The sequence below is a fragment of the Phyllobates terribilis genome, unplaced genomic scaffold (genome assembly GCF_046119375.1).
Source record: "Phyllobates terribilis strain yellow unplaced genomic scaffold, ASM4611937v1 Scaffold_3__8_contigs__length_932513732, whole genome shotgun sequence".
In the NCBI taxonomy this organism is placed as follows: Eukaryota; Metazoa; Chordata; class Amphibia; order Anura; family Dendrobatidae; genus Phyllobates; species Phyllobates terribilis.
Genome location: NW_027362763.1, coordinates 668339924 through 668484102, shown reverse-complemented (window position 1 = coordinate 668484102; position 144179 = coordinate 668339924). Strand labels below are relative to the sequence as shown.

Sequence of the window (144179 nt, the reverse complement as noted above, 5' to 3'; positions counted from 1 at the left end):
ATATTATTGGAGGCAGCAGAATGTATGGGCTCCTGTCAGGTATATATTATTGGAGGCAGCAGAATGTATGGGCTCCTGTCAGGTATATATTATTGGAGGCAGGAGAATGTATGGGCTCCTGTCAGGTATATATTATTGGAGGCAGCAGAATGTATGGGCTCCTGTCAGATATATATTATTGGAGGCAGCAGAATGTATGGGCTCCTGTCAGGTATATATTATTGGAGGCAGCAGAATGTATGGGCTCCTGTCAGGTATATATTATTGGAGGCAGGAGAATCTATGGGCTCCTGTCAGGTATATATTATTGGAGGCAGGAGAATGTATGGGCTCCTGTCAGGTATATATTATTGGAGGCTGCAGAATCTATGGGCTCCTGTCAGGTATATATTATTGGAGGTAGGAAAATGTATGGGCTCCTGTCAGGTATATATTATTGGAGGCAGCAGAATGTATGGGCTCCTGTCAGGTATATATTATTGGAGGCAGGAGAATGTATGGGCTCCTGTCAGGTATATATTATTGGAGGCAGCAGAATGTATGGGCTCCTGTCAGGTATATATTGTTTGAGGCAGGAGAATGTATGGGCTCTTGTCAGGTATATATTATTGGAGGCAGCAGAATGTATGGGCTCCTGTCAGGTATATATTATTGGAGGTAGGAGAATGTATGGGCTCCTGTCAGGTATATATTATTGGAGGCTGCAGAATCTATGGGCTCCTGTCAGGTATATATTATTGGAGGCAGGAGAATGTATGGGCGCCTGTCAGTTATATATTATTGGAGGCAGCAGAATGTATGGGCTCCTGTCAGGTATATATTATTGGAGGCAGCAGAATGTATGGGCTCCTGTCAGGTATATATTATTGGAGGCAGCAGAATCTATGGGCTCCTGTCAGGTATATATTATTGGACCAGCAGAATGTATGGGCTCCTGTCAGGTATATATTATTGGAGGCAGGAGAATGTATGGACTCCTGTCAGGTATATATTATTGGAAGCTGGAGAATGTATGGGCTCCTGTCAGGTATATATTATTGGAGGCAGCAGAATCTATGGGCTCCTGTCAGGTATATATTATTGGAGGCAGCAGAATCTATGGGCTCCTGTCAGGTATATATTATTGGAGGCAACAGAATCTATGGGCTCCTGTCAGATATATATTATTGGAGGCAGCAGAATCTATGGGCTCCTGTCAGGTATATATTATTGGAGGCAGCAGAATGTATGTGCTCCTGTCAGTTATATATTATTGGAGGCAGCAGAATGTATGGGCTCCTGTCAGGTATATATTATTGGAGGCAGGAAAATGTATGGGCTCCTGTCAGTTATATATTATTGGAGGCAGCAGAATGTATGGGCTCCTGTCAGGTATATATTATTGGAGGCAGCAGAATGTATGGGCTCCTGTCAGGTATATATTATTGGAGGCAGCAGAATCTATGGGCTCCTGTCAGGTATATATTATTGGACCAGCAGAATGTATGGGCTCCTGTCAGGTATATATTATTGGAGGCAGGAGAATGTATGGACTCCTGTCAGGTATATATTATTGGAGGCAGCAGAATGTATGGGCTCCTGTCAGGTATATATTATTGGAGGCAGCAGAATGTATGGGCTCCTGTCAGGTATATATTATTGGAGGCAGCAGAATGTATGGGCTCCTGTCAGGTATATATTATTGGAGGCAGGAGAATCTATGGGTTCCTGTCAGGTATATATTATTGGAGGCAGCAGAATATTCTATGGGCTCCTGTCAGGTATATAGTATTGGAGGCAGCAGAATGTATGGGCTCCTGTCAGGTATATATTATTGGAGGCAGCAGAATGTATGGGCTCCTGTCGGTTATATATTATTGGAGGCAGCAGAATGTATGGGCTCCTGTCAGGTATATCTTATTGGAGGCAGCAGAATCTATGGGCTCCTGTCAGGTATATATTATTGGAGGCAGCAGAATCTATGGGCTCCTGTCAGGTATATATTACTGGACCAGCAGAATGTATGGGCTCCTGTCAGGTATATAGTATTGGAGGCAGGAGAATGTATGGGCTCCTGTCAGGTATATAGTATTGGAGGCTGGAGAATGTATGGGCTCCTGTCAGGTATATATTATTGGAGGCAACAGAATGTATGGGCTCCTGTCAGGTATATATTATTGGAGGCAGCAGAATCTATGGGCTCCTGTCAGGTATATATTATTGGAGGCAGCAGAATGTATGTGCTCCTGTCAGGTATATATTATTGTAGGCAACAGAATATATGGGCTCCTGTCAGGTATATATTATTGGAGGCAGGAGAATGTACGGGCTCCTGTCAGATATATATTATTGGAGGCAGCAGAATGTATGGGCTCCTGTCAGGTATATATTATTGGAGGCAGCAGAATGTATGGGCTCCTGTCAGGTATATATTATTGGAGGCAGGAGAATGTATGGGCTCCTGTCAGGTATATATTATTGGAGGCAGCAGAATGTATGGGCTCCTGTCAGATATATATTATTGGAGGCAGCAGAATGTATGGGCTCCTGTCAGGTATATATTATTGGAGGCAGCAGAATGTATGGGCTCCTGTCAGGTATATATTATTGGAGGCAGGAGAATCTATGGGCTCCTGTCAGGTATATATTATTGGAGGCAGGAGAATGTATGGGCTCCTGTCAGGTATATATTATTGGAGGCTGCAGAATCTATGGGCTCCTGTCAGGTATATATTATTGGAGGTAGGAAAATGTATGGGCTCCTGTCAGGTATATATTATTGGAGGCAGCAGAATGTATGGGCTCCTGTCAGGTATATATTATTGGAGGCAGCAGAATGTATGGGCTCCTGTCAGGTATATATTATTGGAGGCAGCAGAATGTATGGGCTCCTGTCAGGTATATATTGTTTGAGGCAGGAGAATGTATGGGCTCTTGTCAGGTATATATTATTGGAGGCAGCAGAATGTATGGGCTCCTGTCAGGTATATATTATTGGAGGTAGGAGAATGTATGGGCTCCTGTCAGGTATATATTATTGGAGGCTGCAGAATCTATGGGCTCCTGTCAGGTATATATTATTGGAGGCAGGAGAATGTATGGGCGCCTGTCAGTTATATATTATTGGAGGCAGCAGAATGTATGGGCTCCTGTCAGGTATATATTATTGGAGGCAGCAGAATGTATGGGCTCCTGTCAGGTATATATTATTGGAGGCAGCAGAATCTATGGGCTCCTGTCAGGTATATATTATTGGACCAGCAGAATGTATGGGCTCCTGTCAGGTATATATTATTGGAGGCAGGAGAATGTATGGACTCCTGTCAGGTATATATTATTGGAAGCTGGAGAATGTATGGGCTCCTGTCAGGTATATATTATTGGAGGCAGCAGAATCTATGGGCTCCTGTCAGGTATATATTATTGGAGGCAGCAGAATCTATGGGCTCCTGTCAGGTATATATTATTGGAGGCAACAGAATCTATGGGCTCCTGTCAGATATATATTATTGGAGGCAGCAGAATCTATGGGCTCCTGTCAGGTATATATTATTGGAGGCAGCAGAATGTATGTGCTCCTGTCAGTTATATATTATTGGAGGCAGCAGAATGTATGGGCTCCTGTCAGGTATATATTATTGTAGGCAGGAAAATGTATGGGCTCCTGTCAGTTATATATTATTGGAGGCAGCAGAATGTATGGGCTCCTGTCAGGTATATATTATTGGAGGCAGCAGAATGTATGGGCTCCTGTCAGGTATATATTATTGGAGGCAGCAGAATCTATGGGCTCCTGTCAGGTATATATTATTGGACCAGCAGAATGTATGGGCTCCTGTCAGGTATATATTATTGGAGGCAGGAGAATGTATGGACTCCTGTCAGGTATATATTATTGGAGGCGGCAGAATCTATGGGCTCCTGTCAGGTATATATTATTGGAGGCAGCAGAATCTATGGGCTCCTGTCAGGTATATTTTATAGGAGGCAGCAGAATGTATGGGATCCTGTCAGGTATGTATTATTGGAGGCAGCAGAATCTATGGGCTCCTGTCAGGTATATATTATTGGAGGCAGGAGAATGTATGGGCTCCTGTCAGGTATATATTATTGGAGGCAGGAGAATGTATGGGCTCCTGTCAGGTATATATTATTGGAGGCAGCAGAATGTATGGGCTCCTGTCAGGTATATATTATTGGAGGCAGGAGAATGTATGGGCTCCTGTCAGGTATATATTATTGGAGGCAGCAGAATGTATGGGTCCTGTCAGGCATATATTATTGGAGGCAGCAGAATGTATGGGCTCCTGTCAGATATATATTACTAGATGGTGGCCCGATTCTAACGCATCGGGTATTCTAGAATAGGTATGCGGCCGACCGGGTGCAATCAGCAGAGCTGTGTTTAAATTTGGGGCCAAAGTCGCTGATTGGTCGCGTTCGGCAACCGCGACCAATCAGCAAAGCGGTGTTTAAATTTGGCGGCAATATCGATGATTAGTCGCGACCAATCAGCGAACCGTGTTAGTGAGGACTGGAGAGCGTGTTTAAATTTGGCACCAAAATCGCTGATTAGTCGCGACCAATCAGCAGAGCGGTGTTTAAATTTGGCGCCAATACTGCTGACTGGAAGAGGCCGCCGACCGCGACCAATCAGCAGAGCGATGCAGAGCGGGGTTTAAATTTGGCGCCAAAATCGCTGATTGGTCGCCGGCCGCGACCAATCAGCAGAGCTGTGTTTAAATTTGGCCCATAAAGCGCAGATTGGTCGTGGCCGGTGGTTGCGACCAATCCACAGAGTGAGGTTTACATTTGGCGCCAATACTGTTGATTGGTCACGGCCGACAACCGCGACCAATCAGCAGAGCGATGTTTAAATTTGGCGCCAATCTCGCTGATTGTTCGCGGCTGGCGGCCACGAACAATCAGCAGAGCGTTGTTTAAATTTGGCGCCAATCTCGCTGATTGGACGCGTCCGGCGTCCGCGTCCAATCAGCACAGCAGTGTTTAAATGTGGCGGCAAGATCGGTGATTGGTCGCGGACGCTATTTAAATGTGGCGCCCAAATCGGTGATTGGTTGCGGGCAGCGGCCGCGACCAATCAGCAGAGCGGTGTTTAACTTTAGCGCCAAGATCACTGATTGGTCGGGTGTTGAGAGCGCTACCAATCAGCGAATCGTATTAGTGAGGAGAGGGGAGCGGAATCGTATTAGTGAGGACCGGGGAGCGCCGCTGCCTGTGCAGCTACTTCCGCTGCGAGAACCCGGGACATGAGCGGGCGCTCGGAGCAGAAGTATCCCGACTCGCAGCGCCGCTCCCCGGTCCTCCCTTCACACCCTAGCCGCTGATGTCCCCAAAGTATCCGCATGGTGTTACAAAGGTCCGGACATTTGTGTTAAAAATCGCTGATTGGTCGCTGGCGCTGCTCGCGACCAATCACCGATTTGGGCGCCAAATTTAAATATCAGCCGCGACCAATCACCGATCTTGGCTCCACATTTAAATACCGCTGTGCTGATTGGTCGCCGACGTTGGGCGCGACCAATCACCGATTTTGGCGCCACATTTAAATTTAAATAGTGGCCGCGACCAATTGGATGTCAGCGCCGCTCCCCGGTCCTCCCTTCACACCCTAGCCGCATGGATGTCAGCGCCGCTGCCTGTGCGGATAGTTCCGCTGCAAGACCCCGGGACATGAGCGGGTGCTCGCAGCAGAAGTATCCCGACCCGCAGCGCCGCTCCCCGGTCCTCCCTTCACACCCTAGCCGCATGGATGTCAGCGCCGCTGCCTGTGCGGATACTTCCGCTGCGAGAACCCGGGACATGAGCGGGCGCTGTCAGCAGAAGTGTCCCGACCCGCAGCGCCGCTCCCCGGTCCTCCCGTCACACCCTAGCCGCTAATGTCCCCACAGTATCCGCATGGTGTTACAAAGATCCGGACATTTGTGTTAAAAATCGCTGATTGGTCGCTGGCGCTGGCCGCGACCAATCACCGATTTGGGCGCCAAATTTAAATATCGGCCGCGACCAATCACCGATCTTGGCTCCACATTTAAATACCGCTGTGCTGATTGGTCGCCGACGCTGGGCGCGACCAATCACTGATTTTGGCGCCACATTTAAATAGCGTCCGCGACCAATCCGCACAGCGGTGTTTAAATGTGGAGCCAAGATCGGTGATTGGTCGCGGCCGATATTTGAATGTGGCGCCCAAATCGGTGATTGGTCGCGGGCAGCGTCCGCGACCAATCAGCACCGTAGTGTTTAACTTTTGCGGCAAGATCCGTGATTGGTCGTGGGCCAAGACCGCGACCAATCACCGATTTGTGCGGCACTTTTAAATAGCGTCCGCGACCAATTGGATGTCAGCGCCTTTCCCCGGTCCTCCCTTCACACTCTAGCCGCTGATGTCCCCACAGTATCCGCATGGTGTTACAAAGGTCCGGACATTTGTGTTAAAAATCGCTGATTGGTCGCTGGCGCTGCCCGCGACCCATTACCGATTTTGGCGCCAAATTTAAATATCGGCCGCGACCAATCACCGATCTTGGCTCCACATTTAAACACCACTGTGCTGATTGGTCGCGGCCGATATTTAAATTTGGCGCCCAAATAGGTGATTGGTCGCGGGCAGCGCCGGCGACCAATCAGCGATTTTTAACACAAATTTCCGGACCTTTGTAACACCATGCGGATACTGTGGGGACATCAGCGGCTAGGGTGTGAAGGGAAGACCGGGGAGCGGCGCTGCGGGTCGGGATACTTCTGCTCCGAGTGCCCGCTCATGTCCCGGGTTCTTGCAGCGGAAGTATCCGCACAGGCAGCGGCGCTGACATCCAATTGGTCGCGGACGCTATTTAAAATTGCCGCACAAATCGGTGATTGGTCGCTGTCTTGGCCTGCGACCAATGACTGATCTTGGCGCCAAAGTTAAACACTATTGTGCTGATTGGTCGCGGACGCTGACCGCGACCAATCACCGATTTGGGCGCCAAATTTAAATATCGGCCGCGACCAATCACCGATTTGGGCGCCAAATTTAAATATCGGCCGCGACCAATCACCGATCTTGGCTCCACATTTAAACACCGCTGTGGTGATTGGTCGCGGCCGATATTTAAATTTGGCGCCCAAATCGGTGATTGGTCGCGGGCAGCGTCGGCGACCAATCAGCACAGCGGTGTTTAAGTTTTGGGCTAAGATCAGTGATTGGTCGGGTCCGAAGACCGCGACCAATCATCGAATCGTCTTGGTGAGGACTGGGGAGCGGCGCTGCCTGTGCGGGTGCTTACGCTGCGAGAACCCGGGACATGAGCGGGTGCTCGCAGCAGAAGTATCCCGACCCGCAGCGCCGCTCCCCGGTCCTCCCTTCCGCATGGAGGTCAGCGGCGCCGGCGGTCCTTCCGCTGCTACCGGCCAGGAGATGAGCGCCTCGCGAAGCTCATCTCCCGGCTGCATCTCCGTCCCGCAGATGGGTCCGGCGGTCGGGTTCCGTCTGCTGTTGCTGGCCGGGAGATGAGCGCCTCGTGGTGCTCATCTCCCGGCTGCATCGCCGCTCAGCTCCGTCCCGCAGATGAGCCGCTAACGGCCGCCATCTTTTTTCAGAAATCCCGCGGCGCTGATTGGCCGCTGCCGGACCAATGAGCGATGCGGGATTTCCTGGATAGACAGACAGACAGACAGATGGGATAAGACGATTATATATATAGATTGGAGGCAGCAGAATGTATGGGCTCCTGTCAGGTATATATTATTGGACCAGCAGAATGTATGGGCTCCTGTCAGATATATATGATTGGAGGCAGGAGAATGTATGGGCTCCTGTCAGGTATATATTGGAGGCAGCAGAATGTATGGGCTCCTGTCAGATATATATTATTGGAGGCAGCAGAATGTATGGGCTCCTGTCAGGTATATATTATTGGAGGCAGGAGAATGTATGGGCTCTTGTCAGGTATATATTATTGGAGGCAGGAGAATGTATGGGCTCCTGTCAGGTATATATTATTGGAGGCAGGAGAATCTATGGGTTCCTGTCAGGTATATATTATTGGAGGCAGCAGAATGTATGGGCTCCTGTCAGGTATATATTATTGGAGGAAGGAGAATGTATGGGCTCCTGTCAGGTATATATTATTGGAGGCAGTAGAATGTATAGGCTCCTGTCAGGTATATATTATTGGAGCCAGCAGAATGTATGGGCTCCTGTCAGGTATATATTATTGGACCAGCAGAATGTATGGGCTCCTGTCAGATATATATGATTGGAGGCAGGAGAATGTATGGGCTCCTGTCAGGTATATATTATTGGAGGCAGTAGAATGTATAGGCTCCTGTCAGGTATATATTATTGGAGCCAGCAGAATCTATGGGCTCCTGTCAGGTATATATTATTGGACCAGCAGAATGTATGGGCTCCTGTCAGATATATATGATTGGAGGCAGGAGAATGTATGGGCTCCTGTCAGGTATATATTATTGGAGGCAGCAGAATGTATGGGCTCCTGTCAGGTATATATTATTGCAGGCAGCAGAATGTATGGGCTCCTGTCAGGTATATATTATTGGACCAGCAGAATGTATGGGCTCCTGTCAGGTATATATTATTGGAGGCAGGAGAATGTATGGGCTCCTGTCAGGTATATAGTATTGGAGGCAGGAGAATGTATGCGCTCCTGTCAGGTATATATTATTGGAAGCAGCAGAATCTATGGGCTCCGGTCAGGTATACAGTCATGGCCAAAAGTTTTGAGAATGACACCAAAATTATATTTTCCCATGATCTGCTGGCCTCTCGTTTTTATTAGTGTTTGTCTGATGTTTATATCACATACAGAAATATAATTGCAATCATATTATGAGGACCAATAGGTTATATTGACAGTTAGAATGAGTTAATGCAGCAAGTCAATATTTGCAGTGTTGCCCCTTCTTCTTCAAGACCTCTGTAATTCTCCCTGGCATGCTCTCAATCAACTTTTGGACCAAATCCTGACTGATAGCAGTCCATTCTTGCATAATCAATGCTTGCATTTTGCCAGAATTTGTTGGTTTTTGTTTGTCCACCCGACTCTTGATGATTGACCACAAGTTCTCAATGGGATTAAGATCTGGGGAGTTTCCAGGCCATGGACCCAAAATCTCTATGTTTTGTTCCATGAGCCATTTAGTTATCACCTTTGCTTTATGGCAAGGTGCTCCATCATGCTGGAAAAGGCATTGTTGGGCGCCAAACTGCTCTTGGATGGTTGGGAGAAGTTGCTCTTGGAGGACATTCTGGTACCATTCTTTATTCATGGCTGTGTTTTTAAGCAAGACTGTGAGTGAGCCGATTCCCTTGGCTGAGAAGCTACCCCACACATGAATGGTTTCAGGATGCTTTACAGTTGGCATGAGACAAGACTGGTGGTAGCGCTCACCTCTTCTTCTCCGAATAAGCGGTTTTCCAGATGTCCCAAACAATCGAAAAGGGGATTCATCAGAGAAAATGACTTTGCCCCAGTCCTCAGCAGTCCACTCCCAGTACCTTTTGCAGAATATCAGTCGGTCCCTGATGTTTTTTCTGGAGAGAAGTGGCTTCTTTGCTGCCCTCCTTGAAACCAGCCCTTGCTCAAAGAGTCTCCGCCTCACAGTGCGTGCAGAAGCACTCACACCAGCCTGCTGCCATTCCTGAGCAAGCTCGGCACTGCTGGTAGTCCCAACCCGCAGCTGAAACAGTTTTAAGATACGGACCTGGCGCTTGCTGGTCTTTCTTGGGCGCCCTGGAGCCTTTTTGACAACAATGGAAGCTCTCTCCTTGAAGTTCTTGATGATGCGATAGATTGTTGACTGAGGTGCAATCTTTGTAGCTGCGATACTCTTCCCTGTTAGGCCATTTTTGTGTAGTGCAATGATGGCTGCACATGTTTCTTTAGAGATAACCATGGTTAACTGAAGAGAAACAATGATACCAAGAACCAGCCTCCTTTTAAAGTGTCCAGTGATGTCATTCTTACTTAATCATAACTGATTGATCGCCAGCCCTGTCCTCATCAACACCCACACCTGTGTTAATGGATCAATCACTAAAACAATGTTAGCTGCTCCTTTTAAGGCAGGACTGCAATGATGTTGAAATGTGTTTTGGGGGTTAAAGTTCATTTTCTGGGCAAATATTGACTTTGCAAGTACAGTAATTGCTGTTAAGCTGATCACTCTTTGACATTCAGGAGTATATGGAAATTGCCATTACAAAAAATGAAGCAGTAAACTTTGGAAAAATTACTATTTGTCTCCTTCTCAATACTTTTGGCCATGACTGTATATTATTGGAGGCAGGAGAATGTATGGGCTCCTGTCAGGTATATATTATTGGAGGCAGCAGAATGTATGGGCTCCTGTCAGGTATATATTATTGGAGGCAGGAGAATGTATGGGCTCCTGTCAGGTATATATTATTGGAGGCAGCTGAATCTATGGGCTCCTGTCAGGTATATATTATTGGAGGCAGCAGAATGTATGGACTCCTGTCAGGTATATATTATTGGTGGCAGCAGAATCTATGGGCTCCTGTCAGGTATATATTATTGGAGGCAGGAGAATCTATGGGCTCCTGTCAGGTATATATTATTGGAGGCAGGAGAATGTATGGGCTCCTGTCAGGTATATATTATTGGAGGCAGGAGAATGTATGGGCTCCTGTCAGGTATATATTATTGGAGGCAGCAGAATCTATGGGCTCCTGTCAGGTATATATTATTGGAGTCAGCAGAATCTATGGGCTCCTGTCAGGTATATATTATTGGAGGCAGCAGAATGTATGGGCTCCTGTCAGGTATATATTATTGGAGGCAGCAGAATCTATGGGCTCCTGTCAGGTATATATTATTGGGGGCAGGAGAATGTATGGGCTCCTGTCAGGTATATATTATTGGAGGCAGGAGAATCTATAGGCTCCTGTCAGGTATATATTATTGGAGGCAGGAGAATGTATGGGCTCCTGTCAGGTATATATTATTGGAGGCAGGAGAATGTATGGGCTCCTGTCAGGTATATATTATTGGAGGCAGGAGAATGTATGGGCTCCTGTCAGGTATATATTATTGGAGGCAGGAGAATCTATGGGCTCCTGTCAGGTATATATTATTGGAATCAGCTGAATCTATGGGCTCCTGTCAGGTATATATTATTGGAGGCAGCAGAAAGTATGGGCTCCTGTCAGGTATATATTATTGGAGGCAGCAGAATCTATGGGCTCCTGTCAGGTATATATTATTGGAGGCTGCAGAATATATGGGTTCCTGTCAGGTATATATTATTGGAGGCAGGAGAATGTATGGGCTCCTGTCAGGTATATATTATTGGAGGCAGGAGAATGTATGAGCTCCTGTCAGGTATATATTATTGGAGGCAACAGAATCTATGGGCTCCTGTCAGGTATATATTATTGGAGGCAGCAGAATCTATGGGCTCCTTTCAGGTATATATTATTGGAGCCAGCAGAATCTATGGGCTCCTGTCAATTATATATTATTGGAGGTAGCAGAATCTATGGCCTCCTGTCAGGTATATATTATTGGAGGCAGCAGAATCTATGGGCTCCTGTAAGGTATATATTATTGGAGCCAGCAGAATCTATGGACTCCTGTCAGGTATATATTATTGGAGGCAGGATAATGTATGGGCTCCTATCAGGTATGTATTATTGGAGGCAGCAGAATGTATGGGCTCCTGTCAGGTATATATTATTGGAGGCAGGAGAATGTATGTGCTCCTGTCAGGTATATATTATTGGAGGCAGGAGAATGTATGGGCTCCTGGCAGGTATATATTATTGGAGGCAGCAGATTGTATGGGCTCCTGTCAGGTATATAATATTGGAGGCAGGAGAATGTATGGGCTCCTGTCAGTTATATATTATTGGAGGCAGCAGAATGTATGGGCTCCTGTCAGGTATATAATATTGGAGGCAGGAGAATCTATGGGCTCCTGTCAGGTATATATTATTGGAGGCAGGAGAATGTATGGGCTCCTGTCAGGTATATATTATTGGAGGCAGGAGAATGTATGGGCTCCTGTCAGGTATATATTATTGGAGGCAGGAGAATGTATGGGCTCCTGTCAGATATATATTATTGGAGGCAGGAGAATGTATGGGCTCCTGTCAGGTATATATTATTGGAGGCAGGAGAATGTATGGGCTCCTGTCAGGTATATATTATTGGAGGCAGCAGATTGTATGGGCTCCTGTCAGGTATATATTATTGGAGGCAGCAGAATCTATGGGCTCCTGTCAGGTATATATTATTGGAGGCAACAGAATCTATGGGCTCCTGTCAGGTATATATTATTGGAGGCAGGAGAATCTATGGGCTCCTGTCAGGTATATATTATTGGAGGCAGCAGAATCTATGGGCTCCTGTCAGTTATATATTATTGGAGCTAGCAGAATGTATGGGCTCCTGTCAGGTATATATTATTGGAGGCAGGAGAATGTATGGGCTCCTGTCAGGTATATATTATTGGAGGCAGCAGAATGTATGGGCTCCTGTCAGGTATATATTATTGGAGGCAGCATAATGTATGGGCTCCTGTCAGGTATATATTATTGGAGGCAGCAGATTATATTGGCTCCTGTCAGGTATATATTATTGGAGGCAGCAGAATCTATGTGCTCCTGTCAGGTATATATTATTGGAGGCACCAGAATCTATGGGCTCCTGACAAGTATATATTATTAGAGGCAGCAGAATGTATGGGCTCCTGTCAGGTATATATTATTGGAGCCAGCAGAATCTATTGGCTCTTGTCAGGTATATATTATTGGAGGCAGGAGAATGTATGGGCTCCTGTCAGGTATATATTATTGGAGGCTGGAGAATGTATGGGCTCCTGTCAGGTATATATTATTGGAGGCAGCAGAATGTAAGGGCTCCTGTCAGGTATATATTATTGGAGGCTGGAGAATGTATGGGCTCCTGTCAGGTACATATTATTGGAGGCAGCAGAATGTATGGGCTCCTGTCAGGTATATATTATTGGAGGCAGCAGAATCTATTGGCTCTTGTCAGGTATATATTATTGGAGGCAGGAGAATCTATGGGCTCCTGTCAGTTATATATTATTGGAGGCAGGAGAATGTATGGGCTCCTGTCAGGTATATATTATTGGAGGCAGGAGAATGTATGGGCTCCTGTCAGGTATATATTATTGGAGGCAGCAGATTGTATGGGCTCCTGTCAGGTATATATTATTGGAGGCAGCAGAATGTATGGGCTCCTGTCAGGTATATATTATTGGAGGCAACAGAATCTATGGGCTCCTGTCAGGTATATATTATTGGAGGCAGGAGAATCTATGGGCTCCTGTCAGGTATATATTATTGGAGGCAGCAGAATCTATGGGCTCCTGTCAGTTATATATTATTGGAGCTAGCAGAATGTATGGGCTCCTGTTGGAGGCAGAAGAATGTATGGGCTCCTGTCAGGTATATATTATTGGAGGCAGGAGAATGTATGGACTCCTGTCAGGTATATATTATTGGAGGCAGGAGAATGTATGGGCTCCTGTCAGGTATATATTATTGGAGGTAGCAGAATGTATGGGCTCCTGTCAGGTATATATTATTGGAGGCAGCAGAATGTATGGGCTCCTGTCAGGTATATATTATTGGAGGCAGCAGAATGTATGGGCTCCTGTCAGGTATATATTATTGGAGGCAGCAGAATGTATGGGCTCCTGTCAGGTATATATTATTGGAGGCAGGAGAATGTATGGGCTCCTGTCAGGTATATATTATTGGAGGCAGGAGAATGTATGGTCTCCTGTCAGGTATATATTATTGGGGGCAGGAGAATGTATGGGCTCCAGTCAGGTATATATTATTAGAGGTAGCAGAAACTATGGGCTCCTGTCAGGTATATATTATTGGAGGCAGGAGAATGTATGGGCTCCTGTCGGGTATATATTATTGGAGGCAGGAGAATGTATGGCTCCTGTCAGGTATATATTATTGGAGGCAGCAGAATGTATGGGCTCCTGTCAGGTATATATTATTGGAGGCCACAAAATGTATGGGCTCCTGTCAGGTATATATTATTGGAGGCAGGAGAATGTATGGGCTCCTGTCAGGTATATATTATTGGAGGCAGGAGAATGTATGGGCTCCTGTCAGGTATATATTATTGGAGGCAGGAGAATGTATGGTCTCCTGTCAGGTATATATTATTGGAGGTAGCAGAATGTATGGGCTCCTGTCAGGTATATATTATTGGAGGCAGCAGAATGTATGGGCTCCTGTCAGGTATATATTATTGGAGGCAGCAGAATGTATGGGCTCCTGTCAGGTATATATTATTGGAGGCAGCAGAATCTATGGGCTACTGTCAGGTATATATTATTGGAGGCAGGAGAATGTATGGGCTCCTGTCAGGTATATATTATTGGAGGCAGCAGAATGTATGGGCTCCTGTCAGGTATATATTATTGGAGGCAGCAGAATCTATGGGCTCCTGTCAGGTATATATTATTGGAGCCAGCAGAATCTATGGGCTACTGTCAGGTATATATTATTGGGACCAACAGACGGTATGGGCTCCTGTCAGGTATATATTATTGGAAGCAGCAGAATCTATGGGCTCCTGTCAGGTATATATTATTGGGGGCAGGAGAATGTATGGGCTCCTGTCAGGTATATATTATTGGAGGCAGGAGAATCTATAGGCTCCTGTCAGGTATATATTATTGGAGGCAGGAGAATGTATGGGCTCCTGTCAGGTATATATTATTGGAGGCAGCAGAATCTATGGGCTCCTGTCAGGTATATATTATTGGAGGCAGGAGAATCTATGGGCTCCTGTCAGGTATATATTATTGGAATCAGCTGAATCTATGGGCTCCTGTCAGGTATATATTATTGGAGGCTGCAGAATATATGGGTTCCTGTCAGGTATATATTATTGGAGGCAGGAGAATGTATGGGCTCCTGTCAGGTATATATTATTGGAGGCAGCAGAATGTATGGGCTCCTGTCAGGTATATATTATTGGAGGCAGGAGAATGTATGAGCTCCTGTCAGGTATATATTATTGGAGGCAACAGAATCTATGGGCTCCTGTCAGGTATATATTATTGGAGGCAGCAGAATCTATGGGCTCCTTTCAGGTATATATTATTGGAGCCAGCAGAATCTATGGGCTCCTGTCAATTATATATTATTGGAGGTAGCAGAATCTATGGGCTCCTGTCAGGTATATATTATTGGAGGCAGCAGAATCTATGGGCTCCTGTCAGGTATATATTATTGGAGCCAGCAGAATCTATGGACTCCTGTCAGGTATATATTATTGGAGGCAGGAGAATGTATGGGCTCCTATCAGGTATGTATTATTGGAGGCAGCAGAATGTATGGGCTCCTGTCAGGTATATATTATTGGAGGCAGGAGAATGTATGGGCTCCTGTCAGGTATATATTATTGGAGGCAGCAGATTGTATGGGCTCCTGTCAGGTATATATTATTGGAGGCAGAAGAATCTATGGGCTCCTGTCAGGTATATATTATTGGAGTCAACAGAATCTATGGGCTCCTGTCAGGTATATATTATTGGAGGCAGGAGAATCTATGGGCTCCTGTCAGGTATATATTATTGGAGGCAGCAGAATCTATGGGCTCCTGTCAGTTATATATTATTGGAGCTAGCAGAATGTATGGGCTCCTGTCGGGTATATATTATTGGAGGCTGGAGAATCTATGGGCTCCTGTCAGGTATATATTATTGGAGCCAGCAGAATGTATGTGCTCCGGTCATGTATATATTATTGGAGGCAGTAGAATGTATGTGCTCCGGTCAGGTATATATTATTGGAGGCAGGAGAATGTATGGGCTCCTGTCAGGTATATATTATTGGAGGCAGCAGAATGTATGGGCTCCTGTCAGGTATATATTATTGGATGCAGGAGAATGTATGGGCTCCTGTCGGGTATATATTATTGGAGGCAGCAGAATGTATGGGCTCCTGTCAGGTATATATTATTGGAGGCAGCAGATTGTATGGGCTCCTGTCAGGTATATATTATTGGAGGCAGCAGAATGTATGGGCTACTATCAGGTATATATTATTGGAGGCAGCAGAATCTATGGGCTCATGTCAGTTATATATTATTGGAGGCTGCAGAATGTATGGGCTCCTGTCAGGAATATATTATTGGAGGCAGCAGAATGTATGGGCTCCTGTCAGGTATATATTATTGGAGGCAGCAGAATCTATGGGCTCCTGTCAGTTATATATTATTGGAGGCTGCAGAATGTATGGGCTCCTGTCAGGAATATATTATTGGAGGCAGCAGAATGTATGGGCTCCTGTCAGGTATATATTATTGGAGGCAGCAGAATGTATGGGCTCCTGTCAGGTATATATTATTGGAGGCAACAGAATCTATGGGCTCCTGTCAGATATATATTATTGGAGGCAACAGAATCTATGGGCTCCTGTCAGGTATATATTATTGGAGGCAGGAGAATCTATGGGCTCCTGTCAGGTATATATTATTGGAGGCAGCAGAATCTATGGGCTCCTGTCAGTTATATATTATTGGAGCTAGCAGAATGTATGGGCTCCTGTCGGGTATATATTATTGGAGGCAGGAGAATCTATGGGCTCCTGTCAGGTATATATTATTGGAGCCAGCAGAATGTATGTGCTCCGGTCAGGTATATATTATTGGAGGCAGGAGAATGTATGGGCTCCTGTCAGGTATATATTATTGGAGGCAGCAGAATGTATGGGCTCCTGTCAGGTATATATTATTGGATGCAGGAGAATGTATGGGCTCCTGTCGGGTATATATTATTGGAGGCAGCAGAATGTATGGGCTCCTGTCAGGTATATATTATTGGAGGCAGCAGATTGTATGGGCTCCTGTCAGGTTTATATTATTGGAGGCAGCAGAATCTATGGGCTCCTGTCAGGTATATATTATTGGAGGCAGCAGAATCTATGGGCTCATGTCAGTTATATATTATTGGAGGCTGCAGAATGTATGGGCTCCTGTCAGGAATATATTATTGGAGGCAGCAGAATGTATGGGCTCCTGTCAGGTATATATTATTGGAGGCAGCAGAATCTATGGGCTCCTGTCAGTTATATATTATTGGAGGCTGCAGAATGTATGGGCTCCTGTCAGGAATATATTATTGGAGGCAGCAGAATGTATGGGCTCCTGTCAGGTATATATTATTGGAGGCAGCAGAATGTATGGGCTCCTGTCAGGTATATATTATTGGAGGCAGCAGAATCTATGGGCTCCTGTCAGGTATATATTATTGGAGGCAGGAGAATGTATGGGCTCCTGTCAGGTATATATTATTGGAGGCAGCAGAATCTATGGGCTCCTGTCAGGTATATATTATTGGAGGCAGCAGAATCTATGGGCTCCTGTCAGGTATATATTATTGGAGGCAGGAGAATGTATGGGCTCCTGTCAGGTATATACTATTGGAGGCAGCAGATTGTATGGGCTCCTGTCAGGTATATATTATTGGAGGCAGCAGAATCTATGGGCTCCTGTCAGGTATATATTATTGGAGGCAGGAGAATGTATGGGCTCCTGTCAGGTATATATTATTGGAGGCAGGAGAATGTATGGGCTCCTGTCAGGTATATATTATTGGAGGCAGGAGAATGTATGGGCTCCTGTCAGGTATATATTATTGGAGGCAGCAGAATGTATGGGCTCCTGTCAGGTATATAGTATTGGAGGCAGCAGAATCCATGGGCTCCTGTCAGGTATATATTATTGGAGCCAGCAGAATGTATGGGCTCCTGTCAGATATATATTATTGGAGGCAGCAGAATCTATGGGCTCCTGTCAGGTATATATTATTGGAGGCAGCAGAATGTATGGGCTCCTGTCAGGTATATATTTTTGGAGGTAGGAGAATGTATGGGCTCCTGTCAGGTATATATTATTGGAGGCAGCAGAATGTATGGGCTCCTGTCAGGTATATATTATTGGAGGCAGCAGAATCTATGGGCTCCTGTCAGGTATATATTATTGGAGGTAGCAGAATGTATGGGCTCCTGTCAGGTATATATTATTGGAGGCTGCAGAATCTATGGGCTCCTGTCAGGTATATATTATTTGAGGCTGCAGAATCTATGGGCTCCTGTCAGGTATAAATTATTGGAGGCAGCAGAAAGGACCGCCTTATCTATGACAGCTGTCCACTTAGCAGGGGCTCAGAATCAAATAGCAGACTTCCTGAGCAGAAGGAAGATCTGTCCCACAGAGTGGGAACTGAATATGCAGGTCTTCTTCGATCTTACCTGTTGTTGGGGTACTCCACAGATAGACCTCTTTGCAAACAGAGAAAATGCCAAGGTCAGGATTCTATTCCCTAAATCTGCTAGACAATCCAGAAGGGATAGATGCCCTTTCCCAGCAATGGAACAGAGGTCTGTTATAGGCATTCCCTCCGTTGTCCTTGATACCGAGGGTGCTAGGAAAAGTGCAGGAAGAACATGCGAGAATAATACTAGTAGCACCCTTTTGGCCTAGGAGCAGCTGGTTTCCTCTTTTGGCCAAGATGGTACTGATAGACACTGTCCAGCTTCCTTTGTGGAGGGACCTTCTTCATCAGGGTCCTGTGTTCTACCAAGAAGTAGACAGATTGCATCTTACGGCATGGATTCTGAGAATCAGATCTTGGAAGTCCAGAGGACTTTCTGATCAGGTGATAACAACCCTACAGGCGAGTCGAAAACCGGTGACCTCGGCCATATATAGTAAGATTTGGAAGAAATTTTGCTCAAAATGTGGAAATTCAGCTACTGATGTTTCTAACCCCAATATCCCTAGAATTTTGGATTTATTACAATCTGGGTTTAGCAAAGGGTTAAGACCAAGTACCCTTAGAGGCCAGGTCTCTGCCCTGAGCATATTCTTTGATACGCAATTGGCAGCAAATCCTTGGATAGCTAGGATTTCCAAGGCAGTTCAGAGATTGAGACCCTAGGTTAAGAAATCTGTTCCTCCTTGAGACCTCAATCTTGTACTTAATGCTCTTTGTAAACATCCATGCGAGCTGTCCAAAGACTTAAGGCCCCGTCACACATAACGAGATCGCTAGCGAGATCGTTGATACGTCACGGTTTTTGTGATGCAACAGCGATTTCGCTAGCGATCTCATTATGTCTGACGGGTAGCAACGATCAGGCCCCTGCTGTGAAATCGCTGATCGTTACAAAGCTTCCTGGACCATTCCTGGGTCGTTGCGCTCCCGCTGGGCAGTGTGCATTTCTGTATTTGACACCTTATCAACGACCTCTTTTAACGATTCAGAACCGAGACACGTAGGCATGCATAAATTCGACTTTTCCGCGCCCCTCGTCCCCGATTGGTGGTCGCTACAGCGTTCTCATTTTCCGCTGTGCATAAAGAAGGCAACAGAATAGCGATTCCATCCTTTGTTTCTGACCTCGTGCTGGATTGCAGATCCTAGCAGAATTCTCCGGGCTGTTGATATCCGTTCATTCGGCTGAGTCCTGATTTTGCAGATCGTTGTAGCTTTCTCCGGCTGTGACTGGCCGTACATCTGATCTTGTTCCTGACTGCGTCCTTGTTTTTTCGGATCCCACCAGCGTTTTCTGGCTGTGACTCCATTTTGAAGAAATCAGACATCTTTAGCGAGGTAGGTATTGTTTGGGGTCTCAAATGAGTTTCCATTTTTAATTAATTTATAGGACATCTACCAATTATCTGCTATCATTGCTCTTCAGGGAGGGAGGGCTTGGCTTCTATTTGTGTATATATATATGCTCTTGCGGTCTCGTGCACACACACCCACACAGCACGTTTTCTGACATGCTGTCCTGGCCAACCGCTTCAGAGTTTTTCTGTCATGCTCACTAACGGAATGGAACACGGTTTTCCATGATATTTTGCATGTACAGTTTAAATACTTGCATTATTGTTTTGTTGAAAGTGTTCTCATCTTTTCATTTTATGTTTGCAGTTTGCACATCATGAACGACGGGCAGCGTGCTATTGTGGTTGCTGCATTGCTGGTTGAAGAAGCTCGGCATCAAGATGAGGCACGGGAGCTAGAGAGGCGTTCCAAACGAAAGCGTCGCATGTGGACCAGAGAGTGGCTGCAGAAGAGGTCTGAATTGTCCCACATGCAACTTGTAAGAGAGCTTCAGGAGAACAATCCTCATGATTTCCGCAACTATCTGAGGATGTCAGAGGAATCATTAAAAGTGTTACTGGAAAGAGTTACGCCACGTATTCCACGTATTCAGCGATGCGTGCTGCCATTCCGGCAGATGAAAGATTGGCAATCACGCTGCGATTCCTGGCCACCGGACGCTCATTCCAAGACTTGCATATTTCTGCAGCCATTTCAAGGCCCATGCTCAGCGTTCTAATTCCGGAGACATGTAATGCGATTTTCCACAGTCTACGTAGTTACATACAGTTTCCCAACACGGAGGAGGAATGGAAAAAGATTGCCTCTGATTTTGAGCAGCTGTGGCAGTTCCCTAACTGTGGTGGGGCTTTGGACGGGAAACATGTCCAGATCACTCAACCACCAAATAGCGGATCCTAGTTTTATAATTATAAGGGCTATTTCAGCATCATCCTGATGGCCCTTGTTAATGCCAATTACAAATTTATAAATGTAGATGTTGGCATGAACGGCAGGGTTTCTGATGGTGGTGTTTTAGAGCACACACTTTTTGGAGAGCGATTGCACAACTGTGACCTACACTTGCCTCCCAACTCAGAGACTACAGGTAACCTTAATTTTGTTTTTGTCGGCGATGAAGCCTTCCCACTTCATCCCAATCTTATTAAACCATTCCCCCAAAAAAGTCTTACCCAGGAAAGAATAATTTTCAATTATCATTTGTCAAGGGCACGTCGTGTTGCAGAAAATACCTTCGGTATCATGGCAAACCGCTTCAGAGTTTTTCACACGCCAATTAGCATGAAGCTTAAATCAATAGACTCTGTTGTTTTGGCCTGTTGCACGCTTCACAACTTTCTTCGGCGCCGTCATGCAATTACTTACTGTCCGCCTGGCTTCGTGGACTCTGTGGACCTAGCCAATGGGGAAGTGGAGCTCGGTGAATGGCGTGCAAACGATCCTGCAATTGCAGGCCTTCAACCAGTGGGACATGGCAGAAACACCCATGATGCGAAGACCTGCTGGGCAACTACTGCCAGTATTTTAACGATCCTGGTGCTGTTCCTTGGCAGCTAAGCAAAGTTTTTGCCACCGGTTTGCTGTTCAAAATAGTTACCTACAGGCCAGGTATTCAAAACTGTAGTTTGTCCGTCACACGGATCACATATATGTTTTCTGAAAATTCTGCCATTTCTGGTCTCCATTCTAATTTTTTTTTCAGTGTGTCAGCAAAGTTTTCAACACCGGTTTGCTGTTCAAAATAGTTACCTACAGGCCAGGAATTTAAAACTGGTTTCTCCATCACACGGATTACATATAACTTTGCTCCAAATTCAGCCATTTGTAGTGAGACTGGTAGATATTGTCCTCCATTTAAAATGGGCAAGGTGCGTGGCAAGGGACGGGGAACTGGACGTGATGGTGATGGTGCATGCCGAGGCCGTGGGCAAGCTGAAATTGTGCCACAACAAACACCCACATCTTTTTGCCCGACCTTCTTGTCCCAATTCCTAGGGGACCGCAGCACACCACTATTGAACCCAGAGCAGTGTCAAAGGTTGTTGGTTTGATGGCGGATAATGCTTCCAGTCATTTAGCCACCACCACCCTGTCTTCCACACTGTCAAGTCTCAGTAGCCGTGAGTCTGGACTGCATATTCCTCACCCTGATCCTCCTTCCTCCCACCATGTCTAGTACCCGGAGACAACTGATCCCACACTTGGACACTCTGAAGAGCTGTTCACTTTTCCATTTATAGATTTGGGCCTCTCGCCCGGTCCACTTGAAGCGGGGCAAGAGGAGATTGCATGTAGCGATGCCCAAATATTTTAGCAGCCACGGTCACACGAAGGCGACGGTGGGAAAGTGTCACAAGAGGTGGACGATGATGAGACACGATTGCCAGAAAGTCAGGAGGAGGACCAGGGTGCGGAAGTGGAAGACGAGGTGGTGGATGATATAGTAACTGACCCAATCTGGCAGGAGGAAATGCAGAGTGAGGACAGCAACACACAGGGGGAGGGAGGCAGAGCACCCCAACAGGCAGGAAGAAGCAGTGTGGTGGCCGCAGACAGAAGGCAGGCAACCGTTCCCCGTAACACCAACACGAAGGAAGTTGCCAGTACAACTGTTAGGTCCCTGAGTCTGGTTGTTTTTTAAAGACTCTGCCGATAACCCCAAAAAGGCCATTTGCACCACCTGCCAGGCCACCATTAGCAGGGGTGGCCAAACTAGCAGCCTGACCACCAGCAGCATGATCAGGCACATGGCAGCAAAGTATCCGACTTTGTGGGCCAAACCCCAGGGTCCAGGAACATTGTCTGCGGGTGGCACCATTGCTTCTTCCGCTGTTGTGCATGCAAGCCAATCCCCTGTCCATGGTGCATGCGAAGATGCCTCCTGCCCTGCACCTGTCGTTGCACACTCTCAAGTAGCAGCATCAGGAAGCACGTCCACGTCCTTGTCCCAGCGCAGCGTTCAGTTGTCCATACCCCAGTCCTTGGAATGCAAGCGCAAATACACAGCCAACGCCCCACAGGCCACACTACTAAATTCCCACATTTCACGACTTCTTGCACTCGAAACGTTGCCTTTTAAGCTCGTGGAGACGGAAGCATTCCGCAACCTGATGGCGGCAGCTGTCCTTAGTGGCGGCTGGGGACCGAGTACCATTTCTCCCGGTGTGCCCTCCCCGCATTACACCAGCACGTGTCCCAAAACATTAGCCATGCCCTCAACAACGCAGTTACCGGGAAAGTCCACCTAACCACAGACACGTGGACAAGTGCTTGTGGGCAGGGACGGTACATCTCGCTGACGGCACACTGGGTTAACATAGTGGAAGCTGGGACCCAGTCGGACCTTGGGAGGGAACACGCCCTCCCGACGCCAAGGATTGCGGGCCCCAAGTCAATCAGGGCTTCCCCCACAGTCTACAGCTCCTGCACCTCAGCCTCCTCCTCCTCTACAGCCTCCATTTCCGAAATGACCACATCAGTCACAAGTTGGAAGCACTGCAGCACTGCCTCGGCCAAGCGGCAACAGGCTGTGCTGAAGCTAATATGCTTAGGTGACAAACCGCACAATGCTTTAGAGATATGGATAGCTCTGAAAGAGAAGGCAGATCTGTAGCTCACACCGCTGAACCTACAGCCAAGTATGGTCGTGTGTGACAATGGCCGGAACCTGGTGGCGGCTCTGAGGCAAGGCGAGCTCACAGACGTACTATACCTGGCCCATGTGCTTAACCTCATGGTTCAGCGGTTTCTCAAATTCTTACTGGAGCTGCCGGATCTGCTTGTTAAAGTACGCCGCCTGTGTGCTCATTTTAGAATGTCACCTACAGCTTCCACCGCCGTTGCCGTGTTTCAGCAGCGTTTGCAGCTTCCGGCTCACAGACAGGTGTGTGATGTCCCCACGGGTTGTAACTCTACACTGCAGATGTTGGGAAGGATTTGTGAGGAAGAAGAGGGCAGTTGTTGAGTACCAGCATCAACAAGGCCGTCGGTATTCAGTTCAGACTCCACACATAAGACCTCAGGAGTGGACATGGATGTCAGACATATGTACCATCCTCCAAAACTTTGAGGACTCCACCAAGATGGTGAGCGGCGATGACGTCATAATTAGCATCACCATCCCGCTTCTCTGTCTTCTGAAACGCTCTCTGCTCACAATCAAAGAGGATGCATTGCAGGCGGAGCACGATGAGATGGAGCAAGGAACCATACAGGGTGATTACACACAGCCAAGCCTCATCTCATCCCAATGTGGATTGGGTGACAATAAGGAAGAGGAGGAGGAGGAAGAACAGGAACTAGTTTCACGTGCAATGAACGGTACTACCTGCACAACTGTCATACCGTCTGTTCAGCATGGATGACCAGAGGACAGAGAGGAGGAGGAGGAGAAGAGCATGGTCAGTCATCCTCTTGGTGAGGACACAGAAGTCTTGCTTGTTAGCAGTCTGGCATGCATGGCTGAATTTATGTTATGCTGCCTTTCCCATTACCCTCGCGTTCTCAAAATTTTGTGTGACAGTCATTACTGGTTGGTGACACTTCTAGACCCACTCTACAAGGAGAACGTTATGTCTCTTATTCCTGAGGCGGACAGGGCTACAAAAATGGGGCATTACCAGAAGGCCCTTGTTGCGGAACTATTAAAAAAATTCCCATCTGAAAACTCTGGCGGCAGAGGTCACAGTTTGTTGGACTACCAAGGAGTACAGGCGAGAGAGACACAACTTCAAACCAGCAGAGGCAGGGGAGCAGTGTCAAAGTTCTGTGAGAATTTTCTCAGCCCCTCCCATCGCACAGACCCTGAGGCGCGGGGTACTCTCACAAGGAGTGCAAAGTTTGGGAAGATGCTGAGGGAGTACCTTGCCGACCGTACCAACGTCCTCCGTGATTCCTCTGTGCCTTATAATTATTGGGTATCCAAGCTGGATACGTGGAATGAACTGGCTCTCTACTCCTTGGAGGTCCTGGCCTGCCCTGCCACCAGCGTTTTATCAGAGAGGGTTTTTAGTGCCGCTGGTGGAATTATAACTGATAAGCGCATCCGCCTGTCAACTGAAAATGCTGACAGGCTGACTCTTATAAAAATTAACAAGGGCTGGATTGGGCCAGACTTCTCAACACCACCGAATGATAGCAGTGTAATATAAATTCAATCCAGTGTCTTTTTTTGGGATGTGTATTTCCATGCACCTCTTCACACCCACACATGGATATACGCTTCCTGATTTTGGCTATTTGCTCTTGTCCTCCTCCTTCTCCTCATCCTCCACCACCATATCACCAGGGTGACCGTGGTCCGTGATGCAACACCCACATAATTTTTTAAAGGGTGTTTATGATGCCGGGAAAAAAAAAAATTATTATACAGTATGTTCATGTATACCCCCCAGGGGAAAATGTTTGTCAGCCCATACAATTAGTGCATGGGCATTAGAAGTATAGGAGACCCACTCCTTTCTAATGGGAACATTTTTTATGAGGCCCTCCTCCACGTCTCTTCCAAGGGGCATTGGAGTGCCTCCAAATTTTTGGCAACCCTTGCATTCACTGCATAGGCAAACACAATGGGAGACCCACTTCCTGATAATGGGAACATTGTTTTCAGGAGGCCCTCTGACCTCCACGTCTCTTCCAAGCTGCATTGGAGTTCCTCCAAATTTTTGGCAACCCTTGCATTCACTGCATAGGCAAACACAATGGGAGACCCACTTCCTCATAATGGGAACATTGTTTTCAGGAAGCCCTCTGACCTCCACGTCTCTTCCAAGGGGCATTGGAGTGCCTCCAAATTTTTGGCAACCCTTGCATTCACTGCATAGGCAAACACAATGGGAGACCCACTTCCTAATAATGGGAACATTGTTTTCAGGAGGCCCTCTGACCTCCACGTCTCTTCCAATGGGCATTGTAGTGCCTCCAAATTGTTGGCATCCCTTGCATTCACTGCATAGGCAAACACAATGAGAGACCTACTTCCTAATAATTGGAACATTGTTTTTAGGAGGCCCTCCTCTAAGTCTCTTCAAAGGGGTATTGGGGTGCGTCCAAATTTTGGGCAGCCACTCCCTGCATACGCAATAACAGTATAGGAGACCCACTCTTTAGTAATGGGAACAATAAAACATAGACGGCTGATGGCTCTCTAAGAGTAGTGAGGGCTGACTGCTGGCCCTTTAAGAATAGTAAAGGCTGCCTGATGGCTCTATAAAAATAGGCTTTGTGACTTTCAGAGTCCCTCCTTCATAAATGAAACACGATGTGTCTGATGATATCTCACACAACATATGCCCAGATAAGGTTGTAAAATGTAAAAATGACATTTCCTGGTGAATGCATTTGTCACGGTTGAAAGCAATGTAAAAGTGCAAAAACGCTAAGTATGAACATAGCCCAAGGTGTAGCGGAGTATTTTTGTTTTTGGTTATTTATTTTGCTTTATATACAAGTCATTACCATGGAAAGGATGTTCCTTAACATATTTCCCAGGAAAATCCATTTTGGTTTAGTTTTTGTATGTTTTATTGTGAGTCTGTAAAAGTGGCGTAATACCTCTGACAACGTTGTTGACAGAAGTGACCTGGGAGTCAGAAATGCTTCCAAGGGTCTTCCCCATGCTGCTCCCATGTCATTTGAGCACTGTTCCCATCGATTTGGGCAATTTTTAGGCCCTCTGCCGACCGCTGGGGGGGGTTGCCTGAAAAATGCTCGAGTTTCCCATAGACTTACATTGGGCTCGTTGCTCGGGTCGAGCACCCGAGTATTCCAATGTGCTCGACCCGAGCATCAAGCACCCGAGCATTTTAGTGCTTGCCGATCACTAGTCGTCATGTGTGGTCTGCGGCACGGCAGGCACAGTCTAGTAACGTCCTCACATGTGGTCTGAGGCATGGCAGGCACAATCTAGTAATGTCATCACGTGTGGTCTGAGGCACGGCTGGCACAATCTAGTAATGTCATCACATGTGGTCTGGGGCACGGTGGGCTCAATCTAGCAGCGTCCCCACTTGTGGTCAGGGGCACAGCAGGCACAATCTAGTAACGTCCTCACATGTGGTCTGAGGCACGGCTGGCACCATCTAGTAACGTCATCACGTGTGGTCTGGGGCACGGCAGGCACAATCTAGTAACGTCATCACGTGTGGTCTGGGGCACGGCAGGCACAATCTAGTAACATCATCACGTGTGGTCTGGGGCACGGTGGGCACAATCTAGTAACATCATCACGTGTGGTCTGCGGCACGGCAGGCACAGTCTAGTAACGTCCTCACATGTGGTCTGAGGCATGGCAGGCACAATCTAGTAATGTCATCACGTGTGGTCTGAGGCACGGCTGGCACAATCTAGTAATGTCATCACGTGTGGTCTGGGGTACGGCTGGCACAATCTAGTAACGTCATCACGTGTGGTCTGGGGCACGGCAGGCACAATCTAGTAACGTCATCACGTGTGGTCTGGGGCACGGCAGGCACAATCTAGTAACATCATCACGTGTGGTCTGGGGCACGGTGGGCACAATCTAGTAATGTCATCACGTGTGGTCTGCGGCACGGCCGGCACAATCTGGTAACGTCCTCACGTGTGGTCTGAGGCACGGCAGACACAATCTTGTAACATCATCATGTGTGGTCTAGGGCCCGGCAGGCATAATCTAGTAACGTCCTCACGTGTGGTCTGAGGTACGGCTGGCACAATCTAGTATTGTCATCACGTGTGGTCTGGGGCACAGCAGGCACAATCTAGCAACGTCCTCACATGTGGTCTGATGTACGGCTGGCACAATCTAGTAACGTCCAGTCCTATGGATGTCGCTGGTATTCATATGGCTTCCAACGTCATCCACACAGCCTCTGCCATCACGCTCCTGCGCAGGCACACTTTTCTGACCTGTGTGGGGAAAGGGCAGAGAGAAGTGTGGATGATGTAGGACATGTCATTGACTTGAAAGAAGGAAGGCGATCTAAGGAAGAGGAGGTGCCGGATTAACACTAGCGAAGCCCATTGGACGGGACCGCCCTGTGGGTGAGTCTAATATAAGGGATTTTTTTTTTTTTATGTTATGCAGATCAGCTTGGGGACTTACAGTGAGTACGGAAAGTAAAGTACACTCTGCACCCCATCTTGACTGAAAAAAACAGAAATGTAGAAATTTTTGCAAAAACTAGGTGGTTTCTAGCACTCCAGGACTTTAATTTTCATGTGGAACACAGGCCAGGGAAACTACATAGTAATGCAGATGCCCTGCCCAGACTTCCCTGCTTAGCGAGTTAATGGCATATTTTTCTGACGTTTCCCCTCTCTTTTGGTCATTCAGAATTTCATCAGGGAATTCCTTTAATCAGGACAAGAACAGGAGACCATGATTCACACTGCAATAAGGATATACCACTCACAGGCTCAGGGAATATGCCCCCACACAGCCCCTACATACAATATGAGCCCCCCACACAGCCCCTTACATATAGTAAGAGCCCCCACATAGCTACCTAGATACAGTATGAGCCCCCACATAGCCCTGTACATATATTATGAGCCCACAGACAACCTCCGACATACAGTATGAGCCTATACATAACTCCCTAATATACAGCATGAGCCGCCAACATAGTAACCTACAGTATGAGCTCCCACGTAGCCCCCTAGATACAATATGAGCCCCCACATAACTCTATTTATACAATATAAGCCCACATAGCTCCCTATATACAGTATGAGCCCCCATATAGTCTCCTATGTACAGTATGAGCTCACACATAGCTCCCTATATACAATATGAGCCCTCACATAGCTACCTGGATACAGTATGAACCCCATATAGCCTCCTATATACAATATGAGCCCACACATAGCTCCTTATATGCAGTATGAGCCCTCCACATAGCAACCTATATACAGTAGGAGCCCGCACATAGTCCATATATAGGCACATATCCCATACACATATTAATATATCACATCATTGTCCTCTACCCTACTCTCATCTTTGTCCTCTCCCCACTCACTCACATCATTGTCTCCCCCTCCATCATTGTCCTCTCCCCACTCACTCACATCATTGTCCTCTCTCCTTTCACTCCCATCATTGTCCTCTCCCCACCTCCATCATTGTCTTCTCCCTAGTGTATTGGGAAAAAAAAAAACACTCACCTCTCCGTCCATTCCAAGTTTCTTAATGACACAGGCACGCGCTGCATGCTGATGTCATCTAGCCACACGAGTTTGTGTCACTGAGCAAGCTCCGGGCAGGAACCTGAGGGCTGGATCCTGCAGCAATGCTGCCATTTTCTCTTGTAGGCAGCAGAGCTGCCAGATCGCTCCCTGCCCAGCATGCCGCACATGATGAGGGCAATTTGGTCACGGGCCCACCAGAGCCTCGGGCTCCAAGAAACAAGCCAGATTGCCCTCAATATTAGCCTCCCTTCAAGAGCCCCCTTTTACCTCCGGGTCCCGATGCAGCTGCACTGGCTATATGTCAGCCCTTAGTGTCTATGTTACTGTAAAAGTCAGAAGGCCGGTAAAACCTAGGATTTACCGGTCAATCTGGACATTTACCGAGGCCGTCGGTAAAAGCTCAAAATGAAAAGTAAAATTGGACTTTTACCGGTGAAGTCTTGGTAAATCTTAACATTTCTCAACAGCGTTGGTAAAAGTCAGATGTATTCCATTTAAATGAACGATTTTGGACTTTTACCTGGGCGAATTGGTAAATCTTTACATTTACCAGCATGTGTTGGTAAAAGTAACTACCAGCATGTGTTGGTAAAACTGCGCTTACAACCCTTCTCAGCTACATTTACCAAGAAGCCGTGGTAAATGTGCACATTTACCAACTGCGCTTGGTTAAAGTCAGATGTTCCATCTTCACACCTGATGTTTCTGACTTTTACCACGCTCGACGGTAAATGTTAACATTTACCAAGACTTCACAGGTAAAAGTCCAATTTTACTTTTCATTTTGAGCTTTTACCGACGGCCTCCGTAAATGTCCAGATTGACCGGTAAATCCTAGGTTTTACCGGCCTTCTGACTTTTACAGTAACATCCACACTACTAGGATATGTGCACCACCCACGATGGCGCATAAAACATAATGAGGTCAATTAGGCCATGGGCCCACCGGAGCCTCAGGCGGTAGCCTAGATTGCCCTCATTATAATCTGCCTATTAGGGTGCACATCTGTACCCTGTGCCTCTAAGATTTTCAGGGTCATTGCTTTCAAGTCTTGGCTTCAATTAGCAAAAATAATTTAGATTACCTTCTACTGGGTCTCACTCTGACTTCTTAGTTTGTTGTATGTCACTGATAAAGAGTCTAATCTCTCATTTGGGCCCATAAGACCATCAAATAGACCTAATTTTCATGATCAGATACATTTATGACTACTGATTTACAGCAAGTATCCACGATAATGGCATATACTTGGAAATGTTCCCTGGAAGTTTATACAATTTCTGTACTGTCTTCCATAAATAATCCTGTCTCAGAGTAACGTCTTATAATTTACCTTGGAAGGCAATGTTGTCAGCTCACCCTCTGTGGTAGCAGATGCACGGCAAGGTTCAATCCATAGTGTAATCCGAAGATAGGAGAAGCCAGTATCAACGAATAAAAAACACTAGGGTAAAAAACATATGTCACTGGTCTTTTTTTTGTTGCTGGGAACAGTCAGCCTGCAACAAAAACATGGTAACAGCCCGATAGACTATAACGGGTATGTATGGCAACCATGAAAAACACGTACATATAAAATGGACATCTGAACGAGACCTTAGTGTGAGTTGTTTAACTGTGAAAAAATATTCAAGTTCACATGTTGGGCATTTGCAGATTTGCTGCGTCCAGCATCTAGAGCAGGCTCAGGAGCTGAGCACACTGTGCAAATGCCAACTGCAATATATAACTGGCGTCAAAAGTCTGGGAGATCAAAATATAAAATTAATTAACCAGCTTGGATAACGACGTAATGAGAAAAATAATTAAAATGCCAGAACGCATTTTTAGGGTCACCGCAATAGAGCAAAAAAGTGCAATCTGTGATCAAAACATCCCAAAATGGTATCAATAAAAACAGCAGCTCGCCTCGCAAAAAAACAAAAAGCCCTCACATAACTCCATTGATGGAAAAATGAAAACATTATTGGTCTCAGAAAATGGCGACACAAACTATTTTTCTTTTTTTTTTTTCATGAACTACTGAAATTTTTTCCTCACTTAAATAAAAAAAAAAAAAAAAATACAAGTTTGGTATCGCCGTAACTGAACCTACCTGGGTAACCATGATGTGGGGTCATTTACAAAGAACATCTTAATATTAAAACCCAAAAAAACAATTAAGAGTTTTTTTGCACAATTTCACCGCACTTGGAATTTTATTCCTCTTTTCTAGTACATCACATGGTAAAATAAAATAAATGGCGACATTAAAAAATACAAGAAATGATGATTAGGAAAAGGTTTCTTTATTCACAACATGTTTCATAGCCGTACCGGCGTCTTTATCAAGTGTACAAAACAATTTACAACTTGTAAACTTAGCCTGGCTCCAAAGTATAGTAAATGTAAGGTGTAAAAAAATTTCCTTAAACTCACGTCTCCTCGGCCCCACTGCTCCTCATTATCACTTATCTGGTCCTTGTCACATCTTCACCACCATAAGTGCTGAAATCCCCCTCTCACGCTGGCCTGGGACTTCTGGTTCTGATGAGGGTTCTGCACAAACGTGTGAAAGGTCACATAGTCATGATGTGCAACGTGACCTCATCAGAGCCAAGAGACCCGGGGATTTTTGCACTCATGGGGGCAATGAGAAGATACAACGAGGTCCGGACGGGCGCTGGAGAGAAGTGGAGCAGCCAGAGAGAGGCGAGTGGTAAGGCGAGTATAAGAATTTTTTTTTTTAACCTTCTGATGATGACTTTTCACGATTCAGAAAAATGGCAGCCAGCATTTTGGCGCATGCAGATTTTTTACATTTTTTTTTATAAAATATAAGTAGAATTCAATTTTACTCGAGTATATTTGCTGATCTCTACTAGTACGGGTTAATTATCTCAGTTTCAAAGATTAATACATTATGATTGTTAAGATTATTCTAAATGTTAGCGGTTTTAGTTCTTTTATATATTTTAGCTTAAATATCAAATACCAACCAATAATTGCTTCCAGCCCAGCTGTTGTGACCCCGACGGACGTGACCGTCACTGAATATACACAGCGTCTCTACTGGATACATTTCCTTTATCCACACTAATGGGTTCTGTGTTATCCAGAGAGTAGCTTTTCTTTAATCGGGTGGAGTAGACCATGGCCTCCATTCCTCATTGCTTTTGTGCTTGTTTTTTGTCTAGTTTTGTGTGTTCCTTCTTTTTGTTTGAGGCCAATTCATTATTCTATTTAGGTCTTTTCTGAAGCCTATACGATATCTGCTCGTCTTTTTTTTTTCCACTTTGTGGGTGGAGTTTAGTGATTCCAGATGTTTTTACCCGATTCATTAATTGCTACTTTTTAAAAAGTTGCAAAATCTGCTACAATTTCATCATGTATCCCCCCCCCCCCCCACACACCTGGTGTATTTTTGAGCATGCAAAACTTTTGGCTCAATTTTTGGATCTTTTGAAAAAGTCCCGTGTTTGTTTTACTTTGCACCAAATTCCAGAATTGCATCCACCATTATGATGAATTTGGTGCCAAAAAACGGCAACTAATACCACAAGACAACAAAGGAAAGGGACTTAAAAAAATAGAAATGAAATGATGGATCAGAGACTGAGTCTCTAGTGTAAGGTAATAAAGCCTGCTCAGTCTCTCTCTTATTGTGAAATCAATCTTATTCTTGTTTCCATCCTGAAGTGTGAATGAGGCCAAATGTTGACACCCTTGCTTTCTCTCCTCTTATATCTTCTTTTCAGTTTTCTTCTTTGGTTGAAGTTTACAAGAGATAAAATGGTGGAGATCATCCATCTCCTTTGTTAGAGCAAATCAATGATGCTCCGCTCCTAATTGTAGAGTCACAATTGTAGAGTCTACATGATCGAAATGTCATAAGAGCACAGGTCCTCTTGAGACTCTTGCCTGTACCATTCTTTTTAGAAAGGAATTTTGGAAGGTACGGTAGCTAGGTAGAAGGTGTAGTTAAGCAGCCGATCCCACAGTGAAGCTTCACACATGAAATATTTCTTATAACCTGAACACTATATTGGCTTCTCCTGATTGTGAGTTCTCTGATGTTTAACAAGACTTGTTTTGTGGAAAAAACCTTTCCCACATTCTGAACATAAAAATGGAATCTCGCCTGTGTGAAATTTCTGATGTTTAACAAAATCTGATGTGTAAGCAAAACATTTCCCACATTCTAAACATGAAATTGGCTCCTCCCTCGTGTGAATTTTTACATGTGCCACAAGATCTGATCTAAAACGAAAATATTTCCCACACTGCGGACATGAAAATGGCTTCTCCCCTGTGTGAGGAGAACATCTTTGTTGATGTTGAACTAGACCAGATCTGTGGCTAAAACCTTTCCCACATTCTTGACAGGAGTGTGGCTTCTCCCCTGTGTGAATTCTTAGATGTTCCACAAGACTTGATTTGCTACTAAAACACTTTCCACATTCAGGACATGAAAAGGACTTCTCCCCTCTGTGAGTTATGCGATTATGTTTAACAAGACCAGATTGGTCTCTGAAATATATCCCACATTGAAAACATGGAAATGGCTTCTTCCCTTTCTCCCCTTTGTGGGCCTTCTGATGTGCAATGAGACTTGATCTGTGGCCAAAATATTTCCCACATTCTGAACATGAAAATGGCTTCTCCCCTGTGTGAGTTCTTAGATGTGTCAGAAGGTTTGATTTGTGACTAAAATATTTTCCACATTCAGAACATGAAAATGCCTTCTCCCCTGTGTGAATTTTCTGATGCATAAATAGAACCAATTTCTGTCTAAAATGTTTCCCACAATCTGAACATGAAAACGGCTTCTCTCCTGTGTGAATTCTTGGATATCTCACAAGATTTGATTCATCACTAAAGCATTTTGCACAATCAGGACATGAATACGGCTTCTCCCCCGAGTGATTTTTCTGATGTTTAACAAAACTAGATTTGTGATAAAAAAATTTCCCACATTTGTAACATGAAAACTGCCCTATATCTTTGTGAACTGTCTCAGGTGAAGAAAGATTAGATTTCTTCTTAAAATGTTTTCCATGTGGAAATATCTCCCCCTGCTTGCTTCCTGTTCTATTCATCAGTGTTTTTTTGTGTATAAGCAATTGATGAGATGAAGGTATTTTGTGACCAGCAAAATTTTGGGACAGATTTCTACTGTGATGGACTACGGATACATTTGGAATCACTAAATTAGCTTGTGTGGTATTGTTATCTTCTACTTCAAAATAGGGAGAAAAATGCTGATGTCCACCGGAAGCTCTCGTCTTGTCTTCACCTGGAAAAAGAACAAATATTCACTATCTTTGGAAACAGAAATATATAACATATTGTCACGCCAGGTGTGGGAAAGACTTAGTGCAACACAGAGGGAAGAGGGAAAGGGAGCCCAGACACTAGGGAAAGGGGAGAGTGGTGACCTCCCAGTCTGGTCTAGTGTCACCCTGACTCAACTACCATCCCTATGTTGACTCTTCAGCAATTGCTGCACGCGTGCCTCGCCCTGACTTTCCCTGACGTATGGCTAAGGCTAGGGATGGGAAGAGATGAGCACTAGTCAATCTCCACTAAACTCTATAGACAACAAGGGTAGACAAACAGGGAGGGATTGCTTAGCTTTAGAAGACTCCAAATGTGCACACGGTCTCACGCTCCAGAGAAGACGAAGTACTGCTCTTGCTAAGCCTCAGAAGTAGAAATGAATGTAGACAGCACCTCCCTCTCAGACACATCAGGTATTTATATACCCAGGCCAGAGAGCTAATTAGCCAGAGGGAGGTAGCCGTTGGGTCCTAAAGATAGCCTCTCATCTAAGAAGATGTCTGTAATACCAAACGTAGTGATCTCCTGCAACCAACTGCAGAGCGACTGTCTGTCACCTCTGACATACCCGTGACACACACATATATATATATATATATATATATATATATATATATATTTTTTTTTTTTTTGTTAAAGAATCTCTCTTAGCATTTGTTCCTTAACGCCATGGCCCCACTATCAGTATGTGGTCAGTATTTTTTTTCAGGAGTGGGAGCCAAAACCAGGAGTGGGTGATAAATGCAGAATTGGTGACTTGTTTCCATTATAACTCTTCTCGGATTGTTCCTCACTTGGTTTTGGCTCCCACTACTGAGAAAAAATACGGACAGAATACTGACCAAATACTGAAAGTGGGGCCGTGGCCTAAAAGCAATCTGTCAGCAGTTTTTTGCTATGTAATCTGAGGACAGCATGAGGTAGCAGTTACAACACAGATTTCAGCAATGTGTCAATTATTACATTGTGTGCTGTGGTTTACCTATAGTAAATTATGATAAAATACTGGCCACCACTCTGATCCTCTTATGGACATCATGAGCAATTAATTTGAAACAAATTTGCTGAAATCAGCTATTCAATAACTTCATATTTCGATTTGGTCGAATTGCCTACAATGACCTCTGTCATTTTGCATATTGCGATGTGGAGAAAAAGGATCAAATTACCACGATTGCAGCCCAATTGGCTTTCCCATAATGTTTTGGAGTTACTGCACCCCACAGCACAGCAGAGGGACTATATCAATTGTGTTGATAAAAGCATAATTTGCAGAAAATACAGTGGCATGTAAAAGGTGCAAGCTGAAGGTTTTACAATGGGCCTGACAGTCCCCTGAACTGAACATCATTGAAAATCTATGGCTAGACCTCAAAATAGCAGTGTATGTGTAATGCCGTTATGCACTACTATGCCATAGGTCACACACCATGTGATGTGCGGATGTTACCACTTGGCTATGGCTGGGACAAAAATAAAAAAAAAATAAAGTTTGCGATGCCAGGGTGCACTTAATAAACCTCTATTTCCTGGTGGTGTGATATAATGTGGTGCACTCTATATAGTCCACAAAACAGGGAGGCCAGAGAGGCTGTTGATAAACTTTACTTGTTACACGAATACACAGGTACATCCAGATAAACGATGACAGAACAGAGATTCAATTCCAATGCAGCAATCACAGTTACTTTCCTGTATAGTAATGCAGATACATAAATGGTGCAGTGATGCCCGAGTACCAACTTCTGCTTATATGCACAGTCTTTATCACACAGCTGCCTGCAGCTGGGGCTGAGGTTTCTCATATACAGGAGCTCTGACTTTCCTACCTGTTCCTTTAGTTTTCCTAGGAAAAGTGTACACAAAATGTCTCAGTTTCTCTTGGTGCTAAGCCCAGGACCTGGTCATGTGGTCTAGCATGTGACCTTATGGCCATATATGGAACGAAGGTCTGCTTTGTTAACTCTTTACAACCTCCTGATTGCAGAACATTATAAGTACACCACTTTATGCATATACAGTTGTGCTCAAAAGTTAAAATACCCAGACAGAATTTTTGCTTTCTTGGTCTTGTTTCAGAGAATATGAATGATAACAAAAAAAACTTTTTCTCCACTCATGGTTATTGGTTGGGTGAAGCCATTTATTGTCACACTACTGTGTTTTCTCTTTTTAAATCTTAATGACAACCAAAACATCCAAATGACCCCGATCAAAAGTTCTCATACCCCAGTTCTTAATACCGTGTATTGTCCCCTCTAACATCAATGATAGCTGGAAGTCTTTTGTGGTAGTTGTGGATGATGTTCTTTATTTTCTCAGATGGTAAAGCTGCCCATTCTTCTTGGCAAAAAGCCTCCAGTTCCTGTAAATTCTTGGGCTGTCTAGCATGAACTGCGCGTTTGAGATCTCCCCAGAGTGGCTCAATGATATTGTGGTCAGGAGACTGAGATGGTCACTCCAGAACCTTCACTTTATTCTGCTGTAGCCAATGACAGGTCGACTTGGCCTTGTGTTTTGGATCATTGTCATAATGGAACGTTCAACAACGTCCCATGCGCAGCTCCCGGGCTGAGGAGTGAAAATTGCCTCCAGTATTTGCTGATAATGTGCTGCATTCATCTTTCCTTCAACTTCTACCAAATTTCCTGTGCTTTTGTAGCTCACACATCCCCAAAACATCAGCGATCCACCTCCGCGCTTTACAGTAGGAATGGTGTTCCTTTCATCATAGGCCTTGTTGACCTCTCTCCAATTGTAACGTTTATGGTTGTGGCCAAAAAGTTCAATTTTGGTCTCATCACTCCAAATTACCTTGTTCCAGAAGTTGTGAGGCTTGTCTCTGTGCTGTTTGGCGTATCGTAGGTGAGATACTTTGTGGTATTTGCGCAGTAATTGCTTTCTTCTGGCGACTCGACCATGCAGACCATTTTTATCCAAGTGCCTCCTTATTGTGCATCTTGAAACAGCCACACCGCTAGTTTTCAGAGAGTCCTGAATTTCAGCTGATGTTATTTGTGGGTTTTTCTTTGCATCACGAACAATTTTCCTGGCAGTTGTGACCGAAATTTTTGTTTGTCTTCCTGACTGTGGTTTGGCTTTTACAGAGCCCCTGATTTTCCATTTGTTCATCACAGTTTGAACGCTGCTGACTGGCATTATCAATTCCTTGGATATCTTTTTGTATCCCTTTCCTGTGTTATACAGTTCAACTACCTTTTCCCGTAGATCCATTGACAATTATTTTGCTTTCCCGATGATTCACAATCCACAAACGTCAGTGGTTGGATGAAATATGCAAGAGCCTGCCTGGATCCCAGAAACTCACTCAGCTTTTATGCACACACACTGATTACAAGCAAACAGGTCACAGGTGAGGATGTTACCTTTAGTAGCCATTCAAACCCATTTGTGTCAAATTCTGTGCATGTTATCAGGCCAAAATCACCAGGGTATGTGAACTTTTGATCAGGGTCATTTGGATGTTTTTGGTCGTCATTAAGATTTAAAAAGAGAAAACACAGTAGTTTGACAATAAATGGCTTCACCCAACCAATAACCATGAGTGGAGAAAAACTTTTTTTGTTATCATTCATATTCTCTGAAACAAGACCAAGAAAGGAAAAATTCTGCCGGGGTATGTAAACTTTTGAGCACAACTGTATAAACTACTTCTATGTACTGAATTCTCAAGTACATTATCTGCAAAGGGAAATGTGAACATTGTGCAAGCATAATGAGGTAGCTGCTAGCTCTGCTACATCTTAAAAAGCACATACACAACAACTTTGGGGCATTACACATGCAAGATGACCCAGGAATCTCACAGAACTGGAAGAATTTTCTAAGGAAGAATGAATGAAAATCCTTCAAACAAAAATTGAAAGGCTCTTGTCTGGCTACAAAAAGCGTTTACAAGCTGTGATACTTGCAAAAGGGGGCGCTACTAGGTACTGTAAGTACTGTAGAATTAGCGGTGTTGTGATGTTTAATGCACATCTGTCAGCAGGATTATGCTCGGTAAACCACATACACCGTCAGGTTGGCGCCGTTACACTGATTAAAATGATACCTTTGTTGATGAAATCAGTGCTGTGGTTCTTTTTTAATCTTTATTTTCATTTCTGAGATAAAGATATGCTTGTGCTTCGGGGCGGCCTTTGGGGAGGGGCTTTATCTGGTGCTCTGCTTATCTATTCCACTGTGTGGCTTCTGACAGGTCACTGTGCCTTCAGTGACCTGCCTACTATTTTAAATACTGCCTGTGTAATTGTGGTAGAAATCTAGAAATTGACATGTAGCAAAGTGGCCCCGCTGCCCGCACATGCGCAGTAGTATTTCGTTTGCTGAGAGATGCTACTGCACAAGCGCAGCCGGCAGTGCCATATTGCTGCAGGCAAATTTCTTTTTCCTCCAGCAAAATGGCGCCCGTGCATGCGCAGTGACATCATTCGCTTGCTGATAGATGCAAATGTGCAAGCACTGAGCGGGCGGTGGGGCCATTTTGCTATGTTTATGTTTTGCACTTGGCCGTGGTTTATGCTGCTTCTTATAATAAACCACCAAGTCATTTAAAGAGACAGTGTCCTGTATCTACCTCCGAGTGCCGTAGAGCGAGAGACTGTATCACTATATTTGGTATTTCCGTAATTCTACTGATTGGGAGATTGAGGTTACCAGGTCAGGATTGCTGTACAATGAATGCCATAAAAATGAAAGCCCAAAAAACAATGGCAGAATTTTGTTAGTTTTCACCATTTCACCCGACTTGGAATTTTTTTTTGCAATCTTTCAGCACATTATATGGTAAAGTGAATAGTGTTGTTTAAAACTGCAACTCGTTCTGTAAAAAACAAACCCTCATACTGCTATGTAGTAAAAATCACCAAGTCCTTACTGAGAGTGAAATCTAAAAGTCAAAAAGCAGCCTAATGCCATCATAGCTCCGGAGAGGCCAACAGAAGGCAAGGTGGCACTAATGAGGGAAAATAGCCAACGTGCACCCATTATAACCCGGTCATAAAAGGAAGAAGAACAACCAAATCTCTGTGAGAGCCGAATATACTTATACTCAAGACCTAGGGGAAGAAATACCTCCAGGAAATGGACACATGATGGACAGATAATTAATTCTTGGTCGTGGTCACATTTTTTCTGATCTTCCCATCATTGATCCCAATAATAAAGTAATTTATAGTGAAACAAGATGGAGAAGCTTCTCTTACCAGTCACTGATGCTGATGTGGGAGTTACGAGTCCAATCGTCGTTGCACTAGAAATTTCCTGAAAAATCCAATATTATATACATGAGAAAAAAGAAAAGAAAGAAATTCTAGTTTATCTTATATCCAGGTGAAGGTGAATAATCGCTACAAGTCATGAACCAATGTGTCAAAATGGAGAAGGATCACTCGCTCTTATAATTCTTGCTATTATTATATATTTATGCAATAGCTGCTGTGACAGAAAATGCTGAAAACTTTACTGCTGGCTATGACAAAAAGGTGTCGGGACATGCAGAGCATCGCAGCTATGATAGAAAGATGTCAGGACACGTAGAGTATCGCAGCTATGACAGAAAGATCTCAGGACATGCAGAGCATCGCAGCTATGATAGAAAGATGTCAGGACACGTAGAGTATCGCAGCTATGACAGAAAGATCTCAGGACACGCAGAGCATCGCAGCTATGATAGAAAGATGTCAGGACACGTAGAGATCGCAGCTATGATAGAAAGATGTCGGGACATGCAGAGCATCGCAGCTATGACAGAAAGATCTCAGGACACGTAGAGTATCGCAGCTATGACAGAAAGCTCTCAGGACATGTAGAGCATCGCAGCTATGATAGAAAGGTGTCTATGGTAACGGTATTTGGCAATACCAGTTATCATCCGTGGAGCTGCTACCTCGCAACCTACCAGAATTATAGGATCTACTTTAAACATCCTAGTGTCAGATATCACAGGAACCTTCAGAGGCTTTGTAGACTCCATATCCTGATGGGACAGAGCTGCTTTGGTAACATGGAGCGGAAACTAGAGAATATCAGGCAGGTGGTTTTATTGTTATGTCTGATCAGTGTATATATTTTAAGACTGCCTGGTGTATACTCCATGGCGGCCGGAGATTAGTAGAAGCTTCACTACAACAATCTATAGAAGATTTATAGAAATCTCATCTCATCTACCTGATGATCCCGGGGGACATCTTCCTCCTCCTTTTTTATCCAATTCTGGGAATATAGAGGACTGGGACATCTCTCCGGGGGATTTCTCGGACTGGATCCATCTATAGGAAATAACTGCAGTGTCTGAATACATTGTCTATATGTGATGAGCAGATGATGGGGAATCTAGACGACTCTCAGACCTGTTCTCTCCTCCACAACCCAGGAAGGTCTCCTCTTACCCGGAGATGTGATGGACGGGTGATTCTCCACCATGACGTCCTTGTACAGATCCTTGTGTCCTTCTAGATACTCCCACTCCTCCATGGAGAAATAGACGGTGACGTCCTGACACCTTATAGGAACCTGACACACACAATGACCCGTCATTAGCAGACCCCTCCCCCGGCATTATTGTACAATGTCCCAGCATTCCCGGCAGCGCTCACCTCTCCGCTCAGCAGCTCAGTGATCCTGGTGGTCAGTTCTAGGATCTTCTGCTCATGTATCAGTGAATGAGGTGGAGGCTCGGTGATGTCACTGGGGGTCCTGCTCCGCCCTCCTGACACACGGGGGGTCACACACTCCCCAGACGACGTCTTCACTACTGTGTGATCCTGTGTATGGGGAGACGCCGATCACTACACAGAGGCCGAGAATCCTTCACCTTTCCCGTCATCTCCGGCTTTATTACTAGAGATCAGAGTGATGTGATGTGAAGCTCTCACCTCTCCAGTGATCCAGTAGATTATCTCCAGGGTGAGGTCTAATATCCGAGCCGCCATGTGGTCTCTGTCCTGCTCCATCCTCGGGGGGTCACTGATGGAAAGGACCATCGTCTATTAAAGGGAAAGCGTCCTGAATATCAGGATCTGAGGAAACAAGGAGGAATTGGTGGAAAATCACATCTCAAATTACATCTTAAATTAAGAATAGCAACTAGAAATTCTTGATGGCAAAAACCAAGGTCATACCGACATAGGTCTTATAGTACGTACTAGTGCATATAAGTACAGGCAGCTCCACTGCGCCCCCTATGGTGACATCACTGCCTGCAGCGACACTGAGGGAGACGCTGTATATCACCTATAGAACAACTGCGCTATAAGAAACCAAGAAAACTCCCAGAATTAGATGTGACCTGCTGGTGGGTGCAGGGCGTGTAGTGAAGCCTTGTGATCAGTTACATGTGAATATAGGACCTGCAGTGACATCACATGGTCACATGACAGGAAATGCCACAGCTTTACTCCTCCCCCCATATAACTGGTCACATGTCTATGACATCACACAGGTCCTGTATTCACTAGGATATATGGAGAGATACTTTCCCGTGAGGCGCAGTCTCCTCCTTCTTCACCCCCTGTGCACAGGTGTAATCCAGAGCGGCTCCGCCGATAGACCATATATCTTCCTGTACGAAGCCGACTGATGGTTTCCATAGCTCCAGGAGCCTTCCTGACCTGCCATGTTACATCGATAAATCCATTCACTCTCGGGCAATTTTTCATTTTTTCACTCCTCATGTTCCAAGAGGCAGAACTTTTTAATTTTTCCTTCACCCTAGGCGAATGAAGACTTGTTTTTTTTTCTCCGGAACGAAATATAGTTTTGAATGACACCATTTATTTTACCATATAATGTGCTGAAAAATGGTGAAAAAAATTCAAAGTGCGGTGAAATGGTGAAAAATTTTTTCTAATTCCCCAATTTTGTTGTTTTTTTTGGGGGGGGAGGGGGCTTTTGTTTTGCCGGTGTTGATCGTATGGTGAAAATGACCTGGTGACTGATTCTCCAGCTTTGAGATTTGAAACTGCCGACTTTACAGAAATTGACTAATCCAAGTTATTTTTTTTTCTTTCATTTTTGTAAATTTCATGGTGGCCCAGACTAATTTATATGCCCACTCCATTCTCACTGAAAAAACCCACTTCATCATTCACTAATTGGTCCCTTGTAGGTGCAGTAAAAATGAAGTTTGGGGACCTTGTGCTTCATTCGAGGATAGTGAAAAAGCAAACAATTTGTCAATATTGGAATGTTGATATTTTATATAACACTTAAATTTTTCCACATGGCTATGGCCTGGATATTCTTTGAGATAAAGATTGACATAATAATAATAACGCACAGTATCCGTCCCAAGGCGACTCTAACTTTGACCATCTATTCAAAATTCGGCCAGTCATTGATCACTTCAACAAATTTGCTTCCCCCAAAGGGACATCTGCATAATTGAGTCCCTAATCCATTTGAAGGGGAGGCTTAATTTCTCATAACACTCACCAGTAAGAGGGCCTGGTACGGAATTAAAATATAGAAACTATGCGAGGGTACCTAAGGTCACACTCATAGATTTAGGGTTTACGAAGGCAAAGTCACTGAGATTGAACCCCTGAATCCTGGGAGTAGATGGGAAGAATGTTAGGGATTTGATGCACACAAGACCATACCAGGGTTGCCTCCTCCAGATGGATAACTTCTAAAGCAGCATCCAACTCTTCATGACCAGAGGCACTACAGCATGCAATACTGTGTGCAAAAAAACCCAGAGTGGAATCCCAGATTTGATGCTGGGGTACGATAATAACATGGGGAAGTGATCTCTCTGATCAAGTGCTGAAGCCATACATTGCCATGCAAAAAGCAAAAGTGTGGCACGAAAAGCTTCTGTACAGTGTAGGGTTTTCTACTCACTTCAGCCGCGTTAGAGGTAGTCACAGGACACTGTCTCTTTAAAATGTCCAAGGCAGGTTTATTATGCTGCATAAACCTCACTTTCAGAAGAAAACAAAAGAAAGCCTTGTCCGGCACAGTGTATGAAAAGAGAAAATAAGCAGTCCATCTATATATATAATCGTCTTATCCCGTCTGTCTGTCTTTCTGTCTGTCTGTCTGTCCAGGAAATCCCGCGTCGCTCATTGGTCCGGCAGCGGCCAATGAGCGCCGTGGGATTTCTGAAAAAAGATGGCGGCCGTTAGCGGCTCATCTGCGGGATGGAGCTCAGCGGCGATGCAGCGGGGAGATGACCGGCGCGAGGCGCTCATCTCCCGACCGCCGGCGACGCTGACCTCCATGCGGCTAGGGTGTCAAGGGAGGATCGGGGAGCGCGCCTGCGGGTCGGGATATTTCGGCTGCGAACGCCCGCTCATGTCCCGGGTTCTCGCAGCGGAAGTAGCCGCACAGGCAGCGCCGCTCCCCGGTCCTCACCAATACGATTCCGCTCCCCAGTCCTCAGCAATACGATTCGATGATTGGTCGCGATCTCTCGCCGCTGTGCTGATTGGTCGCGGCCGCTGCCCGCGACCAATCACCGATTTGAGCGCCACATTTAAACACTGCTGTGATGATTGGTCGCGGACGCTGCCCGCGAACAATCACCGATTTGGGCGCCACATTTAAATTGCGCCCGCGACCAATGACCGGTCTTGCAGACACATTTAAATACCGCTGTGCTGATTGGTCGCGGGCGCTATTTAAATGTGGCGCCCAAATCGGTGATTGGTCGCGGGCAGCGTCGGCGATCAATCAGCACAGCGGTGTTTAAATTTTTTTGCAAGATCGGTGATTGGTCGCGGCCGCTATTTAAATGTGGCGCACAAATCGGTGATTGGTCGCGATCTTCAGCCGCGACCAATCACTGATCTTGCCGCAAAAGTTAAACACCGCTGTGCTGATTGGTCGCGGACGCTGCCCGCGACCAATCACCGATTTGGGCGCCACATTTAAACACTGCTGTGCAGATTGGTCGCGGACGCTGCCCGCGACCAATCACCGATTTGGGCGCCACATTTAAATAGCTGACGCGACCAATCACCGATCTTGCAGACACATTTAAACACCGCTGTGCTGATTGGTCGCGGACGCTATTTAAATGTGGCGCCCAAATCAGTGATTGGTCGCGGGCAGCGTCCGCGACCAATCAGCACAGTGGTGTTTAAATGTGGCGCCAAGATCGGTGATTGGTCGCGGCCGATATTTAAATGTGGCGCCCAAATGGGTGATTGGTCGTGGGCAGCACCCGCGACCAATCAGCGATTTTGAACACAAATGTCAGGACCTTAGTAACACCATGCGGCTACTGTCTGGAGATCAGTGGCTAGGGTGTCAAGGGAGGACCGGGGAGCGGCGCTGACATCCATGCGGTTAGGGTGTCAAGGGAGGACCGGGGAGCGGCACTGCGGGTCGGGATACTTCTGCTGCGAGCAGTCGCTCATGTCCCGGCTTCTCGCAGCGGAAGTAGCGGTACAGGCAGCGGCGCTCCCCGGTCCTCACCAATACGATTCGCTGATTGGTCGCCGTCTCCGCACCCGACCAATCAGTGATCTTGGCGCTAAAGTTAAACACCGCTGTGCTGATTGGTCGCGGCCGCTGCCCGCGACCAATCAGCGATTTTGGCGCCACATTTAAACACTGCTGTGCTGATTGGTTGCGGACGCTAGCCACGACCAATCAGCGAGCTTGGCGCCAAATTTAAACGCTCTGTTGATTGGTCGCGGACGCCAGACGCGGCCAATCAGCGAGATTGGCGCCAAATTTAAACAATGCTCTGCTGATTGGTCGTGGACGGCAGCCGCGACCAATCAGCGAGATTGGCGCCAAATTTAAACAACGCTCTGCTGATTGGTCGCGGCCGCCAGCCGACCGCGACCAATCAGCGAGATTGGAGCCTAATTTAAACAGCGCTATGATCTCCCGACAGCAAGTGTGAACGGAGGACCGAGGAGCGGCGCCGCCGGTCGGGATGCTTCTGCTGCGAGCAGCCGTTCATCTCCCAGCTGCTCGCAGCGGAAGTACCCGCACAGGCAGCGCCGCTCCCCGGTCCTCACTAATACGACGCTGGGCGGCAAATTTAAACCCCGCTCTGCTGATTGGTCGCGGTGCCCGGCCCCGACCAATCAGCTATTTTGGTGGCAAATTGAAACACCACTCTGCGACCAATCAGCAGTATTGCCGCCAAATTTAAACCCCGCTCTGCTGATTGGTCGCGACCGCCAGCCGCGACCAATCGGCGATTTTTGCGCAAAATTTAAACAACGCTCTGCTGATTGGTCGCGGACACCAGCCGCGACCAATCAGCGATATTGGCGCCAAATTTAAACAACGTTCTGCTGATTGGTCGCGGACGGCAGACGCGACCAATCAGCGAGATTGGCGCCAAATTTAAACAATGCTCTGCTGACTGGTCGCGGCTTCCAGCCGCGACCAATCAACGATATGGGCGGCAAATTTAAACCCCGCTCTGCTGATTGGTTGCGGTGGCCGGCCGCGACCAATCAGCGATTTTGGTGCCAATTTGAAACACCGCTCTGCTGATTGGTCGCGGTCGCCGGCCGCGACCATTGAGCAGCATTGGCGCCAAATTTAAACCCCGCTCTGCTGATAGGTCGCGACCGCCGGCCGCGACCAATCAGCGATTTTGGTGCCAAATGTAAACCCCGCTCTGCTGATTGGTCGCGGTGGCCGGCCGCGACCAATCAGCAATTTTGGTGACAAATTTAAACAACGCTCTGCTGATTGGTTGCGGTCTCCGGCCGCGAACAATCAGCAATATTGGCGCCAAATTTAAACACCGCTCTGCTGATTGGTCGCGGTCGCCGGCCACGACCAATCAGCAGTACTGGCGCCAAATTTAAACCTTGCTCTGCTGATTAGTCGCAACCACCGGCCATGACCAATCAGCGATATTGGCGCCAAATTTAAACACCGCTTCGCTGATTGGTCGCGGTGGCCGGCCGCGACCAATCAGCGATATTGGCGCCATATTTAAACACCGCTCTGCTCATTGGTCGCGGTTACCGGTCACGAATAACCAGCATTATTGGCGACAAATTTAAACACCGCTCTGCTGATTAGTCGCGGCCGTGACCAATCACCATTATTGGCGCCAAATTTAAATACCGCTCTGCTGATTGGTCGCGACCGCCGGCCTCAACCAATCAGCATTATTGCCGCCAAATTTAAACCCCGCTCTGCTGATTGGTCGCGTTCGCTGGCCGCGACCAATCAGCATTATTGGCGCCAAATTTAAACCCCGCTCTGCTGATTAGTCGCAACCGCCGGCCGTGACCAATCTGCGATATAGGCGCCAAATTTTAACACCGCTTTGCTGATTGGTCGCGGTTGCCGGCCTCGACCAATCAGCGATTTTTGGCGCCAAATTTAAACACCGCTCTGCTGATTGCGCCCGGTCGACCGCATACCTATTCTAGAATACCCGATGCGTTAGAATCAGGCCACCATCTAGTACAATATAACAGGTTCGCCCACTCACCGTCAGTGTCCTTTTGGCACAAACACCCTGGAGGTCTGAATGAGACACTCGGTCTCATTTTTATACGCACACCCTGGGATATGTGAGCAGCCAATCCCTCCCGTCTCTTATGACTGCTCGAAAAAAAACGGCCCTGATATGCCCTATTAACCCTCTCAGCACTATGTGTGCTGGAGCATGCTTTCCTGGTTTCACATCACTGAAGCTGCCAACCTCAGCGACACATATCTCCCCTCAAGGACATGTCCGGCGTCCATCTTACATACCCCTCTATGTCCAAAGCCGGGGGGCCTTCCGCTAATAAACAGTGGACCCTCGATAATGCATCAACATTTGAATGCAGTTTCCCAGGCCTATGCTCTACACGGAAGCTAAAATCCTGAAGGGCTAGGAACCACCTGGTCACTCGAGAATTGTTCCCCTTTTTCTCACTCATCCATCTTAATGGGGCATGGTCTGATACCAGTCTGAACTTCTTGCATAAGAGGTAGTACCTTAGGGTGTCCAGGGCCCACTTGATGGCCAAACATTCCTTCTCCACTATGGAGTGATTTTTCTCACAGGATGTCAGCTTCCGGCTTAAATACATTAAGGGGTGCTCCTCCCCGTTCACCTCTTGTGATGGGACAGCACCCAGTCCAACATTTGACGCGTCCGTCTGGACTACAAACTCTTTTGAGAAATCTGGAGCCACCAGCACTGGCTGTTTACACAGTCTGCCTTTAGTTCCTGGAAAGCAGTCTCCGCTTCTGGAGTCCACTTAGCCATCACCGACTTTGTCCCTTTAAGGAGGTCTGTCAAAGGGGCAGCTACCATGGCGAAGTTGGGGATGAACCGGCGATAGTAGCCCACGATGCCCAGGAATGCTCTGACCTGCTTTTTTGAGAGAGGTTGTGGCCAACCGTTGATAGTGTCAATTTTATTTATTTGGGGCTTGATCGTACCTCTGCCTACAACATAGCCCAAATACTTGGCTTCCTCCATGCCCATGGAACATTTCTTTGGGTTGATTGAAACTCCGACTTACGCAGAGCATCAGATATTGCCTGGACTTTGTTCAGATGGCTTCCCCAATCCTGGCTGTAGATCACGATATCATCCAGGTAGGCTGCTGCGTACTTCTTGTGGGGAGCTAGGATCTGGTCCATGGCTCTGTGGAAGGTAGCTGGAGCTCCCTGCAACTCAAACGGCATCTTGGTGTACTGGAAACACCCATCTGGAGTTGAAAAGGCTGTCTTCTCCTTGGCATCTTGGGCCATAGGAATTTGCCAATACCCTTTTGTGAGGTCAAGGGTGGTAATGTACCTGGCCGGCCCTAGCCTTTCAATTAGTTCATCTACCCTGGGCATTGGGTATGAATCGAACTTAGAGACCGCATTCAGTTTCCTATAGTCGTTGCAAAACCACCATTCTCCATCTGGTTTCGGCACTAGGACTATGGGACTTGACCAGCCACTCTTGGATTCTTCAATGACTCCCAGACTTAACATTTGCTTTACTTCTTTTGAGATTACCTCTCGGCGGGCTTCGGGAATCCGATACGGCTTCAGGTTTACCCGGACATGAGGCTCTTTAAGGACCTCATGCTCTATGATTTGGGTACAGCCTGGTAGTTCGGAAAACAGGTCCCTGTTCCGCTGCAGCAACTCTTGTCACTGTTGCTTTTGGGCATGTGACAGCGATTCTGCCACCTTGACCTCTTCCACATCGGCTTCAGACTTCACCACCAAACATGGAGCTTCCATAGGCTCCCTATCTCGCCATGGCTTGATCAGGTTGATGTGGTACACCTGGTAGTGCTTTCTCCTCTCTGGTTGGTGAATTTTATAATTGACATCGCCAACCTTCTCCACTACTTCATAGGGACCCTGCCACTTGGCCAGGAATTTGCTCTCCACTGTAGGTACCAGCACCAGTACCCTATCTCCAGGGTTGAAATGTCTCACCCTCGCCGACCTATTGTACCTATTGACTGTGCCTCTTGCGCTTTGAGGAGGTGTTCTTTCACAATGGACATTACTTCTGCAATCCTCTCTTGTATTTGTGCCACATGTTCGATTACACTCCTGTAGGGTGTAGACTCAACCTCCCAAGTCTCCTTTGCTATGTTCAGGAGTCCACGATGGTGTCGGCCATACAACAGCTCGAAAGGGGAGAATCCAGTAGAGGCCTGTGGGACTTCTCTCATGGAGAACAGTAGGTACGACAGTAGGCAGTTCCAGTCCCGGCCATCTTTCTCTAAGACCTTCTTCAACATGGCCTTCAAGGTTTTATTGAACCGCTCCACCAAGCCATCTTTCTACGGGTGGTAAACTGAGGTCCTGAGTTGTGTGATTTGCAGGATCTTGCACAACTCCCTCATCATCTTTGACATAAACGGAGTCATTTGGTTTGTTAGAATCTCTTTAGACAACCCCGTCCTGGAAAAGATATGGACCAACTCCCGGGCTATACACTTTGAGGAGGAGTTTTGTAGGGGCATGGCCTCCGAATACCACGTAGCATAGTCCAGTACCACCAGGTTGTACTGATGTCCTCTGGCGGACTTGACCAGGGGTCCCACTAGATCCATTGCAATGCGCTCGAACAGGATCTCAATGACAGGTAGAGGTACTAAAGGGCTACGGAAGTGAGCCACCGGGGAGGTCAGCTGACAGATGGGACACGACCCACAGTAATTCACTATCTCTTGGTGACACTCTGGCCAGTAGAACCTCTGGAGGATCCTTACTTGGGTTTTTTCTACCCCCAGATGTCCACCCAAGACATGTGCATGGGCCATATCTAACACCTTGTGTCTGTACGGCCCTGGCACTAGTAACTGCTCGATTACCTCCACTCTGAGCTTATTGACCCGATATAGTAACTCCCCATTTACGGCAAAGTGCAGATATCGGGTGTCAGCCCCCGGCTCTTGAGCAACACCATTAAGAACCGTTACATTATTAAAAGCCCCTTTTAGAGTTAAGTCCCTGAGCTGGGCGGTTCCAAAGTTTTCCCTGGACACCTCCAGTTCCGGGATGTTAGCCTCCGGGGATGCTGCCTCATCCTCATCCCCAACCAGCACACAAAAGGGAAACCCTTCAGCTGCGGCCTGCGATGAGGTTTCTTCAGGGGTGACTTGGTTGTTGCCCGGACAACCCGGCTTCCTCCCATTCTCCCACAAGTCCCAAAACAGGGCAAAATCCCGCCCTATTATAACCGAATGCAATAGGTCCTTGACTACGCTGACCTCATGGGACTTGGCGCCACAGTTTGTGTCTATGACGACTCGGACTACAGGGTAGTCCTTAGTGTCCCCATGGATACAACGGACGCCGACCTTTTTCCCCGAAACCAGTTGGTGAGGAACTGTGGCTCTCACTAGGGTTTCTAAACTCCCCGAGTCTAACAGAGCAGTTACTTGCATACCATTCACCGACACAAGGCATGCCTGGGGTCCCTCGCCTGATTGAGGGACAGCACTGCAGGCAGGATATGCAAAATATGAGCAATGCCGTCCTACGCTGCAGTCCATTGGTTCAGTTGTCATGGAACACCAGGCGGCTATGTGACCTGGGGTATGACATCTCCAACATACTACGTTATGGGGTGGGACCTTGGGCAGCAACTCAGACCCCTCCTGAGCTCTAGGACGACCCCCCAGGTGTGGCTCTAGCTCCCCTCTTTTGGGTGTCCGCCCCCTTTTGGAAACCCCAGTATGTAGAGGCTACGACCCCTTGTTTCTCCAAGGAACTCTCAACCGCCTGGTACCTTTCCACCAACCCCACCAGGTCATCGGCATTACGGGGATCTCCCTGGGCAACCAGGATTGCACCGACCTCGGAAGGGAGTGTATGAACCTGTCCATGACAACTTTCTCAACCATTTGTGCTGGGGAGGAAGATTCAGGTTCCAACCACTTTTGGACCAGGTGTAGGAGGTCGAACATCTGGGGTGGGGTGGTTTGTCATTGCAATAGGCCCAGTGGTGCACCCGTTGTGCCCTGACAGTCAGAGTCACTCCCAAGCGCGCCAAAATCTCATTTTTCAATTTGGCGTACTCCTTTGCGTCCAGCAAGGCCAGGTCATAATAGGCCTTCTGCAGCTCGCCTGTTAAATATGGCGCCAGCACCTCCGCCCACTGCTCCGGAGGCAATTTCTCCCGTTCCGCCACCCTTTCAAATACAGTCAAGAACGCCTCGATGTCATCACCCGGGGTCATCTTTTACAATGCTCTCCTTACCGTCTTCCTCATGTGAGAATCATCACCTGGAGTAGGGGGTGGGGCGGTTGCCCTGCCACGGATCACCTCGGCCAGTAGCTCCATCTGCTGCTTGTGCTGTAGTTGCTGCTTGTGCTGTAGTTGTTGCATCTGCTGCTGCTGTTGACACTGCTTCTGCTGCACCTTCTGCTGTTGTTGCCATTGGTGCTGTTAGTGCTGCTGGAGGTTAGCCTGCACCAATAGCTTAATCAGCTCCTCCATACTGACAGACGTCCCTGGCTGGCTGGCGGCCTTCATCCAGGACATAAACTGTTTTCTGTAGCAGTCACACTGCCCCTTGAGATTTGTGCCTGCATTCTCCACCAATTGTAGGGTTTCTACTCACTTCAGCCGCGTTAGAGGTAGGCACAGGGCACTGTCTCTTTAAAATGTCCAAGGCTGGTTTATTATGCTGCATAAACCGCACTTTCAGAAGTAAACAAAAGAAAGCCTTGTCCGGCACAGTGTAACAAAACAGAAAATAAACAGTCCATACAATATGGCGGGTTCGCCCGCTCACGGTCAGTGTAGTTTTTGCACAAACACCCTGGAGGTCTCCACATCTCCAGCCACAGACACTGAATGAGAGACACTCGGTCTCATTTTTATACACACACCCTGGGGTGGGGATATGTGAGTGTAATGCACACGCCCGGGCTGAGCGGCGTGTGCGTGTGATTGTAGTGATTCCACTGGACCGTGCCGGAGAGTGAATGCCTGGAGGGGCGTAACTAGGTATTCACCCGATCCGACCAGGGACGCACGACGGCATACGACGCCAGTGCTCCAAGGAGGAACCGAGCAGAGGGACCAGGTGCTACTCCAGGACAGACCCCGGACACGGCTGTTGACCCACACAGGGGAATACAGGAACAGACTGGTAGACTGGCACACAGACTGGTGGGTATAGGCAGGCACGACTGGTATGCAGGCAGGCGGGTATGCAGGCAGGGGGGTACAGGCAAGCACAGCTAGAGTGCAGACAGGGAGGCACTAGCAGGTAGGAACACAGGCGGGATAGGACCCAGTACACACTGGGACTCAGGAACAGAACCACAGATGTGGCGGACAAACACAGCAGAGTGAGGCCGCCCAGAGAGGTGAGCGAGAACAGGGCAGGACGAGGCCGCCTGGAGCGGTGAGCAAGAGTAGAGCAGGACAAGGCCGCCAGGAGCGGTGAGCAAAGGGTCAGAGCTGAGCGAGACTGCCGGAGCAGTGAGCAAGAGTAAAGCAGGACGAGACCGCCTGGAGCGGTGAGCAAGAGTGGAGCAAGACTACCGGAGCAGTGAGCAAAAGGATAAGAGCAGAGCGAGACTGCCGGAGCAGTGAGCAAAAGGATAAGAGCGGAGCAAGGCTGCCGGAGCAGCGAGCAAAGGAGTCAGAGCAGGCTAGAACCGCCGGAGCGGTAAGCAAAGGAGTCAGAGCAGGCTAGAACCGCCGGAGCGGTGAGCAAAGGAGTCAGAGCAGGCTAGAACCGCCGGAGCGGTGCGCAAAGGAGTCAGCAGGCTAGAACCGCCGGAGCGGTGAGCAAAGGAGTCAGAGCAGGCTAGAACCGCCGGAGCGGTGAGCAAAGGAGTCAGAGCAGGCAAGGCTGAGCAGGGGGGACAGGGCTCTGTTCACACGGAACAGACAGGAAGGGAAAGGCAGAGCCAGATACCCACAGGGTACTTGCAGTGAAGTAGCGAGTGGACCACAAACTCACAAACGGGAGTACAGAGACAACAAGCAGGAGTTAGGTACGAGTTCAGACTCTGCAGAAAAAGGAAGGGAACGGACATAGAGGCAAAACAGGTAAAGGATAGGAGAGAGTTCAGACTGGAACTGAGTGTACGGAGGAGACCGACACTGCAGCAGAATACAGGAGCGGGTCTGGGAATACGGCCCCCAGAGAGGCAGGATGAACAGGCAAGGAGCGTGTTCAAACAGGACAGACAAGATACAGGAACGGATCTAGGTAATCAGCCCCTAGAAGGCGGAAGGAACAGGCTAGGAGCGTGTTCAGACAGGCCTGGAAATACAGCCTCCAGGATAGGCAGACAAGAGAACACAGATAGGACTCAGTTCAGACACGGGAACTGATACCACAAGGCAGGAGACAGACAGGACTCAGCTCAGACACGGGAACTGATACCGCAAGGCAGGAGACATAGACAGGACTCAGTTCAGACACGGGAACTGATACCGCAAGGCAGGAGACATAGACAGGACTCAGTTCAGACACGGGAACTGATACCGCAAGGCAGGAGACATAGACAGGACTCAGTTCAGACACGGGAACTGATACCGCAAGGCAGGAGACATAGACAGGACTCAGTTCAGACACGGGAACTGATACCACAAAGCAGGAGACAAAGAACGGGACCTGGCACCTTCAGAGTGAAAGCACACACTGAATGAAACACTATGCTCAGGCAGGTATAGATGGGAGCAGCTGAGCTATATACCAGGTGACAGACAGCAATAGGCTGAGGACGCACAAGGGGTGTGACCCACAGCAAATACAAAAAGCAGGAAGTGATCGGGCGCCGCCCTTAAGCAGCAGAAACAGACACAAACAGGCAGCATGGAGGGAAGCCAGAGAGACATTCTGGACTGGAGATAAAGTGCACGCTCTTGCACAGTGGGAGATGGACCACCATGCAAGGACGCCGCCAGGTATGTTACAGTGAGCAGCCAATCCCTCCCTTCTCTTATGACTGCTCGAAAAAAATGGCCCTGATACGCCCTATTAACCCTCTCAGCACTATGTGTGCTGGAGATTACTTTCCCGGTTTCACATTATTGAAGCTGGCAACCTCAGCGACACATATCTCCCCTCAAAGACATGTCCGGCGGCCATCTTACAACACATACAGATGGCACTGCATAATTTTTATTTGCTATCACGATGTGCAGACTGGTACATTCCTTCAATTTCAGGAGGTAGTAATCAAGGACCACATATTTGGAAATCAGGAAGGGGAGGACCACAGTATTTCTGGAAATGAAGATTCCTATGTTATACCAGGGCAACACTTCACCGTGAATTTCCCCAAACTGTAAGGATATGTCCCGCTGCTCTCTGCGCCTCCAGTCATTTCAGATTTTGTGACAGGGGAGGAACCTGCCCTATATAAACTGGATCTGGGGCAGGGTTAGCAGAGAAAGTTAGAGCCTGGAGTGAAGTTCCAGACACAGGGAAAGCAACAGCTAGGAGCTCTGTAGGGAGCAGGAACTGAGTGCCAGGGACTGGAAGCAGATATTGCTCGTCCTGGCTGAAGACACTACGACCGGACAACGGAGTCCGAGGCTGTGGGGATCTCTAAGTCCAGCAGCAGAAACCAGCCGGCAGGAGATTCCAGGTCCTCTGGCCATAGAAGCCCGGAGGCTCAGTCACGAGCAAGGGACCAGCACCGCCATCGAGGAGCAGAGGCTATCAGAAGGCCCCAAGTCACCAGCCATACGGGTGAGCACCACACGGTATACTCAGGGACGTGGGCTACTTCCACTCGCTTACAGCAAGGTAGCCAGGAAGAGTGCAGACAGACGGGGAGGCCTACAACTCCACCTGGCCAGGGGAACTCCTGCTTGTTCACAGACTGACCAGGCCCCTTATGCTAGCCAGTACTCCCGGGAGGGTCTGCCTTATAATCATCAGTAAAGACCCTGAACTGTACTGCAAAGACTCTGAGTCGTTCCTGCTTCACCCGTGCACCATCACTCCCATCATCCACACTCACTGCCCTGAGGCTATACTCCTCCCGTGGGGAGTTGTCCCATCCTCTGCTGCGCACACAACACCAGCCTCGCAGCGGCGGTACACCCTGACCGCAATCCACAGGTGGCGTAGTCGGACATTAAATCATAAAAACCCTATAAAAGACTGCCACTGGTTTGACCACCCTGAGCCACGGGACCGGGTCGCCACCACGCGGAGACTACAACCCCCAGCATCCCACAAGAGACCCGGCTCCGGGTAACCCACACGCGTGCACACACGGCCCAGGGGGCGCGTCAACTTTTGGCGTAGTCGGCAGGATTGTGACCAACCCGCCACAAACGGGTATTGCGCGCCTGAAAAAGACTGTACACGTACCTTAAAAAGAAGTTTCCCGCCATCCGGAGCCGTTTCTCGCCATCTTTAGTCATCTCCCGCAATCTTCAGTCGTTTCCCGCCGTCTTCAGACGTTTTCCTGTCATAGGACGCCATCTTCAGGACGCCGAGCGGGAAAAAGAGGGGCGTGGACGTCCAAACCGCGTGAGATCTGAAGCCCCGCCCTACGCACCGATGCTGCGCAAGGTCCTGGAAGGAGAGAGAGCGACGCTGATGTCACCGGGACGCGACGCAAGGTCCTCGCCCGGAGCAGCACCAGCGGAGCCGTGGCCTACGAAGGAAGAGCAACAAAAGGTAGGCCACAGTTAACTAGGGTGGCTGAAGATACCAGGAATGGAGGGAGCTCCCACCGCCAGCGCGGCCACTGCCGCAGTAATGCCATTTACAATGCCTTACATCCCCGGAGCGGCCTGGCTGCCTCAATACTCAGGGGAGTCGCATACCCTAAGCGACTTTAAAGAGAAACTGTACAGCCTATTTAAAGTGTAGCCCTTGACGGAGGGACAAAAAGTGAGCATATTGATAGGCCAGCTAACCGGCGCAGCCCAATGTGAAGTAAAGTCCTGGTCAGTCAGGGACAAGGAGACCGTGAAGGAGATCTTAGCCCGTTTGAAGGACACTTTTGATACCCGCACCTCAGCAGAGATCAAAATGAGATTTTATGGGTGCAAGCAGCGGGCCCAAGACAGTATAAGAGACTATGCTTTGAATTTGCAGGAGGCCCTGGGAGCCATTAAACAGGCAGACCCTGACAGTGTGCGGAATGCAGATGAACTGTTGACTGAGCAATTCATTGAGGGTCTGCTGTCCAACGCCCACCGAACACAGTTACGTGCAGTGGCCTTGCAGAACCCTGGGTTAGACTTTGCAAAGTTCAAAGACAGGGCCATCCGGGTGCTCCGAGAACCGGCACCGGGTAGCGCTGTAACCAACCAGTGCCCTGCTATTACCTATCACCAGGAGGCGGCGCCCTTGTCTGCAGAGCCTGTGGGAGCTGGTGCGCAGGCTTTGGATGAAGACCCGGCTGCAGACCTGTACCATCAGGTCCAAGAACTGACCAAAAGCGTTGCCGCATTAACCAGGACTGTGCAGTAGTTACAGGTATCCTCTCCAGGAAGGATCAAGCTGGCCACCAGTCCGGAAGACGTCCCGTGGCGCCGACAGAGGAGGATCCCATCGTCCAGAGGAAGACCCAGCGACCGCTACAATGAGGACGGACAGCCCATCTGCCGCCGCTGCAACCAGCCAGGACATATGGCAAGGTACTGTAATTTAAACGAGTCCAACCTGGGGCAAAGGGCCAACCCCCAGGCGTAAGATCATCAGGCCCATCAAACTGGCTTGACAAGTATGTGGGGGGACGACCGGTCTTGCCTGTGGTACTGGATGGCATTCCCATGAGTGCACTGTTGGACACCGGGTCGCAGGTAACCACCACCCCCTATGTACTTTTCAAGCAATACTGGGATGACACGGATATTACCCGTTACCCAGATAATGACTTGAGCATCATCGCCAGTAATGGTCAGCCCGTGCCACAGATCGGGTTCAAGGAGGTGACCATCAAAATTGGTAAAGTTGAACTGCCGGCGCAGGGACTGATTATTGTGGACATTGACCGTCGTGAAAGTCACCCTAAAATAACCTTGGGTACTAACGTTATTGAGAATTGCCTTTCAGAAGTAATTGCCATTTTACAGCAGGTTGCGTTGAACGCCAGCTCCGGCCAGCAGCGTGTCCTACAAAAGGAGATCCGGGCACTGATGAAATGGCAACAGGTAGAACTGTCGGGTGGTGAGATTGGTAGCGTTAGGATTAGTGTTGAGCCACCCCCGTAGTGTTCGAGTTCGGTTCGGTTCGTCGAACACCCGCGTGTTCGCCGAACTGTTCGTCGAACTGTTCGTCGAACACCTTCGAACACCGTTAAAACCAATGGCAGGCAAACAAAAACACATAGAAACACATAGAAAACACCTTCAAAGGTGTCCAAAAGCTGACAAACTGCTCAGAAGACACAACTAACACATGGAAAAGTGACAAGTACATATAGTCATGCGAAAAGAAAAGAGGTGGAGGAGTAAAAGGAGGGGGAGACACAGATATAGGCATGTCATGCCCTTCTAAAATCCAAAAAGTGAGAAGCCGACACGTTCAGTCCGCTCCTGCCCGTGCCACCTCCGCGTCGCCGGGTTTGTGCCAGAGCCGCGGTGAACCCTGACGGCCAGCCCCCCCTCTCCCAATACTGGTGCCTGTCCGCTGGTGGGTCGAGCGAGCCCCCCTGTGGTGGAGGCAGCTCTAAGCTTTTTAATTTAAATTGTCCCTCTAATTTGAATGAATACACTTTAAATCCATTTACAAGGATCTATTGGAGGGCAAGTCTCATGCCAGCAGCCGCGTAATTCCAGCTCCAGTAGCGTCCACTAAAGCTGCTGCAGTTAAAAAGCTTTTATAAGGATCGAGCTCGGCTGTCCACAGCAAGGCATCCTACTGCCAGTCCCAGCCCCTATGCCTTGGGGTGCCTCCTGATGCTCTTCACTGAGTATCCCGTGGTCCCGAAGCATTTCCTTTGAAAAAATTAAGTGTCCAAACTACAGGTGGTGTAGCTTGCTTAACAGCCGGGATAATCCGCTGACTAGCAGACACTGCTACTAGGCACAAAGTATTTCCTGGGCTAGATGCAGTTAAAAATTTGTAATTAGATACTCTCGTTGGATGCTGAGAAAGCATTCCATAGAGTCTCCTGGCACGCCATATATGATTCTCTTAAAAAGCTTGGGGTAGGGGTCTAGGGGACCCTTTTATAGCCAAAATCACGGCCCTGTATCGCAATACGTCACCTAGGCTGAAGATAAATGGAACTGTAGCACCCTGAGGGCTCGGTTGCTACAGAGGTATTGCACCTCACCCAGAGGTGTGATATCTCACTCTCAGGTAAGGATGTAGTGTGGATCAGGACCCGACACCTGCATGCATTACACCACATTGCCGTGGGGCAGGGCGACCAATATGCCCCTGAGATGGGCACGACAGTCCCTGTCCCTGGCTGGAGTGGGGGGAGGGAACACTGATAAAGGGGAACCCTGTAGTGCAGGAGCAGGGAGGAAGCAGTTCCTGGGTGCATTGAGAAGGGAGTATAAAAGGTGGGCACCATCTTAGTTCAGTGCAGAGAAGTCTGAGCAGAAGTGGCAGGGAGCAGGGGCTCTGCATGAGCTCTGCTCCGGAGGCGGGCCTAGTAACAGAGGCCCAGGCCTGGAAGAGGGAGAAGGAAGGAAGAGGAGCGGAGAAGGCTCCAGGAACGAGGAACGAAGGGATCCCAGGGGTGCGGACGGGCGAGTCGCCACCGCACGCCCGAATCCACCTGCGTGGAGGGGTCAGGCCAAAGGGGGAGACTGGTCCCCGAAACTAGTGGAGGCAGGAAACGACCCTCAGCTAGAAACAGGAGGCTGTGACATTTTATATGGCGCAGCCCCTCGCTACACCCGCTAGGAAGGCACCACATAGGGTCAGGGAAACTGGCGCCAAGTTTACCAAGAGGAGGCCCGAGGCAGCCGGACAGAAGGGTTGGTAAGAAAGGCCAGACAAAGGACACACAAAGGGGGTCCTGTGAAGCGCTCCAAAGCTATCTGGGAGTTGTCTGAGCCCCTCACCTGGTGAGCTCAGTACGACGTGGGCAGCCGTTACCTGCAGACGTGGTCTGGATAATAAGAACTGTGAGTAAAGGCCCTGGACTGCATCACTGACTCCGTGTCGTTACTGCTGCTGCCCTGCACCATCACCCCCATCCTCCGCATACACTGCCCTGAGGCTATACTCCTCCCGTGGGGAGTTATGCTACGCTCTGCTGCACCCACAACACCAGCCTCAGCGGTCTGCCATGGAGTGGCGGTTCACTCTGACCGCAATCCACGGGTGGTGTAGTCGGACATTTAAACATCAAAACCACATAAATAGTTCCGCCACTGGTTTGACCGCCCTGAGCCACGGAACCGGGTCGCCGCCACGAAGACTACAACCACCAGCATCCACCAAAAAGGGTCCGGCTCCGGGTGTCCCAAGGCCCAGGGGGCGCGTCAGAACATTTTCATCACCTTTCACAATCACCAATGGGACAAGGCAGGGATGTCCTCTGTCCCCTCTCTTATACATCCTAGTGACGGAGCACGTGCTCTCATCAATTCGCCATAACCCCAATATTAGGTGGATTGAGGTGGGAGGCACCGAGTACAAGTGCTCTCTATTTGCTGATGATGTCCTAGTATATATCACTCAATCACATATATCCATCCATGCTGTTATGGCTGAAATAGATCACTTTGTTACATGGTCAAATTTTAAAATCAATGCAGCGAAGTCTGAGGCCCTCGATGTCTCCCTCCCCAAATCCATATAGGATTCCATCCAGTCCAACTTTCCCTTTGCCTGGCCCTCACAGGGTATCAAATACTTAGGAATTCCTATTCATAGAGACCTCTCCCATCTATGTTATCTTAATTTTGGGCCCTTTATTGAACAACTCCATACAGACCACGGTTGGCAAGTTAGAACTGTAAGATTCACTACGTGAACCACTGGTGTTTTGTGGAAAAGCACATGTACACTGTGTTCCAAATTATTATGCAAAAAGTGTTTAGGAGTGATAAGGGAAGAATTTGTTTGTTTGTCAGTTAAACTCATTGATGGTGATGTGTGTCAGGGCTCTTTATATCACTGTAAGCAATTGCAGACACCTGTGCTAATTAGTTTGGCAGGTGTGTCCAATGAAAGGCAAGACTACTTAAGAAGGCTGTCTCACATTATTAAGCAGCCTACATTTTCTGCCAAAATGAGAAAGAAAAAGGATGTGTCGGCTGCTGAGAAGCAACAAATTGTGGAGTGTTTAGGTCAAGGCATGACTACAATCAACATTGTGCGATGATCAAGATGAAGTGTCTTGGCAATCAAGAAGTATGTAGCTGATTCACAGTACACACGTGTGCGTGCTGATAAGGGCAAATTGAGGACTCTTTCCTACAGGCAATTACGTCAGGTTGAAAGAGCAGTGGCAAAAAAGCCTTGTCATAACAGCAGACAAGTTTTTGAAGCTGCTTGTGCCTCCAACGTCCCCCGAACAACAAGATGCAGGGTCCTTCAGAGGTTTGCAGCTGTGCATACGCCATCCTGTCGACCTCCTCTATCCACTTCACACAAGCAGAAACGGCTCCAGTGGGCCAAACATTACATGAAGACTGATTTCAAAACTGTTTTGTTCACGGATGAGTGCCGTGCAGCGCTCGATGGTCCAGATGGATGGAGTGGAGGATGGCTGGTTGATGGACACCCCACTCAAACACGGCTACAGCGCCAACAAGGAGGAGGTGGAGTAATGTTTTGGGCTGGAATCATGGGGAGAGAGATTGTCGGCCCCTTTAGGATCCCTGAAGGTGCTAAAGATGAACTCCATAATGTATGTGGATTTTCTCAAACAGCACTTCCTGCCATGGTTCAAGAAGAAGAACCGTGTATTTCACAGCAAGATCATTTTTTTGCATGATAATGCACCATCTCATGCTGCACATAAAACATCTGCATCTCTGGCTGATATGGGCATAAAAGGGGACAAACTTATGGTGTGACCCCCATGCTCCCCTGACCTCTACCCCATTCAGAACCTTTGGAGCATCATTAAAAGGAGTGTCTATGATGGCGGGAGGCAGTTCACATCTAAGCAACAGCTCTGGGAGGGTATTCTGTCCTCATGCAAAACAATTGAAGCAGAAACCATCCAAAACCTGACAAATTCAATGGACGAGAGAGTTCAGAAGCTCCTTTCGAACAAGGGGTCCTATGTGAAAATGTAACATCACCTAGAATAAAGTTTTGAGTTGAAAACTGTTTGATTTCAGTTTCTAACAACCTGCTAATGCTTATAATTTCAAAAATGACCATTTTTTTGGTCTTTATTAAAATGAAAAGGTTGATCGAAAAGTTTGGGGGATCTAAGAGTGTGGCAACCCAGTAGTCATGATTACTTCGAATTCTGACAATATGAGGGTCATGCTGCAGGTAGTGCAGCAAGAAGGCACTTATGTGTCTTGCGCATCTCGGAGCCCCAAAATTATTTTCCGGGCTAGATGCAGCTAAAAATTATTATTAATTTTAAATCTGGTGAAGCTTTAGTATAGATGGCCTAATAGGATCAGTGCTGCACACTGCTACAAAGCCCAAATTATTTTCCAGTCAAGATACAGATAAACATGATTAGTAATTTTAAATCTGGTGGAGCTTATTATAGATGGCCTAATAGAATCAGTGCTGCACACTGCTACAAAGCCCAAATTATTTTCCAGCCAAGATACAGATAAACATGATTAGTAATTTGAAAGCTTAAAACGGTTGGTAGGGTGATTTTAACCAATCATCAAGCTTTTACTCTCCCCAGGATGACACAGGGGTAGAAAAGTCGTTTCGGATCCATGATTTGTTCATCTTTATGAACGTGAGTCTGTCTACATTATCAGTGGAGAGCCGCGTGCGCTTATCTGTCAGCACACCACCAGCAGCGCTGAACACACGTTCAGACAGAACGCTGGCTGCGGGGCATGACAAGATCTCCAAGGCGTAAGTGGCTAGCTCCGGCCATTTATCCAGATTGGAAGCCCAAAAAGAGCAAGGGTCCAGTGACACAGTCATGGCTTCAATGTTTACTTGGAGATACTCCTGTACCATCGTCTCTAGGCGTTGACTATGTGTCAGACTTCTTGTCTCCTGTGGCCTTGCAAAGTATGGGCTAAAAAAGTGGTGAAATGATTCCGCAAAATTGATGTTACCAGCAGATACTGTGGTTCTGTTACGGTTTGAGTGCTGAACACTTGACGGTCCCACGGTTGGCAAGTTGGAACTGTGAGATTCACTACGTGCACCACTGGTGTTTTGTGGAAAAGCACATGTAAGATTCTGCAACAGTCTCTGCTGATACTCCTTCATGCGTGCATCCCTTTCTATGGCAGGAATAATTTCTGCAAATTTACTTTTGTACCGGGGATCTAACAGTGTGGCAACCCAGTAGTCAGGATTATTTCTAATTCTCACAATTCGAGGGTCATGTTGCAGGTAGTGCAGCAAGAAGGCACTCATGTGTGTTGCGCATCCAGGAGCACCAAGTCCCTGTTGTGTTGGTGGCGAGGTAACAATCATGCTTCCTTCCTCTGTCCTCTCCCCCCAACCTCGCACAACAGAAATGTGATCAAGGTCTCCCTCATCTGATGAGTCTTCCATCAGTTCGTCCTCCACTTCTTCCTGGGCTCCTGCACCTTCCTCACTAGTTTCGCTGCTACCATGCGCCCTGGTAAAACCATCTCCCCCACCCTCACATGCCTGCCGCCTTGGTGCTGCCGACCGTCTGGACCTTGCAGATGTTAGCCCTTCCGCATACAACTCCTCCTCCTCTACTTCCTCCACCTCCTCTTGTGCCACCACCTGACTCCGAATTCTGTTTAACATGTGCTCCAGCATGTAAATCACCGGAATAGTCATGCTGATAATGGCATCGTCAGCACTAAACATCTTCGTCGCCATTTCAAAACTGTGCAGAAGGGTGCATAGGTCCCTGATCTGAGACCACTCCTCCAGCGTGATTTGCCCCACCTCTGGATCTCGTTGGCCCAGGCTATACGTCAGAACGTATTGCACCAGGGCTTGTCGGTGCTGCCACAGTCGCTGCAACATGTGCAGAGTTGAATTCCACCGGGTAGGCACATCGCATTTTAGCCGGTGAAGTGGCAGGCCCAACGACTTCTGTAGAGATGTAAGTCGCTGAGCTGCGGGATGCGAACGGCGGAAGTGAGCACACAGCGACCGTGCCCTCTGCAGAAGGCCATCTAGTCTGGGATAGTGGGCTAAAAATTGCTGGACAACCAGGTTCAACACGTGAGCCATACAAGGCACGTGTGTGACATTGCCCCGGCGAAGGGCCGCACCCAGGTTTGCAGCATTGTCGCACACGGCCTTCCCTGGTTTCAGGTCCAGTGGAGACAACCATTCATGAAATTGGTTCTCCAGAGCTGACCACAACTCCTCAGCTGTGTGACTCACATTTCCCAGACATTTCAATGTAAAAACCGCCTGATGACGTTGAGCCCTACTGCCAGCATAGTAAGGAGGTGTGCAGGATCCCTTCTGCGCAGTTAGAAAGCTTGTGGCATGACCAGACAGGCTTTGGGTGCAGGTGGAAGACCGAGAGGAGGTTGAGGAGGCAATAGCAGTGGAGGAACTTTAACATAAAGAGGATTGACGCACAACTCGTGGGGACGGCAAGACTTGGACAGCAGCCCCTTGTCCTGCTGTCACCATAGTTACCCAGTGCCCAGTCAGCGACATGTAACGCCCCTGTCCATGCCTACTCGTCCAAGTGTCTGTGGTGAAATGCACCCTGTCACACACAGTTTCTCAAAGAAGCGGTGATGTTGTGTGCGACATGCTGGTGGAGCGCAGGCACACCTTTCTTTGAGAAGTAGTGCCGACTGGGCATCTGGTACTGGCGCACTGCGACGGACATAAGGTCTCGAAAACCCTCTGTGTCCACCAGGCGGAAAGGCAGCATTTCTGTAGCCAAGAGCTTGCAGATGGTGAAATTCAACCTCTTAGCTTTCTCATGGCTAGGAGGAAATGGTCTTTTACTTGTCCACATCTGAGGGACCGAGGGCTGGCTATTGTGCTTAGACGGGGTTGATAAGGGTGTCCCCGGCAAACTGCCGGTCTGTGAGGAAGATGCAGGCGGACATGTTAGGTTGCCTTGATCCAAAGGTGGTGCTATCGATGTCGGACAGCGCTCAACACCAGCTGGTGTTACCACCTCCAAAGAAAATGATGACCTGCCAATCACGCTGGCTGTTGCGGGTAAAGAGGTGGCAGGTCTGCGCCCCAAAACAGGTGTGACTGCTGTCCCCCCAGTCACAGAGGATGAAGAGGCCGCGGATGCACAATATATGGCAGACGGTGGTTGGCCCGGCCGGCTAGGCCGCATTGTAGCACACTGAGCTTCCCACTGCAACTTATGCTTCATGTCCATGTGCCGGTTCATGCATGAAGTACTCAAACTATGTATTTTTTGGCCTCTACTTAGCTTTTGCTGACAAATGTTACAGATAACATGAGTTGGGTCATCTTTATCGATCTGAAAAAATGCCCAGGCTATGCAAGGCTTAGCACCCATGCGACCTGAAGAGCCACCACGACTTGTGGTGAGAGGCAGAGTTGTGTTTGATGATGCAGTTGTTGACGTGCTTCCAGTACTACGTCTCTGTCCAGGAAGGCGCAACCTGACCTCGTCATCACTAGCATCTTCCTCCACCTCCTCTGCTGACCTCATCTCTTGGCTGACTGTGGGTTAACAGTAAGTGGGATCTCCAACCTCATCATCATCACCCTGTGCGTTATCACACCCGTTGTCCTCAGAGCCAACCTGTTCCTGCCCTGACAAAAAACTAAAGTTGTCGCTCCAATCAGGTATTTGAGTCTTATCATCGTCTTCCTCATTGTCTCCACCAACAGGAGTTACAGTTTGGGAATGAGGGTCTACATTATGGTCAGAATCTTCTGCGTCTGGTCCTGGATCCGACTCATAAAGATTCTGGGCATCAGTGCAGATCATTTCCTCGTCTGGATTCACAGAAGCGCTGGAGTCGACCTCTGATTCCCAGGCTATAGTATGAGTAAACAGCTCTGCAGACTCAACCATCTGTTCTACCTCATACTCAGACGGGCAGCTGGAGATTTGGGAGCTGTGAGGAAGCAAGTGCGATTGGGGTGACACCTTTGAGGACTGGAGTATTTGTGATGTTGAAGTTGATGTGGAGGAGAGCCCACTTAAAGGAGCACTTGATATCCGTTGAAGCACCTGCTGTTTTTGTGCCTCATCTGGAATTTGTAGCGATTGGCGTGGCCGTAAGAAAGGGATCTTATCACATTGTCCGCTAAAAGAAGTAGACATTTTAGTTTGGCTGGAAGATGGTCTTTCTTCTGCAGATGTTACTGTTGCTTTAACACCTACACCACGGACACAACCTTTTTTCCCCTTCCCAACACGCCTATTCCCCTTTCCACCAGCAGCAGGCCTTTTTCCACTCATTTTGGTGGTTAACTAATTCACAACTCTGGAGTTGTTTGCACAAAAAAATAATGGATGGGAACCGAGCAGAGCTGAGTGGCCAAACTGTGGTATTAGGCCAAAACTATTGGCTGGGTTAGATGCAGAAAAAAATTATATTCAATTTGCAACCTGATGGAGGTCAGTATAGATGGACTAATAGAACAATTCCCACACACAGCTAAAAGCCCAAATATTTTTTCAGAGGTAGATGCAGAAAATTTTTTTATTCAGTTTGCAACCTGATGGAGGTCTGTATAGATGGATTAATAGAACAAGTCCCACACACTGCTACAAGCCCAATATTTTTTCAGAGGTAGATGCAGAAAAAAAATATATTCAGTTTGCAACCTGATGGAGGTCAGTATAGATGGACTAATAGAGAAAGTCCCACACACTGCTAGAAGGCCAAATATTTTTTCAGAGCTAGATGCAGACAAAAAATTATTTTGAATTTGCAACCTGATGGAGGTCAGTATAGGTGGACTAATAGAACAAGTCCCACACACTGCTAGAAGGCCAAATATTTTTTCAGAGCTAGATGCAGAAAAAAATTATATTCAGTTTGCAACCTGATGGAGGTCTGTATAAATGGATTAATAGAACAAGTCCCACACACAGCTAGAAGCCCAAATATTTTTTCAGAGCTAGATGCAGAAAAAAATTATATTCAGTTTGCAACCTGATGGAGGTCAGTATAGATGGACTAATAGAGAAAGTCCCACACACTGCTAGAAGGCCACATATTTTTTCAGAGGTAGATTCAGAAAAAAATATATTCAGTTTGCAACCTGATGGAGGTCTGTATAGATGGATTAATAGAACAAGTCCCACACACAGCTAGAAGCCCAATATTTTTTCAGAGGTAGATGCAGAAAAATATATATTCAGTTTGCAACCTGATGGAGGTCAGTATAGATGGACTAATACAACAAGTCCCACACACAGCTAGAAGCCCAATATTTTTTCAGAGGTAGATGCAGAAAAAAATATATTCAGTTTGCAACCTGATGGAGGTCTGTATAGATGGATTAATAGAACAAGTCCCACACACAGCTAGAAGCCCAATATTTTTTCAGAGGTAGATGCAGAAAAAAATATATTCAGTTTGCAACCTGATGGAGGTCAGTATAGATGGACTAATACAACAAGTCCCACACACAGCTAGAAGCCCAATATTTTTTCAGAGGTAGATGCAGAAAAAAATATATTCAGTTTGCAACCTGATGGAGGTCTGTATAGATGGATTAATAGAACAAGTCCCACACACAGCTAGAAGCCCAATATTTTTTCAGAGGTAGATGCAGAAAAAAATATATTCAGTTTGCAACCTGATGGAGGTCAGTATAGATGGAGTAATAGAACAAATCCCACACACAGCTAGAAGCCCAAATATTTTTTCAGAGGTAGATGCAGATAAAAATTATTTTTAATTTGCAACCTGATGGAGGTCAGTATAGATGGACTAATAGAGAAAGTCCCACACACTGCTAGAAGGCCAAATATTTTTTCAGAGCTAGATGCAGATAAAAATTATATTCAATTTGCAACCTGATGGAGGTCAGTATAGATGGACTAATAGAACAAGTCCCACACACAGCTAGAAGCCCAAATATTTTTTCAGAGGTACTGTAGATGCAGATAAAAATTATTTTTAATTTGCAACCTGATGGAGGTCAGTATAGATGGACTAATAGAGAAAGTCCCACACACTGCTAGAAGGCCAAATATTTTTTCAGAGCTAGATGCAGAAAAAAATTATATTCAGTTTGCAACCTGATGGAGGTCTGTATAGATGGATTAATAGAACAAGTCCCACACACAGCTAGAAGCCCAATATTTTTTCAGAGGTAGATGCAGAAAAAAATATATTCAGTTTGCAACCTGATGGAGGTCAGTATAGATGGACTAATACAACAAGTCCCACACACAGCTAGAAGCCCAATATTTTTTCAGAGGTAGATGCAGAAAAAAATATATTCAGTTTGCAACCTGATGGAGGTCAGTATAGATGGATTAATAGAACAAGTCCCACACACAGCTAGAAGCCCAATATTTTTTCAGAGGTAGATGCAGAAAAAAATATATTCAGTTTGCAACCTGATGGAGGTCAGTATAGATGGACTAATAGAACAAGTCCCACACACAGCTAGAAGCCCAATATTTTTTCAGAGGTAGATGCAGAAAAAATTATATTCAATTTGCAACCTGATGGAGGTCAGTATAGATGGACTAATAGAATGATGCTATGCCCAAAAGATTTTACTTCACTAGGTGCAGTAAAAAAATTGGTATTCTATACACAGGTGGTATATCTTGCAACACAGATAGGCTACTCCACTGACTAACACACTCTGCAATAGGCCAAAAAGGATTAGCTTTGCTAGATTCAGCCAAATGCTGTGAAAAAAACTTGCACAGCACTGGCACAGACCTGCCTGGCAAAAACTGATAGGAACTGATGTAACCTAGTCCTGAAAAGGACTGCAATTACAATTAGTCTTTACTCCCACAATCTATCTATTTAAGAGCACAGACCTGCCTGATAAAAGTCATAGGAAATGCTGTAACCTAGTCCTTAAAAGGACTGCAATCACAACTATTCCCTACTCCCAAGCTATCTGTAGATTTGTGCGAAAATTGGCTTGAAATTAACAAGGTATAGCACACACAGCAACAGCGGTGCCGTCTAACACGCAGCTGCAGCAGTGAGAAAATGGTGGCCACGGGGAAAATGGCTTGGTCTTATAGGGCAAGGACATGTGACATACACTGCCAATGACACATGCCCTTGCTTGTGTGAAAAAAAGCACTTCGCTCCGTGTGTGCGCTGCTGATAGGCTGACAGATTGCACCTCCCCACTGTAAATGCGGGAAAGAGAAAAAAAAATGGAGATCTTCATTGTTCCTGCAGAGATCCATCCCCTGCCCCTCCCCCCACCCCGCTGTACACTCAAACTGCGTATTAACATTAATTTTCATCATTACTGAGAAAAAATCCAGTTATGATTTTGGTGCACGAACAGTTATCGAACATAACCTCGAACAGCCGAATTTTTCTCAAATTGTTCGTGTTCGCCGACCGGCTCGAACACCGCCCAAAACAGCTCGAATTTGAGATTGGCGAACAGTTCGAGTAGAACAACGCTCATCTCTAGTTAGGATGAGTGACACGTTCCCTATCGCCATGCCCCCAAAGAGTGAGATGATGATCTGGTGTCGGGCAGCTATTGGTCTGAGGGGTAGAGACTACCAAGCTATGGTAGAACCCGTTTACTCAGACAGTAGGCCCACCATTTTGACGGCACGGGGGGTGGTTGATGTCCGCCATGGGAGGGTACCTGTCCGCATCCTAAACATTGGGGAAAGAGAAGTATACTTGCCCCGGTATGCCACGCTTGCCAAATTGTTCACCATTAACCAGAACTCTGTAAAGGCCGTGGAACCCTTGCCCCCATCTCCCCCAGAGGAAAGCAACGGCTCCAAGAAACAAATGGAGGACTGGTGCCAGAAGCTGCACGTGGGCACTGGCTCCACTCCCCCACTCCAGAAACAGGGGGTCTACCGGGTGGTTCAGGAGTACGAAAGGGTCTTTAGCAAACACCCGCTAGACTTTGGGCAAGTAAAGCGGGTAGAGCATCAAATCCCCACAGGAGACCATCCACCCATAAAAGAGAGATACCGGCCTGTACCCCCTGCACACTATCAGAACGCCAAGGGAATGTTGCGAGAAATGAAGGAGGCTGGGGTAATCAGGGATAGCTGTAGCCCCTGGGCAGCTTCACTAGTTCTTGTGAAAAAGAAAGATGGCACTATGAGGATGTGTGTAGATTACAGAAAGATCAACCGTATCACACACAAAGATGCTTACCCATTACCTAGGATAGAAGAATCTTTAGCTGCATTAAAATCTGCTAACTTCTTCTCCACTTTGGATCTTACTAGCGGGTACTGGCAGGTTCCTATAGCAGAGGCAGACAAGGAGAAGACCGCGTTTACCACCCCGATGGGTCTCAGTGAATTCAACTGTATGCCGTTCGGACTCTGCAACGCACCAGGGACATTCCAGAGGCTGATGGAGTGCTGTTGTGGCACCCCAGGGGTCTGGTTGCCACAGTAATAGAAATATTACGTCTGAGAGCAAGTGGGAGGTTTCTCTGGTCACGAGCCCTAAGCAGTCTTTACAGGTCTCTCCTCCAGGGAAGATCCAGCTGGCATCCGGACCGGAGGACATCCCGTGGCGCCGACAGAGGAGGATCCCAATGTCCAGAGGAAGACCCAGCGACAGATACAATGAGGATGGACAACCCATCTGCCGCCGCTGCCATCAACCCGGACTTATGGCAAGGTACTGTCATTTAAACGGGCACAACCTGGGGTAGAGGGCCAACCCCCAGACGTAAGATCATCAGGCCCATCGAACTGGCGTGATAAATACGTAGGGGGACGTCCGGTCTTGCCTGTGGTACTGGATGGCATTCCTATGAGTGCCCTACTGGACACTGGGTCACAGGTGACTACCATCCCGTACGTGCTCTTTAAGCGGTACTGGAATGACTCGGACATAACCCGCTACCCAGATGACGACCTGAGTATCATCGCCAGCAATGGTCAGCCCGTGCCGCAGGTGGGGTTCAAAGAGGTGACCATTAAGGTCGGTAAGGTCGAACTGGCGGCACAAGGACTGATCATTGTGGACATTGACCGTCATGAGAGTCACCCTAAAATAACCTTAGAGACTAACGTGATTGAAAATTGTCTTGCAGAGGTGATTCTCATTTTACAGCAGGTTGCCAAGAACGCCAGTTCCAGCCAGCAGCGTGTGCTCCAAAAAGAGATCCGGGCACTGATGAAGCGGCAACAAGTGTAACTATCTGGTGGTGAGATAGGTAGGGTGAGAATGTGTGACCCTTTCCCTATTGCCATGCCCCCGAAAAGTGAGATGATGATCTGGTGCCGAGCAGCTATTGGTCTAAGAGGTAGAGACTACCAAGCAATGGTAGAACCCGTCTACTCAGACAGTAGGCCCACCATTTTGACAGCACGGGTGGTGGTCGATGTACACCATGGGAGGGTGCCCGTCCGCATCATAAATATCGGGGAGAGAGAAGTATACCTGCCCCGGTATGCCACGCTAGCCAAATTGTTCACCATAAACCAAAATTCTGTAAAGGCCGTAGAACCCTTGCCTTCATCTCAACCAGAGGAAGGTAACGGCTCTAAGAAACAAATGGAGGACTGGTGTCAGCAACTGCATTTGGGTACTGACTTCACTCCCTCACACCAAAAACAGGGAGTCTACCGGGTGGTTCAAGAGTATGAAAGAGTCTTTAGTAAACACCCGCTAGACTTCGGGCGAGTAAAGGGGGTAGAACATCACATCCCAACAGGAGACCATCCACCCATAAAGGAAAGATACCGACCTGTACCCCCTACACACTATCAGCATGCAAAGGGGATGTTGCGGGACATGAAGGAGGCTGGGGTAATCAGGGACAGCTGTAGCCCCTGGGCAGCTCCACTAGTTCTAGTGAAAAAGAAGGACAACACAATGAGAATGTGTGTAGACTACAGAAAGGTCAACCATATCACACACAAAGATGCGTACCCGTTACCTAGAATAGAAGAATCTTTAGCTGCATTAAAATCTGCTAACTTCTTCTCCACTTTGGATCTTACTAGCGGGTACTGGCAGGTTCCTGTAGCAGAGGCGGACAAGGAGAAGACTGCGTTCACCACCCCGATGGGTCTCAGCGAATTCAATTGTATGCCGTTCGGGCTCTGCAACGCACCAGGAACCTTCCAGCAGTTGATGGAATGATGTCTGGGACACCGGAACTTTGAGACGGTCCTGTTATACCTGGACGATATCATCGTTTATTCCAAAACCTACGAGGACCACCTGAAACACCTGGCAGAAGTGTTTGATGCCCTGGCAAGCTACGGCCTAAAGGTGAAACCCTCCAAGTGTCACGTCCTGAAACCAAAGGTGCAGTACCTGGGACACGTGGTGAGTGCTGACGGAGTGTCTCCCGACCCCGATAAGATCACCGTGATTAAGGACTGGTCAAGACCCTCCAGCATAAAGGAAGTGCGGCAGTTCCTCGGGTTGGTAGGCTACTACCGAAGATTCATTCCCGGTTTCACCAAAATGGCAGCCCCTATGCAGGACCTCCTGATAGGTCAATCCAGGAAGGCCAAAAACCAGATGCCGCCCTTCAGGTGGGAAAAGCTGGAAGAGGAGTCCTTCTGCCAGCTGAAGATGGCCCTCACGGGGATGAAATCCTGGCGTACCCTGACTACAGCCAGCCCTTTATCCTCCACACGGACGCAAGAAACATCGGACTAGGAGCCGTACTGTCCCAGATCCAGCAAGGGAAAGAATGGGTAATCGCTTACGCCAGCCGAAAACTACGGCCCACAGAGAGAAACCCTGAGAATTATAGCTCATTCAAGCTAGAGTTCCTGGCAGTGGTGTGGGCAGTGACCGAACGTTTCAAGCATTACCTTGCCTCTTCCAAGTTCACCGTGTACACGGATAACAACCCGTTGACAAACCTGGACACTGCAAGACTTGGTGCCCTGGAGCAGAGATGGATGGCCCGCCTGTTCAACTACGAATTCACCATCAAATACCGGGCGGGACGCTCAAATGCCAACACGGATGCCCTGTCCAGAATGCCAAACTTACCGGACGTAGGGGAAGATCCAGAAGATCTGGAAGAAGTCGAACTCCCTGCGTTCCACCGTCATGGGATTACCCTGTATTCCCACCGTGTGAAGGACAGGCGCTCTGCTACGTTCAATCCCTTACCCCACTACAGCTGGGCGGAGACACAAGACAGTGATCCCGCAGTCCGTCTGGTGAAGGAAATGCTGACACAGGCTGATGCCCGTCTTGACCCAGACGCTCCGGAGGAGACCAAGCAACTGTGGAAGGAGAAAAGTAAGCTGTTCCTCTACAGGGAGAAGCTGTGCCGGAGAATGGTCAACTCTCGAACACATGAGCTGACCTGGCAGGTAGTGGTCCCAAGACGAGACGCGGCTATGGTCCTGGAGGCATACCACAACGGAGCAGGACACTTCGGATGGAAAAAGCTGGAGTTCTTGTTGCGTGAACGATTCTACTGGATAGGCATGAGAGGAGCCATCGAGAGGTGGTGCAGAGATTGTGGCCCGTGCAACCTAAGAAGAAAGGACCTTGCCAGCCAGAAGACTCCCCTGCAGTCCATCATCACCAGGCAGCCACTGGAACTGGTAGCCCTGGACCATGTGAAACTGGCTCCAAGCAGATCTGGGTACGTCTACGCCCTCACCATCGTAGATCACTACTCCCGGTTCCTGGTGGTGGTCCCTGTCAAGGACTTAACGGCTCAAACAGCAGCTAGAGCCTTCCAGCAGCACTTCTGCCGTCCACACGGGTATCCGGAGCAAGTGTTGACGGACCAAGGACCCGCCTTCGAAGCGGAGGTCTTCCAGGAGTTCTGCAACCTGTATGGCTGCAAGCAGATAAGAACAACGCCCTATCACCCTCAGACCAACGGACTATGTGAGAAAATGAACCAGGTGGTGATAGACTTGCTAAAAATATTGCCCCTGGAAGAACGCAGTCTGTGGCCTGAAAAACTGCCTGATTTGGTGGACTTGTACAATCACATCCCCGTAGGCTCCACCAACTGTACCCCGGCTTACCTAATGAGAGCAAGACCTGGTAAGCTGCCTATTGACCTGGATATGGGAGTCCTGACACCTGAGGACACCTCGCCAGAGGCAGACTGGGATACAGAATGGCAGCAGCAGTATCGGAAAGTGCAGGAGAGCATAGAGCGGAGTCTGTCTCAAGCAAGAGAAAGGCAAGAGAAGGCTTATAACCAGTATGCTCCCGCTGTTCCCCTGGTGCCTGGAAAGCAGGTCTTGAAGAGAAAGAGGCGGCTCCACAAGTTGGACGACCAGTGGGAGAAGGACCCGTACACTGTACTGCCCTCAAGTCATGAGAACCCAAAAGTATGTATCATCACTAAGGATGGAGGAGAGACCACGGCCATTGTCTCCAGAGACTACCTGAAGAAGTGTCCCGAGCAGCTGCAAAGCCCTGAAGAAGATCAAGAAAACCCTCAACCCGCAGAGGAAAGGGAAGAAATGATCAGTACCGTACTCGGAGACTTTCCCCGGTCCTGGACTCAGATTAACAACGCGGTCGTGGTACCCGTCCTCACCTTTCTCCAGCCAGCCCCTGAAGAGCCTACAGAAGAACATGTAGTGTCAGAAGAGCAGCCGGCCCAGGAGGCAGAAGAACCCATACCAGCAGCCCAGGAGAATCAACCCTCTGCTAGTAGTGAGTCTGCCGTGCCCCTAGTAAGCCAAAGAGTACGCAGAAAGCTGCCAGACCTACCCACAACACCTCCTACACCCTGTAGTGCAGAACCAGATAGTGGGTTATGTAGGTCCACCAGGAGCACTAGAGGACAAATGCCCGCTCGCTGGAGAATCTAAACTGTAATATATATTTACCTGTACATACGTAAATGTTGAAAATGGTTTATGTTTGTTGTCTTGTTACTAATTATGTTTCTCTAGTTACCCTTCAGGTTTATTTGGACTGACAGGTTATGGACGCTGAGTAACCGGAACTACATTGTAGATAGTTGCACCTTGGTGCCTCTTGCGAAGATGGCCGCAGAAGAGAAAATCTGTCTGGCGTGGCCTCCTTGTGGCCCAAAGTAGCTAGCCTCAGCCTTGCAGCCACGCCCAGGGCCAACGCTTGGGGTTTGCTTTGGACAGGTCCTCTACTCTGTGCCAAGACTTCACCTTGTTGGGTGATATGGACACCCGGTTACGGACACGCCGTGACCTCTAAAGACTTAAGCTTCTTGTATATATGTTATTGTATTATTGTTTATACCCTGTATTTGTGTTTTCTTAAAAATGTGTTTAGTCCCGGAGTACTAAAATTCACTAGGGGGGAATGTGGCACCCCAGGGGTCTGGTTGCCACAGTAATAGAAATATTACGTCTGAGAGCAAGTGGGAGGTTTCTCTGGTCAGGAGCCCTAAGCATGCAACACCTCCCGCCCAGACCTGGGAGGGGAGGAATCTGCCCTTATAAACTGGGTCTGGGGCGGGATTAGTAGAGTCAGAGCCTGGAGAGGGAAAGTTACAGCAGGAGCTCTGTAGGAGCTAGGAGCAGAAGATCAGGGGCTGGAAGCTAAGCAGAGATATAGCTCGCCCTGGCAGAAGGATCTGATAACCGGACACCGGAGTCCGAGGCTGTGGGGACTGATATCCACCCAGCAGCAGAAACCAGCCGGCAGGGGATTCCAGGTCCTCTGGCCATAGAAGCCCGGAGGCTCAGTCACAAGGAAGGGACCAGCACCGCCATCCAGGAGCGGAGGCTAACAGAAGGCCCCAAGTCACCAGCCATACGGGTGAGCACCACACGGTATACTCAGGGACGTGGGCTACTTCTACCCACTTACAGCAAGGTAGCCAGAAAGAGTGCAGATAGACGGGGAGGCCTACAACTCCACCTGGCCAGGGGAACTCCTGTTTGCTCGCAGACTGACCAGGCCCCTTATTCTAGCCAGTACTCCCGGGAGGGTCTGCCTTAATATCACCAGTAAAGACCCTGAACTGCACTGCAAAGACTCTGAGTCGTTCCTGCTCATCGCCGCACCAGCACTACTAGTGCTGGGACACCCGCGCACCATCACTCCCATCATCCACATTCCCTGCCCTGAGGCCATACTCCTCCCGTGGGGAGTTATCCCATCTTTTGCTGCGCACACCACACCAGCCTCAGCGGACTGCCTCGCAGTGGCGGTACACCCTGACCGCAATCCACGGGTGGCGTAGTCGGACAATTAACTTAAAACCCACAAAATACCGCCATTGGCCTGACCACCCTGAGCCATGGGACCGGGTCACCGCCACGGATACTACAACCCCCAGAAGCCCGGTTCCGGGTACCCCTCGGCCCAAGGGGCGAGTCACTGTCTGGGGCACAGAAATTTCGAGACGGTCCTGCTATTCCTGGATGATGTCATCGTGTATTCCAAGACCTATGGGGACCACCTAAAGCACCTGGCAGAAGTGTTCGATGCCCTGGCAGGCTTCGGCCTAAAGGTGAAACCCTCCAAGTGTCATCTACTGAATCCAAGGGTGCAGTACCTGGGACACGTGGTGAGTGCTGATGGAGTAGCTCCTGACCCTGATAAGATCACAGTGATTAAGGACTGGCCAAGACCCTCCAACATAAAGGAAGTGAGGCAGTTCCTCGGGTTGGTAGGCTACTACCGAAGATTCATTCCCGGTTTCACCAAAATGGCCGCTCCTATGCAGGACCTCCTAATAGGCCAGTCCAGAAAGGCCAAAAAACAGAAGCCACCCTTCAGGTGGGACAAGCTGGAAGAGGAGTCCTTCCGCCAGCTGAAGATGGCCCTCACGGGGGATGAAATCCTGGCGTACCCTGATTACAGCCAACCCTTTATTCTCCACACGGACGCGAGCAACATCGGACTAGGAGCGGTGCTGTCCCAGATCCAACAGGAGAGAGAACGGGTAATCGCTTATGCCAGCCGAAAACTACGGCCCACAGAGAGAAACCCTGAGAATTATAGCTCCTTCAAGCTAGAGTTCCTGGCAGTGGTGTGGGCAGTGACGGAGCGATTCAAGCATTACCTTGCATCTTCCAAGTTCACCGTGTACACGGACAACAACCCGTTGACACATCTGGACACTGCGAAACTTGGTGCCCTGGAGCAGAGATGGATGGCCCGCCTGTCCAACTATGACTTCACCATCAAATACCGGGCAGGACGCTCAAATGCCAACGCAGACGCCCTGTCCAGGATGCCGAACTTACTGGACGGAGGGGAAGATCCAGAGGAACTGGAAGAGATCGAACTCCCTGCGTTCCACCATCATAGGATTACCCACTATTCCCACCGTGTAAGGGACAGGCACTCGGCTACGTTCAATCCCTTACCCCACTACAGCTGGGCGGAGACGCAAGACAGTGATCCCGCAGTCCGTCTGGTGACGGAAATGCTGACACAGGCTGATGCCCGCCTTGACCCAGACGCTCTGGAGGAGACCAAGCAACTGTGGAAGGAGAAAAGTAAACTGTTTCTCTACAAGGGGAAGCTGTGCCGGAGAACTGTCAACTCCCGGACACATGAACTGACCTGGCAGGTAGTGGTCCCGAGATGAGACGCGGCTATGGTTCTGGAGGCATACCACGACGGAGCAGGGCACTTCGGATGGAAGAAGCTAGAGTTCCTGTTGCGTGGACGGTTCTTCTGGGTAGGCATGAGAGGAGCCATCGAGAGATGGTGCAGAGACTGTGGCCCGTGCAACCTAAGAAGGAAGGACCGTGCCAGCCAGAAGACTCCTCTGCAGCCCATCATCACCAGGCAGCCACTGAAGCTGGTAGCTCTGGACCATGTGAAACTGGCTCCAATTAGATATGGGTACGTCTACGCCCTCACCATCGTAGATCACTACTCCCAGTTCCTGGTGGTGGTCCCTGTCAAAGACTTAACGGCTCAAACAGCAGCCAGAGCCTTCCAGCTACACTTCTGCCGCCCACACGGGTATCCGGAGCAAGTGTTGACGGACCAAGGACCAGCCTTCGAAGCGGAGGTCTTCCAGGAGTTCTGCAATCTGTATGGCTGCAAGAAGATAAGAACAACGCCCTACCACCCTCAGAGCAACGGGTGATAGACTTGCTAAAAACGTTGCCCCTGGTAGAACGCAGTCTGTGGCCTGAAAAACTGCCTGATCTGGTGGACTTGTATAACCACATCCCTGTAGGTTCCACCAACTGTACCCCGGCTTACCTAATGAGAGCAAGGCCTGGTAAGCTGCCAATTGACCTAGAAATGGGAGTCCTGACACTCGAGGGCACCTCACCAGAAGCAGACTGGGACACGGAACGGCAGCAGCAGTACTAGAAAGTACAGGAGGCCGTGGAGCGAAGTCTGTCTCAAGCAAGAGGAAGGCAAGAGAGGACTTATAACCAACATGCTCCCACTGTTTCCCTGGCACCTGGAGAGCAGGTCTTGAAGAGGAAGAGACGGCTCCACAAGTTGGATGACCAGTGGGAGAAGGACCCGTACACCGTACTGCCCTCAAGCCATGAGAACCCAAAAGTATGTGTCATCAGTAAGGACAGAGGAGAGACCACAGCCACTGTCTCCAGAGACCACCTGAAGAAGTGTACCGAGCAGCTACAAGGTGCTGAAAAAGACCAGGATATCCTTCAACCCGCAGAGGAAAAGGAACTAATGATCAGTACCGTACTCGGAGACTTTCCCCGGTCCTGGACTCAAATCAACAACGCAGTTGTGGTACCCATCATCACCTTTCTCCAGCCAGCCCCTCAAGGGCCTACAGAAGAACAGGGAGTGTCGGGAGAGCTGCCAGCCCAGGAGGCAGAAGGATCCATACAAGCAGCCCAGGAGAATCAACCCTCTGCTAGTAGTGAGCCTGTCGTGCCCCTAGTAAGCCAGAGAGTATGCAGGAAGCTGCCAGGCCTACCCGCAACACCTCCTACACCCTGTAATGCAGAGCTAGATAGTGGGCTACGTAGGTCCACCCGGAGCACTAGAGGACAAATTCCCGCTCGCTGGAAAATCTAGAATGTAATGTGGATTAACCTGTAAATTGCAAATGCTGAAAATGGTTTATGTTTTTGTTGCCTGTTTAGTAATTATGTTTCTCTAGTTACCCTGCAGGTTTATTTGGACTGACAGGTTATGGACGCTGAATAGCCGGAACTACATAGTAAATAGTTGCACTTGGTGCCTCTTGCGAAGTCGGCCACGGAAGAAAAACCTGTCTGGCGTGGCCTCGTGTGGTCCAAAGTAGTTCGCTTCGCCTTGCAGCCACGCCCAGGGCCAACGTTTGGGGTTTGCTTTGGACAGGTCCCCTACTCCGTTCTAAAACTTCACCTTGGGTGATATGGACACCCGGTTACGGAAATGCCGTGACCATCAAGACAAAATGTACTTTTTCCTGTTATTGTTTCTACCCTTGTATTTGTGTTTTTCTTAAAAATGTGTTTAGTCCCGGAGTACTAAATTTCACTAGGGGGGAATGTGGCACCCCAGGGATCTGGTTACCACAGTAATAGAAATATTACGTCTGAGAGCAAGTGGGAGGTTTCCTGGTCAGGAGCCCTTAAACATGCAACACCTCCTGTCCCAGACCAGATAGGGGAGGAACCTGCCCTATATAAACTGGATCTGGGGCGGGGTTAGCAGAGAAAGTTAGAGCCTGGAGTGAAGTTCCAGACACAGGGAAAGCAGCAGCTAGGAGTTCTGCCAGGGACTGGAAGCAGATATTGCTCGTCCTGGCTGAAGACACTACGACCGGACAACGGAGTCCGAGGCTGTGGGGATCTCTAAATCCAGCAGCAGAAACCAGCCGGCAGGGGATTCCAGGTCCTCTGGCCATAGAAGCCCGGAGGCTCAGTCACGAGCAAGGGACCAGCACCGCCATTGAGGAGCAGAGGCTATCAGAAGGCCCCAAGTCACCAGCTATACGGGTGAGCACCACACGGTATACTCAGGGACGTGGGCTACTTCCACTCGCTTACAGCAAGGTAGCCAGGAAGAGTGCAGACAGATGGGGAGGCCTACAACTCCACCTGGCCAGGGGAACTCCTATTTGTTCACAGACTGACCAGGCCCCTTATGCTAGCCAGTACTCCCGGGAGGGTCTGCCTTATAATCATCAGTAAAGACCCTGAACTGCACTGCAAAGACTCTGAGTCGTTCCTGCTTCACCTGTGCACCATCACTCCCATCATCCACACTCACTGCCCTGAGGCTATACTCCTCCCGTGGGGAGTTGTCCCATCCTCTGCTGCGCACACAACACCAGCCTCAGCGGTCTGCCTCGCAGCGGCGGTACACCCTGACCGCAATCCACGGGTGGCGTAGTCGGACATTAAATCATAAAAACCCTATAAAAGACTGCCACTGGTTTGACCACCCTGAGCCATGGGACCGGGTCGCCGCCACGCAGAGACTACAACCCCCAGCATCCCACAAGAGACCCGGCTCCGGGTAACCCACACGCGTGCACACACGGCCCAGGGGGCGCGTCAATTACATATTTTTAAAGGGTTGGCCAAGTGTGGTAAAAAAAATTTGTAAACAACATAAATGTTATACTTGTGCATGTTGAATGAAAAAGTGGCACTGGAGCAGACATAGTAGAGTGATAGAAAAAAAACCTATACCATGGCTAAAAATATGGGAGCTGCCAGCAGCAGCACCACCGCCACTGCCAACAGCAACCTTTCCGGTAGTAGTACCGAACACAGGTCACACTTGACCTCATTTGTCTCTGGTAAGCATATCGGTGGGGAGGAAGCAGCTGGAGTAATGGTACATGTGTCTCATCACTAGGCTCAGTCACATCAGGATGATGTAGCCTCTGACAGCGACACTATCAGCCTGTGTTAGTGTTCTGCTTTGTTCACCTCTGCTGTCATAACACAATTGTACATAGCTGAATTTTAATTCCATCAATGACACCTGTTTTCTTTCGCCTCTTCGTTTCCTAGCTCACGCCAACCAGGATGCTATGGAACATACAATACCAGGACAACTTCTGGTTAATTTATTGGAAAAGCTGATGCTTGTTCTGCCGTCTGCTCTGGAGCAGGTGATGCAGCACGTGCTATTGGTGGAGGCTCAACAGCACCTTAAACTTCTGGTTGCGGTGATAGTTAGTCATACGTGCGGTCATCTCATGTGGGGGGGGGGGTTCGTTTGTACATTGATGCCAGACGATTCTTTGGATTTTCTGGGGTCTGCAAGAGGAAAATAAGCCAGCTGGTCTAGACTAGGATCTCCGGCACATGGAGCGTTATCACCTGCTCATATGGGAAAGGCAAGCTGGTCAATAATCCGAGCAAGCCTCAAGTGGTCTTCCTTTTTTCTCATATCCTAGTTCCCTCTGTTCTTCTAGTAGAAAAATAGGACAGTGCATACATGGATCAAGCTTGCTGAGACACTCAGGATTGTATTTTCTGCTGTGTTTAGTCCAGTCCCCTGGGTAGCCAGATGTAAGAGGTGAGATATATGGCTTGGTGCAGTGGTGTTCCTATACATTGCTAGTAAGTAGAGGACTAATGATCCACGTTCGGTCACCGTACCCCTGCATATTGTAGGGGCAGTGGTCATGGGTCATCTCCATGTCAGGGGGTCACAGTGGCCAGTTGGTCCAAGACCACGGGCTTACACAAAAAGAAGTTTAGAAGGTGTGGGCCCCCCTCAGGCACCCGATGTATCACGTGACACGTCACATGATCTCCTTTGATAGATCATGTTCTGATCACATCTATAGACAGAGAATGACGAAAACATTTTTCCATTATGTACAGCCCTATACATAACATAGCACTATATATAGTAGAGCAGGGTGGGAGATTAATTTTCCCAAGGGGCCACATGAGAGACCATGACTGTTGTGGATGCCGAACTAATAGGCTGAAATTAATTCTGCTCAATATTAATATTAACAAAATAATTAAAAAAAATTATATTAATTGTATGACTTAATATTGAGCAGAATTAAGTATGCTGATATCCCTCTATATACAGTATGAGTCCGCACATAACTCTCTATATACAGTATGAGCCCATACATAGCTCCCTTCTCTGATCGACTGTCGGTTCCACAGCCAGCTTAGAGAACAGTCGAATCCCTCTCTGGGGGCGGCAAAATGCAGCTGCCTGGGAGACACCTATGACCACCGCATGAGGTGGCCTGAAGCCACCCCCCTGACGACTGTACCCAGGTCACATGTCCCTCCTCTTCCCCTAGGTACGGCCCTGTACAGTCTATATGAGAATACATGACTATCTATAATGGATGTGTCCATCTGTCTAAAGCCTCTATAGACTGCGCCTGTGTAATGCACCTGCGCAGTCTGGCCAGAGACAGAAGAACACATCAGACGTTACAGGTGAGAGGGAGGAGGACGAGGATAAAAGATTGTGATGCCGGAGATCACGGGGTGCGTAAGTGCTGATCGCATACCGCCATCTCTGGTGCCATTATGAAACATCCCTCGATCTCCGGCGAGGCTGCTTCGTAGTTCATGTATGCGCAGGTGCAATCTCCTGCAGCCTTGCCGGAGTTCGAGGATGCGCTGCAAGGGAGAGGGGAAAGGCGAGTAGGAGTGTTTGGTTTTTTTTTTTTTTTGTATGGATGGAAGAACAGCAGAGCAGGCAGGATGGGAGAGCACATACTAGGATGGGGGATCAGGATGGGGGAGCATATACCGGGATCAGAGACCTGGATGGGGGAGCATATACCAGGATGGGAGACCTGGATGGGGGAGCATATACCAGGATGGGAGACCTGGATGGGGGAGCATATACCAGGATGGGAGACCTGGATGGGGGAGCATATACCAGGATGGGAGACCTGGATGGGGGAGCATATACCAGGATGGGAGACCTGGATGGGGGAGCATATACCAGGATGGGAGACCTGGATGGGGGAGCATATACCAGGATGGGAGACCTGGATGGGGGAGCATATACCAGGATGGGAGACCTGGATGGGGGAGCATATACCAGGATGGGAGACCTGGATGGGGGAGCATATACCAAGATGGGAGACCTGGATGGGGGAGCATATACCAGGATGGGAGACCTGGATGGGGGAGCATATACCAGGATGGGAGACCTGGATGGGGGAGCATATACCAGGATGGGAGACCTGGATGGGGGAGAATATACCAGGATGGGGGGAGCATATTCCAGGATGGGGAAGCATATACCAGGATGGGGAAGCATATACCAGGATGGAGGAGCATATACCAGGATGGGGGAGCATATCCCGGGATGGGGGAGCATATCCCGGGATGGGGAACCAGAATGGGGAGGGAGCATATACCAGGATGGGGAGCATATTCCAGGATGGGGGGGATCAGGATGGGGGAGCATATACCAGGATGGGGAGGGAGCATATACCAGGATGGAGGAGCATATACCAGGATGGGGGAGCATATCCCAGGATGAGGGATCATATACCAGAATGGGGAACCAGAATGGGGAAGGAGCATATACCAGGATGGGGGAGCATATACCAGAATGGGGAACCAGAATGGGGAGGGAGCATATTCCAGGATGGGGAGGGAGCATATACCGGGATGGGGGAGCATATGGTTTTAGTCATGGGGTCTGGCCCGGCGCCGTTTCAGTCATTACTTTGAGTATACAGAGCAACCGCTGTAATCCTGGCCCTGACTGACAGCCGGTCTCAATGTAGAGCCAGTGTCAGTCAGGGCCGGGGGCTCAGTTACAGCAGACGCTCTGTATACTCAGAGCGGTGACCGGACCGGCAGCGTCCCCATGACTGAAACCGAATGCTGGCGAGGAGAATAAAGTTAATTTTCCCCCCACTGCATTCAGCTTCTGGGCAGTATAATAACACTGTTAACCTGAAAGGATCCCTTTAATTTTGTAGCACAATACTTCAATTAAATGGTGTCGGAGTCAGCGCATGCACTTACCACGTTATTCAGCGCCATTTTATTGAAGACACTGTATATGAGAATTCGCAGACACTGTCTTAAAACAAAATGGCGCCAAAAATGTACCACTAAAAATGCTCGTGACCCGGGTGTAGAACAGGTTCAATAGCTAGTATTATATACTGTGATACAGACATCAAATGTTATGTACTATACACATTGCTATATCCCATCTGATGTCTGTACCACAGAATACTGTACACTAATCTGTATACTGGATATAACATTTTTTGTACAGGGATATACACTGTACTGATCACACCTGCCTACAGGACCTCACATATCATATATGGATCAGTATAGTATGTGATGTCCTGTAGGTTCATGATTGATCAGTCAGCGCTGGATCCTGTATGCGATGTCTGTGGTCTCTGCTGGGGTTCAGTGTGATTTATTGCAGGACTCTGAAGTTTCTTGCAGATCTGGTTATGCTGGAGCCGTTGACCCAGAGTGACCTGATCTGCAGCAAAGGTCAAAATCCTGCAATAAGTCACACTGAGCCCCAGGAGAGCAGCGTCCTGCAGCCCCCTCCTCACTTCAGACATCTTCCCCAGACCTCATATTTACCGCCATTCACTGAGGTCTGATCCGCAAGCTCCTCTCCGGCAGGATGATGCAGCTCCAGGCGCCACTGTGTGATGTCAGTCCTGGAGATGCAGTTCACAGCGTACAGGGGTGTGTCTGTCTCCCTGTAATGTGGCCGCCCGGCCAGCATCTAAAAGGTACAGTGCGGCCCCCTGCCAAACCTGCCCCTGCCTCCGCACAAAACATTATAATTAGGGCAATCTGGTCATGGCCCCCCCCTCTCCCGAGCCTCGGGCCCCGGGCGATAGCCCAGATTCCCCTCATTATAATCCGCCTATGTGCGTACTGTATATAATATCAAAAAAACAGTGGTCACAAAGTAAATATTAGGGATAAGGACTAAAAATTAGTTCTTATGTTGTGATTATGTTGCTATACTGTTTTTTTAGTTTTAGTTCTGTAGCTACAATAACTGTCATTGAATCTGATCACTGCTGCCTCTGAATGGTCCATGAAAAAGATTGCAGTGGTACTACAATAAAGCCTCCTCACTACAGGGGGTGGTAAGCGGTAGGGGGGACAGGAGAGGAGTGATGTGTTACTAGATGTGAACATCGGTCAAGCAGCTGTTAGAACTTCTCAGAATTACGGCAACCCGGAGCTGTCTGTCAATCATCATGACACCAGTAGTCTCACCATGTCAATAGGAAAAGAAACCGCTGCTCTGTCGACGTGAAATCAGCGGACGTCTGTGATCTCTCTGTGCCGGCGGAGAACGAGTCAGGCAGATAGGTAGCAACTACCTACTCTTATCTAGTAATTCCTTGATTTTAAAATAAATATGTCTGTATTACTGTTAGCTTATTTTTAATATATCTGGCCTCTAAAAACCCACTACATGACCTGAATCCAGTTGTCCATTGTCCTGCTTCACAAATGAAAGATCTTCTTGGAAGCAAAAGTAGATGACTGCGATTCTGTCGTAAGAGATTTTCCGTCTGTCTTCCGTCTTTCGCAATCATGCTACAATTTTACCAGTTGTAAGGAAACATCCTTTATTAATAATGTCTTTAAAGGACCGGACCACAAAATATACATTACACATAATAAAAACATAATGGATAACATAGAATGCTAAGTTAATATTTTATAATATAACATTATCCTCATCCTACAGGAACACAACTGGATGATCATTGTAGAGGAAAACCGAATACAATATTATGAACCTCTCAACGCAGAAAAGTAGGAGCCTGCATCAGAGAGAACCACAAATACTTTGCTTAAAGGAGTGTTCCGGTACCTATAATGCCCTAATGATCTATTTTTACACCCTAACCACGTTTGTTAATGGCTTTATTATATAGTACCCTTCACTTCTCTTTATCTATCTAATCCCGAAAAGTGTTTTCTTTACTTCACTCCCTGTAATGTTTTGTTTGAGAGGAGTCTCAGACGAGATGTCACATTAGGCTGGGGCTGCACTCACTTCCCTGCATTGTCTATCACCCCTCCTAGGACAGGATGTCATCAGGGGGCAGCGCTGCAGTTACTGAATACAGTTTCTTGCATCACCGCCCTCTGAAGATGTCCTGAATCCATGGTGATAGCTGCTGTGGGAGATGTGAGTGCAGCGCCAGGACTCTGCATCTGTCCCCACCACGGCAGCAGCTTCTGTGCAACAGATAGTTATCAGGGGGTGGAGACAGAAGCAGTGTAAGTGACACCAACGCCACCCCACAGCTTCAAGCACCACCTTCAAATGAATCATAATCAGGGAGTGACACACACAGGTACGATCACAGCCCCCTAACAAAGATTCATTTGAGGGCAGTTCTAGAAGCTGTGGGGCAGCACTGAAACGTCTTGTTTCACAATTAGAAGCTAAGGTGGTGATGGAAGCAACGTGCTGGCGCTGCACTCACCTCTCCTGCAGCATTAATCACCATGGATCCAGGACATCATCAGAGGGCGGCGATGCAAAAAACTGTAATAAGTAACTGTAGCGCTTCCCCTTTATGGTGCCCTGTTCCAGCAGGGATATAGACGCTGCGGGGAAGCGAGTGCAGCCCCAGCCTCCTGTGACATCCTGTCTGAGTCTCCTCTCAAATGAAACATTACAGGAAGTGAAGTAAAAAAAAAACAAAACACATTTAGGGAGTAGCTAGATAGGGAAAAATGTGTACTAAAGCTAATTACAAAAGTGATTAGGTTGTAAAGACAGATATTTAGAAAGGACATTTTAGGTACCAGACCAGCCCTTTAACGGATACACACATTAACTTAAATACATGTATTTTGTTCTAAAAATGTTTCTATTTTGTTCGATTACAAATGTTGCACCGTGTAGCTTATACAGGCTTTTTGCTTCCATAGACATTGTAACCCTTTTTTATCAGTTTATTTTTTTTAGCTCCTTTTCACTGATTTATGGTGGACATATTTCAAACACAGAGGAACGTGACCAACAGTTATTTTTTTCTAAGGAGGGGGGCAGTGCAGGAACTGTATACTGTGACTGTACTATATACTCTGCTGAGATGAGTCCCAATCCAAAGCCTCAGAGGCGGGTTTATCGGACGGAACAGAAGACAATGAAGGAAAAAAACACAGAGGGTCATGCAACTGGACTGTGATGTGGGCACAGAAACAGTGCTGGCTATGAAAGTATATTAGAAAACGACTAGTATGGAGCTGTCAAGACACAAAGCTGCTGGTCCTTATGTAGTGGACAACCCCTTTAAAATGGTTACTCCTGTTTGTGAGTTCTCTGATGTCTAACAAGATTGGATTTGTTGGCAAAACACTTGTCACAATCTCTGCATGAAAATGGCTTCTCCCCTGTGTGAGTTCTTTGATGTTTAATAAAACCTGATTTGAAGGAAAAACGTTTCCCACATTCCGAACATACAAATGGCTTCTCTTTCGTGTGAATTCTTAGATGTTCTATAATATGCGATTTATGACTAAAACACTTCCCACATTCAGGACATGAAAATGGCTTCTCCCCCGTGTGAGCTCTCTGTTGGTGTTGAATAAGACCAGTTTTTTGGCTAAAACATTTCCCACATTCTGGACATGGGTATGGTTTCTCCCCCGTGTGAGTTCTTAGATGCTTCACAAGATATGATTTGTTACTAAAAAACTTGTCACATTCAGTACATGAAAATGGTGTCTCCAATCTGTGAGTTATGCGAAAATGTTTAACGAGACATGATTTGTCTCTAAAACTTTTCCCACAATCAGGACATGAAAATGGCTTCTCACCTGTATGAATTCTTTGATGTATAACAAACCCCGATCTGTGGCCAAAACTTTTCCCACATTCTGAACAGGAGTATGGTTTCTCCCCTGTGTGACTTCTTAGATGCTCCACAAGATTTGATTTGTGACTAAAATACTTCCCACATTCAGAACATGGAAATGGTTTCTCCCCCGTGTGAAGTCTTTGATGTTTCACAAGATGAGGTTTCTGACTAAAACGTTTTCCACAATCAGGACAAGAAAATGGTTTCTCCCCTGTGTGACTTCTCTGATGTTTAACAAGACTCGACTTGTGGCAAAAACATTTCCCACATTGTGAACATGAATATGGCCTTTCATCTGTGGGAGTTCTCGCATTAGAGGAAATATTAGACTTCTTTTTAAAATGTTTTCCACTTTGAAATTTCCCTCCCCGTTTCTGTCTAGGTCTTTCTTTGCCTATCAGGTTAGCTGAAGCCATCTTGGAGTCTGTGACCTCGTCACCTGGGGGAAAAAAAAAATCCTATTTTTGCAAACAATATGTTAGTTACCTTTTTATTAACAAAAAAAACTTTATTGACACTATAAAGAAAGGAGAAAAGTAGCAATACTACAGTCAAGATGATGTTCAATTTGAGTAAGTATACTACAAATAGAGGTAGAAAAGTAAAGAACGACTAAATAAAACATCATAGTGTTCATGACGAGAAATGAGTGGATTCTAATTCTAGTTCAGGTGGATTTTCCAGGTTTATTCAATTCGCAGGGAGGTTATTCTCCTCAAATTTACTGTCCCTTATTAAGCTTTGGAGTCTCTCCAGAGCATACTAAATGTAAGATGTGAAAATAAAAAAAAAAAAAGCTTATATTTGTAACGGGGATACCGCGACTGAGAGGGGCCAGAAGATTGCAGCATTTGGTTACCCGAACTCCTGCAATTGTTAGAACTGCTTTACTATCATACTAAACAGTCGAGGTTTTTTTGCTCTGGCATTGTTAGGGTTACCCTGTTCAGTTAAGCTCCTGGAGCTTTCCAACCTGGATTGTCACAGCTGTTCAGTGTTGGCCACTTCCCTCTGCTATATATGCTTGCCACTGGCACTTGGGAATTGCCAGTGTTAGTTCTTACTACCTGGTTCTGGAGTTTGTTTGTGTGTTCATCCTCATCCTCTTCTATTTGGTTTCTCCTTCCTATACCTCACCTGTGTTTCACTCTGCTGTTTGGTGAGTATATTTTATATGATTGTGATTTTCATTTATCCCTGTCCATCTTCCCTTGTTTGTCTGGTTAGTGTAATCCTATACACTTTGGCCTCACACCTCCCTGGGTGGGGGAGGGGACAGATAAGGGTTAATATAAGAGCATAGCAAGGCACGTAAACCCGGCATCTCCACCTTCAGGAGTAATCTGGGAGACATTGATAGATTAGGCACCCCCTAGTTAGAGGGATCAGTTAAGCGCCCACAGTGTCTAGTCCCTCTGTGACAACACTCTTCTCACCGCTCAGGCCCCTCCACCCCTTACTGTCACCCGTCTGGTCCTAACCATATCTTCAGATCGCCACCGCTTGCCCTGAAGGTCAGGGCATCATGACGTGCGCCATAACCTTGCATGCACATGTGGTGAGTACTGGATGGGTGACAGTGAGGAGCGGAGTGGCCGGAGAAGTGAATGGTAAGGTGACTGTTTTTTTCTATATTTTTAACATTTTGGTACCTTTTCCAGTTCAGAAAAATGTCGGTCATTTGATGTCATTTTGCCAAACCCGCATGGAAGTGAATAACAAAAAAACTGCATACTGTCGAATGCAGATTTTTGTAAAATTCAAATAGAATTTAATTGCACTCAGATATATTCAGTCATCTTTATTCATGACTTTTTTTGTATGCAAAGATCCGGCTCCTAAACTATAATCTTTTGCTTAAACCACAGCAAAATGTTTATATCTGGATCATATAATTCTTCCGAAATCAAATACAGAGGGTAACAGAAGCCAGAACTAAAAAGGTAGGGATTAATAATGTCTGGATCTGTGTATCGATAGCTAGGCAATCAAAGAGGATCAAAAGAAGTAGCGATGGCAATTGCAATAGTGTGGATGTATCCGGAGATAGTGTGTAAGGTCTGAACCAATCGATAGACAGGCCAAAGTCTATAGGGCCTGAAATATATGATAGAACTGTAGAAAAAAAACACATGGACCGCACATCCAAAAATCATACGTTGATCTAATGCCGCCAGGCAAAAATTTACAAAACTGAGCATGAGATGAACATGAGCAGCTTTAAGGCTGTAAAACGTTAGGGAGCCACTGAGAGGTTCACCGTGACGTGGTGGTGGCTTCATACAGTCTGATCAGGATGTTAACTAAGAACCTCATGTTCAGTTTTGTGCATTTTTGCCTAATGGCATTAGAGCAGCGTATGATTTTTGGATGTGCGAACCAGGGATTTTTTTCTACAGTTCTAGTATAACTATTAGTGATGAGCGAGCATGCTCGCCACTGCTCGGTACTCGCCCGAGCATCTCAGTACTCAAGATGCTCGGAGCTCGCCGAGTACTTTCGAGATGCTCGGGCGGGAGCTCGGGTCCCCGTCCTGCATGTTTGGCGCTATTTAGAGCACCAATCATGCAGGGATTGTCTGCCACTCACTGTAATGTCACAGCCATGGTGGTTGTGGCATTACAGTGATAACCACAAATCGATGGGAACAGTGCTCACAGTGAAACATGAAAAGCCGGCAATTCATCAGCGGCATACACCGGTACCTGACAATTTAGAACCGAAAGAATAGAGCTTCACACATAGATTAGATAGATAGAAACATGTCAGTCACATATATATGAAGTACAGTGATAGTGTTGATTACTGTACTTGTCATTTAGTGTTAAAATAAAGGATTTATTAAAAAAAAAATTGGCGTGGGGTTCCCCGGAATTTTAGTCTCTAGCGGAGGTTAAGCAGACAGCTGGGGCAGATGTTTGAAGCCTGAGAAGGGGGTAATACCCACAGAGCTTCCCAGGCTACTAATATCAGCCCCCAGCTGAATACCTAGCCTTTACTAGCTATTAAAATGAGGGACACCCCCAAAAAAATGACTTCGGGTCCCCCCTATTTTTATAGTTAGCAAAGCTGGGGGCTGATATTAATAGCCCAGGAAGGGTGCCATGAATATTGGCCCCCTCCCAGGCTAGAAACACCAGCCGTCAGCCGCCCCAGAAATGGCGCAGCCATAGGATGCGCCAATTCTGGCACTTAGCCTCGCTCTTCCCACTGCCCTGTAGCGGTGGCAGTGGGGTAATAGGGCTGGGGTTGATGTCAGCTTATAATGCCAGCTGACATCAAGCCCAGGTTAGTAATGGAGAGGCGTCTATAAGACACCCCCATTACTAACCCCATAGTCAAAGTTAAAAAAACACAAACACCCAGAATAAAGTCCTTTAATTGAAATAAACACACAATTCTTTATTGTTCTAAATTAAACTATACTTACCGTCATGCCCATTCCAGCTGAAGCCAACGATCTCCTGCAATAAAAGAAAAATAATAAAGCAACGTCATCCTTACCTTTCCATGGTTCCCAGGACAGCTCCAGCTCTGCTACATTGACATGACAGGCTGGATCGCAGCAGAACGCTGCCATCCAGCTTGCCATGCCGCAGACACTGAGAAGCTCCTCAGTGAAGCTCCTCAGTGTCTGGCTGTGACGGCATCCAGATGAGCCGAGTTCATGTCCAATGAACTCAGCTCACCTCATGCACGTCACTGACAGCGTGGGAGAATTCTCCTGCTCAAGCGGTGCCGGCAAATGACGTCACCGCTTGAGCAGGAGAATTCTCCCACGCTGGAATGGCATTGAGATGGCAGGCTGGATGGTAGCAGAAAGCTGCCATCCAGCATGCCATCCTTCAGAGACACTGCGGAGCGCTAGCTAGGTATTCAGCTGGGGGCTGATATTAGTAGCTTGGGAAGCTCCGTGGGTATTACCCCCTTCCCAGGCTTCAAACATCTGCCCCAGCCGTCTGCTTAACCTCCGCTAGAGACTAAAATTACGGGGAACCCCACGCCAATTTTTTTTTTAATAAATCCTTTATTTTAACACTAAATGACAAGTACAGTAATCAACACTATCACTGTACTTCATATATATGTGACTGACATGTTTCTATCTATCTAATCTATGTGTGATACTCTCTTCTTTCTGTTCTAAATTGTTGGGTACCGACGTATGCCGCTGATGAATTGCCGGCTTTTTTGCATGAAAATCGGAGAGCACTAGTGTGTTCCAAGTGCCCTGCTATGTTTTTCATGCACCCTCCTATATACCCTGCCTGCCTGTCTGCCTATATATTCTGCCTGCCTGACGTTTAATTGAGCACTGTTCCCATCGATTTGGGCAATTTTTGACCTTCTGCAGACCGCCAGGGGGGAACGCCAGAAAAATGCTCGAGTTTCCCATAGACTTACATTGGGCTCGTTGCTCGGGTCGAGCACCCGAGTATTCCAATGTGCTCGACCCGAGCATCGAGCACCCGAGCATTTTAGTGCTCGCTCATCACTAATAACTATATGACTTCCAATAGTGTAAGGAGGGACCTGGAAGTTTTTGATTAGTGGGTCTTGCCAGTGTGTGCATTTACCCTGGTTGATTATTGTGAACCAGTGCTCTTACGAACGCTTGTTTCTCAATAATCGGCTAGTGTAAGCAAGCGGCCATTCACCTGACGAAACAGTGACCAATCACCCAAAAAAATATCCGTTCGTGGTGTGAAATTAATTTTAAGCTTGTTTGAAAAATCATCATTCTCGGCAGCACGTCGTCATGTGTAACCAGCGACAGTCTATGCACACACAGAACAATCATTTCAACGATCGTTCTATGTACATACAAGTGCGACAAACTGTCCAAACAGGCTGTTAAAAGACAATCGATCGGCTTTGATATAGCCGATCAGCAGTCAATTAAGGGCCGCAATCATGGAGTCAAGTAAGCCAAAAAAAGAAGAGGTGTGTGTAGGGGGGCGGGCAGGCGGGTAAGGATTGCGGTAGAAAAAAAAAGTGACAATTGACTAGAGATTTGTAAGTGAGGAGCCATAAGTGGTGCCGAGTGACCTTAAGGTCAGGGGGTGAATATGGGATTAATAGGTTTTAACATAAAAGGTGAAGCACAGGTGATTTGAGATGGCGCCGGGGAGTAACCTAAGGATATGAATAATTTGGAAATGGGAACTAAAAGCTAATTATATAATGGGGAAATGGGAGTTAGTGGTTGGTAGTGATTGTGAGGTGAGGTGGGACTCAACTTACCGGAAATGATGAAAGTAGTCCACTCTTCTGATTCAGGTTCCTCCTCCTTAATCTTGACATTTGCATCGAATGTGGAGACATCGTCTGCGTCTGCAAGAGAAGAGGAGACATCACTGAGCCGGATGGAAGATGTATCCTGATCGAAAGAAGCTGAGGGGGAAAGTTGTTGTGGCCAGGAGATATCATGGTAAACAAAACCTGTGTTAAATCTTAAGATCACGCTCTGGGTCTATCCCCTAACCTTGCTGTGTGTCTTCATAGTAGCTCCCCGGCTAGTTCTCCAGCATGTCCACCAGATATTTCCACTAACCCACCATATGTGATTGTCCTACAGCTTGCTCGTTCCTGCGTTGCTGTCTGACATGGCAGGTGTGACCAGTATAACTGTAACCTGCTCCCGCAGTCACTGGACCCATGTGGTAATGGCAGCGTCCAAACGTTTTGTTCAGCAGCTGCATCACTTCTGGTGCACAGTGATGAACTTCTGACGCAGGCTGGAAGTGCATGATCAGTACAAGTAGCCAGGCCCTTTCCTCCTGACCTTCTCGCTCAATTGCCAGAATATTCTGCAGCAGGGAATTGTTCCTCACTGTTAAGGCGTGTGGGCACAGGCGTCAGTGCGGAAGATGGGACGGGCACTCAGGACATTGATAGCAGAGGGGCTGGAGACGGCAGGCAAACAAGAGACTGTTAGCAGAGGTATTGGAAGCAGCACGCAGGCAACGTCCTGAAGACCGAATACAGGTTGCAGAAGTCTTGGAAGACCCGGAACAAGTAGCAGAGGTTCTGAAACTGAAGACAGGTAGCAGAGGTCGTGGAAACCGCAAAAAGGTGAGAGAGGTACTTGAAGCTGCAGGCAGACAGGTAACTGAGGTACTGGAAGCCTCAGGCAGCAAGGAAACATCCTGGAGACCACACATAGGTGGAAGAGGTACTAAAAGCCGCGGGCAGACAGGTAACTGAGGTACTGGCATCCACAGACAGCCGGGAGACATTCTGGAGACTGCAGACAGGTTGCAGAGATACTAAAAGTTGCATGCAAACAGGAGGGATCCTGGAGACTGCATACAGATTGCAGAGGTACTGAAAACTGCAAGCAGCCAGGAGATATCCTGGAGACTGCGGACAGGTTACAGAGGTACTGAAAGCTGAAGGCAGTCAGGAGATATCCTGGAGACTGCGGACAGGTTACAGAGGTACTGAAAGCTGAAGGCAGTCAGGAGATATCCTGGAGACTGCGGACAGGTTACAGAGGTACTGAAAGCTGAAGGCAGTCAGGAGATATCCTGGAGACTGCGGACCGGTTACAGAGGTACTGAAAGCTGAAGGCAACCAGGAGATATCCTGAAAATCACAGACAGAGAGCAGTCAACAGACAAACTAAAAGTCTTAATACCAAGACACAGGTGTGTGTCTTGGTGGCCTTCTATAGGTCTTCAAAGCTAAAACACATGGAAGTACGCTGGGCGACTTGTAAAGCACGACATGAAGCACAAGAAAGTTTAGCAGATCGGGGTGAAGGGAGCAGAAACCATACCCGGGACAGGTGTGTAACACTCCATACTCCTATCCAGCAGCAACACAAGGTTCAGATACAACTGCGGCACGTCAACAACACAATGACAAGCTTCCTGGGCGGAATCATAGTTCGTCATTATAGTTGGCAGTCAGACACTTCATTCTGACCAACTGGGCACTGGATTGTTGCAGCAACACGTGCAAGCTCCGAGGATGGCTGCAATAAGGCAGTAAGCGGCACTAACTAGCAAGGGAGTCTGGCCGCAAATTACATTTTTTGCTCCCATTGGCAGCATGTTCGTGAATGAAGAGAGGGGTCTGGGGAAAGCTGCTAGGCAGATTGAATCACCTGAAAATTTTTACAAAAATATGCCTCCCTTTGGCAGTGATTTTTGGGACTGGGAATTATCTACAGCTCCCTTTAGGGATGGCACTCCTCAGGGGTTAGCAGGTGCTTTGCAAGCATCGTAGGGGCAGAAAAGGGGTTTGGGAAAGAGAAAACTTTTAACAAATATCAATTGAGACGCAAAAAATGAGAAAAAAAAGATTGCGGTGGGCGCTTTCATGATGAAGACAAGGCTGAGAAAGTTTAGAAAAAGAACAAACATTTATAAAAGACAGCAACGCGTTTCAAAACCGATCTGATTTCTTCCTCAGGCGTCACAGAAAGAAGTATATAAAACAGTCGCAATTCAAGGAAATTACACGTCCCATCTACAGGTGAGTATCAAAACCCCGACACTCAGTAGAACGACATCTGAATAGTTCAGAATCAAAATCTAAATGAAAAAAATGAAAATTATATTTGCAATCTCTACACGAAAAAAAGCAAATAATCGTGGGGAAAAAAAAATATTATCTTTTTTTTTTCAAATTAAAATAAAAAATAAACATATTTCACGGCGCCCGTAAAAGTCCGATCACAATATAAAATTATTTAACTCCTACAGTAAACATGTGTTAGTGACTGTGCCTCCCCTAAACTATCAAATCGTTACGTGTACCCCAAAATAGCACCATTGAAAAGTATAGGTCGGCGTTAAAAAAAAAAAAAAAAAAACACCTCACAATGCTCCATTGATGGAAATATGAAAACTTTACGGCTCTCATAAATGGGGGGATAAAACCACTTTTTTTTTTTCCAATTTACCAAAAAAAAAAAAAGCTATACAAAAATTTGGCCTGGAGAATAATATTTCCTGGTCATTAAAAACAGAACCCCAAACACAATGGCCATTTCATTGCTCTTGGAATTTTTTTCCCCCATTGTCCAGCACAGTAAAGATTTAGAAGCGGCTCTTACCAGTCACTGACGCTGATGATGGTTTTTTTTCGGGTTCACTCGTCGTTTTATCAGAACTTTCCTGAAAGAGTCCAATATTATAGACATAAGAAAAAAGGGAAAAAAGGATCAGGCAGGTGGTTTTAGTGCAAGGACTGCCCAGTGTACACTCCACGGCTGGCAGAGAAGTTTATGTATACCTCCCAACTTTTGAAGAACAGAAAGAGGGACAAATTATGCAGTGCACATAGTGCGCCATGCCCAAATCCACGCCGATTTACCATTTGCACATTTTGGCCGCGCCCCCAAAGCCACGCCCATTTACCAGTTGCAAAATTTTGGCCATGCCCCCCCAAATCCACGCCCATTTGCAATTTTTGGCCATTGACCATGGCCCAAATCCACGCCCATTTGCAATTTTGACCACGGCCCAAATCCACGCCTATTTACCATTTGAAAATTTTGACCACAGCCCAAATCCACGCCCATTTGAAAATTTTGGGCGCAAACCCAAATCCGATGTAACAGACCAGAGTATACCCCGGGGGATAAACTGTCCTACGCCAAACTATACCCCTCCAGAATATACCCCTATGGGGTATAAGCCCTTGTAAATCAGATAGATTTTAGATGGCATTTCGCTTTTCCATAGCCTTTGTGCTCTTAGTAACGTGGAATCCCCTATATTTCCGTTAATAGACGACGGACCTGAGTGGGGACTTGCTTTTTTTTTGTGGATTGAGTCGAAGCTTTTATTGTGATCCAAAATGTTATGTAAAATGTTCCCATTTATCTTGTGCTCAGTACGATTACAGCGATACCACAGTTATATAGTTTTTTTTATCTTTTGGCGCTTTTACACAATAAAAACTATTTTTTAGAAAAAAATAACAATTTTTGCATCGCTTTATTCTGAAAGGTGTCACTTTTTTATTTTCCGGCTGATGGAGCTGTATGGCGGCTGTTTTTTTTTTTGCACGACAAGGTGACGTTTTCAGCGGTACCATTTTTATTTGTATTCGTCTTTTTGATCGCATGTTATTCCATTTTTTGTTTGGCGGTATGATGATAAAGCATCGTTTTTTCCTTGTTTTTTACCGTTTTTTTCACTAAAGTGGTTAACTATTGGGACAGTTTTATAGGTTGGGTTGTTCTGGATGCGGCGATACCAAATATTTGTACTTTTATTGTTTATTTTATTTTTTGGTCATGATGTTTAGTTATGGGTGCAATATATTTATTATTATTATTTTGTGATTTTTAAAAAAATATTTTTACAACTTTTTTTTTCACTTTTTTACTTAGTCCCACTATGGGACTTTCACTTTCTGCAGTATGATTGCTGTTATAAGGCATAACAGTTCAGGATCACTACTGTGCCTTATAGCTGTCAGTCCTTCAGACACAAGTTAGTTAGATCATGCACTGCGCATGATCTAACTACCTTGATAGTGCCTGGTGACCCGGATGTCGTCATGACATAGGGTCACCGTGGCAACAATCGGGACCCCTCGATGATGTCACGGGGTCTCCCATCCATCTGCCTTTTCCCTCTGCCTGCTCTCTAAATGTTTGGCCACAGGTAGATTTATTCTATTTTCTTTTCCTTCAGAGCGGGAATGAATTGTGTGGCATGGATTGATGTCATTCTACATCATTTAAGGAATGTGATCCTCAAACCTGTGGGGTCATCACGGTCCCGGATCAGACTTTAATCGCAGGATAATAAAACTTTCACACTCTTTATCTATGAACTATTCCAATATTTACGGCCACAAATGTTTATCCCTCTCCCATACTAATAGTTCTGCTTTACGTCACTTGTCTCATCTGTTGCATTATTTCTGTGTCTTGTTGTGTATAAATATGTGACTCTTCAGATTTTGTGGTATACTATGCCTGATGAAGAGACCTGCGTAGTCTCGAAAGCTTGCAATCTGTTACCATCTTTTCATTTAGCCATTAAAAGGTATCAACCACTGAGGACTCTCAAATCGAAATATTTTTCTATCTACTCGCTAACAAGGTACAAGAATATATAGTTTTCCTGTTGAAAAATTAAATTATTATTGTGTATATCACTCAAGGCTACTGATATCGAGGGGGTTATAATCTGGCACGAGGGGGTATGAAATAGCCTAGGCCATAATATACCCGGGGTATAATCAAGACTAGGCAGCTTTAACCCTGAGTATAGTCCGGACTCGGGGTATACTCGGAACTGTCCACTTCGGTTGGGACTAGAGATGAGCGGATCTATTCACAGGACTCCAGTCCAGCAACCAGGTTAATGGTACCTGCCGGCTGGACAGCAGTCCGCGAATCTCTTATATTCCGCCGCCAGAACTTTCTCATCGTTATGTAGCTTCATTATACGACATCTGATTATTTGGCGTCTGTAAGGCCGTGTTCACACGTTGCAGAAATACTGTGTTTTTTGTTTTCTGCAGAACACGCACCAAACCACACAATAACAATCTTCTCCCGTTATCGTTTTTAGTGTGTTTTTTTACAGTACAGAAAAGGTTTGATCCTGCACTTAATAAAGTATCTCCAGTATTTGACATGCAATTTTTTTTTAGACTCCACATAGAAGACATGAGAGAGAAAAAAAAGCATTAAAACCGCACAATTCAGCAGCGTCTTTAGACCACAGGGGGTGCAGTATCCATAAAATCACATCCACTTTGTTGGGACAAATAAATAAAATTTCTGTACAAAAAAAAGCAGCAGAACATAAGCAGCATTTACGCTACATGTGAACACGGCCTTAATGTCCAAAGCAAAGTGGATGTGATTTCATGAAAACTGTGCCCTCGGTGCTGTGTTCTGCAGTTTTGGTGCATTTTTTCTCTATAGGTTTCTATGTGGAGCTTAAAAAGAACAAGGGGAAAAAAAACGGTGTTGCATTTTTTAAGCACAGAATCAAAGCTTTTCTGTACTATTAAAAGTAATAGTAAAAGTATTAAAATGTATTTATCACACCATTTTTTACGCTATTTCCTGATCCCCATAAATAATCTGATCGCTGTGTTGTGCGGGTCGTTACGATTACAAGGATACCAAATATGTCCATGTTATTTTCTGATTTGTGGTGTTTATTATTTTTTTTTTAAAAAAAAAAGAAAATTAAAACTGATAATATTGTAATTGTTTTTCATTCTTTTTTTTAGTAATTTTATAGGAAGAAAAAAAATCTTTTTGTTTTCTCCCTCTAGAATACAGATACATAGTAATACACTGCTATGTACAGATGTATTTCTATGTCATCTGTCTGTGGAGTCAGAGCCTGCAATACAGATCAATGACACAAAATTCTTCCAGAGACATCACCAGAGCCTGCGGCTTAGTAGCTTTAGCTTCTGCCTGTAATGTTGAAGGTTGTGGGTTCGAGACCTGGGGAGACTAAAAAAAAAAAGAGAAAATTACATTTTTGTAATTGCTTTTTATTATTTTTAGTAGTTTTATAGGAACAAAAAAAAAAATCTGTCTTTTTCTTCACCTCAGTATACAAGTAAAAGGAAATACACCACTATTTACAATGTACATGTATTATCTGCTTTTGGGTTCACTGCCTGCAATACATCTCAAGATTACCAAATTCTCCTATGTTTATCATTATGGGCTATGGCTCATAACTAGAGCCGCTGCTTGAGAACATGGAGACGAGCATTTGAGTCCAGAGCAGAACCGATCACAGGAGAAGTGAATATCATAATTTAATTTATGACAGTGCAGAGAGAATCAGTCCCATCCCCTTCATCGGAGGTGTTCTGGGGCAATGAAATCGTCGGGGAGAGGTGAGTATTAGAAGCCGGGACAAAGCTCTGACATGGTGGGAATGAGCCCACAAATCGGGACAGTCCTGCTGAATCCGGGATGGTTGGGATCTATGACTTATTAGAAGCCTCATTACATCAATCTACAGAGGATTTACAGAAATCTCATCCCATCTACCTGATGATCCCGGGGGACATTTTCCTCCTTTTCTGGCCGATCCTGGGAATATAGAGGACTGGGACATCTCTCCGGGGGATTTCTCGGACTGGATCCATCTATAGGAAATAACCGCAGTGTCTGAATACATTGTCTATATGTGATGAGCAGATGATGGGGAATCTAGACGACTCTCAGACCTGTTCTCTCCTCTACAACCCAGGAAGGTCTCCTCTTACCCGGAGATATGATGGACGGGTGATTCTCCACCATGACGTCCTTGTACAGATCCTTGTGTCCTTCTAGATACTCCCACTCCTCCATGGAAAAATAGACGGTGACGTCCTGACACCTTATAGGAACCTGACACACACAATGACCCGTCATTAGCAGACCCCTCCCCCGGCGTTATTGTATAATGTCCCAGCATTCCCGGCAGCGCTCACCTCTCCGCTCAGCAGCTCAGTGATCCTGGTGGTCAGTTCTAGGATCTTCTGCTCATGTATCAGTGAATGAGGTGGAGGCTCGGTGATGTCACTGGGGGTCCTGCTCCGCCCTCCTGACACACGGGGGGTCACACACTCCCCAGATGACGTCTTCACTACTGTGTGATCCTGTGTATGGGGAGACGCCGATCACTACACAGAGGCCGAGAATCCTTCACCTTTCCCGTCATTTCCGGCTTTATTACTAGAGATCAGAGTGATGTGATGTGAAGCTCTCACCTCTCCAGTGATCCAGTAGATTATCTCCAGGGTGAGGTCTAATATCCGAGCCGCCATGTGGTCTCTGTCCTTCTCCATCCTCGGGGGGTCACTGATGGAAAGGACCATCAGCTAAAAAAAGGAAAGCATCCTGAACATAAGGAACCTGAAGAAACAAACATATAATTATTATATAGATATTGTAAGAAGGCGGGAGGTAGGGTCCCGGATGGAAAGTATGTGTTACTGAGATGGTTTTATTTTTTACTTGATTTTGGTTCCAGGATTTAGGAGCGACCAGAAGAGCCAGAGTGGGAAAGGTGGTTCCCATACAACAGTCCGGGGTCTTACTGGCCTAATAAAATACACCTGGTCTAGTTCAGATAGCAGTGTGCTGAGGCTTGAGAAAGAAAGAGCTGGTAGATAGCCTGTACTGCAGTCTGAGAGGTTCCTCTAATACCATCATGGTGAAACCGTGTGATTTACTTTGCCTTACCCAGAGAAAGGACTGTTTTGTTATTCATTTGTGATGAAGAAAGGCAGCTTCATTGTGGAGCTGTAAAGTTTATGAAGGACAATAAACTAAACTTTATTCTGTTTTGATATAAAAACCCTTTGCATATCCATGCGGCTACCAGAGAGCTGAAACTCCCACAATATGTATAACTAGGGTTGATGGTAATAAAGGCATCTACAGTATGATGCAAACAACAAGTGATTTATGAGAAGCTCCTTTCCTCCAATCATTTAAAATTTTCGTTCTCAGCCAGGGGCATAACGAGAAACTGACCCCATGTCAAAATCAATTTTAATACAGCCCCCCGACCCTTAAAGGTTTTGCATGAAATAAGTATTTGATCACCTACCAACCAGCAGAATTCTGGCTCTCACGGACCTGTTAGTTTTTCTTTTAGAAGCCCTCCTACTCTGCACTCATTACCTGTGTTAATTGCACCTGTATGAACTCGTTACCTGTATAAAAAACATCTGTCTCCTCTTCTCCAGACCCGGGAACCATGCGCATATAGAATCGCATAATATCCGCTTGTGCAAATGTGCTGACACGGATAATATGCGTTTCAATGCAAGTCAATGGGGGCAATTACGCTGCGTGTCCGCAAAATTAATAGACATGCTGCGTATTTTTCCGCAATGATAATCCGCAGCAGAAATTTCCGCAGCATGTGCAAAGCACATGCAAATTATCATTGGGGACCACAGGGCACGTATTACCAAGCGTTTTTTAAGCCTTTTCGCTGCGGAAATTCCGCGGCAAAAACGCTTGAAAAACGCATAGTGGGCACGCAGCCTCACTCAACCACACTCCAAACTCTCCACCATGGCAAAGACCAAAGAACACCAGGGACAAAATTATAGACGTGCAGAAAGCTGGGATGGGCTACAGGACAATAGGCAAGCAGCTTGATGAGAAAGCAACAACTGCTGGCACAATTATTAGAAAATGGAAGAAACACAAGATGACTGTCAATCTTCCTTGGTCTCGGGCTCCATGTGAGATCTCGCCTCGTGGGGTAAGGATGAGTCTGACAAAGGTCAGGAATCAGCCCAGAACTACACGGGAGAGGGCCTGGTCAATGACCTGAAGAGAGCTGGGACCACAGTCTCAAACATTACCGTTAGTAACACACTGTGCCGTCATGGATTAAAATCCTCCAGGGCATGCAAGATCCCCCTGCTCATGCCAGCACATGTCCAGGCCCGTTGGAAGTTCACCAATGACCATCTGGATGATCCAGAGGGGTCATGTGAGAAGGTCATGTCGTCAGATGAGACCAAAATAGAACTTTTTGGAATCAACTCCACTTGCCGTGTTTGGAGGAAGAAGAAGGATGAGTACAACCCCAAGAACACCGTCCCAACCGGGAAGCATGGTGGGGGAAACATCATACTTTGGGGGTGCTTTTCTGCAAAGGGGACAGGATGACTGCACCATGTTGAAAGGAGGATCGGTGGGGTCATGTATTGCGAGATTTTGACCAACAACCTCCTTCCCTCAGTAAGAGCATTGATGATGGGTCGTGGCTGGGTCTTCCAGCATGACAATGACGTGAAACACACAGCCAGGGCAACTGCAAAGTGGCTTCGTATGAAGCATTTCAAGGTTCTGGAGTGGCCTAGCCAGTCTCCAGACATAATCCCAATAGAATATTTTAGGCGGGAGCTGAAACTCAATGTTGCCCAGCGTCACCCCTGAAACCTGAAAGATCTGGAGAAGATCTGTATTGAGGAGGGGGCCAAAATCCCTGCCGCAGTGTGCAAACTTGGTCAAGGACTACAGGAAACGTCTAACCTCGGTTATTGCAAACAAATGTTTCTGTACCAAATATTAAGTTCTGTTTTTCTATTGTATCACATACTTATTTCCTGCAATAAAATGCTAATTAATTACGTAAAAATCACACAATAATTTTTTGGATTTTTTTTAAAGATTCAGTCTCTCACAGGTGAAGTGTGCCTATGATAAAAATTACAGAATTCTCCATTCTTTGTAGGTGGGAAAAATTGCAAAACGGACAGTGTATCAAATACTCTGTGTGTCCCTCTCAGTAATATAGGCTGGATGTGAGGTCTGTGTGTCCCTCTCAGTAATATATGCTTGATGTGAGGTCTGTGTGTCCCTCTCAGTAATATACGCTGGATGTGAGGTCTGTGTGTCCCTCTCAGTAATATAGGCTGAACGTGAGGTCTGTGTGTCCCTCTCAGTAATATAGGCTGGATGTGAGGTCTATGTGTCCCTCTCAGTAATATAGGCTGGATGTGAGGTCTGTGTGTCCTTTGCAGTAATATGGGCTGGATGTGAGGTCTGTGTGTCCCACTCAGTAATATAGGCTGCATGTGAGGTCTGTGTGTCCCTCTCAGAAATATAGGCTGGATATGAGGTCTGTGTGTCCATCTCAGTAATATAGGCTGGATGTGAGGTCTGTGTGTCCCTCTCAGTAATATAGGCTGGATGTGAACTCTATGTGTGCCCCTCCCAGTAATTAAGGCTGGATGCGAGCTCAATGTGTGCCCTTCCCAGTAATTTAGGCTGAATGCGAGGTCTATGTGTGCCCCTCCCACTAATTTAGGCTGGATGCGAGGTCTATGTGTGCTCCTCCCAGTAATATAGGCTGGATGCGAGGTCTATGAGTGCTCCTCCCAGTAATATAGGCTAGATGCGAGGTCTATGTGTGCCCCTGCCAGTAATATAGGCTGGATGCGAGGTCTATGTGTGCCCCTGCGAGTAATATAGGCTGGATACGAGGTCTATGTGTGCCCCTGCCAGTAATATAGACTGAATGCGAGGTCTATGTGTGTCCCTCTCAGTAAAATAGGCTGGATGTGAGGTCTGTGAGTCCCTCGAAGTAATATGGGCTGGATGTGAGGTCTGTGTGTCCCTCTCAGTAATATAGGCTGGATGTGAGATCTGTGTGTCACTCTCAGTAATATAGGTTGGATGTGAGGTCTGTGTGTCCCTCTCAGTAATATAGTCTGGATGTGAGGTCTGTGTGTCCCTCTCGGTAATATAGGCTGGATGTGAGGTCTGTGTGTCCCTCTCAGTAATATAGGCTGGATGTGAGGTCTGTGTGTCCCTCTCAGTAATATAGGCTGAATGTGAGGTCTGTGTGTCCCTCTCAGTAATATAGGCTGGATGTGAGGTCTGTGTGTCCCTCTCAGTAGTATAGGCTGGATGTGAGGTCTGTGTGTCCCTCTCAGTAATATAGGCTGGATGCGGGGTCTGTGTGTCTCTCTCAGTAATATAGGCTGGATGTGAGGTCTGTGTGTCCCTCTCAGTAATATAGGCTGGATGTGAGGTCTGTGTGTCCCTCTCAGTAATATAGGCTGGATGCGGGGTCTGTGTGTCCCTCTCAGTAATATAGCCTGGATGTGAGGTCTGTGTGTCCCTCTCAGTAATATAGGCTGGATGTGAGGTCTGTGTGTCCCTCTCAGTAATATAGGCTGGATGCGGGGTCTGTGTGTCTCTCTCAGTAATATAGGCTGGATGTGAGGTCTGTGTGTCCCTCTCAGTAATATAGGCTGGATGTGAGGTCTGTGTGTGCCTCTCAGTAATATAGGCTGGATGTGAGGTCTGTGTGTCCCTCTCAGTAATATAGGCTGGATATGAGGTCTGTGTGTCTCTCTCAATAATATAGGCTGGATGTGAGGTCTGTGTGTCCCTCTCAGTAATATAAGCTGGATGTGAGGTCTGACTGTCCCTCTCAGTCACATAGGCTGGATGTGAGGTCTCTGTGTCCCTCTCAGTAATATAGGCTGGATGTGAGGTCTGTGTGTCCCTCTCAGTAATATAGGCTGGATGTGAGGTCTGTGTGTCGGTCTCAGTAATATAGGCTGGATGTGAGGTCTGACTGCCCCTCTCAGTAATATAGGCTGGATGTGAGGTCTGTGTGTCCCTCTCAGTAATATAGGCTGGATGTGAGGTCTGTGTGTCCCACTCAGTAATACAGACTGGATGAGAGGTTTATGTGTGCTCCACCCAGTAATATAGGCTGGATGCGAGGTCTATGCGTGCTCCTCCCAGTAATATAGGCTGGATGCGAGGACTATATGTGCCCCTGCCAGTAATATAGGCTGGATGCGAGGTCCATGTGTGCCCCTGCCAGTAATATAAGCTGGATGCGAGGTCTATGTGTACCCCTGCCAGTAATATAGGCTGAATGCGAGGTGTATGTGTGCCCCGGCCAGTAATATAGGCTGGATGTGAGGTCTGTGTGTCTCTCTCAGTAATATAGGCTGGATGTGGGGTCTGTGTGTCCCTCTCAGTAATATAGGCTGGATGTGAGGTCAGTGTGTCTCTCTCAGTAATATAGGCTGGATGTGAGGTCTGTGTGTCCCTATCAGTAATATAGGCTGGATGTGAGGTCTGTGTGTCCCTATCAGTAATATAGGCTGGATGTGAGGTCTGTGTGTCCCTATCAGTAATATAGGCTGGATGTGAGGTCTGTGTGTCCCTATCAGTAATATAGGCTGGATGTGAGGTCTGTGTGTCCCTCTCAGTAATATAAGCTGGATGTGAGGTCTGACTGTCCCTCTCAGTCACATAGGCTGGATGAGAGGTCTGTGTGTCCCTCTCAGTAAAATAGGCTGGATGTGGGGTCTGTGTGTCCCTCTCAGTAATATAGGCTGGATGTGAGGTCTGTGTGTCCCACTCAGTAATATAGGCTGCATGTGAGGTCTGTGTGTCCCTCTCAGAAATATAGGCTGGATATGAGGTCTGTGTGTCCATCTCAGTAATATAGGCTGGATGTGAGGTCTGTGTGTCCCTCTCAGTAATATAGGCTGGATGTGAACTCTATGTGTGCCCCTCCCAGTAATTAAGGCTGGATGCGAGCTCAATGTGTGCCCTTCCCAGTAATTTAGGCTGAATGCGAGGTCTATGTGTGCCCCTCCCACTAATTTAGGCTGGATGCGAGGTCTATGTGTGCTCCTCCCAGTAATATAGGCTGGATGCGAGGTCTATGAGTGCTCCTCCCAGTAATATAGGCTAGATGCGAGGTCTATGTGTGCCCCTGCCAGTAATATAGGCTGGATGCGAGGTCTATGTGTGCCCCTGCGAGTAATATAGGCTGGATACGAGGTCTATGTGTGCCCCTGCCAGTAATATAGACTGAATGCGAGGTCTATGTGTGTCCCTCTCAGTAAAATAGGCTGGATGTGAGGTCTGTGAGTCCCTCGAAGTAATATGGGCTGGATGTGAGGTCTGTGTGTCCCTCTCAGTAATATAGGCTGGATGTGAGATCTGTGTGTCACTCTCAGTAATATAGGTTGGATGTGAGGTCTGTGTGTCCCTCTCAGTAATATAGTCTGGATGTGAGGTCTGTGTGTCCCTCTCGGTAATATAGGCTGGATGTGAGGTCTGTGTGTCCCTCTCAGTAATATAGGCTGGATGTGAGGTCTGTGTGTCCCTCTCAGTAATATAGGCTGAATGTGAGGTCTGTGTGTCCCTCTCAGTAATATAGGCTGGATGTGAGGTCTGTGTGTCCCTCTCAGTAGTATAGGCTGGATGTGAGGTCTGTGTGTCCCTCTCAGTAATATAGCCTGGATGTGAGGTCTGTGTGTCCCTCTCAGTAATATAGGCTGGATGTGAGGTCTGTGTGTCCCTCTCAGTAATATAGGCTGGATGTGAGGTCTGTGTGTCTCTCTCAATAATATAGGCTGGATGTGAGGTCTGTGTGTCCCTCTCAGTAATATAAGCTGGATGTGAGGTCTGACTGTCCCTCTCAGTCACATAGGCTGGATGTGAGGTCTGTGTGTCCCTCTCAGTAATATAGGCTGGATGTGAGGTCTGTGTGTCTCGCTCAGTAAAATAGGCTGGATGTGGGGTCTGTGTGTCCCTCTCAGTAATATAGGCTGGATGTGAGGTCTGTGCGTCCCACTCAGTAATATAGGCTGCATGTGAGGTCTGTGTGTGCCTCTCAGTAATATAGGCTGGATGTGAGGTCTGTGTGTCCCTCTCCGAAATATAGGCTGGATATGAGGTCTGTGTGTCCGTGTCAGTAATATAGGCTGGATGTGAGGTCTGTGTGTCCCTCTCAGTAATATAGGCTGGATGCGAGGTCTATGTGTGCCCCTCCCAGTAAATCAGGCTGGATGCGAGCTCTAGGTGTGCCCTTCCCAGTAATTTAGGCTGAATGCGAGGTCTATGTGTGCCCCTCCCACTAATTTAGGCTGGATGCGAGGTCTATGTGTGCTCCTCCCAGTAATATAGGCTAGATGCGAGGTCTATGTGAGCCCCTGCCAGTAATATAGGCTGGATCCGAGGTCTATGTGTGCCCCTGCGAGTAATATAGGCTGGATACGAGGTCTATGTGTGCCCCTGCCAGTAATATAGACTGAATGCGAGGTCTATGTGTGTCCCTCTCAGTAATATAGGCTGGATGTGAGGTCTGTGAGTCCGTCGAAGTAATATGGGCTGGATGTGAGGTCTGTGTGTCCCTCTCAGTAATATAGTCTGGATGTGAGGTCTGTGTGTCCCTCTCAGTAATATAGGCTGGATGTGAGGTCTGTGTGTCCCTCTCAGTAATATAGGCTGGATGTGAGGGCTGTGTGTCCCTCTCAGTAATATAGGCTGGATGTGAGGTATGTGTGTCCCTCTCAGTAATATAGGCTGGATGTGAGGTCTGTTTGTCCCTCTCAGTAATATAGGCTGGATGTGATGTCTGTGTGTCCCTCTCAGTAATATAGGCTGGATGTGAGGTCTGACTGTCCCTCTCAGTAATATAGGCTGTATTTGGGGTCTGTGTGTCCCTCTCAGTAATATAGGCTGCATGTGAGGTCTGTGTGTCCCACTCAGTAATATAGGCTGGATGTGAGGTCTGTGTGTGCCTCTCAGTAATATAGGCTGGATATGAGGTCTGTGTGTCCCTCTCAGTAACATAGGCTGGATATGAGGTCTGTGTGTCCCTCTCAGTAATATAGGCTGGATGCGAGGTCTATGTGTGCCCCTCCCAGTGATTCAGGCTGGATGTGAGGTCTATGTGTAACCCTCACAATAATTTAGGCTGGATGCGAGGTCTATGAGTGCTCCTCCCAGTAATATAGGCTAGATGCGAGGTCTATGTGTGCCCCTGCCAGTAATATAGGCTGGATGCGAGGTCTATGTGTGCCGCTGCCAGTAATATAGACTGAATGCGAGGTCTATGTGTGTCCCTCTCAGTAATATAGGCTGGATGTGAGGTCTGTGAGTCCCTCGCAGTAATATGGGCTGGATGTGAGGTCTGTGTGTCCCTCTCAGTAATATAGGCTGGATGTGAGATCTGTGTGTCCCTCTCAGTAATATAGGCTGGATGTGAGGGCTGTGTGTCCCTCTCAGTAATATAGGCTGGATGTGAGGTATGTGTGTCCCTCTCAGTAATATAGCCTGGATGTGAGGTCTGTGTGTCCCTCTCAGTAATATAGGCTGGATGTGAGGTCTGTGTGTCCCTCTCAGTAATATAGGCTGGATGTGAGGTCTGACTGTCCCTCTCAGTAATATAGGCTGGATTTGGGGTCTGCGTGTCCCTCTCAGTAATATAGGCTGGATGTGAGGTCTGTGTGTCCCACTCAGTAATATAGGCTGGATGTGAGGTCTGTGTGTGCCTCTCAGTAATATAGGCTGGATGTGAGGTCTGTGTGTCCCTCTCAGTAATATAGGCTGGATATGAGTTCTGTGTGTCCCTCTCAGTAATATAGGCTGGATGCGAGGTCTGTGTGTCCCTCTCAGTAATATAGGCTGGATGCGAGGTCTAGGTGTGCCCCTCCCAGTAATTCAGGCTGGATGTGAGGTCTATGTGTGCCCCTCCCAGTAATTCAGGCTGGATGCGAGGTCTATGTGTGCTCCTCCCAGTAATATAGGCTGGATGCGAGGTCTATGTGTGCTCCTCCCAGTAATATAGGCTGGATGCGAGGTCTATGTGTGCCCCTGCCAGTAATATAGGCTGGATGCGAGGTCTATGTGTGCCCCTGCCTGTAATATAGGCTGGATACGAGGTCTATGTGTGCCCCTGCCAGTAATATAGGCTGGATGCGAGGTCTATGTGTGCCCCTGCCAGTAATATAGGCTGGATACGAGGTCTATGTGTGCCCCTGCCAGTAATATAGACTGAATGCGAGGTCTATGTGTGTCCCTCTCAGTAATATAGGCTGGATGTGAGGTTTGTGTGTCCCTCTCAGTAATATAGGCTGGATGTGAGGTCTGTGTGTCCCTCTCAGTAATATAGGCTGGATGTGAGGTCTGACTGTCCCTCTCAGTAATATAGGCTGGATGTGAGTGAGGTCTATGTGTCCCTCTCAGAAATATAGGCTGGATGTGGGGTCTGTGTGTCCCTCTCAGTAATATAGGCTGGATGTGAGGTCTGTGTGTCCCTCTCAGTAATATAGGCTGGATGTGAGGTCTGTGTGTCCCACTCAGTAATATAGGCTGGATATGAGGTCCGTGTGTCTCTCTTAGTAATATAGGCTGGATGCGAGGTCTATGTGTGCCCCTGCCAGTAATATAGGCTGAATGCAAGGTCTATGTGTGCCCCAGCCAGTAATATAGGCTGGATGTGAGGTCTGTGTGTCCCTCTCAGTAATATAGGCTGGATATGAGGTCCGTGTGTCTCTCTTAGTAATGTAGGCTGGATGTGAGGTCTGTGTGTCCCTCTCAGTAATAAAGGCTGGATGTGAGGTCTGTGTGTCCCTCTCAGTAATATAGGCTGGATGTGAGGTCTGTGTGTCCCTATCAGTAATATAGACTGGATGTGAGGTCTGTGTGTCCCTCTCAGTAATATAGGCTGGATGTGAGGTCTGTGTGTCCCTCTCAGTAATATAAGCTGGATGTGAGGTCTGACTGTCCCTCTCAGTAATATAGGCTGGATGTGAAGTCTGTGTGTCCCACTCAGTAATGTAGGCTGCATGTGAGGTCTGTGTGTGCCTCTCAGTAATATAGGCTGGATGTGAGGTCTGTGTGTCCCTCTCAGAAATATAGGCTGGATATGAGGTCTGTGTGTCCATCTCAGTAATATAGGCTGGATGTGAGGTCTGTGTGCTCCTCCCAGTAATATAGGCTAGATGCGAGGTCTATGTGTGCCCCTGCAAGTAATATAGGCTGGATGCGAGGTCTATGTGTGCCCCTGCGAGTAATATAGGCTGGATACGAGGTCTATGTGTGCCCCTGCCAGTAATATAGACTGAATGCGAGGTCTATGTGTGTCCCTCTCAGTAATATAGGCTGGATGTGAGGTCTGTGTGTACCTCTCAGTAATATAGGCTGGATGTGAGATCTGTGTGTCCCTCTCAGTAATATAGGCTGGATGTGAGGTCTGTGTGTCCCTCTCATTAATATAGGCTGGATGTGAGGTCTGTGTGTCCCTCTCAGTAATATAGGCTGGATGTGAGGTCTGTGTGTCCCTCTCAGTAATATAGGCTGGATGTGAGGGCTGTGTGTCCCTATCTGTAACATAGGCTGGATGTGAGGTATGTGTGTCCCTCTCAGTAATATAGGCTGGATTTGAGGTCTGTGTGTCCCTCTCAGTAATATAGGCTGGATGTGAGGTCTGTGTGTCCCTCTCAGTAATATAGGCTGGACTTGGGGTCTGACTGTCCCTCTCAGTAATATAGGCTGGATTTGGGGTCTGTGTGTCCCTCTCAGTAATATAGGCTGGATGTGAGGTCTGTGTGTACCTCTCAGTAATATAGGCTGGATGTGAGGTCTGTGTGTCCCTCTCAGTAATATAAGCTGGATGTGAGGTCTGACTGTCCCTCTCAGTCACATAGGCTGGATGTGAGGTCTGTGTGTCCCTCTCAGTAATATAGGCTGGATTTGGGGTCTGTGTGTCCCTCTCAGTAATATAGGCTGGATGTGAGGTCTGTGTGTCCCTCTCAGTAAAATAGGCTGGATGTGGGGCTGTGTGTCCCTCTCAGTAATATAGGCTGGATGTGAAGTCTGTGTGTCCCACTCAGGAATGTAGGCTGCATGTGAGGTCTGTGTGTGTCTCTCAGTAATATAGGCTGGATGTGAGGTCTGTGTGTCCCTCTCAGAAATATAGGCTGGATATGAGGTCTGTGTGTCCATCTCAGTAATATAGGCTGTATGTGAGGTCTGTGTGTCCCTCTCAGTAATATAGGCTGGATGCGAGGTCTATGTGTGCCCCTCCCAGTAATTCAGGCTGGATGCAAGCTCTATGTGTGCCCTTCCCACTAATTTAGGCTGGATGCGAGGTCTATGTGTGCTCCTCCCAGTAATATAGGCTGGATGCGAGGTCTATGAGTGCTCCTGCCAGTAATATAAGCTAGATGCGAGGTCCATGTGTGCCCCTGCCAGTAATATAGGCTGGATGCGAGGTCTATGTGTGCCCCTGCCAGTAATATAGACTGAATGCGAGGTCTATGTGTGTCCCTCTCAGTAATATAGGCTGGATGTGAGGTCTGTGTGTCCCTCTCAGTAATATAGGCTGGATGTGAGATCTGTGTGTACCTCTCAGTAATATAGGCTGGATGTGAGGTCTGTGTGTCCCTCTCAGTAATATAGGCTGGATGTGAGGTCTGTGTGTCCCTCTCAGTAATATAGGCTGGATGTGAGGGCTGTGTGTCCCTCTCAGTAATATAGGCTGGATGTGAGGTATGTGTGTCCCTCTCAGTAATATAGGCTGGATGTGAGGTCTGTGTGTCCCTCTCAGTAATATAGGCTGGATGTGAGATCTGTGTGTCCCTCTCAGTAATATAGGCTGGATGTGAGGTCTGACTGTCCCTCTCAGTAATATAGGCTGGATTTGGGGTCTGTGTGTCCCTCTCAGTAATATAGGCTGGATGTGAGGTCTGTGTGTCCCACTCAGTAATATAGGCTGGATGTGAGGTCTGTGTGTGCCTCTCAGTAATATAGGCTGGATGTGAGGTCTGTGTGTCCCTCTCAGAAATATAGGCTGGATATGAGGTCTGTGTGTCCCTCTCAGTAATAAAGGCTGGATGCGAGGTCTGTGTGTCCCTCTCAGTAATATAGCCTGGATGCGAGGTCTATGTGTGCCCCTCCCAGTAATTCAGGCTGGATGTGAGGTCTATGTGTGCCCCTCCTAGTAATTTAGGCTGGATGCGAGGTCTATGTGTGCTCCTCCCAGTAATATAGGCTGGATGCGAGGTCTATGTGTGCTCCTCCCAGTAATATAGGCTGGATGCGAGGTCTATGTGTGCCCCTGCCAGTAATATAGGCTGGATGCGAGGTCTGTGTGTGCCCCTGCCAGTAATATAGGCTGGATACGAGGTCTATGTGTGCCCCTGCCAGTAATATAGACTGAATGTGAGGTCTGTGTGTCCCTCGCAGTAATATGGGCTGGATGTCAGGTCTGTGTGTCCTTATCAGTAATATAGGCTGGATGTGAGGTCTGTGTGTCCCTCTCAGTAATATAGGCTGGATGTGAAATCTGTGTGTCCCTCTCAGTAATATAGTCTGGATGTGAGGTCTGTGTGTCCCTCTCAGTAATATAGGCTGGATGTGAGGTCTGTGTATCCTTATCAGTAATATAGGCTGGATGTGAGGTCTGTGTGTCCCTCTCAGTAATATAGGCTGGATGTGAGGTCTGTGTGTCCCTCTCAGTAATATAGGCTGGATGTGAGGTCTGACTGTCCCTCTCAGTAATATAGGCTGGATGTGAGGTCTGACTGTCCCTCTTAGTAATATAGGCTGGATGTGAGGTCTGTGTGTCCCTCTCAGTAATATAGGCTGGATGTGAGGTCTGACTGTCCCTCTCAGTAATATAGGCTGGATGTGAGGTCTCTGTGTCCCTCTCAGTAATATAGGCTGGATATGAGGTCTGTGTGTCCCTCTCAATAATATAGGCTGGATGCGAGGTCTGTGTGTCCCTCCCAGTAATATAGGCTGGATGCGAGGTCTATGTGTGCCCCTCCCAGTAATTTAGGCTGGATGTGAGGTCTATGTGTGCCCCTCCCAGTAATTTAGGCTGGATGCGAGGTCTAGGTGTGCCCCTGCCAGTAATATAGGCTGAATGCGAGGTCTATGTGTGCCCCGGCCAGTAATATAGGCTGGATGTGAGGTCTGTGTGTCCCTCTCAGTAATATAGGCTGGATGTGAGGTCTGTGTGTCCCTCTCAGTAATATAGGCTGGATGTGAGGTCTGTGTGTCCCTATCAGTAATACAGGCTGGATGTGAGGTCTGTGTGTCCCTATCAGTAATATAGGCTGGATGTGAGGTCTGTGTGTCCCTCTCAGTAATATGAGCTGGATGTGAGGTCTGACTGTCCCTCTCAGTCACATAGGCTGGATGTGAGGTCTGTGTGTCCCTCTCAGTAATATTGGCTGGATGTGAGGTCTGTGTGTCCCTCTCAGTAAAATAGGCTGGATGTGGGGTCTGTGTGTCCCTCTCAGTAATATAGGCTGGATGTGAAGTCTGTGTGTCCCACTCAGTAATGTAGGCTGCATGTGAGGTCTGTGTGTGCCTCTCAGTAATATAGGCTGGATGTGAGGTCTGTGTGTCCTTCTAAGAAATATAGGCTGGATATGAGGTCTGTGTGTCCATCTCAGTAATATAGGCTGGATGTGAGGTCTGTGTGTCCCTCTCAGAAATATAGGCTGGATATGAGGTCTGTGTGTCCATCTCAGTAATATAGCCTGGATGTGAGGTCTATGTGTGCCCCTCCCAGTAATTCAGGCTGGATGCAAGCTCTATGTGTGCCCTTCCCACTAATTTAGGCTGGATGCGAGGTCTATGTGTGCTCCTCCCAGTAATATAGGCTGGATGCGAGGTCTATGAGTGCTCCTCCCAGTAATATAGGCTAGATGCGAGGTCTATGTGTGCCCCTGCCAGTAATATAGGCTGGATGCGAGGTCTATGTGTGCCCCTGCGAGTAATATAGACTAAATGCGAGGTCTATGTGTGTCCCTCTCAGTAATATAGTCTGGATGTGAGGGCTGTGTGTCCCTCTCAGTAATATAGGCTGGATGTGAGGTATGTGTGTCCCTCTCAGTAATATAGGCTGGATGTGAGGGCTGTGTGTCCCTCTCAGTAATATAGGCTGGATGTGAGGTATGTGTGTCCCTCTCAGTAATATAGGCTGGATGTGAGGTCTGTGTGTCCCTCTCAGTAATATAGGCTGGATGTGAGGTCTGACTGTCCCTCTCAGTAATATAGGCTGGATTTGGGGTCTGTGTGTCCCTCTCACTAATATAGGCTGGATGTGAGGGCTGTGTGTGCCTCTCAGTAATATAGACTGGATGTGAGGTCTGTGTGTTCCTCTCAGTAATATAGGTTGGATATGAGGTCTGTGTGTCCCTCTCAGTAATATAGGCTGGATGTGAGGTCTGTGTGTCCCTCTCAGTAATATAAGCTGGATGTGAGGTCTGACTGTTCCCCTCAGTCACATAGGCTGGATGTGAGGTCTGTGTGTCCCTCTCAGTAATATAGGCTGGATTTGAGGTCTGTGTGTCCCTCTCAGTAAAATAGGCTGGATGTGGGGTCTGTGTGTCCCTCTCAGTAATATAGGCTGGATGTGAAGTCTGTGTGTCCCACTCAGTAATGTAGGCTGCATGTGAGGTCTGTGTGTGCCTCTCAGTAATATAGGCTGGATGTGAGGTCTGTGTGTCCCTCTCAGAAATATAGGCTGGATATGAGGTCTGTGTGTCCATCTCAGTAATATAGGCTGGATGTGAGGTCTGTGTGTCCCTCTCAGTAATATAGGCTGGATGCGAGGTCTATGTGTGCCCCTCCCAGTAATTCAGGCTGGATGCAAGCTCTATGTGTGCCCTTCCCACTAATTTAGGCTGGATGCGAGGTCTATGTGTGCTCCTCCCAGTAATATAGGCTGGATGCGAGGTCTATGAGTGCTCCTCCCAGTAATATAGGCTAGATGCGAGGTCTATGTGTGCCCCTGCCAGTAATATAGGCTGGATGCGAGGTCTATGTGTGCCCCTGCGAGTAATATAGGCTGGATACGAGGTCTATGTGTGCCCCTGCCAGTAATATAGACTGAATGCGAGGTCTATGTGTGTCCCTCTCAGTAATATAGGTTGGATGTGAGGTCTGTGAGTCCCTCGCAGTAATATGGGCTGGATGTGAGGTCTGTGTGTACCTCTCAGTAATATAGGCTGGATGTGAGATCTGTGTGTCCCTCTCAGTAATATAGTCTGGATGTGAGGTCTGTGTGTCCCTCTCAGTAATATAGGCTGGATGTGAGGTCTGTGTGTCCCTCTCAGTAATATAGGCTGGATGTGAGGTCTGTGTGTCCCTCTCAGTAATATAGGCTGGATGTGAGGGCTGTGTGTCCCTCTCAGTAATATAGGCTGGATGTGAGGTATGTGTGTCCCTCTCAGTAATATAGGCTGGATGTGAGGTCTGTGTGTCCCTCTCAGTAATATAGGCTGGATGTGATGTCTGTGTGTCCCTCTCAGTAATATAGGCTGGACTTGGGGTCTGACTGTCCCTCTCAGTAATATAGGCTGGATTTGGGGTCTGTGTGTCCCTCTCAGTAATATAGGCTGGATGTGAGGTCTGTGTGTGCCTCTCAGTAATATAGGCTGGATGTGAGGTCTGTGTGTCCCTCTCAGTAATATAGGCTGGATATGAGGTCTTTGTGTCCCTCTCAGTAATATAGGCTGGATGTGAGGTCTGTGTGTCCCTCTCAGTAATATAAGCTGGATGTGAGGTCTGACTGTCCCTCTCAGTCACATAGGCTGGATGTGAGGTCTGTGTGTCCCTCTCAGTAATATAGGCTGGATGTGAGGTCTGTGTGTCCCTCTTAGTAAAATAGTCTGGATGTGGGGTCTGTGTGTCCCTCTCAATAATATAGGCTGGATGTGAAGTCTGTGTGTCCCACTCAGGAATGTAGGCTGCATGTGAGGTCTGTGTGTGTCTCTCAGGAATATAGGCAGGTTGTGAGGTCTGTGTGTCCCTCTCAGAAATATAGGCTGGATGTGAGGTCTGTGTGTCCATCTCAGTAATATAGGCTGGATGTGAGGTCTGTGTGTCCCTATCAGTAATATAGGCTGGATGCGAGGTCTATGTGTGCCCCTCCCAGTAATTCAGGCTGGATGCAAGCTCTATGTGTGCCCTTCCCACTAATTTAGGCTGGATGCGAGGTCTATGTGTGCTCCTCCCAGTAATATAGGCTGGATGCGAGGTCTATGAGTGCTCCTCCCAGTAATATAGGCTAGATGCGAGGTCTATGTGTGCCCCTGCCAGTAATATAGGCTGGATGCAAGGTCTATGTGTGCCCCTGCCAGTAATATAGACTGAATGTGAGGTCTGTGTGTCCCTCGCAGTAATATGGGCTGGATGTCAGGTCTGTGTGTCCTTATCAGTAATATAGGCTGGATGTGAGGTCTGTGTGTCCCTCTCAGTAATATAGGCTGGATGTGAAATCTGTGTGTCCCTCTCAGTAATATAGTCTGGATGTGAGGTCTGTGTGTCCCTCTCAGTAATATAGGCTGGATGTGAGGTCTGTGTATCCTTATCAGTAATATAGGCTGGATGTGAGGTCTGTGTGTCCCTCTCAGTAATATAGGCTGGATGTGAGGTCTGTGTGTCCCTCTCAGTAATATAGGCTGGATGTGAGGTCTGACTGTCCCTCTCAGTAATATAGGCTGGATGTGAGGTCTGACTGTCCCTCTTAGTAATATAGGCTGGATGTGAGGTCTGTGTGTCCCTCTCAGTAATATAGGCTGGATGTGAGGTCTGACTGTCCCTCTCAGTAATATAGGCTGGATGTGAGGTCTCTGTGTCCCTCTCAGTAATATAGGCTGGATATGAGGTCTGTGTGTCCCTCTCAATAATATAGGCTGGATGCGAGGTCTGTGTGTCCCTCCCAGTAATATAGGCTGGATGCGAGGTCTATGTGTGCCCCTCCCAGTAATTTAGGCTGGATGTGAGGTCTATGTGTGCCCCTCCCAGTAATTTAGGCTGGATGCGAGGTCTAGGTGTGCCCCTGCCAGTAATATAGGCTGAATGCGAGGTCTATGTGTGCCCCGGCCAGTAATATAGGCTGGATGTGAGGTCTGTGTGTCCCTCTCAGTAATATAGGCTGGATGTGAGGTCTGTGTGTCCCTCTCAGTAATATAGGCTGGATGTGAGGTCTGTGTGTCCCTATCAGTAATACAGGCTGTATGTGAGGTCTGTGTGTCCCTATCAGTAATATAGGCTGGATGTGAGGTCTGTGTGTCCCTCTCAGTAATATAAGCTGGATGTGAGGTCTGACTGTCCCTCTCAGTCACATAGGCTGGATGTGAGGTCTGTGTGTCCCTCTCAGTAATATTGGCTGGATGTGAGGTCTGTGTGTCCCTCTCAGTAAAATAGGCTGGATGTGGGGTCTGTGTGTCCCTCTCAGTAATATAGGCTGGATGTGAAGTCTGTGTGTCCCACTCAGTAATGTAGGCTGCATGTGAGGTCTGTGTGTGCCTCTCAGTAATATAGGCTGGATGTGAGGTCTGTGTGTCCTTCTAAGAAATATAGGCTGGATATGAGGTCTGTGTGTCCATCTCAGTAATATAGGCTGGATGTGAGGTCTGTGTGTCCCTCTCAGAAATATAGGCTGGATATGAGGTCTGTGTGTCCATCTCAGTAATATAGGCTGGATGTGAGGTCTGTGTGTCCCTCTCAGTAATATAGGCTGGATGCGAGGTCTATGTGTGCCCCTCCCAGTAATTCAGGCTGGATGCAAGCTCTATGTGTGCCCTTCCCACTAATTTAGGCTGGATGCGAGGTCTATGTGTGCTCCTCCCAGTAATATAGGCTGGATGCGAGGTCTATGAGTGCTCCTCCCAGTAATATAGGCTAGATGCGAGGTCTATGTGTGCCCCTGCCAGTAATATAGGCTGGATGCGAGGTCTATGTGTGCCCCTGCGAGTAATATAGACTAAATGCGAGGTCTATGTGTGTCCCTCTCAGTAATATAGGCTGGATGTGAGGTCTGTGAGTCCCTCGCAGTAATATGGGCTGGATGTGAGGTCTGTGTGTCCCTCTCAGTAATATAGGCTGGATGTGAGATCTGTGTGTCCCTCTCAGTAATATAGTCTGGATGTGAGGGCTGTGTGTCCCTCTCAGTAATATAGGCTGGATGTGAGGTATGTGTGTCCCTCTCAGTAATATAGGCTGGATGTGAGGGCTGTGTGTCCCTCTCAGTAATATAGGCTGGATGTGAGGTATGTGTGTCCCTCTCAGTAATATAGGCTGGATGTGAGGTCTGTGTGTCCCTCTCAGTAATATAGGCTGGATGTGAGGTCTGACTGTCCCTCTCAGTAATATAGGCTGGATTTGGGGTCTGTGTGTCCCTCTCACTAATATAGGCTGGATGTGAGGTCTGTGTGTGCCTCTCAGTAATATAGACTGGATGTGAGGTCTGTGTGTCCCTCTCAGTAATATAGGCTGGATGTGAGGTCTGTGTGTCCCTCTCAGTAATATAAGCTGGATGTGAGGTCTGACTGTTCCCCTCAGTCACATAGGCTGGATGTGAGGTCTGTGTGTCCCTCTCAGTAATATAGGCTGGATTTGAGGTCTGTGTGTCCCTCTCAGTAAAATAGGCTGGATGTGGGGTCTGTGTGTCCCTCTCAGTAATATAGGCTGGATGTGAAGTCTGTGTGTCCCACTCAGTAATGTAGGCTGCATGTGAGGTCTGTGTGTGCCTCTCAGTAATATAGGCTGGATGTGAGGTCTGTGTGTCCCTCTCAGAAATATAGGCTGGATATGAGGTCTGTGTGTCCATCTCAGTAATATAGGCTGGATGTGAGGTCTGTGTGTCCCTCTCAGTAATATAGGCTGGATGCGAGGTCTATGTGTGCCCCTCCCAGTAATTCAGGCTGGATGCAAGCTTTATGTGTGCCCTTCCCACTAATTTAGGCTAGATGCGAGGTCTATGTGTGCCCCTGCCAGTAATATAGGCTGGATGCGAGGTCTATGTGTGCCCCTGCGAGTAATATAGGCTGGATACGAGGTCTATGTGTGCCCCTGCCAGTAATATAGACTGAATGCGAGGTCTATGTGTGTCCCTCTCAGTAATATAGGCTGGATGTGAGGTCTGTGAGTCCCTCGCAGTAATATAGGCTGGATGAGAGATCTGTGTGTCCCTCTCAGTAATATAGGCTGGATGTGAGGTCTGTGTGTCCCTCTCAGTAATATAGGCTGGATGTGAGGGCTGTGTGTCCCTCTCAGTAATATAGGCTGGATGTGAGGGCTGTGTGTCCCTCTCAGTAATATAGGCTGGATGTGAGGGCTGTGTGTCCCTCTCAGTAATATAGGCTGGATGTGAGGTATGTGTATCCCTCTCAGTAATATAGGCTGGATGTGAGGTCTGTGTGTCCCTCTCAGTAATATAGGCTGGATGTAAGATCTGTGTGTCCCTCTCAGTAATATAGGCTGGATGTGAGGTCTGACTGTCCCTCTCAGTAATATAGGCTGGATTTGGGGTCTGTGTGTCCCTCTCAGTAATATAGGCTGGATGTGAGGTCTGTGTGTCCCACTCAGTAATATAGGCTGGATGTCAGGTCTGTGTGTGCCTCTCAGTAATATAGGCTGGATGTGAGGTCTGTGTGTCCCTCTCAGTAATATAGGCTGGATATGAGGTCTGTGTGTCCCGCTCAGTAATAAAGGCTGGATGCGAGGTCTGTGTGTCCCTCTCAGTAATATAGGCTGGATGCGAAGTCTATGTGTGCCCCTCCCAGTAATTCAGGCTGGATGTGAGGTCTATGTGTGCCCCTCCTAGTAATTTAGGCTGGATGCTAGGTCTATGTGTGCTCCTCCCAGTATCATAGGCTGGATGTGAGGTCTATGTGTGCTCCTCCCAGTAATATAGGCTGGATGCGAGGTCAATGTGTGCCCCTGCCAGTAAAATAGGCTGGTTGCGAGGTTTGTGTGTGCCCCTGCCAGTAATATAGGCTGGATACGAGGTTTATGTGTGCCCCTGCCAGTAATATAGACTGAATGTGAGGTCTGTGTGTCCCTCGCAGTAATATGGGCTGGATGTCAGGTCTGTGTGTCCTTATCAGTAATATAGGCTGGATGTGAGGTCTGTGTGTCCCTCTCAGTAATATAGGCTGGATGTGAAATCTGTGTGTCCCTCTCAGTAATATAGTCTGGATGTGAGGTCTGTGTGTCCCTCTCAGTAATATAGGCTGGATGTGAGGTCTGTGTATCCTTATCAGTAATATAGGCTGGATGTGAGGTCTGTGTGTCCCTCTCAGTAATATAGGCTGGATGTGAGGTCTGTGTGTCCCTCTCAGTAATATAGGCTGGATGTGAGGTCTGACTGTCCCTCTCAGTAATATAGGCTGGATGTGAGGTCTGACTGTCCCTCTCAGTAATATAGGCTGGATGTGAGGTCTGTGTGTCCCTCTCAGTAATATAGGCTGGATGTGAGGTCTGACTGTCCCTCTCAGTAATATAGGCTGGATGTGAGGTCTGTGTGTCCCTCTCAGTAATATAGGCTGGATATGAGGTCTGTGTGTCCCTCTCAATAATATAGGCTGGATGCGAGGTCTGTGTGTCCCTCCCAGTAATATAGGCTGGATGCGAGGTCTATGTGTGCCCCTCCCAGTAATTTAGGCTGGATGTGAGGTCTATGTGTGCCCCTCCCAGTAATTTAGGCTGGATGCGAGGTCTAGGTGTGCCCCTGCCAGTAATATAGGCTGAATGCGAGGTCTATGTGTGCCCCGGCCAGTAATATAGGCTGGATGTGAGGTCTGTGTGTCCCTCTCAGTAATATAGGCTGGATGTGAGGTCTGTGTGTCCCTCTCAGTAATATAGGCTGGATGTGAAGTCTTTGTGTCTCTCTCAGTAATATAGGCTGAATGCGAGGTCTATGTGTGCCTCGGCCAGTAATATAGGCTGGATGTGAGGTCTGTGTGTCCCTCTCAGTAATATAGGCTGGATGTGAGGTCTGTGTATCCCACTCAGTAATATAGGCTGGATGTGAGGTCTGTGTGTCCCTATCAGTAATATAGGCTGGATGTGAGGTCTGTGTGTCCCTATCAGTAATAAAGGCTGGATGTGAGGTCTGTGTGTCCCTCTCAGTAATATAAGCTGGATGTGAGGTCTGACTGTCCCTCTCAGTCACATAGGCTGGATGTGAGGTCTGTGTGTCCCTCTCAGTAATATAGGCTGGATGTGAGGTCTGTGTGTCCCTCTCAGTAAAATAGGCTGGATGTGGGGTCTGTGTGTCCCTCTCAGTAATATAGGCTGGATGTGAAGTCTGTGTGTCCCACTCAGTAATGTAGGCTGCATGTGAAGTCTGTGTGTGCCTCTCAGTAATATAGGCTGGATGTGAGGTCTGTGTGTCCCTCTCAGAAATATAGGCTGGATATGAGGTCTGTGTGTCCATCTCAGTAATATAGGCTGGATGTGAGGTCTGTGTGTCCCTCTCAGAAATATAGGCTGGATATGAGGTCTGTGTGTCCCTCTCAGTAATTCAGGCTGGATGCAAGCTCTATGTGCGCCCTTCCCACTAATTTAGGCTGGATGCGAGGTCTATGTGTGCTCCTCCCAGTAATATAGGCTGGATGCGAGGTCTATGAGTGCTCCTCCCAGTAATATAGGCTAGATGCGAGGTCTATGTGTGCCCCTGCCAGTAATATAGGCTGGATGCGAGGTCTATGTGTGCCCCTGCGAGTAATATAGACTGAATGCGACGTCTATGTGTGTCCCTCTCAGTAATATAGGCTGGATGTGAGGTCTGTGAGTCCCTCGCAGTAATATGGGCTGGATGTGAGGTCTGTGTGTCCCTCTCAGTAATATAGGCTGGATGTGAGGTCTGTGTGTCCCTCTCAGTAATATAGGCTGGATGTGAGGTCTGTGTGTCCCTCTCAGTAATATAGGCTGGATGTGAGGTCTGTGTGTCCCGATCAGTAATATAGGCTGGATGTGAGGTCTGTGTGTCCCTATCAGTAATATAGGCTGGATGTGAGGTCTGTGTGTCCCTCTCAGTAATATAAGCTGGATGTGAGGTCTGACTGTCCCTCTCAGTCACATAGGCTGGATGTGAGGTCTGTGTGTCCCTCTCAGTAATATAGGCTGGATGTGAGGTCTGTGTGTCCCTCTCAGTAAAATAGGCTGGATGTGGGGTCTGTGTGTCCCTCTCAGTAATATAGGCTGGATGTGAAGTCTGTGTGTCCCACTCAGTAATGTAGGCTGCATGTGAGGTCTGTGTGTGCCTCTCAGTAATATAGGCTGGATGTGAGGTCTCTGTGTCCCTCTCAGAAATATAGGCTGGATATGAGGTCTGTGTGTCCATCTCAGTAATATAGGCTGGATGTGAGGTCTGTGTGTCCCTCTCAGAAATATAGGCTGGATATGAGGTCTGTGTGTCCATCTCAGTAATATAGGCTGGATGTGAGGTCTGTGTGTCCCTCTCAGTAATATAGGCTGGATGCGAGGTCTATGTGTGCCCCTCCCAGTAATTCAGGCTGGATGCAAGCTCTATGTGTGCCCTTCCCACTAATTTAGGCTGGATGCGAGGTCTATGTGTGCTCCTCCCAGTAATATAGGCTGGATGCGAGGTCTATGAGTGCTCCTCCCAGTAATATAGGCTAGATGCGAGGTCTATGTGTGCCCCTGCCAGTAATATAGGCTGGATGCGAGGTCTATGTGTGCCCCTGCGAGTAATATAGACTGAATGCGACATCTATGTGTGTCCCTCTCAGTAATATAGGCTGGATGTGAGGTCTGTGAGTCCCTCGCAGTAATATGGGCTGGATGTGAGGTCTGTGTGTCCCTCTCAGTAATATAGGCTGGATTTGAGATCTGTGTGTCCCTCTCAGTAATATAGTCTGGATGTGAGGGCTGTGTGTCCCTCTCAGTAATATAGGCTGGATGTGAGGTATGTGTGTCCCTCTCAGTAATATAGGCTGGATGTGAGGGCTGTGTGTCCCTCTCAGTAATATAGGCTGGATGTGAGGGCTGTGTGTCCCTCTCAGTAATATAGGCTGGATGTGAGGTATGTGTGTCCCTCTCAGTAATATAGGCTGGGTGTGAGGTCTGTGTGTCCCTCTCAGTAATATAGGCTGGATGTGAGGTCTGACTGTCCCTCTCAGTAATATAGGCTGTATTTGGGGTCTGTGTGTCCCTCTCAGTAATATAGGCTGGATGTGAGGTCTGTGTGTGCCTCTCAGTAATATAGGCTGGATGTGAGGTCTGTGTGTTCCTCTCAGTAATATAGGCTGGATATGAGGTCTGTGTGTCCCTCTCAGTATTATAGGCTGGATGTGAGGTCTGTGTGTCCCTCTCAGTAATATAAGCTGGATGTGAGGTCTGACTGTCCCTCTCAGTCACATAGGCTGGATGTGAGGTCTGTGTGTCCCTCTCAGTAATATAGGCTGGATTTGAGGTCTGTGTGTCCCTCTCAGTAAAATAGGCTGGATGTGGGGTCTGTGTGTCCCTCTCAGTAATATAGGCTGGATGTGAAGTCTGTGTGTCCCACTCAGTAATGTAGGCTGCATGTGAGGTCTGTGTGTGCCTCTCAGTAATATAGGCTGGATGTGAGGTCTGTGTGTCCCTCTCAGAAATATAGGCTGGATATGAGGTCTGTGTGTCCATCTCAGTAATATAGGCTGCATGTGAGGTCTGTGTGTCCCTCTCAGTAATATAGGCTGGATGCGAGGTCTATGTGTGCCCCTCCCAGTAATTCAGGCTGGATGCAAGCTCTATGTGTGCACTTCCCACTAATTTAGGCTGGATGCGAGGTCTATGTGTGCTCCTCCCAGTAATATAGGCTGGATGTGAGGTCTATGAGTGCTCCTCCCAGTAATATAGGCTAGATGCGAGGTCTATGTGTGCCCCTGCCAGTAATATAGGATGGATGCGAGGTCTATGTGTGCCCCTGCGAGTAATATAGGCTGGATACGAGGTCTATGTGTGCCCCTGCCAGTAATATAGACTGAATGCGAGGTCTATGTGTGTCCCTCTCAGTAATATAGGCTGGATGTGAGGTCTGTGAGTCCCTCGCAGTAATATGGGCTGGATGTGAGGTCTGTGTGTCCCTCTCAGTAATATAGGCTGGATGTGAGATCTGTGTGTCCCTCTCAGTAATATAGTCTGGATGTGAGGTCTGTGTGTCCCTCTCAGTATTATAGGCTGGATGTGAGGTCTGTGTGTCCCTCTCAGTAATATAGGCTGGATGTGAGGGCTGTGTGTCCCTCTCAGTAATATAGGCTGGATGTGAGGTATGTGTGTCCCTCTCAGTAATATAGGCTGGATGTGAGGTCTGCGTGTCCCTCTCAGTAATATAGGCTGGATGTGAGGTCTGCGTGTCCCTCTCAGTAATATAGGCTGGATGTGAGGTCTGACTGTCCCTCTCAGTAATATAGGCTGGATTTGGGGTCTGTGTGTCCCTCTCAGTAATATAGGCTGGATGTGAGGTCTGTGTGTCCCACTCAGTAATATAGGCTGGATGTGAGGTCTGTGTGTGCCTCTCAGTAATATAGGCTGGACGTGAGGTCTGTGTGTCCCTCTCAGTAATATAGGCTGGATATGAGGTATGTGTGTCCCTCTCAGTAAAATAGGCTGGATGTGAGGTCTGTGTGTCCCTCTCAGTAATATAGGTTGGATGTGAGGTCTGTGTGTCCCTCTCAGTAATATAGGCTGGATGTGAGGTCTGACTGTCCCTCTCAGTAATATAGGCTGGATGTGAGGTCTGACTGTCCCTCTCAGTAATATAGGCTGGATTTGGGGTCTGTGTGTCCCTCTCAGTAATATAGGCTGGATGTGAGGTCTGTGTGTCCCACTCAGTAATATAGGCTGGATGTGAGGTCTGTGTGTGCCTCTCAGTAATATAGGCTGGATGTGAGGTCTGTGTATCCCTCTCAGTAATATAGGCTGGATATGAGGTCTGTGTGTCCCTCTCAGTAATATAGGCTGGATGCGAGGTCTGTTTGTCCCTCTCAGTAATATAGGCTGGATGCGAGGTCTATGTGTGACCCTCTCAGTAATTCAGGCTGGATGTGAGGTCTATGTGTGCCCCTTCTAGTTATTTAGGCTGGATGCGAGGTCTATGTGTGCTCCTCCCAGTAATATAGGCTGGATGCGAGGTCTATGTGTGCTCCTCCCAGTAATATAGGCTGGATGCGAGGTCTATGTGTGCCCCTGCCAGTAATATAGGCTGGATGCGAGGTCTATGTGTGCCCCTGCCAGTAATATAGGCTGGATACGAGGTCTATGTGTGCCCCTGCCAGTAATATAGACTGAATGTGAGGTCTATGTGTGTCCCTCTCAGTAATATAGGCTGGATGTGAGGTCTGTGTGTCCCTCCCAGTAATATGGGCTGGATGTCAGGTCTGTGTGTCCTTATCAGTAATATAGGCTGGATGTGAGGTCTGTGTGTCCCTCTCAGTAATATAGGCTGGATGTGAGAGCTGTGTGTCCCTCTCAGTAATATAGTCTGGATGTGAGGTCTGTGTGTCCCTCTCAGTAATATAGGCTGGATGTGAGGTCTGTGTGTCCCTCTCAGTAATATAGGCTGGATGTGAGGGCTGTGTGTCCCTCTCAGTAATATAGGCTGGATGTGAGGTATGTGTGTCCCTCTCAGTAATATAGGCTGGATGTGAGGTCTGTGTGTCCCTCTCAGTAATATAGGCTGGATGTGAGGTCTGTGTGTCCCTCTCAGTAATATAGGCTGGATGTGAGGTCTGACTGTCCCTCTCAGTAATATAGGCTGGATTTGGGGTCTGTGTGTCCCTCTCAGTAATATAGGCTGGATGTGAGTTCTGTGTGTCCCACTCAGTAATATAGGCTGGATGTGAGGTCTGTGTGTGCCTCTCAGTAATATAGGCTGGATGTGAGGTCTGTGTGTCCCTCTCAGTAATATAGGCTGGATATGAGGTCTGTGTGTCCCTCTCAGTAATATAGGCTGGATGCGAGGTCTGTGTGTCCCTCTCAGTAATATAGGCTGGATGCGAGGTCTATGTGTGCCCCTCCCAGTAATTCAGGCTGGATGTGAGGTCTATGTGTGCCCCTCCTAGTAATTTAGGCTGGATGCGAGGTCTATGTGTGCTCCTCCCAGTAATATAGGCTGGATGCGAGGTCTATGTGTGCTCCTCCCAGTAATATAGGCTGGATTCGAGGTCTATGTGTGCCCCTGCCTGTAATATAGGCTGGATGCGAGGTCTATGTGTGCCCCTGCCAGTAATATAGGCTGGATACGAGGTCTATGTGTGCCCCTGCCAGTAATATAAACTGAATGTGAGGTCTATGTGTGTCCCTCTCAGTAATATAGGCTGGATGTGAGGTCTGTGTGTCCCTCGAAGTAATATGGGCTGGATGTCAGGTCTATGTGTCCTTATCAGTAATATAGGCTGGATGTGAGTTCTGTGTGTCCCTCTCAGTAATATAGGCTGGATGTGAGATCTGTGTGTCCCTCTCAGTAATATAGGCTGGATGTGAGGTCTGTGTGTCCCTCTCAGTAATATAGGCTGGATGTGAGGTCTGTGTGTCCCTCTCAATAATATAGGCTGGATGTGAGTCTATGTGTCCCTCTCAGTAATATAGGCTGCATGTGAGGTCTGTGTGTCCTTTGCAGTAATATGGGCTGGATGTGAGGTCTGTGTGTCCCTCGCAGTAATATAGGCTGGATGTGAGGTCTGTGTGTCCCTCTCAGTAATATAGCTGGATGTGAGGTCTGTGTGTCCCTCTCAGTAATGTAGGCTGGATGTGAGGTCTTTGTGTCCCTCTCAGTAATATAGGCTGGATGTGAGGTCTGTGTGTCCCTCTCAGTAATATAGGCTGGATGTCAGGTCTGTGTGTCCCTCTCAGTAATATAGGCTGGATGTGAGGTCTGTGTGTCCCTCTCAGTAATATAGGCTGGATGTGAGGTCTGTGTGTCCCTCTCAGTAATATAGGCTGGATGTGAGGTCTGTGTGTCCCTCTCAGTAATATAGGCTGGATGTGATGTCTGTGTATCCCTATCAGTAATATAGGCTGGATGTGAGGTCTGTGTGTCCCTCTCAGTAATATAGGCTGGATGTGAGGTCTGTGTGTCCCTCTCAGTAATATAGGCTGGATGTGAGGTCTGACTGTCCCTCTCAGTAATATAGGCTGGATGTGAGGTCTGACTGTCCCTCTCAGTAATATAGGCTGGATGTGAGGTCTGTGTGTCCCTCTCAGTAATATAGGCTGGATGTGAGGTCTGTGTGTCCCTCTCAGTAATATAGGCTGGATGTGAGGTCTGTGTGTCCCTCTCAGTAATATAGGCTGGATATGAGGTCTGTGTGTCCCTCTCAATAATATAGGCTGGATGCGAGGTCTGTGTGTCCCTCCCAGTAATATAGGCTGGATGCGAGGTCTATGTGTGCCCCTCCCAGTAATTTAGGCTGGATGTGAGGTCTATGTGTGCCCCTCCCAGTAATTTAGGCTGGATGCGAGGTCTAGGTGTGCCCCTGCCAGTAATATAGGCTGAATGCGAGGTCTATGTGTGCCCCGGCCAGTAATATAGGCTGGATGTGAGGTCTGTGTGTCCCTCTCAGTAATATAGGCTGGATGTGAGGTCTGTGTGTCCCTCTCAGTAATATAGGCTGGATGTGAAGTCTTTGTGTCTCTCTCAGTAATATAGGCTGAATGCGAGGTCTATGTGTGCCTCGGCCAGTAATATAGGCTGGATGTGAGGTCTGTGTGTCCCTCTCAGTAATATAGGCTGGATGTGAGGTCTGTGTATCCCTCTCAGTAATATAGGCTGGATGTGAGGTCTGTGTGTCCCTATCAGTAATATAGGCTGGATGTGAGGTCTGTGTGTCCCTATCAGTAATAAAGGCTGGATGTGAGGTCTGTGTGTCCCTCTCAGTAATATAAGCTGGATGTGAGGTCTGACTGTCCCTCTCAGTCACATAGGCTGGATGTGAGGTCTGTGTGTCCCTCTCAGTAATATAGGCTGGATGTGAGGTCTGTGTGTCCCTCTCAGTAAAATAGGCTGGATGTGGGGTCTGTGTGTCCCTCTCAGTAATATAGGCTGGATATGAAGTCTGTGTGTCCCACTCAGTAATGTAGGCTGCATGTGAGGTCTGTGTGTGCCTCTCAGTAATATAGGCTGGATGTGAGGTCTGTGTGTCCCTCTCAGAAATATAGGCTGGATATGAGGTCTGTGTGTCCATCTCAGTAATATAGGCTGGATGTGAGGTCTGTGTGTCCCTCTCAGAAATATAGGCTGGATATGAGGTCTGTGTGTCCATCTCAGTAATATAGGCTGGATGTGAGGTCTGTGTGTCCCTCTCAGTAATTCAGGCTGGATGCAAGCTCTATGTGTGCCCTTCCCACTAATTTAGGCTGGATGCGAGGTCTATGTGTGCTCCTCCCAGTAATATAGGCTGGATGCGAGGTCTGTGAGTGCTCCTCCCAGTAATATAGGCTAGATGCGAGGTCTATGTGTGCCCCTGCCAGTAATATAGGCTGGATGCGAGGTCTATGTGTGCCCCTGCGAGTAATATAGACTGAATGCGACGTCTATGTGTGTCCCTCTCAGTAATATAGGCTGGATGTGAGGTCTGTGAGTCCCTCGCAGTAATATGGGCTGGATGTGAGGTCTGTGTGTCCCTCTCAGTAATATAGGCTGGATGTGAGGTCTGTGTGTCCCTCTCAGTAATATAGGCTGGATGTGAGGTCTGTGTGTCCCTCTCAGTAATATAGGCTGGATGTGAGGTCTGTGTGTCCCGATCAGTAATATAGGCTGGATGTGAGGTCTGTGTGTCCCTATCAGTAATATAGGCTGGATGTGAGGTCTGTGTGTCCCTCTCAGTAATATAAGCTGGATGTGAGGTCTGACTGTCCCTCTCAGTCACATAGGCTGGATGTGAGGTCTGTGTGTCCCTCTCAGTAATATAGGCTGGATGTGAGGTCTGTGTGTCCCTCTCAGTAAAATAGGCTGGATGTGGGGTCTGTGTGTCCCTCTCAGTAATATAGGCTGGATGTGAAGTCTGTGTGTCCCACTCAGTAATGTAGGCTGCATGTGAGGTCTGTGTGTGCCTCTCAGTAATATAGGCTGGATGTGAGGTCTCTGTGTCCCTCTCAGAAATATAGGCTGGATATGAGGTCTGTGTGTCCATCTCAGTAATATAGGCTGGATGTGAGGTCTGTGTGTCCCTCTCAGAAATATAGGCTGGATATGAGGTCTGTGTGTCCATCTCAGTAATATAGGCTGGATGTGAGGTCTGTGTGTCCCTCTCAGTAATATAGGCTGGATGCGAGGTCTATGTGTGCCCCTCCCAGTAATTCAGGCTGGATGCAAGCTCTATGTGTGCCCTTCCCACTAATTTAGGCTGGATGCGAGGTCTATGTGTGCTCCTCCCAGTAATATAGGCTGGATGCGAGGTCTATGAGTGCTCCTTCCAGTAATATAGGCTAGATGCGAGGTCTATGTGTGCCCCTGCCAGTAATATAGGCTGGATGCGAGGTCTATGTGTGCCCCTGCGAGTAATATAGACTGAATGCGACGTCTATGTGTGTCCCTCTCAGTAATATAGGCTGGATGTGAGGTCTGTGAGTCCCTCGCAGTAATATGGGCTGGATGTGAGGTCTGTGTGTCCCTCTCAGTAATATAGGCTGGATGTGAGATCTGTGTGTCCCTCTCAGTAATATAGTCTGGATGTGAGGGCTGTGTGTCCCTCTCAGTAATATAGGCTGGATGTGAGGTATGTGTGTCCCTCTCAGTAATATAGGCTGGATGTGAGGGCTGTGTGTCCCTCTCAGTAATATAGGCTGGATGTGAGGGCTGTGTGTCCCTCTCAGTAATATAGGCTGGATGTGAGGTATGTGTGTCCCTCTCAGTAATATAGGCTGGGTGTGAGGTCTGTGTGTCCCTCTCAGTAATATAGGCTGGATGTGAGGTCTGACTGTCCCTCTCAGTAATATAGGCTGTATTTGGGGTCTGTGTGTCCCTCTCAGTAATATAGGCTGGATGTGAGGTCTGTGTGTGCCTCTCAGTAATATAGGCTGGATGTGAGGTCTGTGTGTTCCTCTCAGTAATATAGGCTGGATATGAGGTCTGTGTGTCCCTCTCAGTATTATAGGCTGGATGTGAGGTCTGTGTGTCCCTCTCAGTAATATAAGCTGGATGTGAGGTCTGACTGTCCCTCTCAGTCACATAGGCTGGATGTGAGGTCTGTGTGTCCCTCTCAGTAATATAGGCTGGATTTGAGGTCTGTGTGTCCCTCTCAGTAAAATAGGCTGGATGTGGGGTCTGTGTGTCCCTCTCAGTAATATAGGCTGGATGTGAAGTCTGTGTGTCCCACTCAGTAATGTAGGCTGCATGTGAGGTCTGTGTGTGCCTCTCAGTAATATAGGCTGGATGTGAGGTCTGTGTGTCCCTCTCAGAAATATAGGCTGGATATGAGGTCTGTGTGTCCATCTCAGTAATATAGGCTGGATGTGAGGTCTGTGTGTCCCTCTCAGTAATATAGGCTGGATGCGAGGTCTATGTGTGCCCCTCCCAGTAATTCAGGCTGGATGCAAGCTCTATGTGTGCACTTCCCACTAATTTAGGCTGGATGCGAGGTCTATGTGTGCTCCTCCCAGTAATATAGGCTGGATGTGAGGTCTATGAGTGCTCCTCCCAGTAATATAGGCTAGATGCGAGGTCTATGTGTGCCCCTGCCAGTAATATAGGATGGATGCGAGGTCTATGTGTGCCCCTGCGAGTAATATAGGCTGGATACGAGGTCTATGTGTGCCCCTGCCAGTAATATAGACTGAATGCGAGGTCTATGTGTGTCCCTCTCAGTAATATAGGCTGGATGTGAGGTCTGTGAGTCCCTCGCAGTAATATGGGCTGGATGTGAGGTCTTTGTGTCCCTCTCAGTAATATAGGCTGGATGTGAGATCTGTGTGTCCCTCTCAGTAATATAGTCTGGATGTGAGGTCTGTGTGTCCCTCTCAGTATTATAGGCTGGATGTGAGGTCTGTGTGTCCCTCTCAGTAATATAGGCTGGATGTGAGGGCTGTGTGTCCCTCTCAGTAATATAGGCTGGATGTGAGGTATGTGTGTCCCTCTCAGTAATATAGGCTGGATGTGAGGTCTGCGTGTCCCTCTCAGTAATATAGGCTGGATGTGAGGTCTGCGTGTCCCTCTCAGTAATATAGGCTGGATGTGAGGTCTGACTGTCCCTCTCAGTAATATAGGCTGGATTTGGGGTCTGTGTGTCCCTCTCAGTAATATAGGCTGGATGTGAGGTCTGTGTGTCCCACTCAGTAATATAGGCTGGATGTGAGGTCTGTGTGTGCCTCTCAGTAATATAGGCTGGACGTGAGGTCTGTGTGTCCCTCTCAGTAATATAGGCTGGATATGAGGTATGTGTGTCCCTCTCAGTAAAATAGGCTGGATGTGAGGTCTGTGTGTCCCTCTCAGTAATATAGGTTGGATGTGAGGTCTGTGTGTCCCTCTCAGTAATATAGGCTGGATGTGAGGTCTGACTGTCCCTCTCAGTAATATAGGCTGGATGTGAGGTCTGACTGTCCCTCTCAGTAATATAGGCTGGATTTGGGGTCTGTGTGTCCCTCTCAGTAATATAGGCTGGATGTGAGGTCTGTGTGTCCCACTCAGTAATATAGGCTGGATGTGAGGTCTGTGTGTGCCTCTCAGTAATATAGGCTGGATGTGAGGTCTGTGTATCCCTCTCAGTAATATAGGCTGGATATGAGGTCTGTGTGTCCCTCTCAGTAATATAGGCTGGATGCGAGGTCTGTTTGTCCCTCTCAGTAATATAGGCTGGATGCGAGGTCTATGTGTGCCCCTCTCAGTAATTCAGGCTGGATGTGAGGTCTATGTGTGCCCCTCCTAGTTATTTAGGCTGGATGCGAGGTCTATGTGTGCTCCTCCCAGTAATATAGGCTGGATGCGAGGTCTATGTGTGCTCCTCCCAGTAATATAGGCTGGATGCGAGGTCTATGTGTGCCCCTGCCAGTAATATAGGCTGGATGCGAGGTCTATGTGTGCCCCTGCCAGTAATATAGGCTGGATACGAGGTGTATGTGTGCCCCTGCCAGTAATATAGACTGAATGTGAGGTCTATGTGTGTCCCTCTCAGTAATATAGGCTGGATGTGAGGTCTGTGTGTCCCTCCCAGTAATATGGGCTGGATGTCAGGTCTGTGTGTCCTTATCAGTAATATAGGCTGGATGTGAGGTCTGTGTGTCCCTCTCAGTAATATAGGCTGGATGTGAGAGCTGTGTGTCCCTCTCAGTAATATAGTCTGGATGTGAGGTCTGTGTGTCCCTCTCAGTAATATAGGCTGGATGTGAGGTCTGTGTGTCCCTCTCAGTAATATAGGCTGGATGTGAGGGCTGTGTGTCCCTCTCAGTAATATAGGCTGGATGTGAGGTATGTGTGTCCCTCTCAGTAATATAGGCTGGATGTGAGGTCTGTGTGTCCCTCTCAGTAATATAGGCTGGATGTGAGGTCTGTGTGTCCCTCTCAGTAATATAGGCTGGATGTGAGGTCTGACTGTCCCTCTCAGTAATATAGGCTGCATTTGGGGTCTGTGTGTCCCTCTCAGTAATATAGGCTGGATGTGAGTTCTGTGTGTCCCACTCAGTAATATAGGCTGGATGTGAGGTCTGTGTGTGCCTCTCAGTAATATAGGCTGGATGTGAGGTCTGTGTGTCCCTCTCAGTAATATAGGCTGGATATGAGGTCTGTGTGTCCCTCTCAGTAATATAGGCTGGATGCGAGGTCTGTGTGTCCCTCTCAGTAATATAGGCTGGATGCGAGGTCTATGTGTGCCCCTCCCAGTAATTCAGGCTGGATGTGAGGTCTATGTGTGCCCCTCCTAGTAATTTAGGCTGGATGCGAGGTCTATGTGTGCTCCTCCCAGTAATATAGGCTGGATGCGAGGTCTATGTGTGCTCCTCCCAGTAATATAGGCTGGATTCGAGGTCTATGTGTGCCCCTGCCTGTAATATAGGCTAGATGCGAGGTCTATGTGTGCCCCTGCCAGTAATATAGGATGGATGCGAGGTCTATGTGTGCCCCTGCGAGTAATATAGGCTGGATACGAGGTCTATGTGTGCCCCTGCCAGTAATATAGACTGAATGCGAGGTCTATGTGTGTCCCTCTCAGTAATATAGGCTGGATGTGAGGTCTGTGAGTCCCTCGCAGTAATATGGGCTGGATGTGAGGTCTGTGTGTCCCTCTCAGTAATATAGGCTGGATGTGAGATCTGTGTGTCCCTCTCAGTAATATAGTCTGGATGTGAGGTCTGTGTGTCCCTCTCAGTATTATAGGCTGGATGTGAGGTCTGTGTGTCCCTCTCAGTAATATAGGCTGGATGTGAGGGCTGTGTGTCCCTCTCAGTAATATAGGCTGGATGTGAGGTATGTGTGTCCCTCTCAGTAATATAGGCTGGATGTGAGGTCTGCGTGTCCCTCTCAGTAATATAGGCTGGATGTGAGGTCTGCGTGTCCCTCTCAGTAATATAGGCTGGATGTGAGGTCTGACTGTCCCTCTCAGTAATATAGGCTGGATTTGGGGTCTGTGTGTCCCTCTCAGTAATATAGGCTGGATGTGAGGTCTGTGTGTCCCACTCAGTAATATAGGCTGGATGTGAGGTCTGTGTGTGCCTCTCAGTAATATAGGCTGGACGTGAGGTCTGTGTGTCCCTCTCAGTAATATAGGCTGGATATGAGGTATGTGTGTCCCTCTCAGTAAAATAGGCTGGATGTGAGGTCTGTGTGTCCCTCTCAGTAATATAGGTTGGATGTGAGGTCTGTGTGTCCCTCTCAGTAATATAGGCTGGATGTGAGGTCTGACTGTCCCTCTCAGTAATATAGGCTGGATGTGAGGTCTGACTGTCCCTCTCAGTAATATAGGCTGGATTTGGGGTCTGTGTGTCCCTCTCAGTAATATAGGCTGGATGTGAGGTCTGTGTGTCCCACTCAGTAATATAGGCTGGATGTGAGGTCTGTGTGTGCCTCTCAGTAATATAGGCTGGATGTGAGGTCTGTGTATCCCTCTCAGTAATATAGGCTGGATATGAGGTCTGTGTGTCCCTCTCAGTAATATAGGCTGGATGCGAGGTCTGTTTGTCCCTCTCAGTAATATAGGCTGGATGCGAGGTCTATGTGTGCCCCTCTCAGTAATTCAGGCTGGATGTGAGGTCTATGTGTGCCCCTCCTAGTTATTTAGGCTGGATGCGAGGTCTATGTGTGCTCCTCCCAGTAATATAGGCTGGATGCGAGGTCTATGTGTGCTCCTCCCAGTAATATAGGCTGGATGCGAGGTCTATGTGTGCCCCTGCCAGTAATATAGGCTGGATGCGAGGTCTATGTGTGCCCCTGCCAGTAATATAGGCTGGATACGAGGTCTATGTGTGCCCCTGCCAGTAATATAGACTGAATGTGAGGTCTATGTGTGTCCCTCTCAGTAATATAGGCTGGATGTGAGGTCTGTGTGTCCCTCCCAGTAATATGGGCTGGATGTCAGGTCTGTGTGTCCTTATCAGTAATATAGGCTGGATGTGAGGTCTGTGTGTCCCTCTCAGTAATATAGGCTGGATGTGAGAGCTGTGTGTCCCTCTCAGTAATATAGTCTGGATGTGAGGTCTGTGTGTCCCTCTCAGTAATATAGGCTGGATGTGAGGTCTGTGTGTCCCTCTCAGTAATATAGGCTGGATGTGAGGGCTGTGTGTCCCTCTCAGTAATATAGGCTGGATGTGAGGTATGTGTGTCCCTCTCAGTAATATAGGCTGGATGTGAGGTCTGTGTGTCCCTCTCAGTAATATAGGCTGGATGTGAGGTCTGTGTGTCCCTCTCAGTAATATAGGCTGGATGTGAGGTCTGACTGTCCCTCTCAGTAATATAGGCTGGATTTGGGGTCTGTGTGTCCCTCTCAGTAATATAGGCTGGATGTGAGTTCTGTGTGTCCCACTCAGTAATATAGGCTGGATGTGAGGTCTGTGTGTGCCTCTCAGTAATATAGGCTGGATGTGAGGTCTGTGTGTCCCTCTCAGTAATATAGGCTGGATATGAGGTCTGTGTGTCCCTCTCAGTAATATAGGCTGGATGCGAGGTCTGTGTGTCCCTCTCAGTAATATAGGCTGGATGCGAGGTCTATGTGTGCCCCTCCCAGTAATTCAGGCTGGATGTGAGGTCTATGTGTGCCCCTCCTAGTAATTTAGGCTGGATGCGAGGTCTATGTGTGCTCCTCCCAGTAATATAGGCTGGATGCGAGGTCTATGTGTGCTCCTCCCAGTAATATAGGCTGGATTCGAGGTCTATGTGTGCCCCTGCCTGTAATATAGGCTGGATGCGAGGTCTATGTGTGCCCCTGCCAGTAATATAGGCTGGATACGAGGTGTATGTGTGCCCCTGCCAGTAATATAAACTGAATGTGAGGTCTATGTGTGTCCCTCTCAGTAATATAGGCTGGATGTGAGGTCTGTGTGTCCCTCGCAGTAATATGGGCTGGATGTCAGGTCTATGTGTCCTTATCAGTAATATAGGCTGGATGTGAGTTCTGTGTGTCCCTCTCAGTAATATAGGCTGGATGTGAGATCTGTGTGTCCCTCTCAGTAATATAGGCTGGATGTGAGGTCTGTGTGTCCCTCTCAGTAATATAGGCTGGATGTGAGGTCTGTGTGTCCCTCTCAATAATATAGGCTGGATGTGAGTCTATGTGTCCCTCTCAGTAATATAGGCTGCATGTGAGGTCTGTGTGTCCTTTGCAGTAATATGGGCTGGATGTGAGGTCTGTGTGTCCCTCGCAGTAATATAGGCTGGATGTGAGGTCTGTGTGTCCCTCTCAGTAATATAGCTGGATGTGAGGTCTGTGTGTCCCTCTCAGTAATGTAGGCTGGATGTGAGGTCTTTGTGTCCCTCTCAGTAATATAGGCTGGATGTGAGGTCTGTGTGTCCCTCTCAGTAATATAGGCTGGATGTCAGGTCTGTGTGTCCCTCTCAGTAATATAGGCTGGATGTGAGGTCTGTGTGTCCCTCTCAGTAATATAGGCTGGATGTGAGGTCTGTGTGTCCCTCTCAGTAATATAGGCTGGATGTGATGTCTGTGTATCCCTATCAGTAATATAGGCTGGATGTGAGGTCTGTGTGTCCCTCTCAGTAATATAGGCTGGATGTGAGGTCTGTGTGTCCCTCTCAGTAATATAGGCTGGATGTGAGGTCTGACTGTCCCTCTCAGTAATATAGGCTGGATGTGAGGTCTGACTGTCCCTCTCAGTAATATAGGCTGGATGTGAGGTCTGTGTGTCCCTCTCAGTAATATAGGCTGGATGTGAGGTCTGTGTGTCCCTCTCAGTAATATAGGCTGGATGTGGAGTCTGTGTGTCCCTCTCAGTAATATAGGCTGGATGTGAGGTCTGTGTGTCCCACTCAGTAATATGGGCTGGATGTGAGGTCTGTGTGTCCCTCGCAGTAATATACGCTGGATGTGAGGTCTGTGTGTCCCTCTCAGTAATATAGCTGGATGTGAGGTCTGTGTGTCCCTCTCAGTAATATACGCTGGATGTGAGGTCTGTGTGTCCCTCTCAGTAATATAGGCTGGATGTGAGGTCTGTGTGTGCCCCTGCCAGTAATATAGGCTGGATGCGAGGTCTGTGTGTGCCCCTGCCAGTAATATAGGCTGGATGCGAGGTCTATGTGTGCTCCTGCCTGTAATATAGGCGGAATGCGAGGTCTATGTGTGCCCCTGCCAGTAATATAGGCTGAATGCGAGGTCTATGTGTGCCCCTGCCAGTAATATAGGCTGGATATGAGGTCTGTGTGTCCCTCTCAGTAATATAGGCTGGATGTGAGTTCTTTGTGTCCCTCTCAGTAATATAGGCTGGATGTGAGGTCTGTGTGTCCCTCTCAGTAATATAGGCTGGATGTGAGGTCTGTGTGTCCCTCTCAATAATATAGTCTGGATGTGAGGTCTGTGTGTCCTTATCAGTAATATAGGCTGGATGTGAGGTCTGTGTGTCCCTCTCAGTAATATAGGCTGGATGTGAGGTCTGTGTGTGCCTCTCAGTAATATAGGCTCGATGTGAGGTCTGTGTGTCCCTCTCAGTAATATAGGCTGGAAGTGAGGCCTGTGTGTACCTTTCAGTAATATAGGCTGCATATGAGGCCTGTGTGTCCCTCTCAGTAATATAGGCTGGATGCGAGGTCTGTGTGTCCCTCCCAGTAATATAGGCTGGATGCGAGGTCTATGTGTGCCCCTCCCAGTAAATTAGGCTGGATGTTGAGGTCTATGTGTGCCCCTCCCAGTAATTTAGGCTAGATGCGAGGTCTAGGTGTGCCCCTCCCAGTAATTTAGGCTGGATGCGAGGTCTATGTGTGCCCCTCCCAGTAATTTAGGCTGGATGCGAGGTCTATGTGTGCTCCTCCCAGTAATATAGGCTGGATGCGAGGTCTATGTGTGCCCCTGCCAGTAATATAGGCTGGATGAGAGGTCTATGTGTGCCCCTGCCAGTAATATAGGCTGGATGCGAGGTCTATGTGTGCCCCTGCCAGTAATATAGGCTGGATGTGAGGTCTGTGTGTCACTCTTGGTAATATAGGCTGGATGTGAGGTCTGTGTGCCCCTCCCAGTAATATAGGCAGGATGTGAGGTCTATTGTGCCCCTCAAAGTAATTTAGGCTGGATGCGAGGTCTATGTGTGCTCCTCCCAGTAATATAGGCTGGATGCGAGGTCTATGTGTGCCCCTGGCAGTAATATAGGCTGGATGTGAGGTCTGTGTGTCCCTCTCAGTAATATAGGCTGGATGTGAGGTCTGTGTGTCCCTCTCAATAATTTAGGCTGGATGTGAGGTCTGTGAGTGCTCCTCCCAGTAATATAGGCTGAATGTGAGGTCTATGTGTGCCCCTCCCAGTAAAATAGGCTCGGATGTGAGGTCTGTGTGTCTCTCCCAGTAATACAGGCTGCATGTGAGGTCTATATTCTCCTCCTGGTAATATAGGCTGTAGTGTGGGAAAGACTAAGTGAGACACAAATGGATGAGGGTAAGGAAGCCCAGACACTAGGGAAAGGGGAAGTGGAGACCCCTAGGCAGATCTAATAGCAGCCTGCCTACCCTACCATCCCTATATTGGTTTCACACCAATTGCCGAGCAGGAAACCTAAGCCCTGTATATCCCTGGATAGGGAGGGAGGGGTGAGCACTTGTCAGTCCCCACTATAAACTAAAGACAGCAAGGGAGACAAACAAAGGGGGGAAAACTTAGCTTGAGCTGACACAAGAGAGATAACATCAAACATCCTGAAAGGGCATCAAAGGTAGCCAACTGCTATAGCTCCAAGCCTTCACAAGGGAGAATGAGAATATCACCGGTGACACCGTGAACCAGACTGAGTTTATAAAAATCCAGACTAGGGTGTGTCAATCAGAGCAGGAGGGAGGTTGCTGCTGGGTCCAAAAGTCAGAAGGATTAAGAAGGCGTCTGCAATGCCAAATGCAGTGACCTTCTGCTGCCAGATGCAGAGCGACTGTCTATTACATCTGACACACCCATGAAAGTACCCCCCTTTCTACGAGTGGTCTCCCGACACTCAGGACCAAGTTTCTCAGGATAAGAAGTGTGGAATGAACGAAGCAGCCTGGGGGCATTCACCTCTGATAGGTTTTCCTGAAATCCACATCCTTTCCTCTGGACCATAACTCTTCCAGTGCACCAAGTATTGTAGGGAACGTTGTTGGAGACGAGAATCTACAATCCTCGAAATGTGAAACTCCAGATTACCATCAACCATTATTGGGGGCGGCGGTAGAGGTGAGGACTCAAGAGGTTCCACATATTTCTTGAGCAGAGACCTGTGAAATAAATGGTGGATCTTAAGGGCCTGTGGTATCTCAAGACGAAACGCTGCTGGGTTAATGACGGCGGTTATTTTATAGGGACCAATAAATCTAGGTCCCAGCTTCCAAGAAGGAACCTTCAACTTGATATTCCTGGTAGACAACCACACAAAGTCATTCACATTCCGGTTCGGACCTGGCAAGCGTTTTCTGTCAGCCATACCTTTGTACCTGTCTCCCATGTTCTTCAAATTACTCAGACCCTCCCCCGCCACACCGAGGAGAGCAACGAAGCAAAACGTTCCTCCTCAGGAACTCCCGAAGCCCCTCCCCCACTAAAAGTACCAAACTGTGGATGGTAACCGTATGCACCAAAGAATGGTGACCTGCAGGTAGATTCTTGATGATGATTATTAATAGCAAATTCTGCCAGCGGTAAGTAGGATACCCGATCCTCCTGATTTTTGGAGACAAAACACCTGAGGTAAGTCTCCAAATTCTGATTAATGCGCTCAGTCTGTTCATTTGACTGAGGATGGAAGGCAGAGGAAAAGGACAGCTGCATGCCCAGTCGAGAAGAGAATGCCTTCCAGAACTTGGAAACAAACTGAGTCCCCCCATCTGACAAAACATCGGAGGGAACCCCGTGAAGCTTCACAATCTTATTTATAAACACCTGAGCAAGAGTCTTGGCATTCGGAAGTGCCGGTAATGCTATGAAGTGAACCATTTTACTGAACCTATCTGCAACCACCAAAACCACAGTTTTGCCTGCAGATATCGGTAGGTCAGTAATAAAATCCATGGACAAGTGTGTCCATGGCCTGCTAGGAATAGATAGCGGAAGAAGAGGACCAGACGGACGGGTATGCGATACTTTAGAACGTGGGCAAATACTACAAGCCGATATGTGTTCAACCACATCCCGATGCAACCCCTGGCCACCAAAAACAATGAGAAAGGAGGTCTGCAGTTGCCTTACCACCTGGATGACCAGCAAGCACAGAGTTGTGATGTTCCTTAATTACTTTGCGGTGCAAATTAGATGGTACAAATAACCTTCCTGAAGAGCAGGAGGCAGGGGCGTCCCCCTGAGCCTCCCAACACCTCACCCTCCAGTTCAGGGTAGAATGCTGAAATGACTACCCCTTTCTGTAATATCGGGGCAGGGTTCTCATGGTCACCACCACCAGGGAAGCTCCGGGACAAAGCTTCAGCCTTGACATTTTTGACCCCTGGACGGAAAGTGACAATAAAATTGAACCTAGTAAAAACAGGGACCATCTGGCTTGCCTAGGGTTGAGACGTTTAGCTGATTGAAGATATGACAGGTGCTTATGGTCAGTGATAACAGTAATAGGATGGACAGCCTCCTATAACCAATGTCGCCATTCTTCGAACGCCAATTTAATCGCCAAAATCTCCCTATTACCCACGTCATAATTTCTCTCAGCCGAAGATAATTTCTTAGAAAAGAAAGCGCATGGACGCCATTTTCCAGGGGATGGACCCTGGGACAACACAGCTGCAACCACCAAATCCGATGCATCAACTTCCCCAATAACGGATTGGGAACCATCGGGTTGACTGAGTATAGGTGTCGTGGCAAAACAGCTCTTTAGGGAGGAAAAAGCCTGCAGGGTGGCATCCGACCATTTGGAAAAATCAGACCCCTTCTTAGTCATGTCAGTAAGGGGTTTCACTACAACAGAGTAATTTTGGATGAATTTCCGGTAAAAATTAGTAATGCCCAGAAAACGTAGAGCCTTCAGGTTCTCGGGACAGTCCCAATCAAGGACAGCACGGATCTTCTCCGGATCCATCCGAAAACCCGAAGATGACAACAGGTACCCCAAAAACTGCACCTCCTGGACGGTGAAAACACATTTTTCCACTTTGGCATAAAGTTTGTTGCCCCTTAATATCTGAGGCACCTGTCTAACATGCCCCCGATGTGTCTCAAAATCAGGTGAGTAAACCAAAATATCATCCAGATAGACCACCACAAACCTCCCCACCAATTGATGGAAAATATCATTAATGAAATGTTGGAACACCGCAGGTGCATTGGTCAGACCGAAAGGCATAACCAGACTATTGAAATGCCCTTCAGGGGTATTGAATGCCGTTTTCCATTCATCTCCCTGTCTGATTCTAACCAGATTGTAGCCTCCCCTTAAATCCAACTTGGAGAATACCTTAGCTCCAACAACCTGGCTGAACAAATCTGGAATCAGAGGAAGAGGGTATGGATCCCGGATGGTAATTTGATTTAATTCCCGGAAATCTAAACAGGGACATAGAATGACATCTTTTTTCTTCACAAAGAAGAACCCTGCTGCCACGGGCGAAGATGAGGGTCTGATATGTCCCTGCTCCAGACTTTCCGCAATGAAATCCTTCATAGCTTGTCTCTCAGGGCCAGAAAGATTATACAGTCTGGACTTTGGTAGTTTAGCTCTGGGGGTTAGGTTAATAGGACAGTCGTAAGCACGATGAGGAGGCAAATCCTGACACCCCTCTCAGAAAAACGTCCTCAAAACCAGACAAAAATGCAGGTATGGTCTCTGTAGAGACTGTAGAAATGGAAATGTTTAAACTATTGTCATGGCAGTAATCTCCCCACTCAATGATCTCCCTGGATTGCCAATCCACCAAAGGATTATGTTTCACCAACCAGGGTAGACCCAAAACAATTGGGGTGGGAAGATCGTCCAGGACATAGCAAGGAATTATCTCACAATGGACCGACTCCACCCTCAGTTTTACACCATATACAATCTGAGTCAGAGCTCTCTGTGCAAGTGGTGCTGAGTCGATGGCGAAGATGGGAATGGGTTTAGCTAAAGTACAGCAAGCAAGACCATGAGTTCTCACAAACTCAGCGTCATTCATGCTGACTCCAGCTCCACTGTCAACAAATACAGAAATTTTCTCGGTTTTGCTCTCTAGCACCACCTCAGCTGTCAGGACAACCGGGAACTACAGGTTGATGATAAATGCACCCCTTGCTTATCCAACTCCAGACTACCAAGGGTTAATCCAATTTCCTTTTGCTTAGGAATCAAAGGACAGGCCCCAATGAAATGTCCATTTTTTCCACAAAAAAAAACACACGCCCTTCTTTTTGCAGATCTCCGGAGAAATGTATGAAGGCACCCCCTAACTGCATGGGTTCTTCCACCTCCCCCCGTACTGGTTCACCGCCAGACCGCCATCCCCTGCAAAGGAGCATTACCCCGAAAAGAAGGCTCCGGAGAAGGTGGTCTCACCCACCTATCCCGAAGGAACACGTACTGTATAGCCAATGACATGGCAGCCTTCAAGGACTCTGGGGTTTCATACACTGAGAAAGCATCTTTCAACCTTTCAGTAAGACCCTGACAAAATTGGATTCTAAGAGCTGGGTCATTCCATTTTGTATCAGTTGGCCATCTGCGGAATTTCGGAGCTGTATGTCTCCACTGACTGATTTCCCTGATGAAGGCGACACAACCTGGACTCAGCCAAGGAGATTCGGTCACGGTCATCATAAATGAGGGCTAGAGCCCCGAAAAACCCCTCCACAGACTGGAGACAAATCAAACCCTGCGGCAAAGAGAAAGCCCAGGATTGAGGATCTCCTTGCAGCAGTGAGATCACAATTCCCACTCGTTGCTCCTCATCTCTGGAGAAGTAAGAACGAAGTTTAAAATACAGTTTGCAAGCTTCCTTGAACACAAAATTTGTCCCTACCTCCTGAAAACCTATCCGGGAGGGCAACCTTGGGTTCAAGCTGGACCGGCCTACCTGCAGAGACCCCAACATTAGGGACCTGCAGCTGCTGATGTTGCTGCTCAACCTCATAGCAGAGGTCAGTCACCTCCAGAGAAAGCCTGTGCAGCTGCTCTGACAGCTCAGTAATGGGATCCATGAACCAAGAAAAAAAAAAAAAACACACACAAAAAAAAAAAAAGTGTCAGTATTTTTTTCTCTACATATGCACGGCTGGTCATAATGTCACGCAAAGTGTGGGAAATACTAAGTGCAACACGAAGGGATGAGGGACAGAAAGCCCAAACACTAGGGAAAGGAGGAGTGGAGACCCCTAGGCAGATCTAATAACACCCCTGCCTACACTACCGTTCCTATTGTGGTTCCACACCAATCGCAGAGCAGGAAACCTAAGCCCTGTATATCCCTAAAGCTAGGCCCTTGATAGGGAGGGGGGGTGAGCAGTGTTCAGTCCCCACTATAAACTAAAGACAACAAGGGAGACAATCAAAGGGGGGGGGGAACGTAGCTTGAGCTGACACCAGAGAGATAACACCAAACATCCTCCAAGGGCACCAGAGAGGAAGCTAGTCGACTGCTATAGCTCCAAACCTTCACAAGGGAAAATGAGAATATCACGGGCGACTCCCTGAAGCAGACTATAAGAACCCAGGCCAGGGTGTGTCAAACAGAGCAGGAGGGAGGTTGCCGCTGGGTCCAAAAGTCAGAAGGATTAAGAAGGTGTCTGCAATGCCAAACGCAGTGACCTTCTGCAGCCAGATGTAGAGTGACTGTCTGTTACATCTGACACACCCGTGACAGGTGGATGTAAGCTATCTATTTCTCTCCCAGTAATATAAGCTGGATATGAGGTCTATGTGTGCCCCTCCCAGTAATATAGGCTGGATATGATGTCTGTGTGTGCCTCTCCCAGTAATATAGGCTGGATATGAGGTCTATGTGTGCCCTTCCCAGTAATATGGGCTGATTGTGAGCTGTATGTGTCTCTACTAGCAATATAGGCTGGATGTGAGGTCTGTGTGTCTCTCCCAGTAATAAAGGCTGGATGTGAGGTCTGTGTTTCTCTCCAAGTAATAAAGGCTGGATGTGAGATCTGTGTGTCTCTCCCAGTAAAATAGGCTGGATGCGAGGTTTGTATGTCACTCCCAGTAATATAGGTTTATGTGAAATCTGTATGTTTATTCCAGTAATATAGGTTGACCTGAGGTCTGTGTGTCTCCCGCAGTAATATAAACTGGATGTGAGGTCTGTGTGTCACCAAATACTCCCAGTAATACAGGCTGGATGAGAGCTCTGTGTGTCTCCTCCAGTAGCATAGGATTTATGAGAGCTCTGTGTGTATCCAACGTACTGCTGTCCTCAACTGCTTTCATCTATCCTCATCTGTTTTCTGTGCCCTTTAAGACTATGTTCACACTTTGACATTTTATTCACACATATTCCATTTTTATGAACAGACAAACACCTTCGATATAAGACAATTTTTCATTCTTTGTTTTTTCCTCCCGTTTTTTTTTTCCCCCAAGAGCCATAACTTTTTAAATTTTCAATCAATATAACCAGATGAAATTCTTTCACTGGACGAATTGTAGTTACGAATGACACCATTCATTTTACCGTATCGAGGACTGAAAAACGAAAAAGAAAATTCCAAGTGGGGTGAAACAATTCCATCATTGTTTTTCCGGGTTCTATTTTTTACAGAATTCGTTGTGCAGTAAAAAAAAAAAAAATTCTCTCGCAACAAGATTCTCCACGTCAGTACAATTACGGTGATACCAAACTTATATAGGCTTTTTTTTTTTTTTTTTTTTATATTTTAGTAGGGAAAAAATTAATTCATTATAGATTTTGAGAGACCCGGATGTAAATGGATGCTGTGATAATAAATATGTTCATTATTATCTTTTTTTTATTTCTCCATTTTAAATCTGAGGAAAGCGGAGGGGTGATTTACATTTTTACATTTCTTTTTATATATTTTTTTTTTTTTAGTCCTCCTAGAAAACTTTTAACCTGTGATTGTTTGATCGCTTATACTATATACTGCAGTACCTCAGTATTGTGGGACATAGCATAAATCGCAGTCTTAATGAATTGCCTCTGACATGTAGGACTATATACACACATACTATAGACAGATACACAAGCTCCTGATTCTGAACCCCCCCCCCCCTCCTCTCAGTATTGGGCTATTGTCTCCATAGGTGAGAGGCTGCCCCCTGCTGGCTGTACATCACCTATAGAACAACTGCGCTGTAAGAAAACAACAAGAGAAAAAGCCCCAAATAAGTATTGGGGGCCGACACCGACAATAGGTCACACGTACCCCGACCATCCGCTGCTCCTGATAGATACAGGACCTGTGATGATGTCACCACCGTGCGATCAGTTACGTATATGGACTAGATGTAAGGGTTTGTGCTTACAGGACCTTTCATGAGATCACATGACAGGAAGTGCTGCCTCTATTGCTCCTCCCCTGATCACATGACCATGAAATCAAAGGTCCTGTATTCACTGGAATACCTCAGCTCCAGAAAACAGCTCAGCGATATCGTCCGTTCTCTCCCTGTGTTATATACGGAGACGGTTCCTTACGGTTTCGGTCTTTTGTGGTGATGGGATGTCTCCGACTTATAGAAACGATTATTTCAGAAAGCTTTTATTTATTTGCTACCTCACAGCCTGGAATTTCACTGGTTATTTATTGCGGGTTTCCATCAGTTTATGTAAAGAACATGCCTAAAACTGTGAACATTTTGGTTTTCTTTTTATTGTGAAGCAAACAACCAATACGACAAAATAACAGAAAACTTCAAAAACTTCAGTGTGCATAACTATTCACCCCCCTAAGATAGTACTTTGTAGAGTCTCCTTTGGGGCAATTACAGCTGAAAGTCGCTTTGGAGAAGTCTCTACGAGCTTTCCACATCTTGCCACTGGGATTTTTGCCCTTTCCTCAATGCAAAACTGCTCCAGCTCCTTCAGGTTAGATGGTTTCCTCTGGTGAACAGCAATATTCAAGTTTGACCACCGATTCTCCATTTACACATTTCCCATTAAACTGCTCGAGTGTTGCTTTAGCAGTATGTTTTGGGTCATTGTCTT

The 144179-nt window shown here is 47.5% G+C and overlaps 1 protein-coding gene across 1 annotated transcript; it reads right to left on the bottom strand.

The window, feature by feature from the left end:
• Positions 1-31114: 31114 nt before the first annotated feature.
• Positions 31115-143532, bottom strand: LOC141257321 (uncharacterized). Its single transcript, XM_073671760.1, has 11 exons — positions 143398-143532; positions 99151-99295; positions 98872-99039; positions 98665-98788; positions 98447-98544; positions 97823-97894; positions 94511-94571; positions 91690-91779; positions 85891-86884; positions 61949-61955; positions 31115-33807 (listed from the first exon to the last, which is right to left on the bottom strand). The coding sequence occupies exons 2-11, from the start codon at positions 99256-99258 to the stop codon at positions 32857-32859; spliced, it is 2673 nt and encodes an 890-aa protein (XP_073527861.1). The 5' UTR covers positions 99259-99295; positions 143398-143532; the 3' UTR covers positions 31115-32856.
• Positions 143533-144179: the final 647 nt, after the last annotated feature.

Excerpts from the sequence above, each read along its gene's own strand:
- LOC141257321 (XM_073671760.1), bottom strand. The coding sequence starts at position 99,258 with ATGGTCCTTTCCATCAGTGACCCCCCGAGGATGGAGAAGGACAGAGAC. Across the intron at positions 94,572-97,822 it reads CTACTAAGCCGCAGGCTCTG|GAAAGTTCTGATAAAACGAC; the intron begins GTGATGTCTCTG and ends GGACTCTTTCAG. Across the intron at positions 91,780-94,510 it reads ATCATCAGCGTCAGTGACTG|ACGCAGACGATGTCTCCACA; the intron begins GTAAGAGCCGCT and ends CTTCTCTTGCAG.